Here is a 114,873-nt window from a genome sequence, read left to right as displayed (position 1 = left end):
GGTAGTAAACAAAACAAGTGCTAAGATTTTTATGATGTTATAATAGTGTATGAGTCTGCACTAATCAAGTGGAATCTGGGCGGGAGCGCGCATTTGATTCGGGAACGCGCGTTGTGTTCAGCACCAAGGACAGAGGAGAACGCGCGGAGCATCAGGTCACCAGAACCGAATAGAACCAAACAAAGGATGGAAAATTAAGATTTGTATTTATTTCTACACTTGATCAGAAGACAAAGAACAGCTAGTTGTTTTTATTTCTATTATTTTTACTGATTATTTGTGAGAAGAGGATGAATACCTGAGCAGAATATCAACAGGAGCGTGCGTCATTCATTCATCCTAAGGCGCGCTCGGTGCGTTTGATGGTTTTTCAACGAACCGTGCGCAAACCAACCCAAATAATAATGCACGTTCCAGTGCAAAAGAGATTACTGTGATCACATCTATGTGGTGTAGTTCTCCGTAGGGACCAGGTTAGATTAATCTGATTGACGGGAGCTGTGCAGGACCTTTCTCTGATCTGCGCTCATCCAAAGCTACAACATGCGCTTGGTTCTGTTCGCTTTTCTTCTTTCCTTCTCGTGTGCCCGCGGAGGCTGCGAGCCCAAGATCGTCAACATCGGCGCTGTGTTGAGCCAGAAGCGCTACGAACAGGTGTTCAAGGACGCGGTGACCCAAGCGAACAATATTTACGGCCGAGACAAGTTCAAGATGAACGCGATCTCTGTCACGCACAAGCCAAACGCCATTCAGATGGCACTGTCCGTCTGTGAGGACCTCATCTCAAACCAGGTACAAATACAAGCAGCACACTTTAGCTTCCCAGGTTCATGGTACAAACACCTGCAAATCAAACACTAGCATTTCGAACAAAAACAAACCCCAGTGATTTACACCAGGTACACGGATAAACATCTCAGACTATGCACGGACGCCAGTATCTCACACACAAACCAATCACAAACCAGCATCTTACTAAAGGCATTCCACCAGGTACAAACACCAGAGGCTCAATCACCATCATGTCAAACCAGATACAAACACCAGCATCTTAGCCAGCAGGATGTCAATCGTCAGCATCTCATACATCAGTGCCAAATATCAGCATTTCACTACTATGAAGATCATCAGCACACTGAACCAGGTACAAACATCAGTATCTCAAGCACCACCTTGTTAATCACAGCATCTTAAATTATGTACAGGCAACAGCATGACAATCACTAAAATCTCAAACCATGTACAAACACCAGCATTTTAAACTGTCACCACCTCAAACACTAGCTTCTTAAACCAGACACAAAACACCAGAATCAAAAACACTAGATTCTTAAATTAGTTACAACCACCAGCATATTATTCACTAGCTTCTAATATATGCATACATTTATATTTTACAAAGATAAAATATAAATGTACCCATAGAAGTGATGTTTTGGGACATTAAAATTTGTCCCCAGTGACAAGCATATGCACCCTAAAACCCCAGCTTATTTCTTTTTCTGAATGTACACACCAACCAGCACAAAACTATTAATCTCATCTACTGTAGACCCTAATGTATGCACTAAGATATTTTTGTACAATGATAGTCACAACAAGATAAGTTTTATTGCCTACCTTAAATGAGGATAGACATTAGAACATTTAACTATCCACCAAAGCATATCTGTAATATGTAATAATCTATGACTTTAAACTAACTTGTGCACCTAGAATACGAGTGTATTCACTGAGGGTAAATTTAATGTTTTACATTATTTACTTTCTAAAATTGTAAAGAAACAAAAACAGGGAAATAATTAAACAGTACAGGTCAGTACTGTGTATTTTAGGTACATTTTGTAAATTGTAATCTTGTTTCATGACAGAATGTTGCAAATAATAATGAATAAATTACACATATTAAGGAGTAAAGGAGTAAATGAATAGGTCTAATATTGTTCAGTTGTTAAGTAAATCAAATTGTGTTTTATGTTTATATTTTTTTATAATTGTGTATATCATGGCTTTTTAAAATGTGATATAGTGATATTTTCACAACATAGGTTCATCATAAACCTTTAAAGCAGACGTGGAATTAAAAATTTCAGTTAGAGTCCATTAAGTGTTTTAAAGGTGCACAGAGTACAGTTCTGCCTCTAGTATTTACAGGGTGAACTACAGCATCATACTGACTTTTTCTCCAAGAAATATAGAATCACAGAATACTAGTGATTTAGCAGGGACGTCTTCCTGTTTGTATCTGTGAGCATTGAAAATTGAAGTGAAGAAACTTCTGAATTGTAAATATGTTTGAACATAAAGTTCTGTGTTCTGTGTAAAATTTATTCATACATCTGGACAAGAGCATTGGTTGAGGAGAGCTGAGACTGACACACGTCCCCTCCGACATGTTCATATGTGGATCAGCTTTGTGCACGGAAAGCCACACCCTGATCAACACATTATCCCTCGTCTCTGTGCAGGCGGCATCATTTAGCCAGCAGAGGTCGTAATTGCATCAGTTATGAGCCCCCCCCCCCCCCCCCCCCCCCCCCGAACAACAGCCAATCGTTGTTTGTGTAGGTGCCCAGCCTGGCGGATGATGAGTTCGAAATGTCAGCTCTGGTGTGTTACTCTAGCGTGTTTTACCACTGCACCATGTTTATGTAGATTATAATTGTCATTAGCTTTATATTTCTACGTTGTATGTTTTTATTATAAACAATGTAATAGTAATAACATTTTTCTATTTTCTTTTCAAACCAATAACTTTGCACATATTTATAGTTGTAGTACTTGTGCTGTAGTCCCTGGGACTTCGTAATGTAAACCACATCAAATAATATACCACAACTACAGGTACAGGAAATGAAAGGTGATGTATTGTGGGTTGAAGGTATATGGGGAATTTCAGTGACGGTGATTCATTATTAACAAATGACCACCCTGAGCACTATGAGGTTAACCTATCGCTTTTAACAAAGTATATAAAATGAGGCCAACATGGCGTTAGTGCTTTGGATAACAGCTGCTTTGTTCTGGTAAAGAGAAAGAGAGAGAGAGAGAGAGAGAGAGAGAGAGAGTGCAACCTTTAACACATCAGACAAGATTAACATACCATTTGTGTCTGAAACACACACACATACCATACCATGGGCACTACTTGATGCTCCAAGTGAAACAGGCGTTTATTTTTACATAAAAAAACAGACAAAATAAAAAATATATTTGAATACAATACAAGTGCGTGTAAATGAATTATCTTTCAGTGGGTGATGAATGGAATATGTAATGTATTGTGCCTGGAATTCTTTTTATAGAACACATATTAAACTTGCATATCCTTCTCCAAGTAAGCCTGTTTAATTAACTTGTAAATTTTAATTTGTGTACAAATAAATATTACAAAAGTAATGAACAAGGCTTTTTATGCAGCTGCATGTGCTGTTTCTAATCTACCTGGGTACTACATCATCATATTACTGCTTTCTGTCTTCTTTCTGCGGGTAGCTTTTCACATTCAACAATTTAGAGCGCTCATGCTTGCCTACAGCACCAAAAAATGAAACAGCCCCATTTTACTGAATGCATTAAGTCAAACTCTGCTCTGTTCCTTTGATTTGAGTGGACCCACTGAAAACAGGAACCATGCATTTACATTTTGTACACCCAGTTAATTGTGACTGACGAATCACCTTCATTTAATACTTTACAATAACATTGTACCTTATTTCTTATAAATCCTGCATTATCAGAGTTTTGAGGTAAATAGTCTTCTTAGACCATGGACTGTTTACACAGCCATAAGAATTTGTCAATCATGGTCACTAAGAACGCTGAATAATTTATTATTGCTCTATAATGAAGACAGCATATTTTACTAAGCAAGGTTTAATATAATAAGTTGCAGAAATAATTGAACTATACTGACACACTCTACACATGTTAAAACAGTACAAGTGCTAGACTGGCCTGTCTGCGGTACAAATCTGTCTGTGATCTATTTACATTTTCTACATTTATCAGACACCTTTATCCAAAGCGACTTACAGTAGTGTGACAGTATACGGCTTGAGCAATTGAGGGTTAAGGGCCAAGGGACCAACAGCAGCAACTCTCTGATTACTAGTCCAGTACCTTAACTGCTAGCCTACAACCAAGGACGGATTAAGGATAGTCTGGGCCCCTGGGCAAAGAGTTAAATGCTACACCTGGCTCTGCACTATCATCAGACATAATTTTGTGCTTCTTTGTACGCTGGAGGTCATGCCTGTACTCTTGGGAGACAGCAGTGGTGACATTTAAAGCTGCCCCTTCAAACACCTCGAAGTTATCTCTCTGTGCTGCCACAAAGTCTCGTAAAGACAAGAGAAGTTGTGTAGCTGTACATATGTCAATATCATGCTTCTGCAGCTGCAGGCTTGTGGCTTGGAACCTCTGTAGTATTGTGTCCCAGAAGTATGCCATGAAGGCCATCTCCAACGTGTCCAATTTGTCACAGAGTGCAGAGGCTTCACTTCGAGTTAAACATTTCTCCTCCATATCTTTAGACATATCATTCAATGCCTCTCTCAGTTGTGCATAATATTTCCAAAGAGCCTTAGTTGACTCAGCTCGTGTGCTCCATCGAGTACCTGACAGTGATTTCAGTGTGAGTTTGATATCAGTATCATGGAAAACCTTTCCCCACCTGTGTGTAGATGATGCACAAAATGTGTACATTGCCTGTACAAAGTCAAAAAAACGTCCAGCTTCTGGGCTACTGTCAACAGCATTGACACCAACTAAATTCAGTGAATGTGCTGCACAGCGGACATAACAAATCAAAGGGTTTCTTTGTTTAAGATGAGCTTGGACTCCATTGTACATGTTACTTGCATTATCATATGACTGGCCCCTACAGTTGGATAAGTCTAGGCCCAGATTCTCCACCATAGCAACGACACACTCTGCCAAACTGTCCCCACTATGGTTTTCAATAGGCTCAAAAGCTAGAAAACGCTTAACTACATGTCCGTCATTATTAACAAACCTGAAAATAAAAGTAAGTTGGTCCACATGAGCAAGGTCTGGAGTGGAGTCAACTATAACAGAGAAGTATTTTGGCTAGGGCCCAAAAGCATGGCTAGGGGCCCCAAAAGCATGGCTAGGGCCCCCAAGAGGCCCTGGGGTCAAAGTCCCTAATAGTCAGAGGATACTTAAAATGGAGGGCCCTCGGAAATAAAAATATATTGTATCATAAATGTTGATAGGCATCGCAAAATGTTTTGGGCCGGGGACACCCGGGGCCCCCTGACCTCAAGGGCCCCTGGGCGCTGGCCCCACTGGCCCGGTCAGTAATCCAGCCATGCCTACAACTGCCCAGACTGGCTGAGGCGCCTGCGCGAGAGATGAATAATTTACAGACAAACATGGGAAGACTCTCCATACTGAATACAGCTCTATGTGAGACTCCACCTCTGACAGGTGAAAACAAGTGGTCAGTGACTGTACGCATGCTGGAAGGGACACATGCAAGTCTGTGGCTTTCCTCGGGCAGCACATAAGTGGCAACTGGGAATCAGAATGCAAAAAAACAAAACAAAAATGACTCTAGTGATTATGTACATCTTAACTGAACCAAACCTTCTGTTTTTAGGTCTATGCTATTTTAGTGAGTCATCCACCCCAGTCTAATGACCACCTGACCCCAACCCCAGTGTCCTACACTGCTGGATTCTACCGCATACCTGTGGTGGGGCTAACCACAAGAATGTCCATCTACTCAGATAAGGTAAGTACAGGCACAATTACTTGGTCAGGTTAAAATAATGCAGGTTGCTGGCAACTCAATGACTGTCCTTCAGATGCTGCCCATCATCTGTTTATATTGTTTTAAAAGTTAGAAATTGGATGGTAACAACTAATATCATTTTTGTCATTCTACCATTAAAATAGGGATTTTTTTTTTACTTTTACTTCTTATTCTTTTTTACAATAGCATGATTGTTTTATGATATATTTTGAACTCTGGTTTCTGAATCACAAACTCTAGTAATTAAAAAATTTTTGTGACAAAAATGGAGTGTTTGTCCATCTGGAAATCAGTACAAAGGTGATTTAAATGTTCAAAATTTGTAATAATTCTTTTAAGAAATAATTTGCACCTTTCATCTCTCCTATCATACTTTCAGAGCATCCACCTGTCGTTCCTGCGCACGGTGCCTCCATACTCACACCAGGCCCAGGTCTGGTTCGACATGATGCGAGAGTTTCGCTGGAACCACATCATCCTGATTGTGAGCGATGATCACGAGGGCAGGGCGGCACAGAAAAAACTGGAGACGCTGCTGGAGGAAAGAGAGACGAAGGTGAGAAACTCGTGATGTTCTGGTGCTTCCTCAAGTGTGTCCGTGGCTATGTGTTTCTGTAACTGGCACCTCAGAGGTCCTGTATGTATGTTAACTGTTTCTTTATTTACGTTCTCTAAACGCATTTCTTTCAGTTGGCTAACATTATTTATGCCAGAGGCATCAACAGCGTCTTAAGTGGTTTATCTGCAAAACTTTGTACTTTTTCTACTCATCTCACATTGCTTTTTGCCATAGTCTAATTCTTCTTTGTGTCTCTCAATCCACAACAAGGAGCAAAATGAGGGACTTAACCTGGGGCTGTGCAAAAAAATCAATAGTAGGTGTATTTAATTATGGTGCGAGCTGAGGCTAGAGCTCTGTAGGTGTTGTGTGTGGGAGATTCTTTCCCTGGAGCGCTGCACTTTTTAAAAAGTAATGGCTAGATGTCAGCTGCCTCGCAGGCTAAGTGAGAATGATTGTTCTTGTTTATTTAGTTGTCAAATTACAACATAGTTATTTAGATATACAACCTTCTCACTGTTGTGCTGCTGAAGGTTTGAGCGGTTGAAACACTGCTGCTTATATTTCTAACCCCTGTGTATATTAAAATAACCCCAATGTCGTTATAATGTCATTTGTAGTAATGCTACCTCAAGCGCTGCTTGTTTTAAACGCTGAAATTTAGTTACATCAGCAAATGCTCACCAGGGAAGTTAAATATCCAAAAACAGTGCAGGCTGTCTTGTTGACTGTCTGATTTGTGTTATTTCAGCTCATGAAAATACTTTTTTAATGTTGTGTAAATTGCTGTTTTTTGAGCTTTGACTACCTATACTGAATAATAAAAACTGGCTTTTTAACACATATTAAATGGCTGCTTGGCATAGAAGTCGGGATGCAGATTGTTTGGATGATTAAACACCTAAATATGGTCAAATAAGTGGGATTTAATAAATCTCAGAAGAGTGATGTGAATAGCAGGTAAACCTGGCTGGCTAAACTGAGCTTAAATAGTTTTGGACTCTTATTGGCTTTGGTTGGTTAGCTTTAACTTGCTTTAGAAGTGGAAAATATTGATTGTTTTCAGAAATTGAATGTGTGAGGTTGGACAGTAATTATTCATATATTGATTAAAAATAAATATAGGACAAGAAGTACATTAATACTTATTATCATCTATTAAATTTTCTATTAAAGGGAAAAGGTGTAAGCAGCACCTATGCCATTCATGTGCAAACCTGACCCCATAAACTTTGTAAGTGTTTGTGCCCCTTTCAGCAGCAACTACAGCATCTTAATGATTCAAGTAACTGGACTCCAGTCTTTCACAGTGGTTTTTGCAGTAGCCTTCATGTAGCCACATTAGAGCTCATTGGTTTTAAACTAAACAATTCTGCCACAGCAGCTTACTGATAATTTTGACTAAGTCTTTTTGAAACTCTAGTACATTTTGAAAGCTATTTGGAGGTAGACTTGTCCTTGTGCTTGTTGCAAAATCCAGTTGCTCTTAGTGAACCACAAACTAACTTTAAGAACGAAGTAACTTTAAGAACAAAGTAACTTTAAGAACATAGTAACTTTAAGAACAAAGTAACTTTAAGAACGAAGTTAATGAAAGGCCAGTTTTGCGAGTGTTTCCTGAAAGCCTTATCGGTTCACACACAGCTAAAAATAATGTCATAATAGAAATGTACTAACTACGTAATTCAGTCTAGTAGGTTAGATTTGTGTTGGCATTAGATGTAGTGTACGTGAGGTAATTAGGTTTTAAAAAATAATTCGGCAGAAATAGAAAAAATTAAAAAGGGGAAATACTATTTACAGAACTGTTAGTTCTAAATGTGTGCACAGAATTTTACTGTGTGTATTTTTCATTTATTGTGTAATGCAGTAATCGAGAGGACAGCTAGAAGAGTTTTGAATTAAGAAGTAGATTATGTATTTCCTGTAGCTGATAAAAGCAGTTTATTGTTTTAAAGCGTTCACATTTTCCTTTCCCGTATGTTTGCTTCAGCAGATCTCATGAAGGTGATAAACTGTTCTTTGTGAGCTGTAGTGGATGTAACTTCTGAGGGTTTTAAATAGATGAATGTAACTATTTTAACTAGCAGCATTACTATTTCAGACCTCACCACACAGATGAATAATTACTGGGAGTGCTTTTAAATAGGCATGATAGCTAAATGATGCACGACTCATAATTATTTATTATTCACTTACTCAGCTCGGCATTTGTAACAGTCTGCAAGTAAAAAAAATGACTAATCAAAATAATCTGTGGTGTATTTAAATAAAATGTCATGTGATAGCAGGTGTTATTTCTGAAGTATGAACATCAATCAAGTGATTTAATTATCTTAATCTGGATTTAAAAAACATTATTTGTAACCATAATACTATATCAATTATCATATCAATACATATCATTACCATATCAATTTTTACCATATACAGTTCAGTGTTTTATTAATATATATTGTATGCTCATTCTAAAATTGATGCCACTGACGAAGAGATGTTAGGAAAGGTGCAATGTTAGTATAAAAGCATTGTGAAATATGAGCAATATTAAGGCATTGTAAACAAGCAATGCAATAATAAGTAGGTATAAAAGGAGTAACCAGGAAAGGTTCTTTCCCTGGATGAGTTGAGGCTCTGCATCTGTGGGTCATACCTACAGTGCATAATATTATCAAAAGCTTCAGGAAATTCAGACAAAACTTGTAAATAGGTAAATCAACACCGGGTGCCCGAGTGGCATAGCAGTAAATTACACTGTCACACTACTGCTGGGATCCAGGGTTCAAATCTCCAGTGGTGCTATAGGCCGATCCGGAATCTATATACAGACATGATTGGCGATGATTGGGGAGAGATGGCCGAAGACCTGGGATGTATTTGCATCCTGTCTGGGGTGTGTTACTGCATTGCACCCACCCTTACCAGGATACAGTGGTGGTAAAAACAGGAAAATTAATAATAAATACTAATGTAGCGGCAACTTACACTGTGGTGTGTGTGGGTGCTACACTACAGTTGCTAACTGTCACCTGCTGAAAATATGTGGTGAATTATTTACACCATTTATGACATTTTAATGCAACTTACAAATGTGGCTAAATATAATTCAAGAAATTGAGGGTCAAGGGTCTTGCTCAGGGGCTCAAGAGTGGAAACTTGGTGGGGCCTAAACTGACAACCTTCTGGTTAGTACTCCAGTACTTTTACTGCTAAGCTACCACTGCCCTTTCAGAATAAGCAAGACTGTAGGAATAGTTGATATTTTTGCAAGCCCTAGGATTTGAGTTTCCCAATTTGAAGCAGAAAAGTGGAGATTTTGTTGGAATGCTTTACTGCACACCATTTATACCTGTTTATAATATTCTTCTGTGTCTGCATATTTTCTCTGTGCACATTATTCATCAGAGTAAAAACAGGAACTATGAAAACCTCGACCAACTGTCCTATGACAACAAGCGAGGACCCAAGGTATATTTGCATGGTCAATGCACGCCGCCCAACAGTTATCTGAAAGTAGCAACTAGAAACCAATCCAAAAAAAAAAAAAGAAAAAAAAAAAAGAGATAAAAGAGATTCCAAAGATACTTTATCCTGCTAGCACGTATTTCTGTTTGGGTTTTTTTATGATTTAAATCGAGAATGGGTTATTTTTTATTTTAAAATTTCAACAAAAGAATCGACCCCCTTTTACCTCACACTTTTTTATTTTTGTGTAAACGAATGCATGTACTTGAAGCCAGCAAGATTTGCAAGTCTATTCTTTTGACACAGTGCGTGGAGATCTGGTCGTGTGGGACAGGCACAATCCAGATGTTTCTCCCACCTTTCTGCAGCGTTATTGCCTTTTTACTTTGGGGAAAGAAGCCACCACCACCACCCTGCTCCCCTTTTCTTCATCCGGTTTTTGATTTACGGTTGCATCAATCTTCTTCTCCCTTTTCCTCTAACATGCACGCTGTTCCTTGAGGTCTTGTTTCCCTTGAGTTTGCATGCCAAAGTATGCGAAAGTTTTTCTACTTCTCAAAGCTTATTTTTTTCAGTTCAAGCTAATTGTCACAGAAACTTTTTTTACTCCATTTTTTCCCCAAGCCTTCCTAAAAAAAAAGAGAAAAAGTGAGAAAAAAAAGTGAGAGCGACAAGAGAGCATGGTTCAGGGTGACGACGAGCCACCTACTTGACTAATGTTGTGTCCTAATCCCAGGCAGAGAAAGTGCTCTTGTTCAGTCAAGATACAAACCTGACTGCTCTGCTTCAAGAAGCTAAAGAACTGGAGGCCAGGGTCATCATCCTGTCTGCCAGGTGAGATCATCCACTTCATTTCATTCTGTTTTGTTCCATTTTAGTTGTATTAGGCATGCATATAATCAGTACTTAACGGCTAACTGTTAACCAACAAGCATAACACTTACCATCAAAATATAAACACATCACAGAGTTTGTCTTATTAATTATGCTGCTTTATTTAAAGAAAATAAATAAATAAATGGTTAATGTAGTAAACAGAGCATTAGGAAGAGCAAAAACACAGTGATCAGAATTAGTTCATCATTCTGAATTAGTTTTGTAGAAAATTACTACAAGTGCTAAATTATGTCAGTCAAAAAACAGAGATGCTGCTGGTATATTTGCCATGTTTAGTTATTATTAGATAAACAGTTCTACCTTTATACTAGTGAAAGTATGTCACACATACTGCCACAAAACAGCTTTTGTTAGTAATTTTAATGTGTAATAATTTATTATTTAAAAAAATTCATTAATAAAAGGTTATTTTGTCGGACCAGCCATGCTGTCTGCGAACAGGACTGGCACATGTGCATTGAGGGTGGGGGGAGGGTAAGTCTTAATTTAACACTGCTCTTGTATTCTATCACTCACAGATCTGGAGCTTGGCTCTCGATTCAAATTAAGCATCAGCTGCTGGAAATGTATATAAATGACATTTTAACCAACAGCATTTATAGAACAATGACTGATTTGTGTGCAGACGGTAATCATTAATAGGATTTTTTGTGGCGCTGTGGTCTTTTATGCTTGCCCAATATCGCTGAGATCCGGGTTCGAATGTCAGCGGTGGTTGGCTAGCGTAATAGACTGCTGTGCCATGGGAAGAATGGGCAGAAATAATTAGCCATGTCTGAGGGTGAAGGGGGTTGCTCAAGCATACTATATAGATAGTATATGGTACAGATTAAATATAGATTAAACATTAAATAGCATTAAGTGATAAAGTGACGGGTATTGCACAGTGAATTAAATTGGGCCAATATAGCTATATCTATATATACATAGATACATACGCATATGTATGAGTATACTTAAGTACACATATATACAGGGGTTGGACAAAATAACTGAAACACCTGTCATTTTAGTGTGGGAGGTTTCATGGCTAAATTGGACCAGTCTGGTGGCCAATCTTCATTAATTGCACATTGCACCAGTAAGAGCAGAGTGTGAAGGTTCAATTAGCAGGGTAAGAGCACAGTTTTGCTCAAAATATTGCAATGCACACAACATTATGGGTGACATACCAGAGTTCAAAAGAGGACAAATTGTTGGTGCACGTCTTGCTGGCGCATCTGTGACCAAGACAGCAAGTCTTTGTGATGTATCAAGAGCCACGGTATCCAGGGTAATGTCAGCATACCACCAAGAAGGACAAACCACATCCAACAGGATTAACTGTGGACGCAAGAGGAAGCTGTCTGAAAGGGATGTTCGGGTGCTAACCCGGATTGTATCCAAAAAACATAAAACCACGGCTGCCCAAATCACGGCAGAATTAAATGTGCACCTCGACTCTCCTGTTTCCACCAGAACTGTCCGTCGGGAGCTCCACAGGGTCAGTATACACGGCCGGGCTGCTATAGCCAAACCTTTGGTCACTCGTGCCAATGCCAAACGTCGGTTTCAATGGTGCAAGGAGCGCAAATCTTTGGCTGTGGACAATGTGAAACATGTATTGTTCTCTGATGAGTCCACCTTTACTGTTTTCCCCACATCCGGTAGAGTTACGGTGTGGAGAAGCCCCAAAGAAGCGTACCACCCAGACTGTTGCATGCCCAGAGTGAAGCATGGGGGTGGATCAGTGATGGTTTGGGCTGCCATATCATGGCATTCCCTTGGCCCAATACTTGTGCTAGATGGGCGCGTCACTGCCAAGGACTACCGAACCATTCTGGAGGACCATGTGCATCCAATGGCGGTGCCGTGTATCAGGATGACAATGCACCAATACACACAGCAAGACTGGTGAAAGATTGGTTTGATGAACATGAAAGTGAAGTTGAACATCTCCCATGGCCTGCACAGTCACCAGATCTAAATATTATTGAGCCACTTTGGGGTGTTTTGGAGACGCGAGTCAGGAAACGTTTTCCTCCACCAGCATCACGTAGTGACCTGGCCACTATCCTGCAAGAAGAATGGCTTAAAATCCCTCTGACCACTGTGCAGGACTTGTATATGTCATTTCCAAGACGAATTGACGCTGTATTGGCCGCAAAAGGAGGCCCTACACCATACTAATAAATTATTGTGGTCTAAAACCAGGTGTTTCAGTTATTTTGTCCAACCCCTGTACATGTACATACACATACATACATGGCTACATGTAGGGCCCTCAGTCCTTAGCTATCACCCGCTGTCCTCGAATGCTGGAGTTATAGAGAATAATGGCTCTGGGGACAAAGGACCTTTTTTAGTCTGTCCGTGGAGCAGCTTAGTGACAGCAGCCTGTCACTGAACATACTCCTCTGTTTTATGATAACTGTGTGCAGGGGGTGGTTCTCATTGTCAATGATGAAGTGAAGATTGCTTAGGGTCCTTCTTTCAGCCACAGTCACCAGAGATTCCAGCTCAATGCCGACCACTGCCCCAGCACGGCTGATCAGTTTGTTACACCCCCACTGCATAGTGTAGTAAAATAATACAATTATGAGTGTATTACAGTGATAAATAGAGAAAAAAATAATGTTTGTTCTAATAAATCACACTGCCATCATTTCATAGATACATATTTTATTACTTTTCTTCCTGTTGTTTTAATGATTCTAAACAGCACTTGAAATTGCTGGTGATCTGGCTGATACACATTCACACTATGAAACAGTGCGTTTACCATCTGTGTTTTTCACTGATACCATCTGACTTCCATTTGCATCAGTAGGAGATTCTCACAAAATCAAACTGTGATCCTGCGAAGTCGCTTTCGGCCTCAGTCGTCAGCTTGATATCAGAGGCATTTATTTCTCAATCTCTGTCCAATCACAGTGAAGACGAGGCTGCAGCAATTTACAAAGCAGCACGGCAGCTCAATATGACAGGCTCAGGATACGTGTGGCTGGTTGGAGAAAGAGAGATGTCTGGTAAAGCATTGAGAGAAGCTCCAGACGGTATGTTCAGGTCCATCACTTCATGCCTTTCTGACTGTGATAGATGTGTCTTAATGCTTTCAATATGATTATAGTAAGCAATCCACATCAGCAAATCATTGTGTGTGGTGCACTTGTGTGTTTAAATGTTTAAACATGCAGATGTTTAAAGGTTATAAACACGGTGACGATCTGCTCATTGTACTGTGCTCTCTGTCTAACGCTTGAGTTGTGCTCATCTTTAAGTGTGTGTCCTTTCTTTCAGTAGGCTACAAATGATGCTATAGAGAATTGTGGTAATCCATGTTGGTTTGAATGAGCATACATTGTTACAGTTTGAGTTTATTTGTAAGTGCTTTGCTTCCTTCGCTTTGAAGTGTGAATATGATGGTAAGCTACCACCACAATTTTATTCTGTCCCAGTTTCTTTACACATATCTGCATATCAGTGTAATCTTCATATCAGTGTGCTTAATGCTGACTCTTTTCTGGTCTTTCAAGGCCAGACTCGCTCTCGCAACAAGAGTACATGTCTGGAGAACTGTTTGAGAGAATTATGGCTTATTGCTATTAGAGCATAACCGTGCCCTGACATATCTGAAAGCTATTCACTCTGTAGTAAGAGTTACAGGGCTTTTTGTGTAGGTTAAAAAAATGTACTGCTTTTGACTGCTTGGAATGCACATTTACTATTTTAAACAGGTAGGCACTATGCAGCAGGTGACCACTTATGTACAAGCAAAATTGCAAATGTTAGTTTAGCTTTATTCACTTACTCACTTTCTTAAGCGCTTATCCAATTAGGGTCCTGGGGGGGGATGGGGTGCTGGAGCCTATCCCAGCTTTTCAGTGGGTGCAAGGCACACAGTAACACCCTGCATGGGGTGCCAGTCCATCACAGGGCAGACACACATACACACACCCATTCACCTATAGGACAATTCAGTGTCTCCAATAAGCCTGACTGCATGTTTTTGGACTGTGTTTCGACAGTGCTACCCACCGAGCAACTGTGCCGCCCCATGTAATAACATATTAAGTTAAATAATTCAGTGAAATAATCCCACACATAGGTTATACAGAGGCTATAATAACAAGCATATTAACAACCCCTCAAGTAAGTTGTAAAATTTCATAATTTTAATTATAGATTTAAGTTTTATAATTTAAAATTACGCTAGCCCACTACTGGGATCCAGGGTTTGTATCCCCAGCAATGCTATTAGGCGGCTATTGGCTATGACTGAGGGGGATCGGCTGAGGCCTGACAATAGATTGCAGAAAGCCCAGGGTGTGTTACTGCATTGTGCCAGTGATTCTGGGGATACCAGTTCCATCACAACCCTGACCAGGATAAAATAGTGGCAAGAAGATTAAACAAAAAATGATCTTTAGTATTAGTTGCAATCCAACTTTCTAAATTAGTTTGGAAATAATAATTACAGTAGACATATATATATAAAAGAATTAATACTATGTTGTACATCATATAGGGTGCAGCACATAGTACATAAGCTAACATCTAGAAAAAAGTTATTAAATAAGATGCCAGTAAAGCAAATGCTCACCCTCTTTCACATTAATCCACCCAGAAATGCTGTGAGAGCTGCAGGTTTTTGAGGAAGCACATGTTAGCCTTTCAAACTGGTAGCTGTTTTGCAATAGTGGATTAGTGTGATTTGTTAGCCATTATATCGATTTAGTGAAAAAGCTTTAAGATGGAGCCCAGCTTGCCCTCACATTTAAGAATCAACTTTTGAATAAATTTTCTTCAGATGTGGATTCTTATTACAAGATCACATCCTACTCTTTAAGAATTCCCTGCCTTCTAGCGTTGTTTTCCATTTGCTTTAATACCTTCTGCTGTTTTAATTGTTTTATACATATATATAGTTATATAGCAATGGTTTTAACTGTTCTGTCCTGCCTAGATAATTTTAAACTCTGTGACATGTTGCCTAACATTGTCTCATTGTTAACTGGGCAGGCTTGCTCGGCCTGCAACTAATCAATGGCAAGAACGAGTCGGCACACATCTACGATGCAGTGGCGGTGGTTGCTCAGTCTATCCAGGAGCTTTTTGAGAAGGAGAACATCACAGAGCCTCCTCGAGGTTGTGTGGGCAACACAAACATCTGGAAGACTGGCCCACTCTTCAAAAGGTAAGGCACTCTGAATAGTCTTGTTGGAACTATACATCTGCTCACATACATTTCCATATATTACCACTGGCCTGGACAACACCAAGAGCTTTCATACAGATAATTAAAAATAAGCAAAAAATCAGCTTACATGTACAAAAAAAATCCGGTTGTGATTTGTGCAAACAAGCCTGGAGGTATCTGCTGGAATTACTATAAAGTTATTAATTAAAAGTGATGCAAGAATGATTTGATGCAGAAATACAGTCAGAAGTCAATTCAGCACATTTTTCTACCTACGTCAGGTGTAATGCAGTTACAGTAACTGATTATTGGAGAACAGTTCACTTTTTATAAAATTTGATGTTATAATTTGCTGTGATGTTATATAATTCTGAAGTCATGTCGTAACGCTTGGCTGGGGAATTGGAGCGGATACATTTGCAGAGACGTTCTATACATGTTTTTTTGACAGGAGACAAGACAGAACAGAACAGGAACAAAGCAAATGACTAATGCAGAATGATAACACAAGAACAAGGAGTAATGGAGTCAGGACATACAATGACTATGACAGGCAGGACAGAACAAGACAGAACAAAGATTAAGCGATGCTGAACACAACAGATCCCTAAACAAAACTACTCTGACCATAAGCTACTAGAAACAGGAAAGCTACCGACCTATGCTAAAGGCTGTGCTAGGCTATTTCTAACCAATGACCATAACAGGAGGGAAGGATGTCAATATTACAGGATAACAGACTGACAGCATAACAGACTAACCAGCTATCATAATGACTGAAAAGGAGGGCTGCAAACCAAGAGAATTATATACACTGTGTACTAGTGTGATAATAAGGAAACAGCTAGGGTGACTAGCTCAAGGACGAATCAGGGAGAGGAGGTAGAGACAAGAGGGGTGTGAAATACAAAGCTAACACAAAGAGGCCATGTGCTGTACAACTGTGTGTTGGGACTGTGACCTGAGATAATTCATTTGATTGCTGAATTTCAAAACAGTTAGCTTCAGTTAAAAATGTACATTTTGCTGGGCGCCTACACAAACAACAATTGGCTAAGTTAACATACTTCTCTGTCCTTCTCTATTATTAGCACATTCTTGGCCTTTCGCCTCCCAAAAAATCACTTCATCACCTAATGCAGTCATCCCAGCCATTACTTTCGGATGTCAGTGTCATTTATGTAATCAGTGAGAGGGGGTAAGGGTTTTTACAATCTCTGGTTTAATCCTCCCCAATGTGTTAGGGTTTTGATGTCATCGAAGTATCCAGATGGCCTCACAGGCCGTGTGGAGTTTAATGACGACGGCGACAGGAGGTTCGCCCACTACAGCATCCTCAACTACCAGAAGAATCGGTCTGTCCAAGTGGGCGTCTACAATGGCTCACAAGTATGGAATTATCACTGCTATGTTTAAAAATTGTCCCGGGCAGTTGATTTAAACTTCTGGCTAAATCTTGAATGAATCGACTTACAGGTTGTGATGAACACTCAGAGGAAGATCATTTGGCCTGGAGGAGAGACAGAAAAGCCAAGAGGATATCAAATGTCAACAAGACTGAAGGTGTTAAATAAAAGCTTTACAGTTTTTCTACTCCTCTTATATTTATTATAGCAGGTCTAATTACCTTTGATGTCTGACAGATTGTCACCATTCATCAAGAGCCATTCGTGTATGTAAAGCCAACTCTGAGGGATGGAACATGTAAGGAGGAGTACACAGTAAATGGAGTCCTGATCAAAAAAGTGATCTGCACTGGTCCAAATGAGACCATTCCTGGTAATAAATAAATGTTGCATGTTGTTTACACACGCTTGTTTGATGTGTATTGTATTGAAAATACACTGCTCAATAAAAAGAAGGAAACATTTCATCATCACAGTAATGGGATAGTGGTGGTCTAGTGGGTAGAGCTTTGGGCTATCACATGAAAGGTTGTGAGTTAAAATCCCAGCTCTGACATGCAGCCCTTGAGCAAGGCCCTTAAACCTCTCTGGCTGACCCTGCGCTCTGACCCCATTTTCCAAACCAGCTGGGATATGCGAAGGAAGAATATAGTTGTACTGTACATCTGTATATGTATATATGACAAATAAAGGCATTCTATTCTATTATATAAGTTAGATAAACTTCAAGGATCAATCTGTCAAGTTAAGTGATTGTGAATCAATTTCACCTGTTTTGGTGCAAATTAAATTGACAACAGGTGCACTGGACAGGCAACATCAAGACGACCACCAAATAGGGAATGGTTTTGCAGGTGGTGGCCACAGACAATTACTCTCTTCTTATCCTTTCTGACTGATCCTTCTCTAGTTTTGTGTTTTGCTAGTGTCCTTGTCAATACTGGTAGCATGATGTGGTACCTGCAGCTCATTTAGGTTGTGCAGATAACCCAGCTCCTCCAGGATGGCACATTCAGCCATGTTTTGGATGCATTTTCAATTTAACTTGAATAGAAATCATATTCCGCTAGCACACCAGCGCTGAGATTCTGGACACCCCAGTTTGGATCTCAGCTCTGCTACCGGTCAGCTGGGCGCCATCTAGCTGGCACAAATTGACAGTAACTACAGCAGACAAAATTGGCCATCGAGTCTGCAGGGTGGGAAAAAGTGTGGACTAATAAAGTGAGTGGAGTCTTCAAATGTTGTGCAAGGAGCCTGAGTGCAGAAATGGAGGAGCTCATGTGCAGGTGAAAAAGAAGGGGTCGAGGGACTGCGCACAGGCGAATATATGTGGAGGGGGCGTGGAGCAGGCAAATATACCCTCCTCGAACACGATCGGGAGAAAATGCACAAATAAATTTAAAAAAAGAAACAACTTTAATTCAGATAAAATCAAAATCAGCAACAAGGAAACAAGGAATAAGTTGCACCTGTAAAGATGTACATGTGTATTTTGTGAGGATGTGTGTTTGTAATGTTGGATCAGAGCAGAATGGTGTCTGGGTTTTTTTTGCAGGTCGTCCAATAGTGCCTCAGTGCTGCTATGGATTCTGCATTGACCTTTTGATCAAGCTGGCAATGACGATGAACTTTACCTATGAAGTGCATCTGGTGGCTGATGGGAAATTTGGCACTCAGGAGCGTGTAAGTTATCATTGCACTTTATTGATTTGTTTTGGCCTGAATTCCTGGTTTATCTTTTTCCAAGGTCACTCACTAGAGAGCCATAAAATATCTGGACATTTACAGGTTGCAGAGCCATTGCTCACAGGTATAATTACAAATGGCCTGCAGTTCTGTAAACGCTTCAGGCATGGCATAATGCTGAGTGTGATTTCCCCTGTGTGATTAGGTGAATAACAGCAACAAGAAGGAGTGGAACGGCATGATGGGAGAGCTCCTGGGTGGCCTGGCAGACATGATTGTGGCTCCACTCACAATCAACAATGAACGTGCCCAGTACATCGAGTTCTCCAAACCGTTTAAGTACCAAGGGCTTACGATCCTTGTCAAAAAGGTACCTATTGTAGGAAAAATACTTTTAAATAATTATGAATGATGAGAATTATGATTTCATGAGAATTAGCACTTGTAATTTTCATAAGGTATATTTTGCAGGCTGTAAGTGTGAGAGTAAGGTATATAAACTAGATTGCATAAGCATAAAATATGCATTCTTTAGGTCTGGTCTGGGCTCCTGTGTGTGGGGGGGGATGAGGGGGGGTCACATGGAGCTTAGCGTGACTCTCCATACTCAATATGGCTTTGTGTGGAAACCCAACACTAGTAGGTGATAAGAAGCGGCTGCAGAGTGGACACGTTTCAGAGGGGGTGTGTGGTGATCTGGTTCTCCTTGATTCCATTTGGGGGTTGTGAAGTGACAGCAGATTCAGAATCGTGAATTGGAAATGACTAAATCGGGAGATAAAGAAAAAAGAATCTAGAGAAAATGTCAATAAGCTCTTAGTGTAGGTCAAATGTATTTCAAATTTGTTAGAAATTGAATTAAAATTTATTTAATTTAGCAGAGAATTCCACTGAGAAAAGTCTGGTTGACGTTCTGCTTGTTCTAGTTCGTCCTGTTAATTAGAATTCCTCAGCAGAGTGTATTTAAAGAGTAAAACTGTTGGGAATTGATTGCTAGTTCTTTAGACTGAAATCTATTAACAGAACCTGGTAGATGCTGCATATGGTGGAACATTTGTCAGTGTGGGTGGTGTGTATCTGAGCTGTGATTAAGAACTAATTTGAGTAATGTTGTTGAATGCAGGAAATACCACGCAGTACACTGGACTCGTTCATGCAGCCCTTTCAGAGCACTTTGTGGTTATTGGTGGGTCTATCGGTCCATGTTGTGGCGGTGATGCTCTACCTATTAGACCGCTTCAGGTGAGAAAAATCTCATTACCAACATCATTTCAACCTGTAATCCTCCACGATGCTTAGCATTTCATCTACAAATACTTAAAGGTTAGCAACAAGTCTAAGTCTGGTCCAGTAAGCTAGATGTATTAAACTTATGTGTGTGGATGTTTAAATTTGTGGATTAATTCAGTTTTTCACCTCCGTTAATGCAGATCAACTTTTTGAAAAGTATTTACAGGCCAAAATCAAGAGTTTCATTCGGATTTGTGTTGTCTACCTCACTCACCTACACATTTAATTTGGTTTCTAGCAAGCTAGCTAACTCAGGATCTAAAAACAAAGTCAACAACAGCTGTGTCACACCACTTGACTGGCCGAACCCTATCATGTTTTTTTTGTGGGAGCACTATGGAAACAGTAATAAAACATTCAAAATAATTTGCTTCATGGGTGCTCAGGTGGCGCAACAGGATAATCTGCTAGCACACCAGCACCCAGACTCTGAACTCCCAGGTTTGAATTTTGGCTCTGCTACCGGTCACCTGGGAATAATTGGCTAATGCCTACAGCAGACAAAATTGGCCTCCAGTCTGCTGGGTGGGAAAGACCGGACTAAAGGGACGGGTTATCAATGCTGTGTAAGAACCTTGGTTGCCCAGGGCACCTGTACAGAAAGTGGAGGAGCACAGAGATTGGGGCGTGACTCTCCGTAAGCAAAGCCGACCTCTCGCGCGAATCCACCGTAGTGTGGGTGAATAAGATTGGTAGGACTGCGCACACACATCGGAGGGAGTGTGTGTCAGTCAAGACACACTCTTCTTGGATACCAGTGGGGTCCCCAGCAGCGGATTGAATATGCTAAAATTGGTAGAAAAGGGGAGTCAAATGCAAAAAAAAAAAAAAAAAAAAACCTTGCAATAAATTGCACAAAAAAAAAAAATATTTTATGTGAACACAATTTTGTTTGTTTTTATTTATCTCAGTTTGTTTTGTTTCTGTGATAAAATATGTATGTGGTTTCTATTTAAACCAGTTTTGGGTCAACATGTTTAGTTACGCCTCTGTACAAGAAGCATACAGATTTTTTGGTTCATGGCTGTCTATGGTAAGGGGTCATACACTACAGAAGCAGCGCATGTAGACTGAATTGAAAATATTAACATATTCCCTTAAATTCCATTTCCAGAGTTTTGTGAAAGCATGGTAATGATATGTGAAGGGAATAGAAATTAATGTCTAAGAAGAGAACTTGTTCTGACTGCTGCTTTTTTGGTGCAGATTAACTGTAGTTGGAATATGTTTTCTTCCCTAGCCCATTTGGAAGGTTTAAAGTAAATAGTGAGGAGGAAGAAGAAGATGCCCTCACCTTATCCTCCGCTATGTGGTTCTCCTGGGGAGTGCTCCTGAACTCCGGTATCGGAGAAGGTACCGACCGCAAAGAGAATTACTTACTCAGACTATCTAATGAGAATACTCGATCGGTTTATCGATTCTGAAGCAGGCATACACTCCACTCTGTGCTCTTTTGACTTCCGTCTTGTTCTGTTTTTATTCACAGGTGCCCCACGGAGCTTTTCGGCGAGGATTTTAGGAATGGTGTGGGCTGGTTTTGCTATGATTATAGTTGCATCTTATACTGCCAATTTGGCAGCCTTCCTAGTGCTGGATCGGCCTGAGGAGCGCATTACCGGCATCAACGACCCTAGGGTGAGATTATCTCCTGAGACAGAACAAAAACGATTCTTAATATGCACTGTGTTTAAATCTCATGCTTTACAAGATGTGTTATTGAAAAAAGGGTAATTTTCTTTACATGATGTGGTATTTAAAAACGGGTAATTAAGTACATCAAGAACACAAGAATCTTCATTTTTTCAGTGTATTTTTAGATGTCTTTTTAATTTTGTGAGAAACCTACCCAGCAGAAATGACATTTAGTATTTGAATAGAAATATCAAAAGGGCACTATAGCATAGAGTTCAGTAGAAGTTCACATGTAATTAAAACTTTGGGTTTTTCTCATTTTTTGAGCTGCGCTTCTTCACCTTTAACGTGTGTACACCCTTAATTTCTGCTTGTCACACCCATGGGGGGTTGTTGCAGTGTTATGCAGTGTTATCCCCACCCAAGGAGGATGGGAGTCCCTGCTGAGTCTGGTTCCTCTCAAGGTTTTTCCTTGCCACTGTCGCCCTCAGCTTGCTCAACGGGGGGGTTTTGGTCTATTGGTCCTGTAAAGTGGCTTTGAGACAATGTCTAGTGTGAAAAACACTATACAAATAAAATTGACTTGACTTGTGTGTAGATGGGGCTCAGTGTGTCATGAGTGCAGAGCTGCAGTGTTATAGAGACCAAATCCCTTCTAATGTGTCATGAATGCGGCTACAGTTTTGGTTTTGATTTTTTTACACTGTTGTAAAATTTTGCTATTTATGATTTCACCATAATAAATATGTTCATTTAAATAACACATTCCTGTCAAACGAATCACTTCAGCTGATTATGCATGAAGTCATGCCAGTGCAGCTTAACAAGATGGCGCCTGCTGTGCTATTGTCTTGCAGCTGCGAAACCCATCAGATAAGTTCATCTACGCCACGGTGAAGCAGAGCTCTGTGGACATTTACTTCCGGCGCCAGGTTGAGCTGAGCACCATGTACCGCCACATGGAAAAGCACAACTACGAAAGCGCCGCTGAGGCCATCCAGGCTGTGCGAGACGGGTCAGTCAAATACATCCATTAGGCTCAGACATTTGTGGTGTTTGCATTTCTCTGTTGACTTCTTTGCCTTGTTATATAGCATGAATAAAACAGGTTTGTTAATACAAAGTGTCAGGGTGTTTCTAAACCGAGTTAATCAGAGAGATTAATAAGACCGCAAAGGAGTACATACAATACATCTGTGTGATTCAGTGTGATAGGTGACACACTCCCAGTCCAAACAAACAGAAGGCAGTGCTTACTTTTACTCTATAGAGCCCATATTGATTCAAAACACAATGCAGGGTGGGGAGTACATCGAAAAAGAAACCTTATAAATGACTGTGTTGTTCCACACAGTGTAGTAAAAAGCAATTAAAAGAATTTCATTAATTGCATTACACTTACACATTCAGTAGCTGGCTTTACGTGACCCAATGGTAGAACATGATAGCCCTTAACCCCCAAGGTTAGTCATTAGGGAAAGTTCTGTTAGCAGATGTGAAGCGGCATTAAATAATTTGGGCAAAAATAGGGCAGAAATAAAAAAAGTGCATCCACTTGTGTCAATGCTTACCGATGACGACATGTACCCTCAATGTTCAGATATGCCTAGAATGTCATCCCCACAATATAGTGATGTAAAAATTATAAATAAACATAAATGGCAGGGGAACCTCCAGTAGTTTGGTCCACCCCAGTGTTCAATTTATGGCTAAGACCTTGATGCTTATTAAACCAAACACCAGCAATAAAAAAAACATTCATTTTAAAGATGGAAACCACAACATTGCCTTCTCCACAGATGTCACTACAACCTCCTTGTAATAAAAAAAATAGATGGCTATAAAATCCTGAAAGCTTCCCCTCTTTCTCTAGCATCCCGGCATTGCATATCCTTTAGGGTTTGTTTTAAAGTAAACAATGAATCAAATATTTCTGCTGGCTTGAATTTACTGTTTTAAAACAGCTACAACTGACCCCTGCTTTTATTGTTTATTATTTCCTCTACACTCTTCTGTTCTTACTTTAGCAAACTCCATGCTTTTATCTGGGATTCAGCTGTGCTGGAGTTTGAAGCCTCGCAAAAATGTGACCTGGTCACCACCGGAGAACTATTCTTCCGTTCAGGCTTTGGTATTGGGATGCGTAAAGACAGCCCATGGAAGCAAAATGTTTCACTGGCTATTCTCAGGTATCCGCAGGGACTGAGATCAATTCCATTACCATTTTTATTTATCTTGTGGGCTTTTTGGTGTTTTTGAAGTACCAAATTCATGTCTGTGTTCTGTGATTTAACAGCTCCCATGAGAATGGTTTCATGGAGGACCTTGATAAAACCTGGGTGAGGTACCAGGAGTGTGACTCTAGGAGCAATGCCCCAGCCACACTCACCTTTGAGAATATGGCAGGTATGAAGCACATCTCATAGATTGCAATGAGGTTTATCTGTTGCAGCATCTTAAAATAGGATCTAATCTTGCACATCAATCAAGATCATAATAGTTTTTGACTTTTTTAATATTGAGATGTTGCAACATTCATTTCACAGGCGTGTTTATGTTGGTGGCTGGCGGCATTGTTGCCGGGATCTTCCTCATCTTCATTGAAATTGCTTACAAGAGACACAAAGATGCTCGCAGGAAGCAGATGCAGCTGGCCTTCGCAGCAGTTAATGTTTGGAGGAAGAACCTGCAGGTAGGACCAATCCTTAGTTCATTTTACAGCACAGAGGTCTACACGGGTCTTTAGCTGGGTACACACCTACAGGTACATGAAGACAAATGTTACATTTCTTTCAGTGATAGTTCATCCATGAGTAATAGTGAAATAAATTCAACTACAAATCAGACATTATTTATGAGACTTTTCCAGGAAAGAAGAACATGAAAGAAAATGTTCTCATTTATACATCCCTCTTAGTCATAATCTTTTTTGATACGCTTTTTAAATTTTGCAAAAAATGAGGGAATGATTTGGGCCTATTTGGGTTTATGTTTGGTCCATTTAATTGAGAAGCACAGATTCAGCCATTCCAGATGTGTATTGGTCATTTTCTAGCTTTATAGATTGATGCTTTCTGAAATGAAGAGCAGGTTTTATATATTTATCTGTACTATTTAACTTAGCTTTAATCCTGCTGGGGTAATTACTATTAGATAATCTATACATTTCTCATCACCAAGTTAGCAAGGTGATGAGTCATGTAATTATCAGGAGATTAATACTTTAGCAATCCATGTTGGCACCAGGATTTAGAATGGACTCTTAATATTATTTTTAGTAAATTATAATTTATATGAAATGTGAATATATAAAAAAATGAAATGTAAAAATATTTCAAAGGCTTAATATTCAAGCCAGCTGTATAATATAAGCAGTACAGCATTAGACACATTATCATTGTTTATTTAAATTATAACTATATGTATGTGCAGTGCATTTACAACAGTTAATACGTGATGATATGCAGTGGTTCATTTCAGATGTGTGCTGAGGATCAATTCCTTCTCTGTCTTCCACTGGGCGTCATGAAGAGACCTCCCATTTATGTTGCCCTAAATCTCCACCAAGCACAGTAACTTGTGTACACACACACACACACACGGCTGTGATGCCATAGCAGAGTAGAGCAGTTGCATGCTGGGAAGTTCTTTATTTGAAAGGTTATGCTAGCTAAATGCCTCGGTGGGGATCCGGCAGGAATCAGAGGCTCTTCCTACCAGTGTTCAGATCACCATTCTGCCACCACTGGCCTCTGACTCTGTACATGCTGGGTCACTGGCCTACACCACAGCAAAGGTACTGGTAAAACTCAGCATGTGCTGCCCTTCTCAGACTAAAGGCTCAGCTGTGCCTCTGTGTAAGTACAATGTGGACACTACAGTATTCAGTTTCAGAACAGAACATACAGGCTTTTAAGAACTAAGATGTTGTCCACATTAAGGATACATTTTAAACTGTTGTTTTCATATTAAAATGTTTTATATTAAACAATTGCATTTTACATTTAAACATTTCCTGCTAAGTGGTTTAAGTGGTGCGCACAGTCAAGGAGAAACAAAACTAAGTCAGAGTGGTTTGTTTTCAAGGGAAATGAAGTCAAACAGGCAACAAATAACCAAGGTAGCAAATGAATTGACAGATCTGAAGTCATTTAATGACAAATACACTAAACTCTTACACTATTTTAAAAAGTAGTACTCACTGGCTCTGGCTCATTATAGATTGATAATGACTCAGTAATGTCTGTTTTCAAATTGCTGGGTTGTTGCAACTATTTATGCATCAGTCAGAATATCTAAAGACCAACTGTATGTCACAGCCATCTGGCAGTTTAAATAAAAATGCTTACAGTACTTGTGTTTTTCAATGTGAGCTTACACATTGAAAGTAGGCTGGTTAGGTGCCCTTCTACGAGTGGTAATTTTGAGAACAGCAATTTGTTACTTAGCATAACTAGTAGAGAGTAAATGGCATTAATCAATGCTTATTTGACCAAACTGGAAATTTCAAAGGATTAAATCTAGGGTCTGTTTGGTGATTGAATCCCATGCATAAAGATGATGAGAATATGTAATATGTCAAAGACTGAATATAAAGTTGGAACTCAGGTGCTGTGTGGCACCCACACTGCCTGCCCATTTGAAATGGTCACTTTTTAAACATTGGAAAAACACTTGGCATTCAAAAACAGGAGAAGGTTAAATCAAAACCTTCTATATTATTGTGGATAATGACATTTACGGCATTTAGCAGACGCTTTTATCCAAAGCGACTTACAGTCTAAGCAATTAAAGGTTAAGAGCCTTGAGAACATGATAACAAAAACAATAAATATAGAACTGAATTAAAAAACATAATTGTTTAAAAATCTGCAAAGCAAATTTTTTTGAGTTCCTTTACAAATAAATAACTAAGCAATGTTTGTGTTTTTCTAACTCACATCAGAGACGTTTTAGCCCTAAGCCTCTTTACGCCTACTGGTGTCAAAAGACAACACGGTGGCATGGTTACCAGGCCCACACAATCTACCCACATTGAGACCCAGAGCCAGCGTTCATGAGAATGTGTAATTAGATCGATTTATTTGTTATTTCTTCTGTTCTTTTATTGGACGATAAAAAAAACAACAACAGCAAAAACAAAAGTAGTATATAATTATATGCAGATAACTTGTTTACATAAATGTGTAACCATATAATCAGAAACGGTACATTACATGAAACAGATGGTGATTTTTGGGCGAAAAGATCTGTCCACAAAAAGACAGCCAGACATGCCATCAAAGGTATAATGCTCATTCTACGGTCTGTACGCTATGAGCTAACAATACTGCTCCCATCACACTGAATGTATGCCTGCTCGGTTCTGCCCCTGGCATTTGCACTTCAAACAGAGAATACCAGGTGCAGATGGAAGATTCATCCACTCTGAGCTGAATATCTGGCTCTGAGACACTGGCTCATCAGAGGGGTGTCAGACGCAGTGGATGAAAGGATAGATGCCTCGAATAACAAATTGAAAAATATATTTCTTGGTTGAAAGGGTATGGTGTTTAATTTCTGTAGTGAATTGTGATGGAGCAATCTTGTTGTGAAGAGCCTATGAAATATTGAACCATCTGTCAAGGTTAAAAATACTCTTACAATTAAAAATTGTGATGTAGAAGTATTTTAAAATGCACTTTATTTTACAGGATTCTGTCATCTTACTAAAGGGATGGCACAAAATTAGTAAACCAATGTCATTCATGCAATTGTATATAACCAATAGCTGAGAGTAAATCATTGAAAAATTATCTAGTAAAATAAAGTGCAATCAATTAGTTCTCGTTCACTTTGGTGGAAGCAAGAGTCTACTAGAGTATAACAGGGTCTGTTCGAACTTTAAAAAGGACGGTTCTGGAAAAGGTCAACTGTCATGTCATTCATTTTGCATTTTCTTTTTTTGGTTTCATGTGCTGCATGTTCTCCGGTTGAAGTCATGCTCACTTCTTCCCAGTATGATCCCATCCCTTTTTATATAAGCTCTCACACCCCTCGTTGGCCCTCTCAGCCATTATACTTAACCCTGGGTATAATGTAAAGGATCTTGTAATGCTTTTGTTTCAATTTCTGGATTTGTTGTACATCTTTTTTTCCCATAAAACAGTTGAACCACTCCTACCTTTTATAAACAAACAAAAAGCTGCTTATTTGTGTCTTGATTGCTTTCATTTTGCTCATTTCCTTTGCTGATGCTTTTTGCTTTCCATTGCAAAATATGAAATAAAAATGGGCATAGATGTAAGTTTTATTATGCCATTCTTGGTAGTCGTCTTCTCTTTAAGATTTCAGAAATTTGATGAGTAGACTGAAACAAGAGCAGTGATGAGAAACAGAGAGTACACCTTTCATTGCTGGAATTTTATCTAACAAGACATAACAAAACACATTTCCACCTTCTACAGGTTCAGACATTTACTTTGGGTAAAACAACTACATATTGGATACCATGGTGTAACAATCTTTTGACTAAACCAATCATAAAGAACCAGTCGACATGCAATTGCCATATGTAAAACAGTTATTACAGCTTTAGTGCTTTAGCTTATAGCAGTTAACAAGGCAACCTACATTATAGATTATTTGAAGGTGTGGTCATTTCTATAAAAGCAGAGTTTTTGGCAGTTTGGTGGTCCAGATCATTTGAGCTTCGTGTACTATGTTATGACAAGTGATTTTAGACGAGGGTATGATGATTTCATCATCGCACAGTAAAATGGTTCATTAAGACTTGTTCAACTCTCCAAAAGTGAGCAACCCACACAGGTCAGAAAGTTTAAAAATTAAAGACCATAACACACCCGTATAGAGCTGCAGGCATTTAATAGAATGTGAAATGTTAATGTCAGGGCAGTTAAGGTATTTTTGGAATGGTAGCCAAGAAAAAAACCTCTTATTTGCAAACTGACAGCAATATATTGGCCGAAGGGTGCTGCTGGTTATACAGTGCGGCCTGAAGGGTGGTCTGCCAATGTTAATTTATTGGTGTTCTGTACTTGGGCTTTGTCTAACCTTTTCTTCCACACAAGTGTGAGAGACTGTAATTTACTACACCCTGACATGCCAAAAGTGCACATAAAACCTGAAGACAATTTGTGCTGGTCATGATCCAACAGGAAAACAAAGCTGGGTTTGCACCAGTAACATAATAATGGCAATGTATAGCAGAAACCTGACTAAAGACAAAGCATAATGTTTACTTTCTTGAACTTGAATAAACACTTAAAGAAGTCTTTAGAATAATTTCCAGACTTCATTTCAGGTAGCCTAGCTATAGGAGACTTATAAACTTGTATATATACGTATATATATATGACATATTTTTCTACACCCTTTTAAGACCAAGTGATGTTTTGTTATGACTTGATATATAAAGTCAAAATATAGAAAAAGGTTGTACATTTCTCGTCATGTGTCTCATCTTAGTGCTTTCCAGTGTACAGTTTATTTTCCCTGTAGATGCCTGAAGGTGCATGACTGCACTATTGAGATTAAAAGCCAGGACGGAGATGACAAATGAATAGAAGATGGAATGTTGACTGTAGCCTTTCCATTTGATGATTACAGCTAATAGCAAAAAGAGTCAGCATGCCTAGCAGAAGGAGAATAGTGTTAATAGTAGTGTTAAAGGTAGATGGGTGGTTATGGTTGGAGATAAACCACACTCTGTCCTCCAGAGAACGGCAATAATTGTTCTACATATACTGTATATTTATTTTAGGATAGGAAAAGTGGTAGAGCAGAGCCCGACCCCAAAAAGAAAGCCTCTTTTAGGTCCATCAGTACCAACCTGGCCTCCAACATCAAGAGACGTAGGTCCTCCAAAGACACGGTAAGGAGTTAAGAAATGACACCTGCCCTCTACTTCTATTTTCTTGCTTTCTATCTTTCTTCTCCCCTATCCACTGTATTTCTGGCTCCCTATATTCCTGTCACTTTACTTCTCCTCTCCAAACGACGTCTCATCTCAGACTCTCTCCACCCTCACACATGGAGTTGCGCTCATGGCCACATGTCTGTCAGTCAGCCATCAGTGCTCCATCCAGACATTTATCTGGGAAAGCCCAATCAGGGACGTAGACACTTAGTTGTAGGGTTTAGGACTTAGGGCTGAATTTGGGGGGTTTTAGGGGTTATGACCTCTCTGGTAGGGGGCAAGCTAGTGTGTCTTGTAATGCCCGTGCTGGAATTTCTACCACGCCTAACCTGGATGGGACTTTAAGTTGATGCTCTTACATTATTTTAATTTTGTTCTTTATATGTGTGCCTTGTTCTTCTCTTCACTGCTCAGTCTTAATGTGCATTTTAATGTTTTTTCAACCCTATTATCCCATTTTTTTGTGGTCGGTCATTCATAACTATTCCATTTCCTCTCCACTTTACATAGTGCACGGTTAATCAGCTAAAGAAACAAAAAAAAAATTAACATTTAATATAACCATGGCTATTTCCTTAGCAGCTCTGTTTTATTATTAATCACCCTGTTTAAGGTTAACCTTCAGGTGTTTCTTTGCAGACTTATTGACTTTAGTACGTCTTCCATTTTTGTTCACAGATGAATCTTCAGGTCTAAATTAAATTTTAATTTCCTGTAGGATTTCATTTTCATCAGCGCCTCTCTAGTTTTTTAATCCTAATGCAGGTTCAAAGCTTTCCAGAGCTCATATTAAAGAACATCATGCTTCTACTTTAATGCCGCGGTATATTACTGCTCACTCTTTTTCATTTCAGGTGACAGACTTTTCAGTTTTAGGTACGATCCTTCTCATGCTGTTGGTGTCCCAGAGGTTTTTTTTGTTGCATTAGTTTTGCCTTTTAGGAATTACTCCAGCATTTTCAATTAATCTGGGTCCTCATTTAGTTTATACCTAACCAATCTGTAGCATGGTTGATTACCATAGACAAAACTCAATTTATTTCCCTCTACAGAAAGAAAGCAAAAACATCAGTGTACTCACATGGGATTTTATATCACACTTCCAGACAAAGTGTAAATTATTCCATAAAAAGATGACATGGTTTGCAGTCAGTCAGGAGGCTGGATTGGCACCTATTATATTTTTCCCAGTTAGCAAGCAGACACCAGCTGACCAAGCAGGCTGTACTATTCAGACTGTTAAATACATGTTAGCTCGAAACCAGGGAATGGGACATCCCAGAAATGTACATTTTAGACTAAAGAGTCAGCCAAACTGTTTGTAATATTTGGTTTAAATGTGTTGTTTTTTATGTAATAATGCATGAGTTTGATTAGATGTAGCATAAGATCTGACCCCACTGCATGAGTCTTACAGCAAATATGAAGACTTGTAGCCATTAACATTAAAAAAAGATAAAAACAAATGGTTGTGGCACGGTGGCTCAGTGGGTAGCACTGTCGCCTCACAGCAAGAAGGTCCTGGGTTCGATCCCCAAGTGTGGCGGTCCGGGTCCTTTCTGTGCAGAGTTTGCATGTTCTCCCCATGTCTGCGTGGGTTTTCTCTGGGTGCTCCGGTTTCCTCCCACTGTCCAAAAACATGCAGTCAGGTTAACTGGATACACTGAATTGCCTTATAAGTGAATGGGTGTTTGTATGTGTGTCTGCCCTGCGATGGACTGGTGCCCTGTCCAGGGTGTTACTGTGTGTCTTGCGCCTATTGAAAAGCTGGGATAGGATAGGCTCCAGCACCCGCCCCCGCCCCACAACCTTAACTGGATAAGTGGTTTATAAAGTGAGTGAGTGAGTAAAAACATATGACAACATATACGTATAGATTGGAGGCCGATAACATTGGCAAAATCTGAATGAACTATTAAACCAAGATTACTGTAATTAATTTTAATCGACATATTTATTTTTCGGGACAGGGAAACATTATTTGTTATGGTAATCACTCATTTGCTACAGATGTGCTTGATGGAGAGGGTTGACAAATGCTTTAAAAAGTGTTCTTTTAAAACATTTGACACAAACCGTAAAGTCCTACAAAGTATTTTTTCTGTCTCACACTAAAACATCACATTATTTGCATCTGGGTGGAAAGCTCAGCCAATTAAGGCAAACTAGCTATCTCCCAGTTAGGTTATTTCAAACAAAGGACAGATTCATATAAACTACACAATTCTGGGACTTAAAAATCAGAGCTCAAAACATAAAACTATAAACTGTCTTTATAAACCATCTCAGTCCTAATCATCTTTTTCTTTTATATCAGTGTGTTTTGATATAAATGGAATGTAACTGTAATTTCACTGGATTGTAAATGTCGGTGTCAACGCCACATCTCGACCAGCATGACTCCTGTGGTTGTTGTAGATATAGATTTGTGCTGTGTACCTGTCTGTAGACAGGTGGCGCTGTAGGCTGTGATTAAGAATGCTTGTACTACTGTATAACACTGCTGTCAGTGAGGCCAACCATCATCACCACAAGCTGCTGTGCCCAAAATTGTCTAGTAAGGTATTTTGACCAGAAACCAAGGAGGATACAAACATGCATGAGATAGCACCCTCATTCACAATGCAAATAAAATGTAGAAATTATAACATAAAACAATCATTTATTTTCAGTAGCTGCTTCATCTTGACACCCTCAAAGAACAGTGCTGTAAAAGTAAAGCCCTCTTTCCAATCAACCCTCTCATTTCTATGTTCTAACAGCTGGATGATCACAAACAGAACTGTGTTTAATAGACAGATAAAATAAACTGAATGTTTGGATGCCAGTGGTGAAGCAAATACTTCATTTTATAGTAAGAACATTTATTGACTGCAGGCCAAACCTTTAACTGTAGACTGGAAGGGAAGTAAGAAGAACTATGAGAGTGTTGGACTGGAGTTTAGGGTGCTGGGAAGACAGTCCCTTCATTTTTATTTATTTATGTTGAAAAACAAAAATATGAAGAGATGTGGGAGGTGGGTTGAGCATTTATCAAGTAGGAGAGAAGAAAATTACGGGTTTATATATAGTTGGGAGGAGTTTTAGTTGTGTCTTATGACACCTTACACCAACAAATCTGACTATGATGCTGTGTGGGTGATGGGGTTGGAAAATCGTCCATGAGCTGAAGCTAAGGTGAAATTGCACTATGCAGCATACAATACAAAAAAAACAAGTTAATAAAATAAAGTTTGGAAGTAGTCCTGACTGACACCAGTTTGTATAATGATCTGTAGATCATTTATTAACAGATGTACAATTTCAGTTTTATTCTGCACTACTGAGGTGTAAAATTTACAGCGGGTCACACAGTTTTATGGAATTTCAGTGTTCAGTGCTGCAGCTCTGCTATTTTATTAGCAGTTACCTTGGTGATCATACATCCTGGTCAGGTAAATTATTATCCACAGGCTGTATGGAACTCATTTCTGAGTACTGGGTACTGCTCAACATCATCGGTCTTCACCTCACCTCTGATCATATTCTTGTTGGCTTCCGAAAGTTGCAGTTTTCTCTAATCTCCAAAAAAAGCTGATGCAGTAAATGCACTGCTTTAAAATGCCACTAGGACTGAATGACGAAATGGTTTATCATTCAGCCCCAAGCGTATGTAAACTTTTGACTGGAACTGAAAATGATTTTAATGCTTTTGACATTTAGTCACTCTGAGTTAGACGCAGCCTGTGGTGGGTGAGTTTGCCTCACTTATGACAAACTAATGAATAAAAGTGAAACAAGTACATCCCCATAAAAATGACTGTTACTGTCATTGTTTTTTTTGTGTCCCTTTTATTTGTAGCCATATCCGACAGACATCGCCGGCCAGCTTAACCTGTCTGACCCTTCAGTGAGCACAGTGGTGTGAAGTGAGTGTGAAAGGAAGATAGAGTATCACAGATAATGAAAGGAGACTTGGTGGACTTAAAATGAAGGACATGGTTGGGAGGGTTGGACTGAAACCATGCCAGACCTGCTGATTCCTAGCTGCTGTGCCACCGTCTGTCTCAACATTTCTTTATATAAGCGAAAAACACAAAGACAACACAACATGTACAATCTGTACTCATCCCCAGGCCTCTCCAGATAAGCCTAAAACACAAACATACAACATGAAAAAGGGTTGTATTACATCCTCCCTCTACCCCAGACAAAGCCCAATTGTTTTAGCTTGCTGTTCTCATTTTCAGAGCATGCATAAATGATCATTATTAAAATAGTTATTTTAATATACATGTAGACATGCTAAGTTATTATAAGGATAAAATGTTAGTTCAGCTTATCTAGACACACAGGATTAGGTTCATTACATGCTGTTTGCTTTTCTACCTCCCACAAATAGATATGTAGCCAGTAACAGCACTGATTTATTTCATGGTTTTCATTTGTGGGGACATTTAGTATACTGTAGATAAAATATATCTGCTTGTTATTTGTTAGTTTATTAGGAAACTAGGCAACAGATATGTAGGGTAGAATAAGCACTACTGTGCCGTGAGTAACTTCAGGTCTTTGTTGCACTTTGTTGTATCCTGCATTGTTCAGTTTGCTTTCTCCACTGCCTTTATAACGACAACAAAACTGTGGATTTTATCTATTTTGTTTTATCTATTTCTCAGTTTGTAATGGATTTTTGCCAGCTCCAGTCTTTTTTAAATAATAATACATAGATCTATGAGCGTTAAAGGAGTTTCCAATAGAAAGATGCAAAATGTAGCAATTTCTAATCGAACAATCCAGCATTGAGACTCAAAACAAATGAAAGAAACTCTTAAAGTGGTGTAAAAATAATAATACAGCTCTTATTACAAGCTGTTTTGAGAGGAGCTCTTTGATTTTTTTCATATTCCTGCTTGAAACATCCTGTAATAATTTCTGTACCATTAAATAATGCTGGTAGCATTCCTCCTTCTGCTACCCATAGAGTAAGTTTCAGATCAAATATATTGTGAGGTAATCAATGCTGTATTTTCTTTGCAAAATACAATAATATAAGTACACTTTTGTATCTTTCCTTTATGAGCTTCTGCTTTCTGAGCTAAATGGTTAAAAATAAAGTGTGGTGGTCCTATTCTGTGGCTTGCAATAGTACATATGAATAATAATAATACTCTGTACAGCACTTATCCTATATAAAACAATCATTACGAGGGCTTTGATAATTGATGTCAGATGTCACAAACGAATTATGGACTGTAACAGAATAATTTTGTAAACCTGGGAATATAAAGTTTCCCCCTCTAAACATTATAAGATGCTGCCGTATCATGTTGATCTCTGTATGCTGCCAAAATTGTTCTTGGATTGCCAAACTTGAACTAAATGCACTGCTGGTCAAATCTTGGCTCCAGGGCAAACATTCTTGTAAAGCTTTGAACAGTTTAGGAATTGTAAAAATGAGCTTAAGCTTTGGATAAATACATGTTATCATGTAAAACAGTATTTTACAGTATTTTCGGTGATCATGGTGAAAAAGCATTGTTTGTGGAATACCTGTTTACATAACAAGAACAGACCTTGAACAAAGCTATGTAGCCTGTCCAGTGCACTGTTGTACACACATTGTGATTTTCTGTATATCTAGGACTATAGTTATTTTCATATAGATACACTGAGGTCTCATTGTTCTACCACCAAATGTGCTTTTCAAGGCCATTTCAACTCTGTGAGATAAAAAAATTATTTCTTATATGTTAAAAATGTATAAACTAATATACTCTTACATGCCAATAAAATATCAGATGCAAACTGACATTTGAAGTATGCATATTTTTTGTCAGATAACTGTGGCTTACCAGGAAATTGATGACAGGGTAACATGTACCTTGCCATGGAGGTGCCAGGTGAAGCCCAGCACCTGTGATATTATAAGAATGAACCCAAATGCCGGTTAGTTAACCAAGGTAAAACAATATGATTCCACTATACTGTACTATATAGCCAAATAAAATAATTCAGGATTTACTCTAAATTGGTTTTTATATCTTGTACATATTAACAATACCGGCTTTTACTATTCATTTGCATCACAGTTTATGAAAAGAGGTCTTGGGTGGGTGACAAAAGATAAGGCTAACAAGCTATCTGCTCCTTTGACTAAATTACTCTCTATTTGTAGTTTATTATTATTATGGTAAAAATGTACTTTTTGTATTTTGTATCAATGTATTTGACATTGATTCTACAAAAAAGTCCAGCCAGTATCTAAAAATGTAAAATGTATCAAAGTTTTAATCTGTATCTATGACCTGTACAGCATTCAAGCCCAATAATCCAACCAGTTGGGAAATGTATTAAACTTATATGAACCCAGTCAGCTACAGTGCATTTTTTCTACATAAAAAAATCTAACATTTTGTAAGGTTCAGTGCCTGGCCCATCTGAGCATCCAATGGTGGACAGCAGAGCAAACACAGAGGTGGAGTTAATGTGTGTCTGTTTGCTTTGACCTGCTAAAGAGTCCAAATGTTTCTGACCTGAGTGCAGACAGTGGACAAATCCTGTGACACCTCCATATATTCTGCAGAACTCTAACTGCTAAAAACTCAAAGTGGATCCAGTCCAGTCTGCCAGTGCCATCGAAGGGGAAGGGCAGTGAGGTAGGTTATCAATTTTAATGTTGGATGAATGTATATGTGGAGTGCATTTAAATAAAGCTGTGGAGTGAATTTGAAGTGTTAAGTGTCAGATCAAGCTGTGCAGGCTACCCATAGCATGTCTGTATGTGCTGAAGGGCTCTTAATATCTGGTTGTCAAAGTGACACTCAAGTGGACTGAGCTGTCTCTTAGGTAACAACCACACTGAAGTACAAAAGCAAAACACAGTAACTACAATTTTGGTTGAAATTGACTGTAAGAGTCAGATATATAACATCTATCTAAATTTGACTCTCGTTGCATTGTAGCAACAAAAATTACCAAATAAATTAAATGATGAAGATAATAACGGTACATTGGTTAATTAATAGTTCATTTTTAAATGTATACCTCAGTGTTTAAAAAAAAACCTTTTAGATATGTTTCTCTACAACCTGTCCTACCGGGATACACACAGAATTAAGATTTTTGCTTGCTAGTCATGCTGCACAACTGTGTAAAAAGCCTGTTAAACATAAAAATATCTAGATTCAATGATTGGCATTACTTGGATGGATGAGAAATTACATTTACATTTTCAGCATTTAGCAGACGCTTTTATCCAAAGTGACTTACAGCATAGAGTCTAAGCAATTGAGGGTTAAGGGCCTTGCTCAAGGGCCCAACAGTGGCAACCAGGCAGTGGTGGGGTTTAAACTGGCAACCTTCATATTACTAGTCTAGTACCTTAACTGCTAGGCTACACTGCCTTAATTAAAACAAATTAACACTAATATATTTTTTACAATTTGTAAAAGTCTAAATCTGTTCAGTTTTGCACCACCATTTGGCAAAACTGAATCCAGATTGCTTTCTTTGACATGTACAAGGGGCACATTTGTGGGACAGGATTTAAAACAAAATCTTTATGATGACTCTGGCAAGTCAACGTTTGTAGTTTGGTAAGTCACAAGAGCTATGTAATAGAAGCTATTTTTTGTAGAGATGATAAATGCAATTTGACAAATAGTTTCAGTTTATTATTTAAAAAAAAGCTTTTAAAATAATGTGGTTACTAGTAAATTAATTCTGTAATTTAAGCTGATAGATAACTAATACAAAAATGGACAAACTAATGAATGCTTTCATTTGCTGCTAAATAAAAACTAAAACCATTTGTGCTAGGCCTAAAAATGTATGTTTGCTAATAACATAAATCTGCTCAAATCAACCTAACAAAAAAGGTTGCATTGTAAACACAACTGGACCAGGGTCCAGTGAATTCAGATACTGATTTAACCCAACTGTTACACGCAAAGAGCAAAATACCACAAAGACAACACTCATTTAGACATATTGGTTACATGGACGTTTGTTTTGCCTGCACCGCTAGGGAAAGCTATTTAACTTCAGTAGGACTACATTATTTGTTTTTAAACTTATACAGTGTATCACAAAAGTGAGTACACCCCTCACATTTCTGCAAATATTTTATTATATCTTTTCATGGGACAACACTATAGAAATAAAACTTGGATATAACTTAGAGTAGTCAGTGTACAGCTTGTATAGCAGTGTAGATTTACTGTCTTCTGAAAATAACTCAACACTCAGCCATTAATGTCTAAATGGCTGGCAACATAAGTGAGTACACCCCACAGTGAACATGTCCAAATTGTGCCCAAAGTGTCAATATTTTGTGTGACCACCATTATTATCCAGCACTGCCTTAACCCTCCTGGGCATGGAATTCACCAGAGCTGCACAGGTTGCTACAGTTTTTGAAGGGAGGGGATCATGCTCTGTTTCAGAATGTCACAGTACATGTTGGAATTCATGTTTCCCTCAATGAACTGCAGCTCCCCAGTGCCAGCAACACTCATGCAGCCCAAGACCATGATGCTACCACCACCATGCTTGACTGTAGGCAAGATACAGTTGTCTTGGTACTTCTCACCAGGGCGCCGCCACACATGCTGGACACCATCTGAGCCAAACAAGTTTATCTTGGTCTCGTCACACCACAGGGCATTCCAGTAATCCATGTTCTTGGACTGCTTGTCTTCAGCAAACTGTTTGCTGGCTTTCTTGTGCGTCAGCTTCCTTCTGGGATGACGACCATGCAGACCGAGTTGATGCAGTGTGCGGCGTATGGTCTGAGCACTAGCTAGATTTTCCGGCTCGGCGTTCACTCGGCGATCAAAACTCGGCTCTCAATCGTTAAGTGTGAACCATCCAACAACTCGACCCGACCGGCTTGCCGAGCGCTCGGCGACTGGATTGAGTTTTCTAGCAGGTCAGATATCTGATCTGAGATTTCCGACTGAGAATGAGTGACATGTCGAACAGCCAATGAGAACGCAGGATACGGTGTGAGGGGAAACGCAGGAGAGGAAACAGGTGGGACAGGGGGATAATATAGTTTATATCAGAATACACCGGTACACACACGTTTTACAGTATTTCTGACTTGATCGTCCTCTACAAAACATAACACCAACACTGCATTGAAAAATTATTAATTAACCTCCAACTCACTATAGAACAATCCATACTGTTCATGTTGCCAAATCCACTCAGATTCATTTATTTTTCCTCCTTGATTTTACGCTGCATATCGCTACTTGTTGACGTGCATTTTTGGACGTGGTATAATTAAACTCCTCGTCACTTCTCGCGTGTGTTTTTGTAAAAAAAAAAAAAAAGGGAGACCAGAGAAGCTCGTCTGTGATTCCAGTTGGTGATAGATCGTCGATCTATCGCCGATCAGTCGTGTAGTGCAAAAGATTCAGTCGTGTAGTGTGAACTGTACAGAGACCCGACAAATCAGAAAGTCGTGTAGTGTGAACTTGGCATTAGGCAATGGTAGCTTAGTAGTTCAGATACTGGACTAGCACCCAGAAGGTTGTTGGCTCCCCATTATATCTCAGAATAAAGGTGTCATTACTTTAAGTAGATATTTATTTGAACTGTCAGAGCCAATCCCTCCTTGCCCTCATTTTTTTAAATGGCTGCTACAACACATGCATTCTTATTTCATTTTCATTTTCATTTTCAGCATTTAGCAGACGCTTTTATCCAAAGCGACTTACACAATGAGCGGAACACGATGAGCAATTGAGGGTTAAGGGCCTTGCTCAAGGACCCAACAGTGGCAACTTGGTGGTGGCAGGGCTTGAACCGGCAACCTTCTGTTTACTAGTCCAGTACCTTAACCACTGAGCTATCTTATCACACACTGAGCCCTTCTTATCACACACAAAATCTTATGCATGTTTTATTCCCATGTGTTGTTTTCTGTGCAGGTGTGTGCAGGTGAGCTGGTTATATCTGCACAATGTGCCAGTCGGAGAGCTCGGCTGATGTTACAGATGTCTCTGCCCTGTCACGTCCTGTGCCTTCTGAGTCACTGATGAAAACATGGCTATGGAGGTGCAAACATGTCAGCAGCCAGATCAGCCAGACAAGATGTTATCTGGACAAGCAGCGTCTCCTGGTGGTGTGTATGGTACTGGTGGCACTGGGTGGCATGATTCTGCTGTTGTTGTGGAACTATCAGTGCTTCATAATAAGCAGGTTGTGCCTTAACTGGGAAGACGAGACGGTTTGCCAACACTGATAAGAGGCATGAAGGAGTTTAGTGAAAACAACTTTCCCATTTCAAATGGATGTGAGACAGTGAAAGGACTGTTTAAGATTCATGGCTGTATGTACTAAATCAGATGAGCAAAATGATGTTTCAAATTGTTATATTACTTAAAAATTATTTTTAAAGTAATATGTTAAAGATCTTAACTGATCTCTGAGTCTACTAGGTGTGCACAATCCCATTTTTTCATTTTGCAGTATTAGCCAACACCCAATATTCATTCCATATCCATATCTGGGCCAGTTAATGTCACAAACATTTATGGCATAACATTTGTATAATCTCTTCTGGTATCAATCCAGAATGAATTGGGACATACCTATTTTTTTATTTCTGTATTTGATTCATTTTATTTGATATATATTTTTATATATAGTCTGACCTTAATCCAAAGTAATTCAGAATTCAATATCCTGGTGAAGGAACTGACTGAAAGTCATGCAAGACTACATATTTCAAGAATAATTCACTTGTTTACTCACATTTAACTACATATTGTTTTTTAAGCAGTCATTTAACTGGAGCATAGTCAATTTAAATACGGCTGACCAAAAATCATTCATCAGAGGATAAACTGATAAGCTAAGCTGCAATATATAAAATATATTTAAAACTAAAAACAACAAGATGCTTATGTAAATACACAATTCTAATGTGCTAGTACCCCCAAGCAGTATGAATATGGTTGAGTCTTTGTTCTACATCAGACCACATCCTGAAAGATTCAAAGTAGCTGACTGAATTTAACTAGCAGCTCAACAAAGGCTCAGCAACAACAGCAGTGGTTGTACAGTAGCAACTTCATCATTTGCCTGAAGCATGTTTTATAGATACAAAAGATTTTTCGTATAGTAGGCAGGCAAAGATTGAAAGGCTCTATTGAAAGGAAGGTCACTGTGATGTATTTTAAGTATTGTCTCTGTTTCTGCACTGAGGGATCCAAAAATTATTTGCACGTTTTGTTAAGTGCAGGTGGCACCAACATGTTTGTGCCTGTTCCTGGTTTGTAACAAAGTAGCCTTTAATGTGGTGGAAATATCTGAAGTACGCAATGTTAAGAGATTCAAAGCAACTTAAGACAAATTCAGCATCAGGAAAACACAATTGTTAAAAAAATAATCACATTAAGGGTGCTGCGAAGGCTCAGTGGGTAGCTCTGTCACCTCACAGCAAGAAGGTCTTTTCTGTTTGGAGTTTGCATGTTCTCCCCATGTTCCTCCTACAGTACAAAGACGTGCAAGTGAGGTGAATTGGAGATATAATTGGAGATGTTTGACATTAAACTTGTGACCTGATGAGTCTTGTGTAACGAGTAACTACCGTTTGTCATTCAGTATTTACTGAAGTTTAATAAAACAGGTTGCAGGGTCTTCTGCTGTGATTAATACTAAAACAACTACAGCCATCTCATACAGCTTTAACTTACACTTAAGTAAAGTTTGAGCAGGTGCTCCTATGTCCACTATTAAACCCTTGCAGCTCATTCAAAATGCAGCTGCCCGTCTGATTTTTAACCAGCCCAAACACTGCCACATCACCCCACTGCTGCGTTCTCTTCACTGGCTTCCTGTAGCTGCACGCATTCAGTTTAAAACGCCTACAAAAGCCAAAAATGGACCAGCCCCAAGCTACCTTCGTGGTCTAATCAAACCCCGCTCTGTACCGCGCAACCTCCGAGCCACCAGTCTCGCTTGACTTGATCCTCCTCCACCCAGGACTAAAGGAAGACAAGCATCAAGGCTCTTCTCTGTTCTAGCACCCAAGTGGTGGAATGAACTTCCTGTCTGTCCGAACATCTGAGTCTCTTGCTATCTTAAAAAAAGCTGACTTGTACTTATTTACTAACAATTTTTTTCCATTTCCAAAAAAAAAAAAAACACTTTGGTTTTAACAGGGTTTTAGCAGATTTGTGTTCTTCAACTGTTTACTTAAACTAGAGAAATAAAATGTTTACTATGGAAACACTTCTGTAAGTCGCTCTGGATAAGAGCGTCTGCTAAATGCAGAAAATGTAAATGTAAAAGTTTATCAGTGCTGATAGTTCATACTGCTCAGTTAATCTTTATGTCTGTGTAATTATGTACCAGTCTGCTGTTGAATTATAAGAAAGAATAAACGAGTTTTTAAATATCCTTAATGCTTTTATTTGGACCCACATGCTTTTAGCTAGCCTACACCCACAACACTTCAGGTATCTGAAGACATGCTGGTTGGTATACTGGCCATGCCCATTTTATGAAGCACTTTCAGCTTCAGCGTCATTACACTCAGTGCAACAGGTGAACTACAGTCAGTGAGTCTTACAAGTACATACATACACACACACACACACACACACACACACACATACACACAAGCAGCAGCTCGAATGGGGAATCCGCAGCACTGTCGCATTATTATCCCGTTTTTCATTGTATTACTGGCGCTTGTTGGCATTTTCCTGCTCGCATTCAACACCAAGGATGTGAAGGAACCGGCGCAATATATGGTAAATTCTCCTTCTTTATTATCAGTGTTTACTGACTGTAATAACACCAAGACTTTCACTAGGCAGTGGGCGCGGAGACTATTACAGCACCGAACGTGGACACATTTATTTGTTCTTAATCGAGTTGTTCATTGTGGTGGTCTACCAAGACTTGGTAATATAAGCGGTTTTTTAAATGCGCGTACATTCTGAAACTTACGGTAACTGAACGTGGATCTGACTGAACTGAACGTGCAGTGACTGAGTGACTGGCATTCTGTATAACTTACCTGCAGTAGTAAGAAAAATGAAACATTGAGCAGTGCATTCATCAGATTTATGTGGCATTATGAACCCAGAATAAATAGTGTTTAGAATAAATATACTCTGTGTTTAAGTTCCTATAAATGCCCTGCTGATGACATACACTCCACTGGTAGCCTGTATCTTTTTTTATTAATTGTTAAAATTAGCAAAATTATTATTTTTCTGAAGAATTCTGAGGAATGTTTTTGCTTCTAAGAGGTTTATTCTTGGTTGTTCTAAAACAACATTACAAAAATATTTGAGATGGGACGATCGATCGGCTATGAATCGGTATCGGCCGATTTTTAATCAAAATATATCGGCGATATTTCCTAAAAGTAGCCGATCCGATCGTGTGATATATAAAGATCACGTTAAGTTAACAGCTCAGTGGATTGATCCAGACTTTGAGCTACGAAGCACCAACCATCACATCACCATTCATCAACAATCGTACAGAAACCATCGTGAAAGCTCTTACGATGTAATTTTGCTGATTGTAATATTTACTTTAAAAAGATAATTCAACCCGGTCACATCTGAGTCGATTCTATCAGCACGTTATGTAAACTCCTGGTTCACTTTGGTAAATCGTAAGCGGTTCTTGCTTGTGATGTAGATGAGAACAGAAAACGTTACAGAGCCAATCAGAGGCAAAAGTTTATTCATTACCAAATTCGTTAGTTCAGGATCATCTGCTGAACTTTTAGAAAACTTTTAGCTCCTTAGACGGAACGAGTCTGACGGTCGGTTACAGATCTGTGGTAATAGCAGTTTAATTAAGCTTTTTAATTAAGCTTTTTAATGTAAGAGTCACACAAAATGTTCTGTATTAGTTGGTGTTTATTTAAAACCACGACATTTAATTAATAACAGTAAACACGGAGAGATAACTGAGAAGAGAAACTTACGCTTCACATAAAAACGAATCAACTCATGAATCCCCCCTCTACTTAGAATTGTTAAACCTTTATTGGAAAAATACACATCTACATTTAAGCATCACTGGATGTGTTTAATAGAGGTGACATTCTGGAGCAGACTATCATTTGGCCCTTGACTGATCTGCTGTGTCTGAACCCGTATACTACCTTAATAAATAGTCCGCCGCCATAAAACAATATGAGTTAGTATTTGGTAAAATACTCTCTTCTCGCTTTAAAGAAATACACACCTGATTGAACAAAATGGTTAAAAGGTGATTTGCCTGTGTGTTATGATTTGTGGCTTATTTTTTACATTCAAAGTATGTGTACATTCAAATTTAAACTCCTCGATGATAGTACAGAAGAGGCTTATTTGCATTGTGTAATGACATCTGATATCTGTAGTTTGTCCCTCAGTCACAGGTTTAATCCCAGATAGCTTCATATTTCCCTGGGTCTAAGTGCGTGCCATAGTAATGCATTAATGTGGTTTGCCTCCAGGTATGCCAGTTTTCTTTCAGCTTTTAAAAACATGCAGAAGGTGGACTGACTTTTTTAAATTGCCTCTGGGTGTGAGTCAGTAAAAGTATCAGTGCCCTTTGATCTTTTTATGCCCTGGGTGTAGTCATGTCCTGCTTTTTGCTGATTTGCAGCTGGAATTGCTGCCTAGGGGTTCTACAAAGTTCTGAATATTTTTGTGAAAAATAGATTTCAGTTTTTAATACATTTTCCAACACTGTGTTTACTTACTGTCATTATGGGTGATTAAGTGTAGATGGGTGGGTAAAAATTACATAGTAAAGAAAAATTTAGAGGTCTAAATACTTTTTGAATCCATAGTATATGCACCATTTTATTTAATAATTGAAGATGTCCATTTGTTATAAACATTTGGTTGTTTTTGTTATAAAGCTACATAAAGAGATTTTTGACTATACTAAAGTTTTCCCAGCCGTTATTTTTACCTCCTGTAGAATTGCACACTGTACCTTTGGTGTCATATTTGCAAAATGCCATTTCCCATGGAGAGTAGCAACAGTGTTGAATTTCCCTCATTGTATTATTGTGGATTATTGAACACCCAGGTCTCCAGAACCTGGCTTTGTAGCTTTTACAGCTTTGTGTATCCTATGAATGTGCCTCTTGATTACAAACTTTGATTGTCTATAAACTTTAGAATAAATGAAATCTCCTCTTTGCTTATTTTCTGTGCCTAGTATGCTGTCAAAACATTTCTGAGCACTAAGTCTAGGACTTCACAAGAAATCTAAAGGAGTCCTGTGTTATATGGTACACAGTTTTTTTGTGAGATGTATTGTCCTATAGTGCATTCATTTTGGGGTAAATAATGCACACGTTTGGCTGTCAACATTATCATAAAGACAATAGAATTTGTTAGACCATTCGACCTTCTTTCAATGTTTCAGTTACTCCAATGTCCAGTTCTGATGCCTGTGTGCTTACAGATGGTGTTCTTTATATTGAACAGGAGTAAGCAGGGGCACTTTGCCTGCCTGGCAAATTGTTCATATGATATAATATGATATGCTAGAGAAGCTACAGTCAGTAACTGTATACTCATCCCACATCAAGTGCATTCTGCTTTACAATAAATGCTTTCTGAATGATCAGTTGAATGCAGGACAGTGAGAACTGTCTGATCATGTTCTGTATTAGTTTTTATGTGCAGTAGATCTATTCATTATTAATAGGGGCTGGTCAGCCCTGTCCAACATAAAAAGCCACATTAAAACACTTAAAAAGCATTAATAAAGAACAAATATACAAAGAACAATCCTCAGAGGCAGTACGCACCTAAACAATGTCACTGTCAATATTTTAGGTATCCATAGATACACATTGTTTTCATTCCTCTTTATGGTTGAAGTGGTTTCATGAATAGAAAACATTAGAATAAAATAAACAGTTTGCTTTATTAATACTGTACTTCAACACTTTACTTTAAACAAGATTGACACAAAACAGCAGCATGTTCTGCTTGACTAAAGATATAGAATCTATTGCCTTGGGGTCTTGGCACATTCGAACCTGCTACATTTAGTTTTGGCTAAAAATCAAAAAACTTCAATCTCTTACTCACAAAAGTTTACTGATTCTTTATCCCAGTTTATCCCATTCTTCATGGCAGAACCTCTCAAACGTAGTCAGACTGGACGTTTATCACCTGCCATTGAGCTTACCCTGCAGATGGTTGATGGGGTTTAAGTTGCTGAGATCTTGCCATTCAGGGACAGTCAGACTTGCCCCAAAACATGTCTGGTGTTGTTTTTGCTGTGTGTTATGAGTCAGGTTTACCCCTGTCTAAGTGTTATTTGGCATCAATCATCTCTCATCTCAAATCTTATAAGTCTACATGTCTGAGAAGATGACATGATGCTGCCACCACTATTACTATGTTTAACAGTAAGGAAGCTGTTTACCAGGTTATGTGCTTAAGTTCCAGCTTATCAGACCGAATAATCTTTCTCCTCATGTTGCCAGAGTCTTAACATGCTGTTTAACAAATCCTAACAATACAGTTGCTTTTGTCTTGCCATTTTGCCATAAATGTGTCATAAAAGGCTAGATTTATAGAGCGCTGCTGGGATCGTAGTTTGTGCAACAGGTTCTTCTGGAGCTTGTTTAGACTGACTTTTGGGTTTATTTCCACCTCTCTGACCAATACCATTCTTGCCTGGATGCCTGATTTGGCTGTACAGCAAACCTATTAAACATTTAAGGTTGTGCCAAGCTTCTTCCATTTTTGAAATTTTAAATTACTGAGGTCATTGAGGTCCTGGGAACCCTCTTAGTGTAAATTGTGTTGTAAATTGTGGGCCCTTATAGACCTAGGTGTGGTCTTTCCAAACTTTGTTTAATTACTGAAATTGAAACAGGTGGACAACTGAGTTGTAGACACAGCTCAAGGGAAATTAAAGCAAACGGGATTCACCTGTTCACAATCTGGAGTTCCACGACAATGGATTTAAATATTTGAATATTTTTGACAGTAAAAGATTTCAGTTTTTGATTTTGCATACAAAGTGCATACAGTCTCCCTGTGACAATTCATTCTTTACAGCTGCACCGGCTACTTTAAAACAGCAACAGTATTAAATCTAAGCATCTGTAATAACAGGTCTTGCTAAAGGCAGACATGGTGTAAGCTGTGGTGTCATATTTTTAAAAACGTGCAATGGCAATACTGTTTTATTTTTAAATCAAGAGATCCTAGCCAAACAAAAGCTTGAAGGCACGTCTTTACGATCATATCCTTCATCCTTCTTTACTTTTATGCGAAGTCATTTTATCTGATTTTGGGACATGACTATAAAAAGTAAGTTTCATACAGGGGTTAAGGTCAGGGGTCTGACATTTAAAATCCTGGTGGTCCTGTCAGATTGTGTGGCTTCTAGCGTTTCCACTTTACAAGCGGAACAACACTGAAATCCTCACCAGGGCAGCTTGTTCAAGGCAGAAATTTGACAAACTGACCTTTTGGAAATGTGCTGTTTTATTTATTATTTTATTTAAATTTAAAAGTTACTAACAACCCATTCGACTACCAGTTTTTGTCAATAAAGACTACTTGGCCGTGTGCTTGATAAATTTTTTAACAATGGGTGTGGCCAAAATATCCAAATTTTGTAGTTAGATGTATCTACATACCTTTGGGTGTTTATTGTTCCTTCATGGGGTAGGACATTTGTACCTTTATTATGTTTTGTACCTTCATTTAGAGACAAAAAATATATAAGTACACTTAATTAAGCCTTAAGGTAATATAGTGTGCTTGTACAGTACCTTATTCATTTACTGTTAAGCAGTGTAACAAAAAACTGTAAATACAGAAAATATTCACCTTTAGTTTTTAAGTCATTGCACCTGAATAAGTAAACACAAAAACACTTGAGTACACAAACACTAGATCACTGACAGGCAAATCACACTGAGCCGGAGTAAAGCTGTACGCAAACGCAGCAAAAGGGTGGAGTGCAGAAATGACAACACTGCTCTTATACATGTGTTGTCTTGTTCATATTATTCTACCACATTGCAATGAGTCTTTTTTTTCCATAATGAGGTGGCAACAAAACAGTAAGCTTGTTTTGTTGTCCCTTAGAAATGTACGGTTGCCAAAACTGGTTTTATCTGAGAGTCTAAGCCATCCAGATCCAATAAGTCTTCTGTCATGAGAAGCCAGCAGGTCTGTTAAGTGTACTTAATCATAATGTGAGGTGTAATCTACAAGGTGTTCTTGGCACGGCTCACTTACAGCCAGCTGTAGAATTTTTGGCACACATGTTTTAAATAGATGTGATTAATTTGCTTCATTTAGCATTAGAGTACTTCTTAATACACAATCTCTATATATCGTTCCAGCTCCTAGGTCATCTCTTGTGGATATTTTAGCTCACGCCACAGGTTTGAAACAGGCTTTATTTTTATACAGTGTTTTTATTTTCTTAAAATACATTTGCCGTAATTGAAAGTTACATTTGTATATGCTTTGATATATATATATACACTGTATATATATATATATATATATATATATATATATATATATATATATATATATATATAGTGCTTATATGTTTGTGTTGTGTGTTTTGCAGTATGGCATTGTTTTGGATGCAGGGTCCTCCCACACAGCTATGTTCATCTACAAGTGGCCTGTGGACAAGCAAAATGGCACGGGCATCGTCAGCCAGCACAGCGAGTGCCATGTGAAGGGTGAGACTATGCAAGAGTGTGTGTGTGTGTGTATGTGTGTGTGTGTGTGTCAGTTTGCTTGCATAGGGTAAGAAAGGAAGTTTGAATGAGGAAATCAGTTAGTGGATGCAACAGTGGGTAAATGTGAGAGATATGTGAGAGACATACATGACAAAACGTAACCAAAAAATGTATGATGTAAATATCAAGATAATGATGGTTTTATAATGTTAATAATAGAAAGGACAGAATCACTTGGGAAAGCTCTTTTTAAAATACAGTTAGCCAAGATGCTAGAATTCAGGGAAATATTAGCTTCAGATGAGCTAGTGTTGCTTTGATTGATAGCTGCCATTCAAAAACCTTTTGTATTAAAGCCTGATGCAAAAAAATGCAAATGTCAGATGAAGTTAGTGTCAGGTGCACACAACTGAGCGATTACAAAATAGGGATATGATCTGATGAGTCCCCCTTTAATCATATTTCTCACACTGGATTTAAATTTGAAGAATTTGTTAACACTCAGTGTTTGCTTCCTACTGATACGCTATAAACAGATCACCATATTGTTCGCTGGTGGGTCCATAAAAGTGTTAGCCTTTAATCACCATCCAAGCATGTAGCAGCCAACAAACATAAGGTCTGAAAACAAAACAAAATTTAAATATTATTAAATCTTTTTAAACTTCTGGATCACATACTGTAAAATAGATCATCAGCACCTTTATTTTTAATTGAAGACTTTTTGTTCTATGAAGTACACTTTATTTTTTATTATGTGCCATTCAGGAACCTTTTGATACAGAAGGTTGTCTACACTATCAACATACTATCATAAACTATTAAATACTGACATAATAACAATCCAAGAAGAATTTGTTTGGGGCTCTGATATAATCATGTTTTTTTTTTCTATTTTGTACACCTTCTGTATTTCTTTAACTACACTAAGGTTATGCTTGCTCTTACTATATCTTCTACGAAAAACTCCAAAACAGTTGTTGGTTTTGAATAAATTAAAAAAGAAAAAAAGAATAATCTGACAATGTCCGACAAAGCCTAACAGTGATATTACAGCTGTCCTGCACCACATTAACATGGTTATATTTTGTCTAAGAATATATTTTATGCTTACTTTTTGTCTCGTCTGCCCACAGAACCCATTTCTTGTCAAAGTCGTGAGTAGCGGACTTTGTCAGCGTACATTTGTGATCAAAGGAAACAGATCACCATATTGTAGATTCAGAAATTTTGCCCCAAAATGCTTTTATTTTTTGTAGACCTCCTCATGACCTTCAGGGCAAAATACAATTCTGTTTTCTTCCAGAAATTATTAATTAATTATGCCCCAGCAGTGGGTATGGGCAAATACAGGCTTGTAGCTGGATTAATAGCCATTGCCTTATTTCTTACAGTCAGTTTTTTACCCAAGTGAACCACAAAGTGATGGACAATCGTACAAGAGATTTTAAAGACCTACACTAAAAATACTAATTTACATAGAAATGATAATTGGCACATGGTTTCTGTTCAAAATATGTAGATTTTTTGTAATTAAAAGGTTCAGTAAAAATGATATGAGATTAAGCCTATTAACATTCTCAGCAATTTTTTAAAGCTATTAACAAATGACCAAATATGACTGTTTCTATTCAATTTTTTCAACTTACTTGCAGTAAGTTCTCAGTTACAAATAGAATATAGTTCCTTTTCTTTAAAGTTCTTTAATCAACAAAATTCTAAGAAAAAAAACAAAAAACTCATGGTCATGATATGCCACAGAAAGGTCTGCAATCTCTGATAACTGCTGACAGTGCTGACACTACAAGGAAGCATCTGGCATACAGAAACTACTTTTCCCCTTTTTCTTGGTTTGCTCTTTTTTTAGCACTCATAATTGTAAATAATAATAAACTGAAAATAAGCAGTGATGTTTTTTTTCATGTGTAGGAGGAGGAATATCCAGCTATGCTGCCCAAAAAGGAGGTGCTGCCAAGAGCCTAGAAATGTGCATGCAACAGGCCGTGATTGATATTCCCAAAGACAGGCATCACCTTACGCCTGTGTATCTTGGAGCTACAGCTGGCATGAGGCTTCTAAAGTGAGTCACACAACCTAGAGTCCAAATTCTCAAGTACCTAATCAATCTTTCGCCAAATATAATGGCAGAACACTGTTCTGGCTGAATGCTGTGACTGCATGATGCAGGCCTGCTGTCAGTAATGCATGTGTGTGTTGTTTGTACAGCATTTCTTATCCAAAAGAGACCAGTGCTATTTTGGAAGAAGTGCGAGAGAAACTGAAGAGCTACCCATTTCAATTTAAAGGGGCCACCATATTGACAGGACAAGAGGAAGGAGCGTATGGCTGGGTCACGGTCAACTACCTGTTAGAAAACTTTATCAAGGTAAAGGCAGAAACAAGGCACATTCTAAGGATTGTATATAATATTTTTGGCATTATTAAATGTGTGTATTTAAAATGTGAGTATTTACACCACCACCCTTTTTCAAATAAATTTTCATTTCAGTCTTATCAACTGCTTTATCCTTGTCAGGGTGTCAATCCTTTGCAGGGCTTTGGCTATCCCCCCCACCTCAGACATAGCCAATCATATCTGTGTAAGTGCCTGGCTGGCTGATAGCACTGCTGAGATTCAAACCCTGCTGACATATAGCTTGGTAGGGGGGCGCAGATTACACTATCATGCCCACTTGCCATTCCATTCATGGCCGACAGATGGGCCTTTCTCCGTTCTTTTTTCAAGAACTTGGTCATTGCATGTGGGTGGACTGAGTAGTTGGCCCAATTGGGACAACTGGTCCTTATTCTGATTCTGTCTCTTTTTTGGCTGTAGATGTTGTGCATTTTCTACTAATACTTTTAATTAGAAGTTAAGCAACCTGCATCATTTAATTTTAATGGTATGGTGAACTGGATTTAAGATATGATCACTGTTTACTCCACTGTTAAACTGTTTTTAGGTTTTTTTTTATTACATGCTATACAATCTTCCTTAAGAACTACCTGGCTGTACTATAGAAGCTGTTTTTACTTCAGACTTTTAATACAGTGGGAATTGTCCTGAAATCCTGACACTAATTTATTGTCTGCTTTTGCTCCGGACCTCTTTCTGCTTTTCTCATTAGTATGGTTTTGTAGGCCGCTGGCTTTCCCCTGGCAAAGAAACGGTTGGTGCTTTAGATTTTGGTGGTGCCTCCACTCAGATTACTTTTGAGACCAAGGACAAGGTTGAAGACAAGCAAAACCTGATGACGTTGCGACTGTATGGCCAAAACTACAGCGTCTACACTCAAAGCTTCCTGTGCTACGGCAGGGACCAGATGTTACGTCGTCTGCTGTCTCACTTGGTGAAGGTAAACCCTGCTGGCATACAACTGTCTTTACATTAAGAAATAATATACCAAATAACAAGAACTATAAAAAGTCACAAATTGTCAGAATGATTTCTGTGGCACTTTTTTTGGGCCACATTAAAAATTAATCTGTGTCAGATATTTAAGTGATAATTTTTATACAAAAGGTAAAAATAAAAACTGTATGCAAACACCTCTCTATATTTACACATATTTACCATAATAAAAACGTTTGAGCTCTATGAAAATTATGAAACTGTCCTGCCATGCCAGAATAACAGGCCAGGTAGCTAACTGCTAATGCACTCATATTGGCACACATGAAGCCATGCTCTTGTAGTGTGTGCAGAATAAGGCTTTCTCTTACCAGTTACCAGTTCATCCGCTTATTGTGCAGTGTTGCACTGCAAAATGCTACAACTTCTTTGGAAATGGGGTTTGTAGATCTATATGCACCAAAAATAACCTTTGTTCTAAAATTAGTAAGATCGTTTTCTTATGCCATCTTAAACAAAAATCAGGGTCAACTGTTTAATGTCTTAAGCATGTCAAAAGGATGGTTTATAAATGCACCTGCATGACAGTGCTTACATACTTTCAGTCATCTTTGTGTTATGTTGCTCATCTATGTATTCAAGTCAAAGAAGAAAGGAACAGTTCTTAACTTAGTAGGAGTTTTAAATATTTTATAACATTGCAGTGTAGTACATAGAACACAAATTATGTGTCATATTGCAACACTAAATATGAACCAGTCTCGCTGTATGAAAGTTCCATTAAACTGCCAGGAAGTGTTGAAATAGAAAACCACATCTTAATGTCACTGATGGTGCAGCATAGAAGAAAAGCATTTAAAAGATGTGACTCAGTAAATTGTGTGCGGGTGGCACAGCGGTCAAGGCCTTGTGATTGATTGGCTTTCCGGCCAGGCTGTTCTACTGCGTTGTGAGCAGTGATTCTTGGAAAACCAGACCCACCACGACCCTGAAAAGGTTAAATCCATGGTAAAACTTGAAAATGAAGTGAAATGAAAACTTAGGTAAAGAATAACTCTGAACACTATGCTCTCTTGGTAAAATTATTAAAGAACAGACTTTTACCACTTACAGCCAAGGCCTGTCTGTTTATTAGAGTAATTGGTAATGTCAGAGACACCTTGGGGCCTTGTAACAAAGAAAATATTGAAAAGAATGTTTGCCATTAGCTTGAATATAACATTATTTAAATTAACCAGCCAAAGTCTGTGCCCTTAGAACTGGTGTGGTAAGGGATTACCCTGTGCGTTTGTGTGTGTGTGGAGCTTTTTTTAATTAGTGTTGCTGTCTCAACATTTGTCTTATTAAGTTAATAAGAACTAACGGTCCTACTAACGGAACTAACATTTTCCAAGCTGTTACCATTTACACTTATACTTTTAAGGTGTAAAAAATATAATATAATAATAATTTATAATTATATATTAAATAATATTAAATATATATTTTTTTGTTTTCATCTGAGATGGAAAAGTGGGTGTCCTACATTACCATAGTTGTTTCCCAACTTTATTCAGAGGGCCTAGCTGGTTATATATATTATGGTTATATGTATATATAAATTACACATCTTACACATAATTATAATTTTATTTATTTGACATACTGTGCTATAAATGTTACAGCTCCTTCAGTCTTATGGTCAGTTTTATTTACAACTGTCTAGTTTATTAATCTGACGCTGTGCATTGCTAGTTTACAATGATGTAATGGCGCCACCAAAGGGTAAAACAAAACTAGCAAAATGCTGACGACCACTTATGAATGTATTCTGAGAGAGAACCTGCAGTCTTCATGCTGGCCTTACATTACAAGTTAAAGTTTGAATTCATGTCTTGAGCTGTCTGTTTTATGATGTTGCATATTTTAAACATCATTAACTTTTTGCTGTTTAGTTGGGCTAGCATAATGCAGGCTAGCATAATGCTAATCTATATGTAAACTAACTACTAGGAAACTAATAACAAAAAAACAATAACCTAAATAAAAACTACTTAATTATAATTAGAATAAGATATTTGTCATTAAAAAAATAAATCAAATTAGGTTCCTACAGACTCAGAAATCCACTCCCAATAATTAAAAATATCTACTAGCATAGTCTGTAACTTTTTCATAAGTAGATTTGATCATAAATAGATTATGTATTTTACTCGAGGTAGCTTTTGTAATACTTTTACAGAAAAAAAACAGAAACAAGTAAAATAATTTCCATTTATTTCAATATAAAAAAAGACCATAAAAGTTTGCTATTTCTCCTTCACTCGCTCTCTTTCTCTTAGTCTCAAGGCTCAGATGGCACCATAATGAACCCCTGCTATCCAAAGGATTACAATGTGAACAAGACATTGGGCATGATCTTTGATTCCCCCTGCACAACCTCCAATAAACCCCCTCAGTTTGACGCTGACAAGAAGCTGCAAATCCTAGGCTCAGGAAACCATGAGCAGTGCTTGGGAAATATGTCCCAGATCTTCTCGTTTCAGTCATGCCGCTACTCCAAGTGCTCCTTTGATGGCGTCTTCCAGCCAAATGTCACTGGTAACTTTATGGTAAGAATATAATTATATTTATTTCTCATTACATTAATACATTTATCCAACCTAGCATATGATTAAATCTGTTGTTAAAGCACCCATTAACAAGTCATTTTTTAATCTTTTAAACAGTAAATGAAAGGTTCACTCTCTTTCTCTTCCTATGCTTATTTTTCACAGGCATTTTCAGCATTCTACTACACTTACTATTTCCTGCAAAAGGCCATAGGCATCACAGTAAAATCACCCGAGATCCTTAAGGAGGCAGCCAACACCGTTTGCAACATGAGCTTTCAGGAGGTTGGTCCCTCTGTGCTAATTTTGTCCTCTGCTATTCTGAGATACTGTTTTTTTAAACATCAGTATTTCCATGTTGCTTAAACAGGTGAGACATAAACAGTCATAAAATGATGTAAACTGAAGTGTCTATAACTGATAAATAATCTTTTTGGACATACTATTCCCAAACCATATGAATTATTAGGAGTTCCCCCTTGCTCCTCTGGTCAGATCAGTATTAACTAATGGCCAAAGTTTAGAAATAATGTGGGGTAACACATCTTTATTTCAACTTTTATAGACATGCACACTAGTCTATAAGTATTGACTGGATAGACAATCCATCTATCTGACATTTGTTTTTACCTGTTACATATGCATCTGTCCACCCGTCCATCCTTGTAGAGCACATTTAGCCATACCCCTCTGGATGTTGTAGTTTTTTTGGATGCTCATTATCTTTCTTTTTATTTAAAGATGCTAGAAAGGGCTCCAGATCAGCGCAACCGTCTGCAAGACTTCTGTGCAGCAACAGTCTTCATGCAAGTGATCTTACTACAAGGATATGGATTTGATAAGATCTCTTTTCCTCACATCTCCTTTCAAAAGAAGGTAAGAACTGAGAACAAAGCAAACAGCAAAATGTCTTAAACTGATGTGATATGAACATTGTATCTGTAGTTTATCTTAAATTGCTCACCTGATATAAATTAGTCTCTATTTTTGTTATACTTGTCCTGTCCATAGAACAAATTTATAGAAAATGCAGTTCAGGCTGCATAGTAGGATTGTTTAGTAGCTCTTTGTGTTCAATTGGATCTATATTAAAATACATTGTGGCTGTGAATAAGTCAGTATTTACCCATAATTATTATATTGTTAAATGTTTTATATTGGTAAGTTTTATACATACAAATATATTGATCAGTATGCTATCAGAAAAAATAAATAAACACTAACGCTTTGAATAATTTGTTGATTAACATTAATATTTACCTTTATTCTTTATTTTTAGGCGGGTGGCACGTCAATTGGCTGGGCCCTTGGTTACATCCTAAATCTGAGCAGTCTCCTGCCGTCTGAGAGCATCGGATTCAGGAAAGCTCTGGGTCAAAGTTCCTGGAATATGCTCATCTTCCTCTTTGCCATTCTCATTTTTGTAGCACTGGTATCTGTTTTTATTCTCATGTGCCGCAAGAAGAAAGGAAATGACAATGTTATTTAATGATAAATGTCCAGCACTGTGATTTCTTCATTTATGTGTTATGCACTGAACTGGCCAGCAGCAGCAAAGTATGGTTTATTAACAGATTTTAGCTGTAGCCGTGAAAGAGTAAAGAAATCATACACCAGTCCGGTAGACCAGGGTTTTTTAAATTTTTTTCATGTACATGTTATTAGCAGCAGAAATTCCACTTGATTTTATGACAGCTTTGAAGGGATCATTAATATATTGATCATTAATATAATAAATATATTCATATATTACTATGTACTTTTAACAAACACTGTAGCAATTCTGTAGCAATTTTAGTTTTGTACTCAATGTTAAACACATTTCACAACAGTTTTGTAAAGTAATTGTTTTAAATGTTACAGTTTAAATATTTTATATAATGTTTACAAATTATGAATTCAGGGACAATGCATTTTATACACTGAAAGCCATGATGGAGAAAACCTTTGACTTTAAATGTATTTTCTATGTGAATAAACACTGTGTTTTTTTATGTCTTTGTGTGTGTTTTGGACAGTTGCTTCAATAAAATTGACAATTTAGCTTAATAATAACAATTAACATTTACTACTGCTAACAAATGTTAAAAAAAACATGGATTAAGTTTGGAGAAATGGCAAAATGTTTAAATGCAAATTGATGAGGGCCTAATTGTAATGATGAGTCTACTGTGTTTAAGTACGTCTGAAAAAGCAAGGGGTGCTCACAGGGTTAGTACCCACTAACAGTGGTCCGAGAGAAAACAAACCATGAACAGCCTACAGGGTATTGAAAGGCCAGTACTTACTAATGCCAGAGCATAAAGAAGGCTATCCCATCTGCCTTGGACCAACAGAAGAGCTGCTGGAGATTATTCTACAGAATCTAAACAAAAATAGCCTACAGCAAGCCTGTCTGATTCGTCGCTATGCATATTGGTGTCTGTGTGCGTTTTCGTGCACTTTTGTGAGCCTCCGTGCAAGTTTGTGCGTTTTCGTTCGCTTTAGTGTCTCTCAGTGTCTTCGTGCGCCTTCGTGATTTTTCGTGCGCTTTCGTGTGTCTTCGTGCGCTTTCGTGTGTCATCGTGCGCCTTCGTGATTCTTCGTACGCTTTCGTGCCGTTTTGTCCTGTACGGGCTTTACACTTTTATTCAATCACTACAAATATAAACACATTGATGGCATGATGCAGTTAAGCTCATATTTTAAGCTCTGTTAACACACCAATACGGAGCTATTTCGGATTAGTGTGTTCATTGTTTTCAGTGAAAATAAGTTAACCTGCCAAACTTATCTGCTACATGGATTACACCTAACTTTGCACATGCACCATTTTTTTTATTTTATTGTTTGTCAATTTGTAAACATTTATAAAAAATACAAACGTTTTGCTACAAATGTGATCAATTAGTCTTCTGCACTGTGTGCAGCCTAATACAGCAGTTTTATGGGAAAATTTATATACATATCTACAATGTGCATCATGTATATTTTACCTGAGGTTACTGCTACTTATTTTAAAGTTAGTGAACTACACCCTTACAGACGGAACAAAGTTGGAAAGGACAACAGTCACAAATAGGCTACAGTATCCCACCTTAGTATCTAAAGTTCTGTCCGAATAGATCGTTATTTTACTTGAAATCAGCTGCTAAATGACCACATCAGTATGTCTTCACTATATAAAGGTATTTATAAAATTGTAACCGGTTCACTATCTGCAGATAGTGGCAGAAGGTGTCTATTCATCATAATAAACGTTTAGGTCAGGTGCCTCTGGGCGCCAGGCAGGAACACACCCTAAACACGGGCGTTAATCCATCACATACATTCATTCATTTATATTCATGCCATTTATCAGACGCCTTAATCCAAAACGATTTACAGTTCTCACAGATAAGATAAAATCAATTGTGTGTTAAGGAGCCCAACATGCCGGTGGTGGGGAAACTGCGCCCCCTTTTGGTCACCAATCCAGAATATTAACCGCTGAGTTACCACTGAACCATTGTCACACGTTTGTTTAGGCTACTCACCCGGTCACTCATGCACAAGGGCAACTTAGAGCATCCAATCTACCTTCTGCATGTTATTGGAAAGTGGATGTAAACTAAAGTACCCAAAGGAAACCCAAGCAGGTGCAAAAGAGCATATTCCTCAGAGACACTGACCGCATGCAACTTTCAACCCCAAGACCACAAAACCCATGCAATGCAGCACTCATTCTACCCACTGCACTACCATGAGCCCAGTGTTTCCTGGAGGATCCGCGATCCTGACCAGAATGTTCGTACAATGACAGGAAACGGATTATTGTTACGTGTTGATTTTATTTTTGTTGCTTACTGTGCACGTATCGATAACGACACTAGGAACCTTTCGTAAAATACACCAAAGCAACCCGGTGGATTTTGAAGTACGCGCAGGAAATTTGCGCGACAGTAGCTGACTAGAACTAAACAAGGCTGGATATTAATATTAAATTAGTGTAAAACAGTGGAGACATATTCAGTGAAAATGTTTGCAGGGCTTTCTGAGCTCGGAATATCTAATGGAGACGATCTGAAGGAAACTCTGACCAACTGTACAGAGCCGCTCAAAGCTATAGACCAGTTCCAGGTAACATCACTGCAACCAGACATTAAATTCACTTCAAATTAGAACAAATACTCTCCAACAAATACCTCTTTTCAGAAACACATACAGGTATTACAGGTAGGACGTCTTTTTACATCAACTGCCCACTTTTTCCACAATGGTTTTCCTAACCGTGAGCAATCTATTAAGTCATGATAACGGTCTGATAAGCAGAGAACAGTGTTCCGTACACTTTTCTGTAATTCCGCAAACACTCGAAACAAAAGCTGGATTAATGGTCTCAAACACTAAGCAAGGGTCTCAGTTGTATTTCAAGCCCCGATTACAAATCCGGTTGGATCATATTAGGAATGCAAGCCAAAATCTATTGAATGGCCACCTGTACGGAACACAGTTCCATTATTGTCACAGTTATACGTACACCTCATTTAGACCCAAGTTTAAGCACTGAAGTCAAGACACTTTGCAGCGGTGTTTGTTTTATTGGGTGTGTTTACAGGCACACTAATAATTCACATGAGGTGGTTAAGTGGGTAGCAATGTCGCCTCACGGCAAGAAGGTCCTGGGTTCGATTCCCAGGTGGAGCGGTCCGTGTCCTTTCTGTGTGGAGTTTGCATGTTCTCCCCTTGTCTGTGTGGGTTTCCTCCGGATGCTCCAGTTTACGATTTGCCAGTCTAAAGAAAAGCGATCACGTTAATTGGAAATTCTAGGTGTGTGTGTGTGTGTGTGTGTGTGTGTGTGTGTGTGTGTGTGTGTGTGTGTGTGTGTGTGTGCCCTGTGATGGACTGGCTGGCGACCTGTCTGAGGTGTTTTCTTGCCTTTTGCCCAATGAACGGGACCCACTGTGACCCTGAGTAGGATTAAGTGGTGGTAAAAACAATTAATAATGAAGGATTTATGTATCTTATCATCGGCTGTTGCTTTTTGCTTTTACAGAATTGTTTGGGAGTGAGTGTATTTATTTAATCGGTATATTACTGTGTGTAGTCAGAGAATGGCATATTGTTGCCGACCCTGCAGTCTGCGCTGCCTTTCCTGGATCTTCATGGAACTCCTCGCCTGGAGTTCCATCAGTCAGTGTTTGATGAGCTCAGGGACAAGCTGATGGAGCGAGTGGCATTTATTGCAGAAGGCAAGGATGAAGACAGGTAAGGGCAAGAGATCAGAGTCTACTTGCATTTTTTTCCACTGCTACTCCTCAGACAGAAGTTCTAGGAAGGTGAAACTCTAGGAAGCTCAAGATTTGATACAATCACTGACTGTAACCCCTCTGTTCCTCTGTACACTGCTGGCACTAATAAAAGTGTCCACTGATAAAGAAATAGAGGGCGATTAATAAACATTTCTTTAAAATAAAAGAGCTGTAGTATCTACCTATATACCTATATTAAGCATTAACAGGGTATGTGTTCCTAAAACAGTATTATAAATCCCAACAATGCTGCTGCTCCTGATAAACTCATAACAGTTCAACACACACTGCCGTGTCATTACCATGCTAGTGCTAGTACAGAGCAGTCAGTTATTGTATACCTACAAGGATCATCTGTATGGTAGCTTATAAATGAATTAAGGAATGTACGTGTCAGGAATAGGTGTACCTAATAAAGTGCTTGGTGAGTGTAGTGTAGCACTACTGATTCTGCTCTGAATCCATCTGAATAAAATGTCTTAATTAAAATATAACAGAATTTAAATACCTAGTCACTTCATAAAGTTGAAATGTGTTTAAATAAACATTTTGCATACGATTATGTAATCAGATTATGATGATGTGTGCTAATGCAAAGCATTTTAAGAGAGAATTGTGATGCATCCAATAACTGATTGTTTCCCCTTCCTGTTAGATACCGTAAGTTGGAGGAACTTCTTGAGAAGAGCTTCCCGCTGGTCAAAATGACATCTATACAGCCTGTAGTCATGCAGGTTATGAAGCACCTACCAAAAGTAAGGGATTAGTTCCACTCGACATGGTTCTATTTACTGTTTGGTTTATACCGGCGTGTGCTTCTTGCTCATCTTTGTTGGATCTGAGTAGGTGCCGGAGAAGAAACTGAAGCAGGTAATGGCGGATAAGGAGCTGTATAAGGTCTGTGCTGTGGAGGTGAAGAGGCAGATATGGCAGGATAACCAGGCTCTGTTCGGGGATGAGGTGTCTCCTTTGCTTAAGCAGTACATTGTAGAAAAAGAGGCTGCACTGTTCTGCAGTGATCTCTCTATCCTTCACAACTTCTTCAGTCCTTCACCCAAGACCCGGCGACAGGGAGAGGTGAGCTCCTCCAACATCCTGAGAACTTTAGCATTACCTTGTTTAAGATCCTGGGTTCGATTCCCAGGTGGAGAGGTTCGGGTCCTTCCTGTGTGGAGTTTGCATGTTCTCCCTGTGTCTGTGTGGGTTTCCTCCGGGAGCTCCGGTTTCCTCCCACAGTCCAAAGACATGCAAGTGAGGTGAATTGGAGACACAAAATTGTCCATGACTGTGTTTGACATTAAAGGCTTGAACTGATGAATCTTGTGTAACCAGTAACATTCCAGTCGAAAGGCAGAACTGTGCTTAATGTGGGCAGGGAAAGCTTTGAGCCAGCTAAGCCTTTGTGATGAACTATTTGCTACCATCTTTGTTCAGAATCTACAGATAGGATGCTGAACTTGTTATGCTCACTGTGTTTGTGCTAAGCTTTATATTACTGTAACATTTATATGTTATGCTGTTATGAGATGCTATAAATTTAAATAAATTGGCAAAAATTTGCATCCCTAGTTCTGAAAAACTCACTAACTATCATGTTATGTAATACTGCATTTTTAAATATATATTTATTTTATTTTGGTGTTTGTCAGGTTGTACAGAAGCTCACTCAAATGATTGGGAAGAATGTAAAGCTGTACGACATGGTGCTGCAGTTTTTAAGGACACTGTTCCTGCGAACACGAAACATGCACTACTGCACCCTACGCGCCGAGCTTCTCATGTCCTTACATGATCTGGACGTTAGTGAGATCTGCTCTGTCGATCCGTGCCACAAGGTGAGAAATGAATTATCAGTTGCTAAAGGTGTTAAATGGCTATTGTTGATTTTAGTCATTTTATCTAACTGTGTATAATTTGAATATTAGTTAAAATTAGTTAAGAATCAGAGGGAAATTGATGTCATAAATTGTATATGCTGCTCAAAATGCTTTTCTTATAAAAATACAGTAAAGACACGTATTTGTTGTTCCAGTTCACATGGTGCTTAGACGCCTGCATCAGGGAAAAGTTTGTGGATGCCAAACGAGCTCGAGAGCTGCAAGGTTTCCTGGACAGTGTTAAAAAAGGACAGGAGCAAGTGCTGGGGTATGTAGTGCTTAGTGAGGACACAATTATTACACAAATTTGTTCTGAAGCACTGTGGTCACTCTATGTGTGACTGTTGTTTACAGGGACCTCTCCATGATTCTGTGTGACCCTTTTGCCAGTAATACTTTGGTGCTGAGTACAGTGAGGAACCTGCAAGAGCTGCTCAGCCAGGACACCCTACCCAGAGTAAGAGATCTATATAAGCAGCATGATTTAGCAATATTAATGATTAAGATTCTGACTTCTTTTTTTTTCCACTGCAGGGAAACTTGTCTTTGGCGTTTCATGTTAAAAATACAGCACATAATACATATACAACACTGAAAACATACAAAAACAATGTCTTTCTGTGTGTGTGTGTGTGTGTGTGTGTATGATCAGGACAGTCCAGATCTGCTCTTGCTTTTAAGGATGCTAAGCCTTGGTCAGGGTGCCTGGGACATGATCGACAGCCAGGTTTTCAAAGAGCCACGACTGGTAAGATTATACGCTGCCACATACTTTGTCACACATGTTTGTAGAATCGTTTTTTTAATGGCTTAAAACACTAATTACTGATAAGTGCTCTTATTTGTTGACATTATTAGGAACTAGAAGTTGTTACACGTTTCCTGCCTGCCGTGATGTCAATTGTGGTGGATGATTACACATTCAATGTGGAACAGAAACTTCCTAGTGAGGAAAAGAGTTCACCTGCCTACCCCTCCACCCTGCCTGAGACCTTCACCAGGTATTTAATACACGCTGATGAGCCAAAACATTAGAACCCCCCACCTTGGCCAAAAAAATGTGCCTGGTAATGACATTTCATAACAGTTAAACATTAAATGTGGGGCTGATGATTGTGTTAAATGCTACCAATATGAATGATCAGCCAAAAGACTTGAGTGCTTTTGACAAGAGCCAGATCATTTTTGCCAGACAACTGAGTTAAACTATCTATGAAACAAGGCAGCCGTGTTGAGTACCAACTGACCGTAATCGGAGAAGGAACAAGCCACAAAACGCAAACAGGTTGTAGGGTGGCCAAGTCTCATTGACACCAGAGGACGTGAAGGCTGCGGCATCTGGTATGGACCAACAGAATGGCTGCTGTGGCTTAAATTACAGATAAATTTAATACTAGTGATAAGGTGATTGTGTAACAACACACAGTGCATTAATCCCTAGTCTAGTAAAAGTGCCCGGGCATATTAGTCAGGGTGGTCCTAATATTTTGGCTTATTGGTGTAACTCTTAAAACTTCGTAGTGTACACTATCAGTTATAGATAAAAAAAATTTGGAATTTTTTGAAATCCTGCTTTGTAATCATGTCAGCATTTGCAACCTCAGACTGTATAAACCTGTATACTCCAGGTAACTACTGTAGATTCTTAAATGATTTAGAACCTGACTTGAACATCAGGAGATACATTTAATAAATATTAATGGATAAATGTCACGGCCCTACACAAAGGTCATCGCCATCTAGTGGAAAAAGAAAAAACAATCACCATAACACTTTACAGGACTGTAAATTCCAAAAACGTTTGGTGAAATGACTTGCTATAGATTTGGAATTGTATCTGTTAACTTTCCTTCATTTCTAGATATCTGCAAGAGAACAGAGTAGCATGTGAGATAGGCCTTTATTATGTGCTGCATATTGCCAAACAGCGGAATAAGAATGCCTTGCAAAGGTTTCTTCCTGCTCTGGGTAAGTCACCTACTGTTTCATACACACTGGAGAAATGTATTTAGGAGTGAGTGTATTTATTCTGCCAGCCTGAGTGAGTGCAGATCACATCACAGTAGAATTTTTACCCATTTATGTTTGATATGAGAATTTACCTGCTGAATAGTCTTCATCACTCTCCAGGTTCTCCTCTTAATGACGTGTCATACATTTTCAAAAGGAAACAGACCTGGGCTGCAGGCAGGCCAGTCAAGCACTTGCACTCTGTGTCTATAAAGCCATGCTGTTGTAGCACATGTGCAGAATAAGGCCTGACATAGTTTTGCAGAAATAACCAAGGACTTTTTACTCTTATTTTGCACCGTTCCAGTTTTTTTTATAGGTTTTGCAGGCATCACATTAGTTTATATTTACAAAATTCAAGCATGTTGGTCAGACAAAACAAAGAAGTTACATTTTTTTGTATTTTTGTGCAGTTCAAAAGAATGAACAAATCCCACATTCTGGATTTTAAAATAAGAATCAAAAGAAATATGGTTTCCCTCTAGTGGCTGGTGTTTGATCTACATGTGCGTGTCTTACAGTGGAGACCTACAATGACATGGCTTTTGGAGACATTTTCCTTCATCTGCTGATGGGTCATCTGACACTTCTGTCTGAAGACTTCGGCAATGAGGAGTTCTGCATTACAGTATTCGACCACTTCCTTATCACCTCCTCCTCCAGGCCAGTATTATAACGATTGAGCTTATGTACTTAGAGAGTACTTCCTTTAGTCATTTCTAGCTCAACTATTGGGTAACGTGTCTTTGAAATAATATAGGTAAATCTGGGATTATTGGTGAATATACTAGAGAGGCAGAAAGAATATTTATTTACTGTAGAATGTGACATTGTACAATTCTTATTGCTTTATACAAGATAAATTGACAACACACAGACACATTTATATATGTATATTTGTATGTACAGTGTATCACAAAAGTGAGTACACCCCTCACATTTCTGCAGATATTTAAGTATATCTTTTCATGGGACAACACTGACAAAATGACACTTTGACACAATGAAAAGTAGTCTGTGTGCAGCTTATATAACAGTGTAAATTTATTCTTCCCTCAAAATAACTCCATATACAGCCATTAATGTCTAAACCACCGGCAACAAAAGTGAGTACACCCCTTAGTGAAAGTTCCTGAAGTGTCAATATTTTGTGTGGCCACCATTATTTCCCAGAACTGCCTTAACTCTCCTGGGCATGGAGTTTACCAGAGCTTCACAGGTTGCCACTGGAATGCTTTTCCACTCCTCCATGACGACATCACGGAGGTGGCGGATATTCGAGACTTTGCGCTCCTTCACCTTCCGCTTGAGGATGCCCCAAAGATGTTCTATTGGGTTTAGGTCTGGAGACATGCTTGGCCAGTCCATCACCTTTACCCTCAGCCTCTTCAATAAAGCAGTGGTCGTCTTAGAGGTGTGTTTGGGGTCATTATCATGCTGGAACACTGCCCTGCGACCCAGTTTCCGGAGGGAGGGGATCATGCTCTGCTTCAGTATTTCACAGTACATATTGGAGTTCATGTGTCCCTCAATGAAATGTAACTCCCCAACACCTGCTGCACTTATGCAGCCCCAGACCATGGCATTCCCACCACCATGCTTGACTGTAGGCATGACACACTTATCTTTGTACTCCTCACCTGATTGCCGCCACACATGCTTGAGACCATCTGAACCAAACAAATTAATCTTGGTCTCATCAGACCATAGGACATGGTTCCAGTAATCCATGTCCTTTGTTGACATGTCTTCAGCAAACTGTTTGCGGGCTTTCTTGTGTAGAGACTTCAGAAGAGGCTTCCTTCTGGGGTGACAGCCATGCAGACCAATTTGATGTAGTGTGCGGCGTATGGTCTGAGCACTGACAGGCTGACCCCCCACCTTTTCAATCTCTGCAGCAATGCTGACAGCACTCCTGCGCCTATCTTTCAAAGACAGCAGTTGGATGTGACGCTGAGCACGTGCACTCAGCTTCTTTGGACGACCAACGCGAGGTCTGTTCTGAGTGGACCCTGCTCTTTTAAAACGCTGGATGATCTTGGCCACTGTGCTGCAGCTCAGTTTCAGGGTGTTGGCAATCTTCTTGTAGCCTTGGCCATCTTCATGTAGCGCAACAATTCGTCTTTTAAGATCCTCAGAGAGTTCTTTGCCATGAGGTGCCATGTTGGAACTTTCAGTGACCAGTATGAGAGAGTGTGAGAGCTGTACTACTAAATTGAACACACCTTCTCCCTATGCACACCTGAGACCTAGTAACACTAACAAATCACATGACATTTTGGATGGAAAATGACAAGCAGTGCTCAATTTGGACATTTAGGGGTGTTGTCTCTTAGGGGTGTACTCACTTTTGTTGCCGGTGGTTTAGACATTAATGGCTGTATATGGAGTTATTTTGAGGGAAGAATAAATTTACACTGTTATATAAGCTGCACACAGACTACTTTTCATTGTGTCAAAGTGTCATTTTGTCAGTGTTGTCCCATGAAAAGATATACTTAAATATCTGCAGAAATGTGAGGGGTGTACTCACTTTTGTGATACACTGTATGTGCATGTTGTTTCATGCTGTCTTACGTTTGTGCCAACAATAATTTGCAGTAAGGAGAATGTGCACAGACATGCACTGCGGTTATTAAACCACCTCCACCAGAAAGTACACCCGTCCTCTATGGAAGGACTACTGAAAACATTAGAGCCACCCAAACAGGTAAATAACATATAATTATATATATTATACATTTATTTTACCATAATTAGTAGGAATGTTTTGCTTTTGCTTGCCCTCCTTGTACCAAGGTTATTTTAGAGGAGCATTTAAAGGTCATTGTGGTAGATATTTAAAGGTTACATAAGGCATCATTTCTGCGTTACAGTGTATGTAAGATTATTTTTTCTGCTTATTTCTGGCTTGAAGGTTATTAAAGTGGGATATTTCCGGAAAGGTTTGATTGATTAATCTAATTAATTACAGCTGAATGTCTGTTTTAATCTTTGCCTTTTTTTTATTTCAGACTTTTTAAGAAATTAAGTCAGGATAACCATCAACAAATTGCATAATTCTTTTCTCTCCTAACTTCACCTCTGTCTGAGTGATTCTATATTTTTTGGTTCCACACTGTATAGTAATGATGATTTGTATTAATGTTTACAGAGCAGTGAACCAGTAAAGGAGCTGTACACACAGCTGGTGGAGAAGGTAGAGGCCTCTAAGAGGACCCCACCTGAGCCCGAGGAAGCCCCAACCTTGGATCTGGGCCTGCACCCTGTCACTGTCCCCACCACACCCAGCATTCCTCACTGAACCAACCTAGCAACTAAACTTGTTTGTACACAGGTTGTAGTCTGCCTAAACTGATTAGACTGATTAAAAAAAGCTGTATGTAGCATCTGTTTTGATTATTACCGCAACTATTCCAGAACTCATTTTACAAGCAGTTTTTTTTTTTTTTTGCTTCAGATTGGCAATTTTGTGGCCAGTGCTTATTTTGATATGAATATTTTATTATTGTGCTCTAGTTTAATCAGTTCAAAGTGATACTTTATGTACAGTACTGTTATTGTGTATGGTGTAGATTTGCATTTGTAGCAAGCCCAGTTGTAAATAAAATTAATAAGTAAATGTGTAATGGTCATTTAAAGAGTATTCCTGATCAGGTTTCATTTACATGGATAAATCATAGTTTAATCCGCTGTGGCGACCCATATACTGTATAGGGGAGCAGCCGACAGGAAAAAAAAAAGATTTTTAATAGAGTTGAGGTCCAGCTCCTCAATCCATGTCTTTATAAACTTTGCATATGAAAAAAATAAAATAAATTTGGCATCAAAAACACATTTAAGGTAAAATAGTTGTTGGGTTATATCAGCAGCTTTACTGTTGGCTGAGTTAGACCCCAAAATCATTATAACAGAAAATCTTATTTTAAACTGTTAACAGCACTAATCGTTAAATTCAGTTTCACTGTTAAACATGTTGGCACTTCCTCTGTGTAATAGGAAGCAGGTTACTTAGGTACTGCCCCAGTGTAAACACAAGCAGGAATTGAAAACACAAAAGTAAAATGCAACACTAGAAACCTAGATGTGCAAAAAACCTGGCAACCGAGTAACCAGAATTCCCCTGGACTGTTCTTGTAGAGCTATGTATAGTGCTGTGTGATCTCAAATGTACAAATTAAAGGTTGTACCGTTTAAGGTCACATTGCATCAAATCGTTGTGCTTGATTTTTGATGAGCTGCACATGAAGTGAGTATTCTAAAATGGCACTGATCACAATTTTCATTTTTCTGTAAATATTTTTTTTGTTAATTCTGATTTTTTACCATTGCACCCCCCACCTTCCCCACTAGGGATTTGATCCTGGATCTCAGTGGTTGTTGGGTTAGCTTAATGTACCACTGTGCCATTTAAGCACTGTTTTTTTTTCCTGTACCCTTGGCTCAAATTATAATGTGATATATCAAAATTAGATTCAGTTCAACATTCTTGTAAAATATATAGAAAATCAGTTATGCTTATGTCCCCTGCCAACTGCTCTGCATTCTACTGAGGAAGCCTGCTCCATAGTCTTAGTACCATTATTTAACGTGTATCTAAAATGTGTTACAGTAGATTTCAGGACTTTTTGTGCAAATGTCACTGATTTGTCATTAGAAGTCACCCAAAAGTACAAAAACCATAAATGTCATTTATCCCAAAATTACATTCACGCTTTTGTTACACTTGCTTGCACAAACTCTAGGTGGTCGGGTTTTGTCATTAAATGATTTGCTGTATTTCAGGCTTTGTGCATGTTCTGCTTGTGTCTGCATTGGTTTCCTCCAAGTAGTCCAATTTCCTCCCATCCCTTGAGGATACATTACATTTACATTTGAAGCATTTAACAGACGCTTTTATCCAAAGCAACTCACAATTATCAGTGAATACAGTTCAAGCAAATGGGCATTAAGGGCATTTCTCAGGGGCCCAACAGTGGCAATGGTGGTGCTAAAACCAGCAACCTTATGATTACTAGCCAAGTACCAAACCACTAAGCTACCAGATGCAGAAGGGTACTGACTGTGCTGCGCCACTTGTGAGTGAGTCATTAAATGTGTGAGTGTGGCGTTGTGTTCAAGGTGTTTTCTTGCATTACACCCACCGCAACCCTGACCAGGATAAAGTGGTTTAAGAAAACTAATAAAAATGTCTGCATTGGTCAACAGACTAAAAATAACTCTGTGAAACAGCTGCATTTTATTCACAGTAGTGAGTAATACTCAGGTCAACCCCTCGTGTCCTTTAAAACTGTCTGTAACTTGTGTGCATCACAAATTTTGCACTTGGAGGAGAAGTGAGTATTTAGGTGTTTGACAGGGTTTCTGAACATGTGAACCTTAACCTTGTGTGCAATACCAGCTGTTTCAGGTGGTTTTGCTTGCTTATGCAGAATTGGGATCAGTTGGAATAGAATTGTGATATGTATTACTAACATATCAAGGCATTCTATTTCAAAACCATAAGCACCTTTGTGGCTATAACAGGCTTCACGTTTCTGGGTCTTTCCACAGGATTTTGGAGGATAATGTTGGACATTATTTCACTATGTAAAACCTTTTCCATCATGCTGCTATTGTTGACAACACTGAGTGCATCAGTAATGTAACCTTGGAGCAATAGAAAACGGCATATCTGCACCTATAAGATTTTGGCATATACACAGGTAAATGTTTAGTGAGACATTTTGCCAAATATAAAACAACAGTTATCTTTTAGGATTGAAGCACAGTTACTGTTAGAAGGAACTACCAAGCAAATCGGATCTTTAGAGCGTAATAGCAGTAGTTACGTCAATCTCACTTTAACATTAACATCTTTAGCCCGTGTCTATTTATGAACATGAAAGTATGCTAAGCAGACAGGAAGTCAGTTTAGTGAGGGCTCAAAATCATTAAGCATCTCACCTCAGAGCTGTTTCAAACTGTAAGTATTTTAAATAATCCTTATGTAAATAGGTTAATGACTAGATGTGTTTAAATGGTTGTTTAAAAATCATATTTAATACATACAGTATGATATGCATTTTCTATCTGTTATAGCTGTTATAACAGTAAATATTTCTGTAAAATATATTTCAAATAGAATACAGGCCATTTACATGGATAATACTATATGATATAATTGTTTTAAAAGTTTTTTAAACAAAATATCAAATCTCAAATATCCATACAGCCATGTATTAGAGTAGGTAGCAGAAAGTTTTAACATGTCACCAACCTTTGTAGCGTGGCCTCATATTTTCCTGTTTATGATTAAATGTCTGTACCTATATAAAAAGAGCTAGTTTGACTGCATTAGATAGCCTAATTCATGGGCATTACAAAGAAAAAAAAGCTTGAAAGCCTTTATATCATAAATCAAGATAATTGGTACAGACATTTGGAATGTAAAAAAAACCTGTGGCCTTCTTGTCAATGTTGGGAAGAAGTCCTAAACTGTTGCCTCATAAAATACGAGCTACTCTAAATCAGCCCCCCTGAATCTGAAGGAGAATCTAGTGGTCAGGTGACACACAGTCAGTTATTTTGCCACAATGACCAAAAATATGTTTTGGGGAAAAAGTGGGTGAGGCATTTACAAATGTATTTCAACAACACTGTTAATTCATATATTTTGAAATTCCCTTTAAATCCAAAATTTAATCTAATTGGGAATATTTTAACTAAAAACTCAACTTTGTGCCAAAAACTCAACTGTAAAATATTGCATTCTCTCTTTTTTTGTTTTACCTAGAGTCCCAATTGCCAACATTTTTTGGAATTGGGCTCATATTTAGGTTTATTCATCACAAGCGAAGTGTTGTATATTGCTTAGGATTGAAGACAAAAAGCTATATATGTCACTGACTCACATGCTCACCGGCCACTTTATTAGGAACATCTGAGCATTCATGAAAGTGTCTAATCGAACAGTCATGTAGCAGTGACACAAGCGCATTAAATTCTACAGACATGAGTCAAGAGGTCTAGTTAATGCTTACATCAATTTCCCCATTATACTGAATGGGGAAAAAAGTGAAATAAGTGACTTTGACCTTGGCATGGTTGTTTGTACCAAATACAACAGATAAAATAATTAAACTATTGAATTTCTATGCAGAGATCACACATAAGCCAAGTAAAGTGGGTACAGGCCCACAAGAACTAGATCTGATTTTATTAGTAGAGTCCTAGCCAACATTAGTATGGTATTCCTAATAAAGTGGTCAGTTAGCACATATGCATCTCACTTTGTTGCTGTAACACTTTTTCTTTTGATTTTTGTAGATGAATAGCACAAATAATGTACGCTGCTCTCATTTGAACACAACTGGAGGTAATATAGCTGTGCCGTATCCTGTAGGAGTTACCATTGCTGTTCTGATCTGCTTGTTCCTTTTGCTTGGACTTTTTCTGAACATCTTCAGCATGTGGGTCTTCATGTACCGCATACCTGAGTGGAGGTCTGGAACATTTCTCCAGTTCCACTTGGCCATCAGTGACATCACCATGTGTCCACTGGCACCCTTTATTACAGCCTATTATTTCCTGGAAGGACACTGGCCTTTCGGAAATCTACTGTGTCGCATCAAAACTGTGGTGTTGATTGTTCACTTGTATGGCAGTATCCTGTTTCTTACTCTCATCAGTGTGCACCGATACGTACTGGTGGTCTACCACAGTCAGAACTCCCGTATGAAACAAAAGGACTTTGTGAAGAAGCTTTGTGCAGTAGTTTGGGTTTTCCTGCTGGTAAATGGAGTCGTGTGTGGTTCTGTTCTGGACACAAGCCCAGTGGGACACTGTACGCTACGTCTTAGCGTCCACCAGGAACAAAACGTCGAGGTGTTTTTTGTCATTAACTTCGTTTTACTAATTCCAGGATTCCTGATTCCATTTACAGTGTCTGTGTTTTGCTACAGCTGCCTGGCGAGGTCTGTGTCCGGCATTAATGTCTTCCAGCAAAAAGGCCAGCTCATAAAGAGAAAATCACGCAAAATGGTAGCTGTTTGTTTGGTGATCTTTGGATTGTGTTTTATGCCCATGACCGTGGTCCGCACAATTTGGGTCGTGGTCAAGAAATACTTTCCAACTCACTGTAATCTTCTTTTGCAAGTTGAGACCGCACACTATGTCTCATTTATTCTGTCCTCAGCAAACTGCTGTCTCGACCCGCTTATCTACTGTTTTGCCTCACAGAATTTCACGCGGGCCATTCAGAGTTCACTAAGGAAAATAGGAATCCAGTCAGTGAGGAAAAACGCTGATGATAAGATTGAGCATGACAGTGGTCTAACCACGATTAATAATCCTACTGGCTTGACATTGAACAGAGATATGATAACGACCACTCATTTGTAAATTGTCTACTTTAATTCAGGTACAGCTACCATCCTTACCCTGCTGTAAAAGTGTACTCCGCTTTCTTCCAAGCCCTTTCACATAATTAAGGTCACATCCTGGGATGTGTATTAGTTATTAACCAGTGTTTGTGTGTGTCGCCGCTCTAAGCAACTGGTAAGAGTGAAATAAAATTTTCATGTTTTACTACGGCTTTATATGGGTCAGGGTCACCTCAGGTCTGGCTTCCCCAGAATCGTCGGGTGCAATGCAACAACACACCACAGACAGGATGCCAATCGATTGCTGGAAACACACAGCTGGAAATTTGAACCCTGGATCACAGCTGTAGTGAGCTACTGTGCCACCCAAGTGACCCGTTTAATTTATGAAGAACAATAAAAATATATTTGAAATATATTCTTATTCTATATTGCATGTTCATTTTAAAGCATATTATTCTCTTACAATAATATAATGTAAATGTATTCTGAATAAAGAGTAACTTGAACTAAACACACGTACATCATTTTGTACTTCAAATACTTTGTATCTGTTGCTGTTCAACTGGCAGCATGAGCTGCTGGTCTATTAAAAGCTTTAATTTGAATATTTAATTTTTAGAAGGAACCTGACAAAGAGTGCAAAAGTAATAGAGGAAGTGCTAATTGTGTCTGCAGGTTGCAAACAGCCATAGTGTGCCCAGACAATATAATATAATGTTCAGGTTTCACTTGCACATCAGAATTGTAGAATGATACAAGTAATCACCGACTACAAGAGCAAAGTCAGTAACTTGGAGACTACAGACGCCTCACTCCCTGCCGAACTGAACACCTTCTATGCCCGCTTCGAGACCACTGCTCAGGCTCAACCATCCACGTCTGCCGTGCCGCTTTCCACAGAAGAGCCAGCACTCATCCTAGCTACAGACGAGGTGAGAAGAGCTCTTTCGAGGGTGCCAACCCGGAAAGCAACAGGTCCAGATGGCATTCCAGGACGGGTCCTGAAGGCATGTGCCAACCAGCTGGCTGCCACCTTCACAGACATCTTTAACCTTTCCCTGGCACAGTCTACTGTTCCTGCCTGTTTCAAGGCCACCACCATCATACCAGTCCCAAAGAAGTCCAGCATCACATGTTTGAATGACTACCGCCCCATCGCTCTCACACCCATAGTGATGAAGTGCTTCGAGAGACTGATCTTGGCTCATATTAAGAGTAGTCTTCCTATCACCCTGGACACTCATCAGTTTGCCTACCGTGCCAACAGATCTACTGATGACGCAGTTTCTCTGGCAATGCACACCGCACTCAGTCACCTGGATGGAGTTAACACATATGTCAGGATGTTGTTTATTGACTTCAGTTCTGCCTTTAACACCATCATCCCATCCAGACTGATCTCCAAACTGAGCACACTTGGGATTAGTCACACAATATGCAGTTGGATTATGGACTTTCTTAGCTCCAGACCACAATCTGTTAGGATGGGTGACCACACCTCCCCCGTCCTCACACTCAGCACAGGATGCCCACAAGGTTGCGTCCTCTCACCTATGCTGTACACACTGTACACATACGACTGCATCTCAAAACACAGCTCCAACACCATCATAAAGTTTGCCGACGACATCACAATAATCGGCAGAATCACCAACGATGATGAGAGGCTGTACAGGGAGGAAGTGAGGATGCTCACAGAGTGGAGCACTGCTAACAACCTCTCCCTCAATGTTAGCAAAACCAAGGAGATGGTCATCGACTTCAGACGGGGGAGTAGAGTGCACACACCACTGAGCATCGAGGGGACAACGGTGGAAAGAGTGAGCAGCTTCAAGTTCCTTGGCGTCCACCTAGCTGAGGATCTCACCTGGTCACTCAACACATCACACGTCATCAAAAAGGCACAACAACGTCTCCACTTCCTTCGAAGACTGAGGAGAGTCAACCTGCCACAGCAGCTTCTCTGTAACTTCTATAGATCCACTGTGGAGAGTATCATGACAAGCTGCATCACGGTCTGGTACGGCAGTGCCACAGCTGCTGAACACAAGGCTCTTCAAAGGGTGGTGAAAACTGCCCAGCACATCACTGCAACCGCACTCCCACCCATACTGGACATCTACAATAAAAGATGTCTGAGGAAAGCCAGGAACATTTCCTCTGACCCCACACACCCCAGCCACTTCCTGTTCCAGCCACTGCCATCTGGGAAGAGGTACCGGACCATTCGAGCCAGAACCACCAGACTCAAGAACAGTTTCTACCCACGAGCGGTTAAACTAGTCATTCCTACTATAACTACCAGGACATAACCACCTCTACGACTGTTGCACTCGCACTTTTACTGGACTCTTGCTGCTAATCCACTACCTCGAATTTGTTTACCTAAACCTAGCTGCTAAATCCAAATCCACTACCTCAATCTGTCTATGCACCTTGCTTTTGTTCTTGCACCTTGTTTTGTTCTTGCACCTTATATTGTTTTTGCACCTTATATTGTCTTGTCATTGCACCTTGTCTATGCACCTTATGTATGGTTTTCTTTTGGTAACTTCCCCCATCCCCTCCCCCATTGTTTTTGCACTATTGTCTTTCATTGTCTGCACTGGAGATGTAGCCTGACAGTGTTTCGTTATACTGTACAACCCTGTATTGTATAATGACAATAAAGTTGAATTGAATTGAATAAACACACACTTTTTCTAGGAGAACTAAATTAAAGGGAAAAACCTGAAAAACTGAGTGAGGAAACGATGTCAGGAGCTTGTGTTTCAGGGTGTGTATGTGGGCTTCTGTAAGCATGGTTCAGGTTTTCTTTCCCCCTTATAGAAAAACGTGACTATGAATTAGAGGATTCGTCACTACGAATGAATGAAGAATTTTCCTGATGGATGATATAATGAATACTGTGGATTATAAAAGTGGTTCCAACACGATATGGTATGAAGTATGAAAATTATGCAAATCCTGTTTAGTGGCTTTTGAGTCACCAGATTTGAATCTGTTTAAACCTCCGTGAGAGATTTTGAACTAGCATGTTAGAATGTGCTCTTCATTAACTCTTCATTAACCCTTCATTGCTTTTCATTAATTACGGGGCAAGTTGTATGCTAGTGGTTAAGGCAATGGACTAGTAATCAGACGGTTGCTGGTTCAAGCCCCACCACTGCCAGGTTGCTGCAGTTGGGCCCTTGAGCAAGGCCCTTAATTGCTCAGACAGTATACTGTAACTGTTTGTTTATTAGGATTTTAACGTCATGTTTTACACTTTGGTTACATTCATGACAGGAACAGTAGTTACGCATTACACAAGATTCTTCAGTTCACAAGGTTACATCAAACAGAGTCAAGGACAATTTTGTATCTCCAATTCACCTCACTGGCATGTCTTTGGACTGTGGGAGGAAACCGGAGCTCCCGGAGGAAACCCACGCAGACACGGGGAGAACATGCAAACTCCACAGAGAAAGGACCCGGACTGCCCCACCTGGGGATCAAACCCAGGACCTTCTTGCTGTGAGGGGACAGTGCTACCCACCAAGCCACAGTGCCGCCCGACTGTAACTGTAATGTAAGTTACTGTGAATAAAGGCATCTGCTAAATGCCAAAAATTAAAATGTAAATGTAATTAAGTAACCAAATATCTTCTGAACATGCTGTTGTATTCCTCTAAACTTCATACTGTAAGGGTCGTGATGAGCACAAGGAGTATGCCCAGGTAACAGCACCAATCTATCGCCGGGCACACCATTTACTCCCAGCTATGGGCAATCCAAAGCTGGTTTTTTTCAATTTAAAGGAAACCATCACCTCCGAAAGAAAACTCCAAGACCATTCCAACCTCTGTTCTGACAGTGATGGTGGGTAGTGCTGTTGCCTCATAGCAAGAAAGTCCTGGGTTCGATTCCCCATGTCTGTGTGGGTTTCCTTTGGGAGCTCCGGTTTCCTCCCACAGTCCAAAAACATGCAAGTGAGGTAAATTGGAGATATGGAATTGTCTGACTGTGTTTGACATTAAACTTGAACTGATAAATCATGTGTAACGAGTAGCTACCTGTCCTGTCATGAATTTAACCAAAGTGTGTAAAACATGATGTTAAAATCCAAATAAATAAAAAATAAAAATAAATTCCTTACAGTGACCAGAGGTGACGTTTGAACCCAGGTCCCCAGAACCCTTTTTTCTGTAAGGCACCCTAACACAAAGTTCCTGAGAATTTATGCCAAGATCCACTGAAGATCTTTATGTTGTTTTGTCTGATATTTTTTGTATATTTAACACATGAGAAGTTTATGAGGTAATAATATTTTTAAATAATATTTGTACTAGCAGCATTCATCAGAACATATTTATGATATGATATGATATGATATGATATGATAAATTAATGTAATTGCATGTTCTGACACACAGCGGAAGAAGAACTGCCCTGGCATTCATGAACAAGTTCTCCTTCCTCTTTCTCATGTTTTTCACAATTACAGATTAAACACGACAGGTTTCATTTTTCTCAGTCCTTCAGAAATGAACATCAGCAACACAACACATTGCCCTCCAGAAGTCCAGCCTGTCTGCCTCGCTGTCGTCCTCTGCGTGGTCTACATGATTGGACTCATCCTTAATGGCTTTAGCCTGTGGGTCTTCGTCATCCGGATTTCCAGATGGAGTGCCGGCACGGTTTTGCAGTTTAATTTAGCAATAAGTGATGCAATTGCCTGTCCTGCCACCGCACTCATGGCTGCTTACTTTGCCAGGGGAAACAACTGGGAGTTTGGCCGCTTTCTGTGTGATTTGAAGATAGCTCTGTTTGCTGCTCACTTCTACGGTAGCATCACTTTCCTCACCTTAATCAGCATATATCGGTATGTTGTAGTAGTTCACTTCAGGCGAGCTTCTCCTATGAAAAGCAAAAGTTTTGTGAAGAAACTTTGTCTTGGAGTGTGGGGGATTTTGCTGCTGAATGCCCTTGTCTATGGGTTTCTGCTTCCTGTTACTACTGAGGATGGGCACAAGCAATGTCTTTCCATTCATCAAAATGAGCTTATTGATGTGTACCTCATCATTAACTTTGTACTTTTGATTTTCGGGTTTCTTTTGCCTTTTGCTGTAGCCCTGGTTTGCTACAGCTGTCTGGCTCGATCTGTAACCCGTATCAGCGTGAACTCTCAGCATGGTCAGTCAATCAAGATAAAATCACTGAGGATGATCGGAATATGTCTGATTATTTTTGGACTTTGCTTCCTGCCACTTAATGCCGCAAGGACTGTTGGAGTAGTGGTTAAGAAGTTCTACCCTGGACACTGCAAGCTTCTGTTAGGAGCAGAAACAGCGTATTATATATCCTACATAGTGGCGGGAATTAACTGCTGCTTGGACCCTTTAATTTATTTCTTCGGCTCACGTGAATTTAATAGAGCTTTTAAAAGATCTTTGAAACAGATAACTGGTCAACAGGAAAGAGAAAACAACAGTGAATCAGAAACGGCGAGCTGCACTATAAATAAAAATGCTGTCTATACAATTTCCACTTCAATCTGAATATACTAAACTGTGCTTATACTATAACTGAGATACCGGACTGCATAGCTATCAAACAAAATTTAATGTTTTCTACAGTGGTCTTGCAGTATTAACAGTTAATGCATTAGGCTTAATATTGTTGTACATAACAGTTTAATGTTGTTATTAAGTTTGTATTATTTAAATAACCCTCTCTTTTTAGTTAAAAAACCCTCTTTTTGGACAAGAAGAAGAAGAGTCCATTTGCAGTTGCATTTGTTTATTTTATTAAAATTAAAAGTATTCTCATGACAAATGTAGATTTATCACATTATTCTGCAATACCACTGTTTTGGGAACTTTTCTTGTCAAATTAAACATTATTTTACCAATTTGGAGCCAGGCGGCACAGTGGCTCAATGGGTAGCACTGTCACCTCACAGCAAGAAGGTCCTGGGTTCGATCCCCAGGTGGGGCGGTCTGGGTCCTTTCTGTGTGGAGTTTGCATGTTCTCCCCGTGTCTGCGTGGGTTTACTCCGGGTGCTCCGGTTTCCTCCCACAGTTCAAAGACAAGCAAGTGAGGTGAATTGGAGATACAAAATTGTCCATGACTGTGTTTAATATAACCTTGTGAACTGATAAACCTTGTGTAATGAGTAACTCCTGTTCCTGTCATGAATGTAACCAAAGTGTAAATCAGTTATGTTGGCATTTATTCTTTTTCTGTGAGTTTCATAAATGTAATGTTTTTCTTATTTATTTTTTAACTTTATTGTGAGATTACTGGAAATATGACATTACTTTTGAATGAAGTTATTTTTTTCTATTTTAATGCAAAGCTTGCACGACTCTGGACAGTTGCACCCGTGTTCCAGCATCCTCTCAATTATGATTATATCTGACCATTTTAACAAACTTGCTTTTAAAATAACATAACTAACTTTGCATTGCAATGATTGTGCTTCAGTCTAAAGAATGTATTCAAACTAGATCTGTTATCAGACTTATGAAGTTTTTATACCTTTGATTACATTTCAAGTTCTGTTAATTTTGTTGAAGTAAAAATACCACTTTCCTTACAGTGAACAAGCCTTTGCATATAATAATGAAAAATAAAATTTAGTTTTTTTTATTTTAATTTTTGCCATATGTTTAATTCCATAAATTAAAATCATGCCCTGAAATTAGCAGAAAACAGTTTGCTGTAGAAAATGTTTATTTTGATATTTATTTGATATTTACTGCATTTACTAAACACTTCTATCAAAAGTGACTTACATTTGTTACTGAATACAATGCAAGCAATTCAAGGTTAAGGGCCTTGTTCAGGGTCCCATCAGTGGCAACTTGGAGGTGGTGAGACTTAAACAAGCAACCCTCTGATTAATAGTCCAGTATCTTAACCACTAAGTTACAACTGTCATAATCATGTCCACTGCTGCGCTGCCCCCTAAACACTTTCAAATTCCCATTTTTGTTTAGTAGTGCTTTCTTTATTTCAGTTAAATCTTATCATATTCCAAATATAACATGTGAAAGTGTAAGCAAAGCCTCAGTGAGGAACAAAAAAGCAGATTGGTGGGAAATAAAATTCTGTGGTTTAGTTTGGCAATGTTTGTTTTTTCTAATGTCGCTAGAAGTCTAATCACATGACACACTGGACTTTCCACTAGTATTACAGGATTACGAAACATAAGATGTAAATCTTTACATTATGTAGTATGTAGTTGTTTTACTAACTGCTTCGTACCTGCAGTTTTACTGTACCACCCATGGTTATATAACCAAAAGGATGTGGACACCTGACCGTGAGCTTTTTGGACATCCTATTTTGAAATCATGGGCATTAATATCGAACTGACCCTCCTCAACCCCAGCCTTCAATTTACTGGAATGGCTTTTTAAACAAGGTTTTGGACTAATAGACCTGACTCATAGTTGACATTCCAATTAGGCCAAATTATGGACTGGCAACTTGTTTAGGGTATTAACTACCTTTCGCCAAGTGTATTGTACCCACAGCAACCATGAATAGGATTTTAGCTGTTGGAATAATTGATCTCTGGTAATGACTTTATCCTAATTTGTGGAGCCATCTAGGAATATTAAATGCAAGGAATAAAAAAAGGAATGCAAGGAATAATAGCTCTCCCGGCTCTGTTTGCCGTGTTCTTCCAGTGTTGAAATGGGTTTCGTCTGGGTACTTCGGTTTCCTTCCAACTTCCAGGCACATGCTGGATTAAATGCTGAGTAAAAAGAAGTGAGAAATGTGTGAATAGATTGATGTGTGTGATGTCCTGGTGGTGTAATGAGTCAGGATAATGAGTCGAATGAGGAGATAATGAGGATAATGAGTAGGGCAGTTGTAGCCTAGTGATTAAGGTTGCTGGTTCAAGCCCCACCACTGTCAGGTTGCCACTGTTGGGCACTTGAGCAAAGCCCTTAACCCTCAATTGCTTAGGCAAAATACTGCTGCAGTACTGTAGGTCGCTTTGGTTAAAAGTGTCTGTTAAATACTGAAAATATAAATGAGGACCAAAAAGATGTAATTGTGGCTCAGTTGTATCCTATTGGTTAAGGTACTGGACTAGTAATCAAAAGGTTGCTGGTTCAAGGCCAACCACTGCCAGGTTGCCACTGTTGGGCACTTGAGCAAGGCCCTTAACCCTCAATTGCTTAGACAATATAATTTCACAGTGCTGTAGGTCGCTTTGGTTAAAAGTGTCTGCTAAATGTTGAAAATGTAAATGAGGACCAAAATGATGTAATTGTAGGGCAGTTGTAGCCTAATGGTTAAGGTTAAGATTACTGGACTAGTAATCGAAAGGTCGCTGGTTCAGGGTGGTGGGCCCTTGAGCAAGGCCCTTAACCCTCAATTGCTTAGACAATACACTGTCACAGTACTGTAAGTTGCTTTAGATAAAAAGCGTCTGCTAAATGCTGAAAATGTGAATGTATATGAATGGGTTCTTATAGTGGTGTTTGATCGCCTCCTGTTGGGCCCGCGAGCACCAGGTGATACTGTAGCGTCGAAGTTACGTCATGACGTCACGCTGAGGGCGTGGCGGATGTGGTGCAGGTGGAAAGTTTCAGTGTTGTTGGTGGGATCAGTTTCACTCGGTCACCAGCACGCGTTGTTGGCAGGTAAAAAAGATGGGCAAACTTCAGGAATTTCTAATCACTCTAAACGACAACAAAGTGGTTTATAGTCCCGGGGAATCTATTTCTGGAACTGTAAAAATCTCCACCGCTCAATCTATACAGTGTAAAGGTGAGAAATGAAACCGTGTCAGACTTTTCCTTTCTCCTGTTGTTCTTACCTCCTGTTTCTTCTGGTATTTAAGCTAAACTTTACATTTACTCTGTTTTTGTTCGCTTTATTTACCTCAGAAACCAGCTGGCTTGTTTATATGGTGTATTAGTGGTGAAGTGTTATATTTGGTGTGTTGTATAATAAAGCTGCTCATTGTGGCCTTTGTTATCTAAAGGAACCTGTAGTGCAGTTCACACAAATGGTGTACATACCTGTTTATCTGGGGCAAAGCCTGGTCAATAATGACTTTACCTTAAACACAATTGGTTAAAAGGTTAACAGAATTAAATGTAATATTCTAAGCCCTGAAGAGAACAATGTGTAAGTTTAAGGGTGTGTTTAGTTTTCCTATATTCTGTCCAAAACAAACAGACCTTGTGCCAACTAAATACATGAAGAACCCTGAGTATCTCATTTTAAATTATTAAGAGCAATTAATGTTTCATAAACATCATGTTATGTATTTGCCCAGTTAAGCCATCTTTACACTTTAACCTTTATTAAAACATGTATACTTATTATACTGTATGTACTAACAATTGTCTGTTTATACAAAGTTCGTTCATAGTTGTCTGTATTGCCAGGGCAAAAAAGAAAAACCAAAATTTGTCAATTCAGGATGAGTGTATCTCACCCCAGAACCACCGAAAAGACAGTGTCATTATTCTGAAGCTGCTGAAAAACAGGTATTGCTGTACACAGTCAAGCAAGCTTTACTTTGTATGGGGTAAGAGGCCGCTGTACAAGTATCAAAGCCACTGCATTTAGATTAAAATCTTAAAGCTCAACTGAAGTTCGTTGCTGATCACATGGAAGAATGAAAACCCAGTAACACTGTACTTACTGTAAGGCATGGTGGTAGTAATACATTTTCAGTGAAAATGGAATAATGAAAAACAATACAAAAGCTTGACTAATCTAACAGGACAGTGAAACAACACAGTAGTTTTGAAACTTCTAACTGTGCTGTCGGCCGGACCTCTTGACAGACTTGATGTCTGGTAAGATCAGAATCAGAATCAGCTTTATTCGCCAAGTATGTTTACACACACAAGGAATTTGTTTCCGGCTGTTGTTAGCTCTCTACAATTTACAAACAATACGATATACAAACAAGACTATATGTAGACAATGTACAAAATTACATGTTCAGCAGAATTTGCATATGTACAGAAAATATAAAAATAGCATAAGATAAATAGTAAAGTAAGGTAAGATGCAGTTACAGTATTATACAGATGGCCAAAGCCCAGAGATGGATTTGTGACCTGTATTTCTGGCTTGAGCCCAATGAGAGAATCTGATAAGGTGGTTGATTAAAAAGAAATTAAATGAATCCAATTTTTACATTTACAGCGTTTAGCAGACGCACTTATTGAGCCTGAGCCAATGACCCTCCGATTACTAGTTCAGTACCCTATCTGCTGAGCTACCAGCCCATAATAATTATAATAAGTTAACAAGCAAATTAGGATTTATGCATTGGATTTTGGGTCTGCTGGATACATTTGATTTTATCAGTATCCAGGAATTTAAATGCCAGTTTCGCACTGTTACTTAAAATAATTATTTCTTTTGTGATATATTAACAAACTATGATTATTGTAGCACTTTTAAATGCCGTCACTCTTCTCCACCAGTGTTCTCAGGCCCATTTTAAATTTGTTGACACCTCCTCTGCCGAGTTCATTGTTTTTCCATATACCTCATGTGTATTCAGAAACCAGTCTGGATAGTTAATCATTCACGCTACACATTCAACTGTTGACTAACCTGTCCTCATGGTCTACAGTTAAAATACTTAATATGGTCCTCTGAATTTAGATTGTAACAGCATATAACAGGGCCTTCTCATTCCTGTTAAATACCATTCTAAACACATCAGACTATCATGGTCATGAGTTTTGTATTTCTCAGGTGAGACTGAGTGTAAGGTTCTGTCTGTGTGGTGTCTGGAGTGTGGTGTTGCATTATCCCCATGGTTTTCATGTGTTTTTTTTGCACTTGACAAAACATGCTGGTAGTTATAATAACTTTGGACCCACCACAACCCTGACCAGGATAAAGGAGTTGCTAAAGATACCACTATAATTTTTCCAGTTGGCTGATAGTGCTTACAGAGTATCAGCTGTAATGCTACATGAGGCTAAACAAAGGCTTGAGAAAGCAAGCATCCCATAGGGCACACAATGCCGCTGTTGTTGCACCTGTCACCTGACCCATATTTGGGTTGAGTGCTGTAACCTTTAGAGTTTCCCTTGAATGGAAATGATGGTTTGGAATGCCATGCTGGTAGTTTCTTGTCCAGAAAGGAATACAGTTGTGAGGGAAATATGTCGGGACCAACATGTCGAAAACAGGCAATTTTTTAAACTTATAAGTTAAAACTGATATGAAATTAGATTAGGATATACTTGATTACTTTTTTTGCACAGTCATGGTGAAATCACTGTATGTACGACAACTGCATGAGGAAATAAAACAGCTTGCTCTCTGTCTTGTCAAATTAAGGGCATCGCTAATTGCTGAGTTTGTGCAGAACTGGTTTGTGAACAATCCTGCTTGGGCAGAACAGAGAATAAAAAGTAAATCACTCAAAACGTTACATGTATGAGGTCACGGATATTTTGCACACTGCTGGATCTGTTGTTATCTGCTGAAATGAAATGTCTGTAATAACTTGTGATGAGTCTTTTACATCACTGTGGAGGAATTTTGGCCCAGAATTGTTTTATTTAGCAACAGTTGAGGGTTTTCGAGCATGAACTGCCTATTTAAGGTTTTGCCACAGCATCTCGATAGGATTCAAGTTACTTTGACTCTGCCACTCCGAAATCTTTATTTTGTGTGTTCTGAGCCCTTCAGAGGTTGACTTGCTTGTGTGCTTTGGATCATTGTCCTGCTGCTGTTCTGTCATTAAGAGTGAACATGAAATAAAAATTCTAATAAAGAGAAACATGAACAAAAACCTGCTGAATAACCCAGCTGTGCTTGAGCTGTAGGTCACTAACTAAGGGCCGGACGTTCTCCTTCAGGATTTTCTGATAGAGAGCAGAGTTCATAGTTCCATCACTTATGACTAATCGTCGTGAAATTTTGTTTGGCTGGCCACTCATGGGAACTGTTCAAAGTCATTTTCTTTGTGGATAAAGGCTCTCACTTTGGTTCGATGCAGTCTCGGAGCCCTATCAATGGCTTGGTAACAGTTTCCAGACTTTTTGTTTTACATCTGTATATGAATTTGTTTAGAATGTGGCATTATGTGCTGCTTATTGAGATCTTTGTCTGCTTCACATTGCCAGACAGCTTCTACGAAGGTGATGTTTAGATTCGGCAGGTCTGACAGTTATCATGCCTGGGTGAGGCTAGTAAAATTGAACTTACTTGTCAGTTGAAGTTTTTACTTGGGCTATATTTGTTTAATATTAAAAGTTGCTTGATGTTGTGCGAGATGTGTCAAATATGCCAAAATAGAAGAAATTAGGATGGGGTGGAATACTCTTCCACAGTCTGTGCTTTTGTTATTTGGTCATTATTTTAAGTGGGATGGTTGCTATGGTTGTGGGATGGATGATTTTTAATGCAATATTACTATCAAAACTTTTGAGTGACTGAGCGAACCGAAAGCCACTTATACAAACTTTAAGGTAATTACTGTCCTGTGTTTTTAACTGATGACGTCATATTAGACAACTTCACACACATTCATTCACAGGTTAAAATACGTCCAAATTTCAGCCTGAAGGCCAAATGAGACTTATAGGTGGCACACAATACCTACACACCTACAATATCTTACACTGCTATTTTAAACTCACATGCCAAGAGCTTGGCAAGGTTCAGACAACCACAAGTTTGCGGTCATATGCATCATTACCCGGTAAACATTTATGCTGATTCTTTAATCTCATACCTATATTGTTATACAGCCAGCACAGGCAGCAGTTGCAGCAGCAATGAGGAATCCCTTCGGCCCTCCCACCTCCTGCCACTCATGTCTGTGTAGGTGCCCGGCCAGCTGATATCAGAGCTGAGATTCGAATCGAGCTCTCAGCACTGATGGGCTAGCATGTTAGACTTCTGTACCACCCAAGTGCCCAGCTAGGTTTGAGTGAATAAGTGCATGTGTGAGTGTGTTGTCATGCTATGTATTGGCGCCATGTCCCGTGATTTATGTGGTGCCGAACAAACTGCAACCTTGACCACGAGAAAGTGCTTATTAAAAAGGATTAAATGGATTAGCTTGGCTTTTAAAACATTATTTTGTTTGTCTATTCTCATATCATTTGTCTTGGTCTGAGGGGCAGCACGGTGGCTCGGTGGGTAGCACTGTTGCCTTACAGCAAAAAGGTCCTGGGTTTGATTCCCAGGTGGAGCGGTCCAGGTCCTTTCTGTGTAGAGTTTGCATGTTCTTCCCTTGTCTGTGTTGGTGAATTGGAGATACAAAATTGGCCATGATTGTGTTTGATATTAAAGATGAACTGATAAATCTTGTGTAACCAGTAACTACATGTCCTGTCATGAATGTAACCACAGTGTTAAAATCCTAATAAATAAATAGTCTTGTTCTGACTTGCAGCAATCAAGGTGAACTGTTATGGTTTTTGTGGGGTGACTAGCAAAGTGAACGATACAGAGTGGACACAGGAGGAGCAATACTTCAACAGCTCTATAACAGTGACAGATAAAGGTAATCACAATAATATATGTATACATCCTCACACACACTGGCATTTTTCTCATTTCCACAAACAATGCACCAGGTCATTGGGGTAGTGAACAGACCAACGTCTGGTTTCTTTGAAAATGGTATTGCCGTAGATTCTGGGCCATTTGTCTCCAGAAAAATAAAAGAGATTTTGCTTTGGTGAATTGGCAATTGGCCTCTGTTGATCTCAGCTCTGTGAGACAATAAATCATACAAGACAGAAAGTGGAACTGTAGAACAACAAATCTTCTACACCATTCTAACAGTATATTACAAGATGCCAGTTAGAGTTTTGAAAATCTCACATTGAAAAGACAGACCAGGGTGCCTCGGTTTGGTTGTTTCAGCTGCCCCAATTGCTAAAAATATATATGCTTCCAACTTGTGAACACAGTTTGAAGAAGGCCTTTCCCTGTTCCAGTATTAATGATGTTTATGAAATATGGTTTGATAAGTGAAGTCGCACTTTTAAATCCTATATTCTAAATGTACATAAAAAGTTTTAAAATGGTCTGTGTGTGTGTGTGTGTGAAACCCTGCTAAAAATACAAAAGGCATAGGTAAAATAACAGACTTATTAAAATAAAATAATTTAGTTTAATAACTTAGTAAAGAGATGGGTCTTTAATTGCTATAAGAGACAAAACCAGGGTTTCGTGAAACATCATAAGGTTTGACTTTAGAGTCAAAATAAGAAATGGCTATGTCTTGGTATGGAGATGGAGATCTGGGGATCGGCTGAGTCTTACTAGGCTTAAGTTTCTGGTGATGAGCTGATATCTATAATGAGATGTGAGTTGAGACTTGGGTATCTGAAGGAGCTAATGACCGGGTAAGCTGAGTATCGTGAGCACAGCATAGGAATAAAAAGAGGAGCCCTGGAAAAATAGCCCAAAATTTCCACATTAGTGTATGAATGTAGATAATGTAGCTAAACAGCCTCCCAGATTATTTATTAGAGATATAATAATGCTCATAACCTAAAACTGACTTTAAAAGCAATTTCAGATTCTGCTGTATTGTTGCCTCTGACATGTTCCACTACTGATGTATCTGTTTCACTTTCCAGGCACTTTAAAACAAGGTGAACATACGTTTCCCTTCAAGTTTCTCATACCAGGTATGATTACAAAGCAATAACACACACACACACACACACATACCTGTTTGTCTGCATTCCTCTCTCTCTCTCTCTCTCTCTCTCTCTCTCTCTCTCTCTCTCTCTCTCTCTCTCTCTCTCTCTCTCTCTCTCTCTCTCTCTCTCTCTCTCTCTTTCTCTCTCACACACACACACACACACACTAGCAACACTCATTATTTGTTTAACTTAGCAACATGTTAAGGAAGATCCCTGAGTAGTTATGGGAATGGGAAATTCTCACAGGACAAATACAGTGTAAAATCTGTATATAATAATTTGGATTACACTCACTGAAAGCAATTCTCAGGTCACAGTAAAATCTGTTGGGTAGCTATGCGGAAAACAATACAACTTGTAATGTAATTCTTGATGTAAGCCAAATACCCACTATAACTGGACTGAACACTCCAGTCATAATTGTAACCATGTGTTGACATGGTGTTAAACCAATAAATAAACATACAAACTATCTGAAAAATATAAATTAATCGCAGAAAGAATAAATGTAGTACTTGGGTCCATCATAATATGTATGTAAAGTGTAGATCATGACCGTGTGGTATTAGAGATAAATAATAAGTAATAGATGGTGATCTAAAGATCATTATTTAGCACTAACATCATGTCCTATTGTGCTATACTTTTATTACACAAAGGCAATGTCAGTCACAGACCTTTTAGTGCTTATGCACAATTTCATGTGCTCAAGAGATTTTAGAGTGCTTTACCGCTGCCTTTTTTTTTGAGACGTGTTAGTATTGTTGTAGATTGTTTTTAAAAACAAATCAAATGGCCTCTGCTACACAAAATCACTTAAATATCCAAATGTTAAATGTTTTTGTGGTATAAGATTGAAAAAAAAAAATATTTCTCTTCCAGCCAAAGCTCCAACATCATTCGAAGGGCCCTATGGAAAGATTATATACCAGATCAGAGCGTTTATTGACACCCCTCGCTTCTCAAAAGACTACAAGGCAGAGAAGCTTTTCTACATGCTCAACCAGCTTAACCTTAATGTATTGCCTGACATATATGTAAGTACAATTTCATTCTTCACTATTTAACAAACTACTGCAACTCTTTACCAGATTGTTAACAAATGTCTGGGCGTCAGTGAACACTTGTGTTTGCTTTCACAGGAGCCAAACACATCGTCTGTAACTAAAAATTTTACATATATGCTGGTGAAGAACGGGACAGTTGAGTTGACGACTAAAACAGATCAGCGTGGGTACACTGCAGGCCAGGTCATCAAAGTGTCCGCAGTGATAGATAACAAATCCGGAAAATCTACAGGAACCATAGTGGCAAGTCTTATTCAGGTAATGATTTACTCTTACCCTTAAAATGCAGCATAGTAAATGAACTTAAATATGGTCAAGTACTTTTCTATCAGTGTTTAATAGGGTGGTAAAAATCCTTGCAAAAAAAGAGAGAATTGGAATAATTTATTAGAATTTATCCCAAACTGAAAGCTACTATATTAATAGTGGGAAAAAGAGATTATTGGTTTGGTTTGTGTAAATATTTTATTATTTACTTAAACTACATTTTCCACTCATGATCCCAGGAAGTCACACCACAGAGTGCTTAAAAACCGTACAAGCAAATACATGGGTCTATGAAAAAATACCTGAATAATTCTCAAACTAAAACATGAAGAACCTTTTGCAAACCTTAACTCCTCAACTTGTTGACTGTACATCAGCAGTTCAAATGAAGTTCTCTAGAAATGTAAGTAGAAGGTTACTAACATGAAACGGGTACAATTATAAGAATATATATTTAAACACGAGTACCATTCAAGTATTTATCCAAAATTAATCAATTGATATATGTGATAAAATGTAAAAGTGTGATAAAATTAATTTAACACCCACATGGGCTGATCTGACATACTGTTTAGTGTAGTAGTCTGTGGTTTATGAAGATATATATATATATATATATATAAGCAGATATGAAGAAAATTCACAAGTAATAAAGTAACAAATGCAGTGAAATTTTAAACCCTGAACTCAACAGCTCTGAATGTATTTTAAATGTGTCAGTGCTAAAAACATGACAGTTGAGACAGGAAGAATTGAAGAAGAATTGGAGCATGATAAACTGCAGCATATTAAACAATGCAGGGATTTCATCATCTATTCATGCGACACAGAAATAATGTTTTCATAAGCCTTTGGTTTATTTTACCAGTAACAAACAGTCTAAATGACAAGAAGTGTTGACAAAGAATTAAAGTGGAAAACTGGTTTTCCTGAGCCTGTTTTTTTTGAAGATTTGAAGTCTGGAGAAACATATAAGGCATTTTAGCTTAAAACTGGGTGCAACAAAATGCTTTAGGCCAAACTTAGTTACCACTAATTACTACGGTATATTGATTTTTTTTAGCCATTGCCATTGGCAGCTGCAATTATTCAAATATGAACATAATTATCAAGATTTAAGGTGTTAAGTTTAAACATGTTTCTCGACTCTGTCTTGTAAGAGAGTGACGTATCATCCTAAGAAGCAGACGAATGCAACCAGAGTAATAGCAGAGGTGGAGGGAGCTGGAGTAAAGGCAGGGAAGCAGGGGGAGTGGAAGGAGCAGATCATCGTTCCTCCTCTGCCACAGTCTGTTCTGGATGGCTGTAGCCTGATTGAGATCAACTATTTTGTTCAGGTGAGCTTTAACATCACTAGCAGTAGAGTAACTTAACACTTTTGGATGTGCATATAATATATAAATAATAAAATCATTATAGCTATTTTAAATGTGACAAACCTCCAGGTTTATCCCTTAACCCTGCTACACAGTTGTTCTTTGATTGGCTCTGGACATACTGTGGTCAAGATGGTGTTATTAAAAATTAATAAATAATTTTACCTTTATTGCTTGTTAAATGTACTAATCTGCTCCAGTGTAAAACTAATGAAGCAAACACCAGACACTAAACACATGACTCGTACCCTCTGTGGGCCTTTTGTCTCATGTAACACTTGGAGACTTTTGTACAAACACAAGCAGTGAGAAGATACAACAAATACAAACTTTCCTGTTCTGTTTGGTTTCTGGAATGTTGTCTGTCAGCTTCCCTCAATCAACTAAAGATGCAAATCCCATGTGACGTTTCATGCTTCCTCTCAGCCAGTCAGACCTGTTTTAATGATGTTCTTTCTATACAGTATATCCGTCTTTGATTCCTTGTTCTTTTATAATAGTCACTTGAATATGATCTCATCTTTTTCAGGTCACTTTGAAGTACCCGGAAATTTTATTAACACTCCCCATCCATATTGGAAATGTTGCACTTGGCGCAAGTCTTCGTCCCTCCCCCAAACCCTCCAAGGTGGCTCCAGTCCCAGCACCACGCGCCAACCCTGCATCCCCTGCCATCCCTGCCACCTCTCCTACTTCACCTCCACATGCTGACAGCCCCAACCTACCTCCTCGCCCTGCACCACGGCCCCGGCCCCGCAGCATGTGTCTCACTCCCAGTGCACCTCTAGCGGAACCAGACATGATGGGAGCAGTAAATGGGCAGAGCGAACCGATTCCAACCAAGATCCACTCTCAGCAGCAAGGACCCGTTTCCCCCAACGCGTTCAGCTATGCCCCGGGCCTGGCTTTCCAACAGAGTGGCAACAACCCCTCAGCACCAGGCTTTTGCTTCTCCACAGGGGCCACCATCCCATTCTATACAGAAGGAAACGCTCCACCTGTGCCCACCTCCTGCCCTTTTGTCCTGCCACCAGATTACAGTAGTGCAGCACCCACACATGGTAATGAACATTGATTTAATGTGGTCCGGGTGTGTCTCTCCGTACACAAAGCTGATCCGCATATGAACTTGCCTCGTGCAGGTGAAAAGATGCAGTCTGGTACTACACACGTGTTGGAGGGGGTGTGTGTTAGTCACGGCTCTCCTCAATCAGAGTGGAGATCAACATCAGTAGAGATGAAGTGTAATGCAATCTGGTAATTGGATACGACTACATTGGGAGGAAAATTGGGGGAAAATGTTGCAGTAGGTGGCACAAATAAAACAAAGATTAAATGGATTGCATTTAATACCTGTAAATTCTAAAAGCAAACGTGTCACAGTCAGTTAAAAACAACTGAAGCTAAAAAGAGGCTGATTGATTGTTTATTCAATGATCAAAAATACCTTACAGTCTGTCATAGTCCCAGTTATCTTAAGCTCTAAACCAGCTTTTTTCTGGAAAGCGTCAAAACAGGTCCATAAGTAATTAGATATTATTTGTTTGGAGGGTTATTTGAAGCACAGCAGTTACAATGCCGTGAATGTGTTTCTGCGGCATTACCACTGGGTTTTAAAGCTGTAAGTGGGTTTTGTGTTCGTGTTACTTTGTACAGGGGCAAGTTAGACTACTATCAGCTAATGTGACAGCTGAGATAAATGAGCAAACTTTTAATTTATTAAACTTTTATTTTATTTATAATATAGTTGGGAAATTAAAGTTTGTTATAAAGTCTTATATATACTTTGTCACATACTTTAGAGTGCAACGGCTTTCTTCACTATTATTAACACAAGTCTTATTACCCAGTCATCTATCATTGAAGCATTATTCTTCTTCCAACACTTAAACTGGGATGCTTAAAGGTCCCAACCACACTGCTGCACCTAATACACATATACAACATAGAACATCTAAAACTACCACATCATTCCTATGTTAGCATCATTGTAGTACTGAGAGTGGTGTAGAATGTAAAGAGGAACAAATGGACTACAGTCAGTAATTTTACACTATCACAGGGCATTTATATTGTAGATGTAGCTCATAAAATAAGTGACATATGTAAATGTTTGCCACACTGCACAGAGTCTGTTCCCACGTTGTGCCAGTTTTTAAAAAGTCTAGAGTTAGTGCAGTTCAATTTTTACGAATTGTTTAACTTATATTTTGGTGGTAATAATACCTAAATGTTTTTGTTTGTTTTTCAGAGCCACCACCGTCGTATGAAGCCAGCTGTTCATAAAGGACTCATACAGTCTGTACTGATGCTGAGCTGATTACTCATTTTTAGACTGGCTTGTTCATTATCATGGACTAGAAGTGTTCACACTGGAGCTGTTTTTAATAAAGCAAAAGAACTATCTTTCCTTTAGTCATGGAGTTGCATTGGTTCATCTTCAGTTGGTTCAAGCTTGGAGTGTGTCCAGTTTATGTTTAGTTTTACTTGTCAGTGATTGTATTGTATTGTTAATAGAACACAGGAAAGGTTTACTTTTAAATCAGTTTTAATAATAATTCCTATTATTAGCTAATACATTCTAAACACATGATTATTTTTTGTACACATTGAGCCTTGTTAAAGCACTATTGCCCCCCACACACACGGGCTTATATTTGGGCTTAAAAAATAAATATTTTATTCATTTAATATTTTACTTCTCTGTCTTCTACTGAAGATGTACTTGTAAATAATACTAATAATAAAATAAACGCTATTGTTTTCTTTTCAACTTTTATTATTTGAACATATAAACACTAAACCATTTTTGTTTTGTATTACCGGATGCAGAAAATATGTTGAATATTACTCTGTAATAAAACTTGCATGTTGACTTCTGCTCCTTTATTTTGTTTTATGTGTATTTGATGTTTTTTTATTTTTATTAACCACTTTATCCTGGTCAGAGTCACAGTGGGTCTTGTTGCCGCGCAAGGCAGGAATACCGTGGAAAGAACGCCAGTCCATTGCTGGATTTCAGTTATCCTTTGTTACAGACATAGTCAATTATGTCTGTCCAGACGCCTGGCTAGCTGATAGCACCGGTGATAATCGAACCCGTATCTCAGCTAGCATAATAGACCACTGTGCCACCCAAGTGACTTGTAGTTGGTGTATATAGTATCATGGTATAATTTTATATACAGTTTATATAAAGGGGTACAAAATCAAAGTAAGAACAAAATTTAGGTTTTTGGCATTTAATAACATGTAGTTTAACATAAAGCCGCAAGCATTGTATTGTATATGAACTGTTAGATTATTTGGTGATCAAGAAATATTTTGAAGAAATGTAATTTGTCAAACCAATTCCACACATTTTGTGGTCATTTAAAACCATTTTTCAGAGTCCCCACTGAACAGCTTTGGAATGAACTAGAGCATTAACCGAGGCTTTCTTGACCAACATCAAAGCCCAGAACGTACAAATGCTCTTTTGTCTGAATGGGAACAAATTCCCTCAGACATACTTCAAAGTCTTGTAGGAAGCCTTGTCATACGAGTGGCTGTTGTTATAGCTGACAGGATTACAGGTTTATTTTAATGCCATTTGTCTTTAAAAATGGGATGTTTAGATGTCTAACAAGCTCATGGTCAGGTGTCTACACACTTTTGGTCATATAGGATATAATCTCCTACTCATTCACTTACACACCCAGGTGCATCTAAAGTCAATCCATCTGGCATATTTGTAGGAGGTGAGTGGAATGAAAACATGTCAAACTTAAAACAGCGCTGGCAGAGGTGAGTTTCAAATCCCGGTCCCCAGAATCCCAAAGCTATTTGACACCAACAATGTCTGCTGTTCCACAGTGCTCCCACATTTATATCATTTATGCAACTTCAGTAACTCACGACTGATTGAAAGGAGACTGTCATATCTGTAGAAGACCCATGCAGACACAGGATCAAACCCTGGACTCTAGGACTCTGTAGTTGCACTGCACCAACACTATCTACTATATCACTGTGTAGCCTGTGAGTCTGGAGGTTACCTGGAAACACTAATGCAATGCAGGAACGCAACATGGATAATAGGGCACCAATCTAATAGGGCCAGTTCATCTACTGACATATACTGGGAGTCATCAGAAGGAATCTTATGTAGGAAATCAGAACATGCCAAACTCTTTACAGCCGTTTACTACTCACAGTGACCCAGAGCCAATGTTCAAAAGCCAGATTTATCAAAATGAAGCCAGGAATTTTATTTTGATGAAGAATGCCACAGCAGATAGTGTGGGTGCTGCATAGCAGCAGGGACTTGGGTTCAAACCTCACCATCAGTCACTGGCCATGAAAAGCTGGGCTAAGTTGAATAGGCTACCAGCTGTGATGCCACATCTGGTTAGAACGCCGCACAGCAACATGTTTGAATTAGTGTCTGTTACTGTTATGGATTGGCACCCTGTACTGGATGTATTGCGTTTAGTGTTTCCAGGTGCCATCACACCCACCGTGGCTCTGACCATGAACACTAAGTTACTACAATAAATAAATGAATGCATTTACTTTAACCGTTTCTTTATGTGTGAGTGAGTGGGTCAGTTGGTGAGATAGTGAGTAAGTGAGCGTGTTTTACTGTCCACAGTGTATTTCTGCCTGGCTGCTTGTGCTTACAGGTGGCGCCGGACCCACCGAGATCAGGATGAAGTGTTCAGTGAAATAAAATAGTAAATGAATTGAATGGCTGCTAAGTTAACGCGCCTTCAGATGTGAGTCAGTATGAGAGTGTGCTAGACTGGCGACACACTAGCCAGTGTTTGACACCAAACCCACTGCGACCCGGACCAAGTTTAAGCAGCTGAGAGAGGATGAGTGAATGATTTGGGTTTTAAGGAACATGAAGTGAACAGTAGGGGGCGCTCACACTAATCCTACAATACACGCTAGTTGTAATGAGCAGTCAGAGGAAGTGAGGAACAGCCTGTAAACTTTATCTTTTTTAATCGTTTTTATACAACATGAAGCTTATTAAACATTAACAGGTATGAATTATTAATAATTGTGCACCTGAGGTCAGTTAGTTTTATTATTTGTAGCTCTGGCGGTTTTATTTCAGTAGTGTTTTGATGAGGGGTTGTGTTTTGCTTTTGCTAGCTTAGCTAAATCTGACCGGTGGTCCTTCAGCTCAAGGCTCTCAGTGTATAAAACTTTCACATGATTTATATCGTTTTAAAACTAAACTGCACATATATAAAATATAGAACAGGTCCCGAGCTGTGTGCACGAACTATTAGAATAATTAAAATAGTGGTTAACTGTTATACAGTGAGAGGAAAGATGTGGTCACTTGTGTTTGTGTTATTTATCAAACTTTTCCTGCATGGACTCACTTTACATTAACACTCAATGTCTTTTAGACTGTTTACCTATATAAATAAGAAAGTGTGTATGTATAGGGTTTAACAAATATACATATAAAAAACTAAATCAGGGTAGAAAAAAAGTATTTAGTCAGTTAATTAATAATCACTTTCTGTCATGTTGCAAAGAAATAAAATGCTCTCATGCACATGGCTACATACCTACATTCATTATTATTATTATAAAAAAGGTTGAGAAGATTTTATTCAATCAGTACACGTAGCAATCATGGTACAGGTAACAGCTTCCAAAATGTCCTAGAGACTAAATTTGAACCAACAGTTTAATGGACAACTGCAGAACCACATCAAACACAGCTGTAAGTACAATTAGTTTCATAATCTGCAAGTTAAAACTTTAAATATTTTCTGGGACAAGTGCCTCACCCAAGATTTCTCAACATCCTCATAGATAAATGATAGATAAATGATAAGGAGGGTAAGAAAAATTCCAGCAGTTGCACTAACAGTTGCAGAATGACTTAATAGCAGCAGGAACAACAGTTACACAAGGAACAATCGGCAAAAAACTACCCGACAAACATGAATTGAAAAATAATTAAAGAAAGGATTGTTGCACATAGGATTCCAAGAAGACCATAAACACAAATTTGCTTCTCTGCAAATGGAACTGTGGCGTTACTTGTATCTTCTCTGCCAAAAAAAACAGATTCTGGATGTTTCAACAAAATAACCATGTCAAATTCTTCACTTGAGTCCCAAAATAAATTGAGGAGGAATTGAAATTAAGTTCATCAGAAGAACCCCTGATTTACCCCGACAATTTGCCAGTTTTGTACTGAAGTAATTTTTCCAAATCTCGGAAGCTGGGGGCTTATTGGGTGCAATTGAATGCATTCCTGTCTCTCCTGCCTCTCAATCATGTGACACCAGCCATATGTGACAACAATAGTTGTAAAAGCATTTCTGGATAGCTGACATGTTTAGATTGAAAATAATGTGGTGATTGTACAAAACAGCAAATGCTTTAAATGATCCTTTGAATTTGTTCCTTTATCAAATTGAAATACGTGGAGGATTAGACTGTGCAAATACTTGCGCTTACTTCTTGCATTTCATGTTTCATGTTCCAGATGTTATGTCTGAGCCATCCTGAACAGTTTTGGTAGATCTCTGAAGGGTCGACGTTTATGAAAGCCATGGCCAAATCTAAAAAACCTGGTAAGTTCAAGTTCAGAATGATTAATGACACAATATTTACGTCTCACTGCCGACAGACCAGTATTTAATAAGAAAAAGACATAAATGTACACAGTGTTTATCAGAGTTGTGTAAATGTGACAACAGTTAGAAAGACGTGCTTTGCAGCATGACTTGTTTTCCGAAAAAAGAATTTCTTTGGGGGAAAACAATGACAGTTAGCTGGACGAATCTGGGAAACTTGTTGTTGTTCAGGCTTATTACAGTGAGGAGAATCAAGTATGCGATCCAGTTCATTCATCTACTTCAAATTTACACACATGTCTTTTGGCTTGGTACTTTTAAATCTACACAAAATGTATAAATATGGGTTCTTGGGTGGTGTGGCATTCTAAAATGTTAGCTCACTGCCACCATTACTCAAATTGTGAGATCGAATCACGGTGGTGAGCATATACAGCTTAGACAGTATTTGTCGAATGTTCTCCCATTCTTGTCCTGCAAAAGTATATAATATACACAAAATTCCAAAGCAGTGACCTATAAACCAAGTTGGATGAATTTCTTCTAAACAAAAAAGTATTTTATTAGGTTATGTTAACAACTGTTGTACAATTATCCTTTTTTTTTTAGTTGTGGACAATCCTGGTAATCATTCTAAGCGAGGTAGGAAACCCAAGACAAAAGCTGGTGGCTTAGAATCCAAAGGGCAGCAGACAGGCACTGAAAAAAGCCTTTCTTCGCTTCCTGAACAGACTTCATCAAAAGCGACTTCCCCTCACAGTGATGTCTCAAGTAGCAAGAAATCTGTTCAAGCTTCACAAAAGCCTCAGAGGACTCCGAGTTCAGGCCAGGATTCTTCAACGAATCAGGCAGTTAAAACCCTTCAGAGATCATCCAGGGCAGGAGACTCTGGAGAAACAAAATTAGACAAAACTGCCTCAAAAAGCTCAGAGGAAACGAGCACAGGTTCCACTCTGGTTCAGTCACGTTTGGCATGGAAAACAATGGCCCAACCTGCTCCTGTTTCAGATGCACTTAAGGTAATGGTTTTTATTACTACCGTATGTGCAATTAAGGAAAGAGATCAGCTTAAAAGGAAGTTTTATCATTTTTTACTTACTTTAATGCAGTCAATCAGCCAAGGAGTGATCAGGCGACACAGTATTAACCAACAGAAATGGTTTTCTCTGCTCAGTGGTGCAGCCAGCCATGTAATGCATTTGAAGCAGTTCCTAAGAAGTCTCCGATATCTCATCTATAGTACATTATGAAATTATTTTTATTAAGCAACTAAGCTTAGAATTGGCAGTGTAGTTTCTGGTATGCTGTTTTGAAGGAAAGGAAATGTAAGGGAAAGAATGTAAAAGGATTTAATAGGTATTTTGTTATATCTCCCAGCTTTACTGTAAATGCTTGCCCAAACTAGTGCAGTTTATTATCATTCACCACAAGAGAATATTTATTACTAGCTGTTTTTATGATTGGTGTGTCCAACACTATTTAAAAACAGGCAAAAACCCAGGCACTTACCCAGTTGTTTACTTACTTATACCTAGTGAGAAACTCATGTGGACACAAAACGGGAACATGCCGAATCTGTCAGGCAAACCTGCCGGCATCAACTTCGGAAATAATGAGTTAAAACGCAATGCTTTTTTCTGACAATATCATGGCTATTGTGGGCATAAAATACAACCAAACTTGACTAGACTGATTGACTTTGTGTAAATGACACTTGTTGTTAATGTGTTAAAACGTACAGGTAATTGATCATGTTTGGCAAATTATTTTCCATTATAGATCCCACCTGCTGAACACGGAGCTTCAGGGAAAACCATGAAGCTTTCATCAGCTCCGCAGTTAAAGCTACCTCAAAAACCTAAACCAAGCAGTCCAGCAAAGCAACAAGCAGGTTCATGTTACCCTCCTCTGTGACTGATCTTGATTAGTTAGCTGTTGTCAAATACTATGTGTGCCAACGTTTTCATTTTGTTGTAATGCATGGCAGTAGGAAAGAAGAGGAAGAGGAAAATGGGCTTGTACAGTTTTGTCCCCAAAAAGAAAACCAAAGGATCAGCTAAACAAAATCCCACGGTACTCACTTCAGGCAAACAGGTAATTTTACCTCCACCCCCCCATCTCAAATACACTGTTTTATTTGCCATTTTACAGGTTACACCTGCCATGCAAATGCACTTTGGAGGTAAACAACCAATGACTAGCCTCACTCCATCCCTATCCCGCTTCTTTTTACCTGCCGGAGACGGAGGCTCACAAAGAACCATATCAAGAGTTCTACTATTTGTGAATCAACCATCTTTTATCCTGGTGCCTTAACCAGCCAGCACAGGTGGTCAGTTTTTAATCAAAGGATGCTGTTGGCTGAATGTGATTGGTTCAAGCATATTTCTTCTCCAAGCATTAACATTTGGCTAGACTCATTAATACTGAAATACTGTAATTAATGCCTAGTTTATCCAACTTAAGTTGCGTTTTTGTAAATGCTTAAGTTAATGCTGTTTGGTGAAACAAAAAAAAATCAACTCACTTTTACAATATTGTTATAAACTGACTCCCTGGTTTTATAGATGTACAGGTTGAGCCCTAGTGATTTATGGATTTGTAAAGCAAGGATGATGTGATTTGGTGGTTTAGAAATCCCAGCTGTACTGTTCCATGAATGAATAGTATATGGTAGGTGTGCCTAATAAAGTGCTAGTCGTATTAGCAAAGGTAAACCTGTGTTATTTAGTATTGTTTGTGTACATAAGGAGGAAATGTGGGGTGAAATACTTGTCAGACTATTTTTATTTGAATAGACAGAAACAATAGAATACAGTTTTTCTAAATATTGTTTTCCTTTCTAGAAAGAGTTTTTGCGCAAGGTCAGAGGAGTACAGCTTCCATTAGAGAAAGCATTCAAACCCAGAATGAATGTGGACGGTGAAGAGAAGCAGAACATCAAAACTGAAGGAGATGCAGCTGCTACTCAGAAACAGAACGAAAATCTAAAAGCTCCAGAAAACATGTGTGAAGAATATACAGAACTGCCTCTGCACACACTGGCCCAGGAGAGTGTGCTTACAGCTATTCACACAGGTACTCGATATCGACTGATCTGAATTCTCAGTGACCAACACACCCTTAGTGTCTCTAAACATAGTAAATACCTCATTATTTTAGGGTGGAAATGCAACAGGTTTGTTTAGGATCAGACTAACAAACCACAATTCTGGAAAAGTTGGGACATGTTCAGGAGTTCACTTTGTCTTGTACATGTCATTTGAAGCACGTGTACAAAAATAGTAAATATATTTCACCAGTGTTGGGTAAAACATGGTTAATATCTACATTAACCTTGTAGCTCAAGTGCAAAACTAAATACCTTTTGCTTGCATTCATTTCATGCTTATAGCAACATTTGTCATCAAGGCTTCATCTTTTACCTGTGTCGTTTATTACTCTCTTCTGATGACAGATATTCACAGCCACATTATTCATCCCACACAACTGACTATTTCCTGTAAACAAAGACAGTCTAATAATGAGGTATTTACTCTTCAGAAGATATAAATTAAATTGAGTGTAATGATAAACATGGGTGTTTTTATAAATGGTGTTTTTATGTATATTTATAAAGACATGTGGACTTAACAGGACATACCTTTATTTTATTTTATTTATATTATTAATATCATGACACTGTAGATTCAGTCACATTTTGTATAGGTTACTAAACAAAAAGTTTAGCTAAGTATGTTCATGTTTCCATTTTTGTTGCAACAGTTTGGGGAAGGCCCTTTCCAGTTCCACTTCATATTATTGCCAATAGTTCAGAATGTCTAACAAGCTCATGGTCTGGTGTTCACATACTTTAGGCTATATAGGGTATTTTGCCAGGGTAATATCCCAACAGCAGTTTTACCCCTGTACTAAAGAAGTTACTAGCTTCAGTAAAATCCTTGTAACCGGTAAACACTTACCAAATATAATCTCACACTTTAGCTTTAGACTCAACCTAGACCAATATTTAAATCTTTTTGTGAAATATACTTTATTACTTTCTCTGATGTTTATAAATTAAAACAAACTATTTGCTTATTTATTTCCGTCAGATTTCAGAAGTATATTTATTCATGTTTTTTTCTGGTTCTATGGTGTCCGATTATTGTCTCTTTTTATGACATCTCTGCCTGTAACACTGCCTGTATCACCTGTTGCATATGTCGAAGTGCTGATAAAATAGCTGCTGTTTCGCAGGTTTACCCGAGAATAAGGAGAATATGGAGGCGGATGAGATGCTGGAGCCACCACTGTGCTGCTGCCGCATGGAGACACCCCGGAACCAGGATGTAGTAACACTGGCAGAGGGAAAGTGCATGGCTGTGGAAAGTGTAGATGGGGAGGTAATGTTCTTTTAGGGTTTTTTTTAATAATATTGTAATGCATATCATGAACACACTTTCTACTGTAAACATTGTTTTTATTGGCTCATTAATATTCAATTACTGTACTTAATAGACTGCCTAGATTATCCAAATTAAGGAAACTGTTGCATTAATGTTGTTTGGTGCAACTAAATAATTCAACTCACCTTCACAATATTGTTAGAAATGGACTCCCTGGTTTTACAGCTGTACAGGTAGAGCCCTTGTGATGTATGGATTTATAAAGCAAGAATGATGTGTTCCAGTGTGTGTTGTGTTTCAGAGAAGAACTCTAGCTCTCAGCTGTTGTCTCACAGCCCCAGTGTGATATCTAACCTTAGGCATACATTCATGATTATGACCGATGAAAATTGTTGACACAACACACGAGTGATTTACTGGCTGATTCTCTGAACTGCAGCTTGTGTCCTACATAGTGTGCTTAAGTTCAAGAGGCGGCGTTTTTTTCTCAGCTAGATAAAAGTACATTGAAATGAAACCACTTTTCTCCAGGATCATGGTGCAACACAAGACAATACAATGTACACAGTGTTTATAAAGAACTAATAATTACAAAACACTTACAATAAACACACAGGTACTGTACTATTTAGATGATTTATTATATGATGCAATCTGTTTTACAGCATGCACTATTATGCAAATATTTAAATAATTCCCTGATTCTGAGGAAGAAGAGTCTTTCTTTGTAATCTGATAGTCTGAGGTTTAAACATATAGGGTCTCCAAAGTGACTGTTACCTTTGTAGTAAAGTAGTATACAATAGGTGTAGAAGGGAACCAGATAGTTTTGGGATGGTGGGATAACACATACAGCTTTTCATATTAAATAAGCAATTGTGTATTACTTGATCAAAGAGGCACAGCAGGTACATCTAAGTGCTACTCTGCTCTGGTTACTGTCTGTCTAGAGTGTTTCACATGTTTGTATAGGTTCCTTACATGCTTCATTTTCTATCCTGAATTCATGCCTGCAGGTGAATTGACTATTTTAAAGTGCACCTATGACGATGCCCTGTGACAGACTGGTACCCTTTTCATAGTGTGTTTCCCGGTTAGGCTCCGAAACACGGCAGCCATGACCAGGATAAAGCAGTTACTATCTATGAAGTAATTAATAAATCCAGGCAGTTTTGCAGGCTTTAAAAACCCAACAATATATAATCCCCTTTACAACTGTTTACGTTTACCTGTTCAGAATTACTTTAAAGAACTTTAAATATAAATTTTCACTCTTTACATCTTCTCCTTCCACTCGTAGGTAAGCTTATGCCGAAAACCAATCCAGAAGCAGGAGATGATGCGACCGTCTTTGCGGATACCGCTGCAGGTGCTGTGTGAGGATCATCGAGCTGGCATGGTCAAACACCATAGCTGCCCGGGCTGTGGTGTGTTCTGCAGAGCTGTGAGTACAGTGAAGCAAGCAGAGGCCCTTTGGGACATGTAAACCTAAAGCATTTCATTTATCATGAATAACAGATCCATAAGAATATGCAATGCTATTGATTTAGATATTTAGTTTTGCTTTACTGTCTGCTCATGTAGCTTATGTTGATGTTCAAGATTTGAATAACAAGCCCTGAGTAAGCACTTGTACCACAGAATAAAATATTCCCAGGGCTGAAATGCTGATCCAGCATCCTACATTATAGTCTTATGTCTTTTCCCAATTGCTAGAACATCGGGCCTAATGAGTGCACTTTAAACCTACTGTGTCAGATCTTTGCCAGAAAATTAGCGACTGAATGAAAAGTTTTGACTCTTGAGCAGGGAACGTTCATGGAATGCCAACTGGACAGGCACATCTCTCATCGGTTCCACCGGAGCTGTGCATCAACCATTCGTGGTCAGCTCTTCTGCCCTCATTGTGGTGAGGAGGCCAGCCAAGCTAAAGAGGTCACCATTCCTAAATCCAGCGCTGTTACTGCTGTGCCCACACTAACCACGTCTGCTCAGCCTAATGACAAGAAAAACCTTGTTTCAGCAGAGTAGGTTGACAGCTTTGCTTGTTCAACAGTTTTGCAGTATTTAAACGCTTGACCTTTTGGTTGTTTGTGGTTTATGTAATGTAAACCTAATAAATAATGAAAGTGTATTTTTTGTTAATGTTGTCTTGATCATAAACATGTAGGAAACCAGAATCAGACCCCCCTTCTCCCGGGAAAGCTGCTGCAGAGTCACAGGAAACAGTCTTAGGAGCTCTAGAGGATGGAACGTAAGCCTCCTTGTCTTATCTGTTTTTATCAAATGTAACATAAAACTTTTGCTGTATTACATAATCCATTTTTTTGACAGCTGAAGTCATTTGATGGCAGAAAATGCAGACTTGACTTTACTAATCAGGAAATTCAGATTTTTTTAATATTCAAAGTAGAACCAACCACAAGCCCACATTTGCATACCGGTTTTAATATTAATAATGTTAATGTATTTTTAAAAGTTAGCATTTGATTTAAAATTTGATTGATCTGATTTTGATTGATCTGATTTTGGTGTGGTTTTGCATATTTTGCAGGTATAGCTTGGTAGCCCTTATTCTGGCTGATAAAATTTTTTAAGTATAACAAGGGTATTAAAGTATAACAAGGGTATGCACTTAGGCCAGGCTGATTTGTTTACGTTCTTCATGCCAGACCGAATATAAATAAACCCTTAAAACTGGTCTCCCCACTACTACATAAGACAGACTTCTGTGCTAAAAAAAACTATCATCTTGATACACTGCGGTAACAGAGACAAACATGATCTACTGAAAAGTTTATGAAATATTCAGGTTGCATCATTTTGAAATGTCCACATTAAGCAGGTAAATTGGTAACAGGTAAGGGAATCATGATTGGGTATTAAGGAAAGATCCACCTTAGTGATGCAGAACATTTGGCAGGTCAGTTTTATGTACTAGCATCTGTTTTTAAATGAAATGTGCCAAAACTCTTCCAGTAACAAACTTCTCTCCTTTACTGTTCTGAATATTCAAGTAAATTCTTATAAAATTATTTAATCAAATATGTAAAATATGAATACTTTGTTTTTTAAATATTAATACTTGTATAATAAAATACACATTTTTTTCTTGTCACACAAAGATGTAAAAAGTCAAAGTTTTCTCCGAAGCAGCTCTACTTCTCAGCTAAAAGAGGTGACCTTCAGCAAGTCATGCAGATACTGAGTAAGTATTTATATTTGACTGGAGATATTTACACAGCTTATTCCTGCAGTTCAATCCCTGTACTCTGTCTGTTTTGTTGTGGGGCTCAGTGGAAGGAGCGGATCCAAATTTGCAGACGGAGAGTGAGAAAAGATGCACTCCTCTCCACACTGCTGCTGTCGAGGGCCATAAAGAGATCTGTCACATTCTAGTTCAGGTATTGCCAAGTATCCACCTTGGGGAATTATGTGGACTGTCAGATGTGAGGACATCTCTGAGATAGGGTCTGGCTGATATATCAGATGGTGGATAATATCTTCCAATGTCTTTGAAATGAAACCTACATTAATGTCTGTGTATTACATAAATCATCTGTTGTTATGCATTTTATACACCTGTTTGCAATAAGAGAGGCTAAAATACCCAAGCTTGATTATTAGATGAGGTGTCCACACACATTTTCTCTATTTTATTTATCTGGTAACAGTTTGTGCTTGTTTTTATTGTTGGTGTTGATGATTGGGTTTCATAACTGTCAGGTTCTTATCTGATTCCTCCAAGGCGGGAGCAAATCTGGATGTGTGTGATGATCAACAGCGGACTCCTCTGATGGACGCCTGTGAGAATAATCACATGGAGACGGTGAAGTACCTGCTAAAGGCTGGAGCTTCCACATCACACAAAGTAAGAGTGGGCATCTCCTCTATAGAAATAACTCTATCCACTGGGGGAAATAAATAGCAGAACTGAATCAGGTTTTACACCCAGGTGTGCCAGTTGGTTACCAGAGTATCACAGCAGGTGGGACTGGAGCTCCACACCACTGGTTTACACAGAATAATCAAAAGCCTGAGTTATTAAGTGTGTTTTTAATATGGATCTGAATTACTTGGCAGGTTTTTTCCAGATATAGATCAGCTTTGAAATACAACAGTTTAACTTCTTCAATACCTTGTTAAAAAAATTATTATATTATATATTATTATTATTATAACTATTAATGGTAGATTATTTTTCTCAACCAGGATATAAGGGGCTCTACGTGCCTTCACATGGTGACTCGAGGAGGCCACATAGGCGTTCTACAGCATCTTCTCTCCTCTGCCCCTGTAGACATTAACTGTAAGGTATGCACTGATTTTTTTTACACCCTCTTCTTGTTGCAATGATCGTAATAAAAGTGATCAGTATTTTACAACAAACTGCTTATTGAAATTGCAATGTTTTGTAGTCAATTGTAGTAATTGTAAAGCTATAATGGTCGTTTGAGAGCTAGTTTTGCAGCATGTAACAGAAATCATTAATTTTTTTGAACCGTTTGCTATCAGGATGATGGTGGGTGGACCCCAATCACATGGGCAACAGAAAACATGCACATAGAGCAGGTTAAACTGTTGATTGCCAAGGGTGCCGATATCCATATGAGAGACAAGGTGAGTGGAAAGGTTCTGCAGTTTTATATGTAACATGTAACTGTTTTGGTGCCTCTTACCCACTTTGTGCTGAATTCCATGGTTTCTCTGATGTAGGAGGAGAATATCTGTCTGCACTGGGCAGCGTTTGCAGGATGTGATAATATTGCTCAGCTTTTGCTGGAGAACAGATCAGACCTGCATGCCGTAAATGTACACGGAGACTCACCTCTGCACATCGCTGTCAGACAAAACCAGCTAGACTGTGTCATGTGAGTAATGAATAGTGGGTGTTATCGGAATCATTTTTCTTAAATGATTGGTCTGTTTCTGTGTCAGACACTGTAATTACACCCCAAATCTTTTAGGAGAATGAGATGAGATCTGAAAAGTCGGCTGTGTTTTATTAGTAGAATTTGATGCGTTGTATGCAGGCTCTTTCTGTCCCGAGGAGCAGACGTAAACGTGAAGAATAAGGACGGTGAGACTCCTTTGGACTGCTGTAGTGTAAACTCCAAGGTGTGGACCATCCTGAACACCAGCAAGAGGTTGGCCGATGCCCGCAGAGGGAGAGACAGCCAGGGGGAAAGGCTTCTCTGCAGGTAGCTGCCCCAGTGCTTATGCTGCATTTTTACCAGACTATAATCACTTAAAGACTTTAATTTTTGATCTGTATAACTGCTGACAGTAATACATCGACTTTAAAGTTGTACCCCTGAATGATAAAAAGCCTTGTCTTCATATCAGTATAGCAGTATGCTGTTTTTTAGAGGTTTCATAACATGACGGTAGGTGTCTTGGGTGCTTAATTTACATTTTCATGACTAACCCCAACAAAATGTAGCCTGGGTGGTTTTATAATTCTGTAGCTACACAACACAGCTTTTCAGAAACCAAATACCTGGCAATCCAATGCTTTGTATTGTTCCTGTAGTAATTTTTGCACCATCATACATCTCCTATAATAGTATACAAGCATGCACATGGGTGGGTCAACCTGCCCAAATAAGTTATATGGGCGAAACAGTACACCTTATGCCTAGAACTAATAATTAAGGTTCAGCTTTATTTAGGGCACAAGGGTGTAGTGGAACCCTGAATTTACATTGTCACATTGCATGTAAGTGGTGCTTTTGAAATGTTCTAGAAATGAACAAAACTTAGTTCATTTACACAAGGCACCTTTCAACTGTGTTGCATTTTGAATACTGACTTTGAGCTCACAAGAGAATTAAAATGTTATACAGCATTTTTACTGATATGAAAGGATGGTAGGAGCTGTAATTACGCACCTAGAACCTTGACGTGACACGTGGGACAGATTATGATTTTAAAAAACTGTACAGAAGGTAAAATCTTGGATCTTATCAAATGTAATATCAAGTACACCAGATTGCACTAGACAGGAGTAGGGATTTGCTCCAGCTTCCCTTTGTTTTTAGCAAAAATCTGAAGAAATCTTATTATAAAAACAGTCAGAAGAATTTACTGAGAGTGAAAACATAAAAAATGCAGATAATAAACTGGACATTTAGTACTTTATAAGCACACAGATATAACAGCACTACTTTCTTCTGTCTGCTGCAAGAAAATACAAAATCGTTCAAGTAATTCTGCTCCAAATTATTTTTATTACTATTATTTACACCTCTAGTATTCTAGGTTTAAGCTTATATACTGACACATCCATACTGTCAAACACTTAACATGCACAACCTTTTGTCCTATTGTTTCAAATGTCTCAAATAAAACTTTCATTTTACAGGGATTTGTCTCATGGGTACGAGGAAGTCCCAGTGACCTGTGTGAATGGCGTGGACCAAGCAGCCTGCCCAAATGACTTCAAATACGTTCTTGAGAACTGTTTTACAGCCCAGTTTAACATAGATGAAAATATTACCCACTTACAGGTAAGAGGATTCAAGAAAAAGGCTTGGTGTTAACTGTAGTGAACTGTAACTTGTTTTTCTTTTCTGGTTTAAATTAACAAATTGTTTCTCTGTGTGATGAAGCACTGCACGTGTAAAGATGACTGCTCTTCCAGTAATTGCATTTGTGGGCAGCTCAGCATGCGCTGTTGGTACGACAGGGTAAGATATAAGAAAAGTATTTCACTCCGTTTACACAGTGTTCCTGTTTTTATTGTGTGATTAGCTTGAGTAATTATTCTTTGACTGAAGAGATAAATATGAATGACAGAGTGGCCGTGAAATTGTTAGGCCTTTTCATTCCATTAATTGTTTTATTTTTTAATTGTGATGGCAGGAAGTCACTGGCATAATTGTGGTGGTGTGGTATTTGTTTTATCCTCATTGTCTATGCTGTGTTAGGAAGGACATCTGCTGAAGGACTTTTGTAGAGAGGACCCGCCCTTCCTTTTTGAATGTAACCACGCCTGTTTGTGCTGGAGAACGTGCCGAAACCGAGTGGTACAGAACCGAATGAGGTCAGAATACTTTCTAAACATATTGATCCACTTTTGTCATTTCTCCTATTTTACTTCAGATCAACAACTGACCTTGTGATATTTGTGCTAAATTTTTGTTTAACACATTCAACAAAAAAGGCTTTGTATGTCCCACATTTCCATACTTAGAATACGTACAGAAAGTGCTTTTGGATTTTTGGATTATCCAAAATTGATTTTTGGATCTGATACTGGCCTAAAATACTGGCTTGATATAGATATAGATTCAGATTTAACATACTTTAATTAATATGGTTACATGTTTATGAGCATGTCAGGATCTGTATTAGTACTGAACACCTTGATGTATGAATTGGGTTGGAATTGGAAAAAAGTATTAGGACATCTTGTACATCGGAGGAGGCTGGATTTACTGCTTTGTTACTTAATAAATATAACTGTGCACTGTGAACACTGTGCCCATCCTGGGCCCATCAGGTTAATGGGGCTTAACTTCCTAGTCCTATTTAGTATCCTGAAATAAATGTAAATGTTAAACTGCTGTAAATGTTAAAAAGCTAGCAGAGGCAGAATGAATTATTAAGATCCTTAGCCAATTATCCAAAGTGAAAACAGGGAACTGCACTGCATTTTAGAACTTTTTGGCTTTGTCAGTATTTCAGTCCCATCTTGGTCATGCCTACTTCTTAAGAGACAGCAAACTTTCAAGATGAGTGTTATCATTATTTGATTGCATGTAAATGCACTTAGTCTATTTGAAGCTAGTTAATTTAGAGTAGAATAACTGACAGAATATCGATTCTCTTTGTGTGTGATCAGGGTACGGCTTCAAGTCTTCCGAACTGCCAAAATGGGCTGGGGTGTAAGAGCACTGCAGGATATCCCTGAAGGATCCTTCATCTGCGAGTATGAGCTCCTATTCTATTAAAAGCTATTATGTTCTCTTTGATACTAGAAGTGATTTGTTAATCATTATCTTTTCATGAAGTCCCTTTGTAAATCATATTATTGATGTCCTTCTTGTACTTTGTACCACTGTAGCAATGCTTTTCCATGTCCTTTACCTTAAATAGTACCTTTTGAATCATGTCCAGAGAAAAAATTTAATTAAATGTGTAATGGAAGGCAAAAAGGGAGCATAATAGGCTTTATTAATTATTCATCTGTGATGAATTTCATGCTGTTTGGATCAATTGTTTTTACCTTATGACTTGGCTCGCTCGCTGGCTGTGTGTGTGTGTGTGTGTGTGCGTGCGCGCAGGTTTGCTGGTGAGATTATTTCAGATGGAGAAGCAAATGTAAGACAAAATGACTCGTACCTGTTCAACCTGGACAACAAGGTCATTTTCACACTACAATTTCGTTTTTTTTTTTTAAGGGAACCTCCACTATGGCCAAAAGTATGTGAACACCTCTCTTAGTGTTTCAGTCACTCCCACTGTTCATTTTATATAATCATTTTAGACACCTATTATCATTGTGCTTCTAATCTCATAACAACATTTTGGGGAAGGCATTAGTTCCAGCCTGACCGATCCTTAGCAGTGTGGAAAAACTCCAGTGACCTGCACAGAGCCCGGAACGTAACCGTATTTAACACCTCATTCAACATCAGTTCCTCTTTTGGCTCAAAGCCCTAAAGACATATTTCAAAAACCTTCTATGTGGCTTTTATTAGGGCTCGTGATTAGATGTCCACATACTTTTGATCAAGTTCTTTTACCTTTACCTAATTTATTACATGTTCCCATACATTTGACTTGAGCAACTGCTTTTACTGTGTGTTCTCCAGGTTGGTGAGATGTACTGCATCGATGCCCAGTTTTATGGCAACGTCGGTAGGTTTATGAACCACCTGTGTGAGCCCAATCTGTTTCCTGTGCGGGTGTTCACCAAACACCAGGACCTGCGCTTCCCTCGTGTCGCTCTGTTCTCCTGCAAACCCATACGGGCAGGAGATGAGCTCGGGTAAGTTTCTGCATGATCAAACACATGGCTGTTTATCTGTCCATGTAACTCAATTAATATGGTAGTATGTCATATAGCATTTAGTACGTTTAGTACGTTTTTTGTTTGTTTGTTTGTTTTTTTAACCAAAAAATTTTTTCCTCAGATAAAATATTATTCTTAATTTTTACCACTTAATCACACTGTTTCTGGCTTGGTGGGTAGCACTGTTGCCTCACAGCAAAAAGGTCCTGGGTTTGATTCCCAGGTGGAGCGGTCCGGGTCCTTTCTGTGTGGAGTTTGCATGTTCCCTCCACAGTCCAAAGACGTGCACGTGAGGCAAATTGGAGATACAAAATTGTCTGTGACTGTGTTTGACATTAAAAGACTTAAACTGATAAATCAGTAATTACCTGTCTTGTCAAAACGTGTGTAAAACATGTTAAAATTCTAATAAATAAATAAAATATGTTACACAATTTCTGCAATCATTTGAATCCTAATTTCCTGTTGTTCTTTTGAACCCTAGGTTTGATTATGGAGATCAGTACTGGAAGATAAAGAGGAAGTATTTCAGCTGTCAGTGTGGTTCTCCCAAGTGTAGGCACTCTGATTTAGATCAAGGCCATACGGACAGCTCTGCCCAAACGCCCACTGTCCGGAGCTCTGCTCAGGTAGCCAGCACTGCAAGAACAGCCAGCCAACCCTGAAAACTGCCAGTACATCCCTAAATTACTCGCTGGACTCACTTACACCTCAGAGACTATTTTACAAAGTGTAGTTAGTAACTGTTCATTTTCACCTCATCCTTGTATTTTAATTTTACTATTTTACCTTGTTTTTTAGCGTATACAAAACCAACATTTTAAGACTCATTTTAAAGATTTTATTTTATTTTTTTAATACCACAAGTAACTCATTTTGTTTTTAGCATGAATGATTGTTTGACAGAATAAAAAGAAGACATGTTAGTGTTAGAAGCCTAACATTTATCATTTATCATGAAACATGAGTTTTTTATATTGTAACTAACCGCAGCTCTGCTAACCAAAGCCTGATCACAGTGATAATGCCTTCACATTAGAAGTGAGAAACTGTAATTACTACCATCCACCGAGGCAATTTTATCCATTTCTAAATGGAACTTTTCAGTTAGCTTTTGGAAACTATTTTTCCCCCTTTGTCTCCATCCCCAATCTAGTCATTTCCAATTCTTCATTGTGAATGTCCAATCTGCAGCCACTTCTTATCACCTGCCAGTGTTGGGTTCCCATGGAGAGCCACACTAAGCCCCCTCTTCCCCCATTGCATATTTATGAGGCATTTTAAAATGTGTTTGGTTCTGCTTTAATAAGTCTTAGTTCCCATCCACTTTTAGACCCACTTTTCTGTGAGATTATCTTAGACTAAATCTGCCACTGCATACATGAACACGACTTTAATATTGTAGTACATTTTTATATTTAAAATTTTAGTTTGGAAATAATTGTTAATAATAAATATGACCACCAACTTTGTTTTAAATACTAGGAAAAACCTTTAATGGATAATCTGTAATATGTGCTAATGCTATATGAGGTTTGATTAATACTACAACCACATTTCTACTCTGTAAATGAAGTGTCAGATCATATTTGCTTTTGGTTCGTCATCAGCCCAAGTTTCTTTACATAAGCACATAAATGTGATTAAAAGAACTGCTAAACCAAATTAGTTTTCAGGATATAATTAAACATGATGTATATTAAGTAAAAGTATCAATAAGCTGTTGATATTTTCATTGAACATTATGATTCATTATGAATGCAGAATGAATTTTATTTATTTTGTAATTTTAAATTAGATGCAGTACTGTATACATAACCTAACATCAGTTTTCTATCACACACACACAACTGTAGATTTTCCTCTAGTTAACTATATTTAATTTGAAACAAAATTATGTAATGATGGCAAACATTTTATGGAGTGTTACACAATAGATTTTTGAAATAAACTTTGTAATTTCTTTCACACTAATAACAACTTTAATGAAATGCCTGAGGAAAAAGACTAGATGCTACGTCATAAACCACATAGTACTTAAAAAAAGTGTACTCCCAATACTGTTGACACTAGTGTTACTGCATTTACTTGACATGGCTTCTGATTTATTTTACTGTTCACCCATAATGGAAAAGTGGAAACAGGTCATTATTACTGAGATGTGTTTAGAACACTCAAGTGGAGTCAATCTGTTGCAATTTGACCTGATTGAACATAATTTAGAAATGCACATGCTTGGGTCTTTAAAATCCCAGTATTTACACCGCATCATCAGAGCAAAACCGAGCCATGGAACTGTCTGTGGATCTTTATGATCTAACTGTGGCAAGACATGGATCAGGACGAGAAAATAAAACAATATTGTGACCACAGTGTCTTCAGTTATTTTGAAACTAAAGAAGTTTGGCACAATTTTAAACGTTCCTAAAGTTGGCTATTATCGGGTATTTGGGCGAGAAGGACTCCGACACTGGGAGAACATGCAAACTCCACATAGAAAGGACTGAGACTGCTCCACCTGGAAATCAAATCAAGGAGCTTCTGTGAGGCAACAGTGCTACCCACCAAGCCAAGTTTCATGTCACCAATCCTGTCATGCTCAAATGCACTTCAGCCTTGAGTATGTTAACATACTTAACATGGTGAAAAACATCACTGTGTCAAATTAAGTGAGTAATTCAGCTTGGAAAAAAACTTCATTTCATATTTATTATTAATGTTTAATAAACAGCAAACAAGGTTATACAGTTCCCTTGTTAACCCAAGGACATCATGAACAAAAAGGCTAAAAAAACAATTGTACCTTTTCTTTTTTATCCCTCTGTTCTTCTATTAAACAAGTTTTCTTTTATTAGAGATTCAATCAATACATTACTTTACATTTCTTTTTTTTCCAAATGTATGTGTGCCACACTTGTTGGAGCTTTATTGATTAAAATGTAACAATTATATTTGTATTGATATTTTATGATTTAAAGTCTGAGTTGGAACATTTAGCCATGAATTGCTGTTTTACTGGGGTATTAATATGAGGCCACACACCTAATTTTCTTATGTATTGATTGCAATGAGAAGGACCTGATCATTAATACAGCAATGATGTGCAACAAGATGCTGTTTAGATGCACAAACCAGGAAACTGCTACTAAAAAGCTAAACTGGGCATGTTAAGAATCTGCCTGATGAAGGATGTGTGTCTAAACTGACTGCACTCAGTGAGGAGGCTGGTTTGAGTGGCCAAAGTATCTTGAAGGATCGCAGCTCGGGAATTGCACACACTAGGTAGGTCTAGCAATCAGAATGTCTCCTTAAATACAATCAGACACCACACACATAACCAGAAGTTGTTTGGGAGCTCAACTGCCAAAAAAACAAAACACAAGCACCTACAGTTTGCTAGAGGTTACTGGAACTTTCTGTAGTCAGATCCAACATGACAAAAACATTACCGGTAAAATAAAATGCACTAATGCTCCAGACTGATTTTATATCCCACATGTTGCACTGCCAGCAAATATTTTCATCTCAGAACATTTGTTTTCATCCTTGCAAAGGCAGATGGTCAACAAATAATGTTCCCTCTAACATCAAAAGTCGGTGTTGCAGTGCCAAAGTGCCAAATGTTCATTTTAAATCGGCGCTCGGCTTAGCGATCTTCCAAGTTTCAACTTTCTGCAATTCAAAAACCTCAGGCAACCACATACAAACTGTTATAGGTACTGGAGTGGCGCGGCAGTCTTATATGCTAGCCCACCATGTCTGAGATCTGACTCTCAGCTGTGCTATTATGCCTACCTGAACACACAATTGGTGGTGTGTCTGTAGTGTGAAAGAATGATCACCAAACAGGAATTTCTCATCACTGCTGCAATTATGTCCTCTGCTGACCGGGCGAAGCGCCTGCACAAGAGATGGTTGATCATGAATATTTGTGAGACCCCTGTCTCAAGCAGGTGAAAAGAAGAGGCCCTCCTCAGTTGAGATTTGGCCGGCAGGGCAAGAGCGAGGTTGCAGTTGGATACTACTAGAAAGAATGAAAGCTGGAAAAAAAAAAAATAATAAATGACAAAATTTAAAAACTTAATATTGTATTGTTTGTATCAATATTTTATATATTTCTATACTTCTAATATAAATAAAGATACTTTAATTTATTTGTACTGAGTGAATATAATTGTGTGTACAGTTTTTGTGTTAAAAGTCTCTCAATCTTTTCAGGTCAGTATCTACTGGCACCAATGTAAATGTACAACCATTGTTACTGGATATTTCTGATAATTTAACACTTTTTCCAGCCTCAAATGTTGTTTTGTAGCTTATTGAGAGTCATTTTTGTAGGGGGTAGGGGGTTGCACTGGGGTCTATAATATCCTGGTTACACCACTGCTGTTAAGGCCTTTATTATTTAAACCACAATGTGAACAACTTAAAGTATAAAATAAAAGGCAATAATCCATATGGTACTGTTTAATGTTTTACCATCATCTATTATTTAGACAATTGTATTTTAAATTATCTGGATTTTCAGAGTTACAAAAACTCTTGGTAGCTGCTAATCTGTTGATTAGAACTTTAAATGTGTACTTTGTTTTAATAAATACAAGTATTTATAAGGTTATATATAAGGTTAGAAGATCCCCTTTGTGGTGACAGAAAATATATTTAATTAATATTATTATTTTTAGAATTTAATATTTAAATGATTGAATATTAAATTAATTAATATCATGGTAATACTCACAGAAATGCATGACTGTAAAGAATTTATTGTCAGGACCTGCATTACACAAACAAAAGAGCACAGATTTTTGTTTGAATACTACAGAATCAACAAGAAACCCATTTCCAGTGGCAATTATTTAAATGTTCCATATACAGGGTAATAATGAAGAGTAATTTAATAAAGTATCGAGACTGGACAAAATACCGTAATTAGTTTCAATCAATACCGTAAAATTCGGTTAATTGTGCAGCACTATTGCAGCGGGCACAATCCCAAATGCGTCTTTCCTCTCTGTATGAGTGCACTACACAGGCTGTAAAGCACATACCCCTGTAGTCTACATAGGGCTTTTATGTGCACTATAGAGTGCAGATTGAACTGCGGCCTCAATGTTTTCTTCTCGTCGCCCCGGTGCCATGGAGACTGTAACGCAGGTGGAGCCACTGACGCGCACCGGCCGGTCACGTGACCCGCGCGGTCTGAGCAGCGGCTGCATAAACGAGCTGCACGGTTTCTCATCCAGTGCGAGTCACAGGTACCGATAATCCCGGCGTGTCTGTTTTACCGAGTATTACAGAGTATTACAGAGTACTGCGTTCATGAGCGACGGCACCGAGAGGACATCACTGGTGTAAAAACAGAGAGGATCTGGACCTGAAGATACAGCGCGTATAGAGCATCTGTGCAGTGTAGATCGAAACGGGATCTTTATTACAGGAGGTGTTGATTCAGCTGCAACACAATAGCCCACGCAGACTGTGCATGCGTTTTTGTTTGTGCATTACTGTTATTGTTTATCG

At 38.5% G+C, this 114,873-nt stretch overlaps 7 protein-coding genes and 1 long non-coding RNA gene across 12 annotated transcripts; all 8 read left to right on the top strand.

Annotated features, from left to right (window-relative positions):
- Positions 1-230: 230 nt before the first annotated feature.
- grin1b (glutamate receptor, ionotropic, N-methyl D-aspartate 1b) lies at positions 231-34,109 on the top strand. 3 transcript variants are annotated; one of them, XM_063017724.1, is made up of 21 exons: positions 231-792; positions 5,624-5,758; positions 6,159-6,335; positions 9,744-9,806; positions 10,540-10,637; positions 13,614-13,735; positions 15,702-15,876; positions 17,124-17,268; positions 17,356-17,442; positions 17,523-17,658; positions 18,844-18,971; positions 19,180-19,344; positions 20,098-20,216; positions 21,505-21,617; positions 21,751-21,899; positions 22,754-22,911; positions 23,924-24,085; positions 24,193-24,302; positions 24,443-24,588; positions 29,659-29,769; positions 33,656-34,109. In XM_063017724.1, the coding sequence occupies exons 1-21, from the start codon at positions 544-546 to the stop codon at positions 33,719-33,721; spliced, it is 2,814 nt and encodes a 937-aa protein (XP_062873794.1). In that variant the 5' UTR covers positions 231-543; the 3' UTR covers positions 33,722-34,109. The 3 variants fall into 3 exon arrangements, with proteins under 3 accessions (XP_062873794.1, XP_062873793.1, XP_062873792.1); XM_063017723.1 differs by lacking the exon at positions 29,659-29,769; XM_063017722.1 differs by lacking the exons at positions 29,659-29,769; positions 33,656-34,109 and adding an exon at positions 25,377-25,817.
- A 2,249-nt stretch (positions 34,110-36,358) lies between these two features.
- Positions 36,359-42,210, top strand: LOC134335460 (uncharacterized). The gene is made up of 2 exons (XR_010015602.1): positions 36,359-36,452; positions 39,735-42,210. It is a non-coding gene; the product is annotated as an uncharacterized LOC134335460 (long non-coding RNA).
- Positions 42,211-42,446: 236 nt separating this feature from the next.
- On the top strand, positions 42,447-56,377 carry entpd2a.2 (ectonucleoside triphosphate diphosphohydrolase 2a, tandem duplicate 2). The gene is made up of 9 exons (XM_063017807.1): positions 42,447-42,566; positions 48,397-48,514; positions 50,444-50,594; positions 50,741-50,900; positions 51,643-51,870; positions 54,188-54,457; positions 54,623-54,742; positions 55,199-55,333; positions 55,737-56,377. Exons 1-9 carry the CDS (start codon positions 42,447-42,449, stop codon positions 55,944-55,946), a joined length of 1,512 nt encoding a protein of 503 aa, XP_062873877.1. The 3' UTR covers positions 55,947-56,377.
- Positions 56,378-58,381: 2,004 nt separating this feature from the next.
- nelfb (negative elongation factor complex member B) lies at positions 58,382-67,226 on the top strand. Its single transcript, XM_063017844.1, has 13 exons — positions 58,382-58,555; positions 59,523-59,683; positions 60,383-60,482; positions 60,574-60,804; positions 61,377-61,562; positions 61,760-61,872; positions 61,959-62,061; positions 62,257-62,352; positions 62,463-62,605; positions 63,466-63,572; positions 64,136-64,277; positions 66,216-66,324; positions 66,769-67,226. Exons 1-13 carry the CDS (start codon positions 58,454-58,456, stop codon positions 66,916-66,918), a joined length of 1,743 nt encoding a protein of 580 aa, XP_062873914.1. The 5' UTR covers positions 58,382-58,453; the 3' UTR covers positions 66,919-67,226.
- Positions 67,227-70,922: 3,696 nt separating this feature from the next.
- Positions 70,923-71,996, top strand: LOC134335707 (lysophosphatidic acid receptor 6-like). The gene has a single exon (XM_063018300.1). It carries the CDS (start codon positions 70,923-70,925, stop codon positions 71,994-71,996), a length of 1,074 nt encoding a protein of 357 aa, XP_062874370.1.
- Positions 71,997-76,506: 4,510 nt separating this feature from the next.
- Positions 76,507-77,520, top strand: LOC134335706 (P2Y purinoceptor 2-like). Its single transcript, XM_063018299.1, has one exon. The coding sequence runs from the start codon at positions 76,507-76,509 to the stop codon at positions 77,518-77,520; it is 1,014 nt and encodes a 337-aa protein (XP_062874369.1).
- Positions 77,521-80,574: 3,054 nt separating this feature from the next.
- Positions 80,575-92,212, top strand: arrdc1a (arrestin domain containing 1a). 2 transcript variants are annotated; one of them, XM_063017934.1, is made up of 8 exons: positions 80,575-80,752; positions 85,374-85,484; positions 86,572-86,622; positions 87,523-87,677; positions 87,783-87,965; positions 89,135-89,311; positions 89,880-90,411; positions 91,602-92,212. In XM_063017934.1, exons 1-8 carry the CDS (start codon positions 80,635-80,637, stop codon positions 91,634-91,636), a joined length of 1,362 nt encoding a protein of 453 aa, XP_062874004.1. In that variant the 5' UTR covers positions 80,575-80,634; the 3' UTR covers positions 91,637-92,212. The 2 variants fall into 2 exon arrangements, with proteins under 2 accessions (XP_062874004.1, XP_062874005.1); XM_063017935.1 differs by lacking the exon at positions 86,572-86,622.
- Positions 92,213-94,297: 2,085 nt separating this feature from the next.
- ehmt1a (euchromatic histone-lysine N-methyltransferase 1a) lies at positions 94,298-111,037 on the top strand. 2 transcript variants are annotated; one of them, XM_063017841.1, is made up of 24 exons: positions 94,298-94,380; positions 95,853-95,940; positions 96,553-96,962; positions 97,723-97,834; positions 97,934-98,037; positions 98,790-99,021; positions 100,183-100,328; positions 101,632-101,775; positions 102,141-102,358; positions 102,502-102,585; positions 103,457-103,539; positions 103,629-103,735; positions 104,080-104,202; positions 104,544-104,645; positions 104,847-104,951; positions 105,048-105,202; positions 105,365-105,532; positions 106,696-106,840; positions 106,943-107,020; positions 107,261-107,376; positions 108,178-108,264; positions 108,620-108,698; positions 109,151-109,326; positions 109,835-111,037. In XM_063017841.1, the coding sequence occupies exons 2-24, from the start codon at positions 95,910-95,912 to the stop codon at positions 110,013-110,015; spliced, it is 3,186 nt and encodes a 1,061-aa protein (XP_062873911.1). In that variant the 5' UTR covers positions 94,298-94,380; positions 95,853-95,909; the 3' UTR covers positions 110,016-111,037. The 2 variants fall into 2 exon arrangements, with proteins under 2 accessions (XP_062873911.1, XP_062873910.1); XM_063017840.1 differs by having other exon boundaries at positions 97,931-98,037.
- The last annotated feature ends 3,836 nt before the right edge of the window (positions 111,038-114,873 follow it).

Source organism: Trichomycterus rosablanca, chromosome 21 (genome assembly GCF_030014385.1).
Source record: "Trichomycterus rosablanca isolate fTriRos1 chromosome 21, fTriRos1.hap1, whole genome shotgun sequence".
In the NCBI taxonomy this organism is placed as follows: Eukaryota; Metazoa; Chordata; class Actinopteri; order Siluriformes; family Trichomycteridae; genus Trichomycterus; species Trichomycterus rosablanca.
The sequence above is the reverse complement of the archived record's forward strand: the minus strand, read 5'-3'. Positions and strand labels throughout refer to the sequence as shown.

What these genes read in the sequence shown, in the direction of transcription:
- grin1b (XM_063017724.1), top strand. Translation starts at nt 544, where the DNA reads ATGCGCTTGGTTCTGTTCGCTTTTCTTCTTTCCTTCTCGTGTGCCCGC. An exon ending in TACCTATTAGACCGCTTCAG is followed by an intron (nt 20,217 to 21,504) that starts GTGAGAAAAATC and finishes TTTCTTCCCTAG; the next exon opens with CCCATTTGGAAGGTTTAAAG. An exon ending in GAACTCCGGTATCGGAGAAG is followed by an intron (nt 21,618 to 21,750) that starts GTACCGACCGCA and finishes TTTTATTCACAG; the next exon opens with GTGCCCCACGGAGCTTTTCG.
- entpd2a.2 (XM_063017807.1), top strand. Translation starts at nt 42,447, where the DNA reads ATGGGGAATCCGCAGCACTGTCGCATTATTATCCCGTTTTTCATTGTA. An exon ending in CAGCGAGTGCCATGTGAAGG is followed by an intron (nt 48,515 to 50,443) that starts GTGAGACTATGC and finishes TTTCATGTGTAG; the next exon opens with GAGGAGGAATATCCAGCTAT. An exon ending in GCTGGCATGAGGCTTCTAAA is followed by an intron (nt 50,595 to 50,740) that starts GTGAGTCACACA and finishes TTGTTTGTACAG; the next exon opens with CATTTCTTATCCAAAAGAGA.
- nelfb (XM_063017844.1), top strand. Translation starts at nt 58,454, where the DNA reads ATGTTTGCAGGGCTTTCTGAGCTCGGAATATCTAATGGAGACGATCTG. An exon ending in GCCAGGACACCCTACCCAGA is followed by an intron (nt 62,062 to 62,256) that starts GTAAGAGATCTA and finishes GTGTATGATCAG; the next exon opens with GACAGTCCAGATCTGCTCTT. An exon ending in AAGGTTTCTTCCTGCTCTGG is followed by an intron (nt 63,573 to 64,135) that starts GTAAGTCACCTA and finishes CGTGTCTTACAG; the next exon opens with TGGAGACCTACAATGACATG.
- LOC134335707 (XM_063018300.1), top strand. Translation starts at nt 70,923, where the DNA reads ATGAATAGCACAAATAATGTACGCTGCTCTCATTTGAACACAACTGGA.
- LOC134335706 (XM_063018299.1), top strand. Translation starts at nt 76,507, where the DNA reads ATGAACATCAGCAACACAACACATTGCCCTCCAGAAGTCCAGCCTGTC.
- arrdc1a (XM_063017934.1), top strand. Translation starts at nt 80,635, where the DNA reads ATGGGCAAACTTCAGGAATTTCTAATCACTCTAAACGACAACAAAGTG. An exon ending in ATGTATTGCCTGACATATAT is followed by an intron (nt 87,678 to 87,782) that starts GTAAGTACAATT and finishes TTGCTTTCACAG; the next exon opens with GAGCCAAACACATCGTCTGT. An exon ending in AGATCAACTATTTTGTTCAG is followed by an intron (nt 89,312 to 89,879) that starts GTGAGCTTTAAC and finishes CATCTTTTTCAG; the next exon opens with GTCACTTTGAAGTACCCGGA.
- ehmt1a (XM_063017840.1), top strand. Translation starts at nt 95,910, where the DNA reads ATGAAAGCCATGGCCAAATCTAAAAAACCTG. An exon ending in CTGTTTCAGATGCACTTAAG is followed by an intron (nt 96,963 to 97,722) that starts GTAATGGTTTTT and finishes TTTCCATTATAG; the next exon opens with ATCCCACCTGCTGAACACGG. An exon ending in TCCAGCAAAGCAACAAGCAG is followed by an intron (nt 97,835 to 97,930) that starts GTTCATGTTACC and finishes AATGCATGGCAG; the next exon opens with TAGGAAAGAAGAGGAAGAGG.